Source organism: Drosophila mojavensis, unplaced genomic scaffold, assembly GCF_018153725.1.
Source record: "Drosophila mojavensis isolate 15081-1352.22 unplaced genomic scaffold, ASM1815372v1 contig_231, whole genome shotgun sequence".
Classification (NCBI taxonomy): Eukaryota; Metazoa; Arthropoda; class Insecta; order Diptera; family Drosophilidae; genus Drosophila; species Drosophila mojavensis.
In genome coordinates, this window is record NW_025318772.1 from 1562845 (window position 1) to 1672294 (window position 109450).

Genomic DNA, 109450 nt, shown 5'->3' on the forward strand with positions numbered 1-109450 from the left:
GAGCAGGAACAGAAGAAGAAGAACAATCACAAAAAAGAAGGAAAAAATTTCATTTGGCTAATGTGTTGCATGTCACATCAACGTCGTGCGCAGTGTAACAAGCGCATGTGAAAATCGCAAACAAGCTGCAGCTGCAGCTGTCCAGGATGCAAGGACTCGAGGACACAACAACAGCCAGCATTAAGGATGAGCTGCAAGAGCTGTCTGTATGTGGCTGTGGCTGTTGCTGTGGCTGTCTCCTAGCTGCAGCTCCTGTTGGGCTCTTGTCACTGCAACATGCGTCCTCTCCATCTACAGCCTCCCCCAGTGTTGCCAGCCATGCATCTTCGTCATTTCACAACACTTGTCAGCTTGCCTGTGCAATGCAAAATGGCTGCCCAGCCCACAGCCCACAGCCCCAGGACCCAGCTCCCAGCTCGCAGCTCAGCTCCAAAAGCCCCTTAATGCTTGCTGTGTTTGTTGCTTCTATTGTGAATGAATGCGGGATTTGCACAATTTTAGGCTATATAGCTGCTATTTATATATTATATAATTTCAATGTAGCGAAGATATTTATATATAAATATTAATTAAGGGCAAAGTGAATTCATATTTTTAATATTAATTAATATTGAAAGAAAATGGAGCGAATAAATTTTTAATACAAATTTATTTGCTTTAAAACTCATTCACAGGCATTTAAAGCACATAGCAAAATATAACAATTTTCAATTATTTAATTTGCAACCCTTACAATTTTCTGAATCTGAATCTGCTTCCGCAGCAGCGCTTATTTCCTGCTAGCAAATATGAAATCGAATCTAAAAGTTTCAGCTTTCACACGCACTTGAATCAATTAAAAGTTTATATATATCTATTATAGATAAGATATTACAACTAAAACAAATTGTAATACCTGCTCGCTGGACAGGTGTGTGTGTGTGTGTGTTGCTGTTTTTCTTGGAGTATGAACTGAAATTGTACCACAATCTCTGTGCTAGCTTGCAGGTGGTAACGAAAACCAGCCAATTGAAAGACCAAAGCAAAAAAAAAGAAAAAAACAAAGAGGACAGGAAAAACTGACCACATCGACCAGCACCGCTAGCACCAGCAGCACCACCGCCAACACCATCACAGCAAGTGCAGCACCAACAACAACAACAACCGAGCCTCTTGAAGCACGTGCACATATTTCAGGCAGCAGCCTGTGTGATGCCCCCTGGCCAGAGGTTCAATTGGAGCTGCTCGTTTGCTGGCTTTTCGCCTGGCTGGCAAATTCATGGGCACTTAAATACTATAAAATAGACCGAGCGCTCGGCACTGAAATCCAAAAGTTGTGCCAAAACTTTGCCCTAGCTCTCGCTGTTTCTCTTGTCTCTTATACACACACACACTTACACATACACACAGCCTAGCACCTTGTGCGCTTTTATGGTTCATCATTTTTTTGGGTCGGTAATAAAAAGCATCAAAGTTAAAAGTTGCACCTTTTCCTTCACTTTTTTCCTCCATTTTTTTTTTTCTGTATAGCGAGCGGTAAATCAGTTTTTATTATGCATAAATTAAAAATGTTCAATTAAAAGGGTTTGCAGTGGGCCCCTTTAGGGCTCAAGGCACTTTTTTCAGGCTCAATATTGGCTGTTCTATGAGCAACATAAAGTTTTTAATTAACTATAGCGAATGTGCCAAACTGGAGAGTAAAAACATTATTACAAAAATATTTACGAAAATAGCAAACAAAATTCGATCATAGAAAAATGTTCCCAATACATGGCATATGCATAATAATTCGAAAATCGCACTTACGCTGAATATTTGCTTAGCTCTATATGTTTAAAAATGAAATTTTCAATAAACAGCTGGTATTAATTAAGCGCACGCGACGTATACGCAATATTTGAAATGCAACTGTAAATATTATGCCCACAAGTGCATAGAAATTTAAAGTGCATTTGCAGCACATAATTGTATTATTATTGTTAATAGTTAATGTGCTGATAATGAATTAAGGCTGAAAGCCATCGATGCGTTTGGCTTTTCGCTATACGAGCGGGCTGGATGGAATTGAGAGAATCTTCATCAGTTTATCCGTGTGAAAAAGAAATGAATATAAGAAAAACAAATTCCTTAATGATAGCATATATAATGCAAAAATTTATAACTTTTTTACAACAATTAATTAATATAGCTTTAGCTTATAAAACAGGGTATCATTTGTTCGAGCATTCTCGGCTGGGCACTCACTTGTGTTACTTACGTATTTATTTGTTTTGTTTATTTTTCTTTAATTGCCCATAAACAACAATTGAGTGCAACAATTGAAATACGCATGCAAAATATTTATTATTAATTTGTGGCTGTCAACCAGCTGCAGAAAATTATTGGAAAAATTCCCGTTTTATTTATTCATTTATTTTTTTGCATTTATTTCTTTTGTTTTGTTTTATATTCAATTGTGTTATTTTTCTCTTTCTGTTCTGTTTATTAAATGGCAAAATGTGTGAAGCATAAATATTGATGTTGTTTATTTATTAACAAGCGCGTTTACTGCTATGTCGAACAGGATACGCGCTTTATTAATTCGCAATGTCATAAAAGCCAACAAATGCACAAAGTTCTCATGAATTGTTAACAGATTGTCGCAAATGAGCTAGCAAAAACTACAACAAATACACATACATTTGAATGAAAGAACTCGGCTGGTAAATTGCACTTAATATTGCAGAAGAATTCATTCAAATTGCCGCTCGATAACTATGCAAATTGGTAAATAATTGCGGGCTCTGACGATACACAAATAGTTGAAATGAAATGTTTGTTTTAAATGCTATTCATTTAGAGGCTCACATAAGTGCTTAGAAATTATGCTAAAAGAATTTTTATTATTGTTTAAAATGTTTGAATGGAAATGCTTTAGAAAAATACTTAATAGAAATCTTGAAAATCTAGCATATCTAAAAATAATGTAATTTGAATGGTAAAAGTGTTAATGTGCTCAAACATAATTGAAAAGTCTCACTCAGACCACGCCTTGAATATCTTACAGAAATGACATATCAGAAATTAAGTTGAACTGAGTTTTGATTGTTGGCAATCAATGAGCTCGGGTAATGCCAGAAGTGTGTTTCGGACAGTTCTTAGTTTATTGATGCTATTCTAAAGTGCAAAGCCAAAACTCAAGTAGCTTCAAATAGTTGTGACATTTTTATGACAGCAAAAATCGAGAAATTGAAAGTTGAAAAGCAAAGCGCGTCAGTAAAACGCATTTCCCAAGGCGATAAAAATCAATTTTCCCATCCAGACATGCAAACAGCAGCAATGACAGCACCGACTGACTGGGAGAATCTAAAGGGGAGAATGATTGAGAATAGGGAGTGGGAAGGGGTATGAAAAATTAAGAGACACATGCCAAGGCGCACGCAAAGTGCAGCGAGGCACAAGCGACGACAGAGACACAACTACTGGAGGAGAAGAAAAGAGTGCCAGAGAGAGAGGGGGAGCTGCAATACGGGAGATGGAATGCAACGCAAATAGCTTTAAATGCATTTGACGATGCCGTGATTTGATTTCAATATCTGAGCATCTCGTCTCACCTCCCTCGGCGTCGTGTTGACTTTCAATTTCTGTGTGCGCACACTTTTCTGATTATAATTCCAGTGTCGACAAAGTTTTCGCCATTGTTGTTGTTGTTGTTGTTGTTGATGCCAGTGAACATTTGTCGCTGAATTTTTGTATTTTGGCATCACTCCTTTTATAGCTGTTTGTTGAATTTCAATTTGAAGCTGGCTAGAATTGAGGTATTGCTGCTGCGAGACTTTGCCATGCAATTGCGCGTGTGTCCTTGAGAGCTAACTGCAAAGCCTTCGGCGTGATTGCTGTCTGCGGAAGGCGTTTAGCTGATTGCAACGCCGACCAATGAGGCGTATGCGTAATGCAGACTTACATAGAAATCAATGCATTTTATCTATAAGTAAATAAATCAGCGAATGCACAATGTGATAGCTGGTAGTGAGAGGAAGAGAGGCAAAGATAGAGGAGAAAAAAGTCTGCAATCGATCATTCTTTGCTTGTGATAGTTGGTAGTGACAGAGAGAGAGAGAGAGAAAGAGAGAGGAGAAAAAGCAAAATCTGTTAACGTTTATTGTTTGTTTTAAGTCTTATAGACTGAAGTCTGAACAAGGTTATGCATTCGTGATGTGCCGCCTATCAGATTGCGGCCAGCTGCAAGTGTTATATGAAACAACATCTCAATGTGTATTTGTCAGCCCAAGAATGTGGCACAGCAAACGTCAGCTGACAGCTCGAAATGGCTAGAAGGAAAGGAGAGGTAAGACCATCTAGTTAATTTTCGCCAGTGCAGGCAATAAAGCAGCTCAGGCAGCGTCACGTGCGCATTTAAGTTGCAAGTTACAATGACAACTTGCTACACACACACACTCACAAACAGACAGAGACAGACGCACACAGAGTTAGTTAGCGCATGTCAGCGTAAATTGAACACACAACGAAACCTGACGCCGCATACAAACTAAGCCGAGTCGTACAACTGACAGAGATAGAGAGAGAGAGAGGGAGAGCTTCCCCTCACCCTTACTGCTGCGGCTGCAATCTCCCTTCCGTTCACGTCTAGCTCATTTTGTGGTATATTTCTGAGCGCGAGTGCAATAAAAAGATGCACCTGGACGAATACAGAGGAAGTCGCTGCCAGTTTTTCATTTCTCTCTTTTTTATTTTTTTTTAGCACACGCAGCATAACTGGCTTTGAAGCGGGCAGAGACTGCGCTGCATAATCAGAAGCGCGTCTGCGGCAAAGGCGACAACAGCAACAACTGCAACAGCAATAGGAACTGTGGCAACAAGCACAGCAACAACAGCAACAACAACAACTACTACAACAACACTGACAACATTTATCATATGAAACGCACGTGCCAAGCGTTTGCCAGCGTTGTTTCCGTGCCGGCACGAGCTGCCTGCTCGATAAGTCAGCCCAACGACGAGCTATGTATATATATATAGAGCGAGGGTAGGCTAAAAACTTTGATATTATAGTCTACTACTATATATGTATGTGTGTATGTATATCTATACAGTCTACTCTCTATGAAAAGTATGTGAAACACAGCTTTATAAGCTAACAAAAGTCTCTCAACTCAATATCTCTCTCTCCCTCTCTCTCTCTCTCTCCCTCCTAGTATACTCATAGGCATCCCAGAATTATATTTGCTGAAGCTGTTGCATTTGCTGCTGCTGCATAATTAGATCGGGTAACGTTGGTGTGTGACAAGAGTTGTGTTTGGCTTGGGTCATGAGTAGCGCTTGGATGGAGGCATAATTCAAATATGCTCAAGCGCTTCTTAAGCAGCTTTGGCAGCGTGCCTAGTCTAACTTAGTTTTGCTGGCTATTGACTGATTGGGCAAACAGTCGCACACACACACACACATATATATGATTGGTGGCAAGAACAGACGGTGGCAAGTAAGCGTTGCATAAACTTTGACGCAGACACAAATTGCATTCTGCTGTCAGGAAAGTTTCTGCACCTTGCAACCAAATGCCAGCCAAGTGCTACATTGTTATTGTTATTGTTGTTGTTGTTGCTTGAGCTGCTTAAGTGCCATGCATTGAGTTGTTTTCCCAGCACCCAACAACCCTTTTCACCCAGTCAGCCCAGCCCAGCCCAGCTCTTAGGTGCACTTGAGAAAATCGATGCCTTGGGCGCATTGTTTTTGCAGCCGCACTTCAACTTGAAAATGTTTTGATAAACTAGCTGGCTATGCAAAGCAGCAAATGCTGCAAAATAGCAAACTCAAAGCACGAAAAAAGATAAGCGAGCTGAAAATCAACTAAGAGTAAACACAGGACGAACTTTAAGCCAAATGCCAGCAACAGAGAGCGAACAGTTGTCAAAATGCTGAAGAGACAAAAACATGCCACCAATAAGAAAAGACAGCTCGAGAAAATAGAGAAAAGACAAGAAATGAGTATGCAAAGAATAGTGAGGAAAGCTGAATACACTTGCTTATAAAGCATATACTGAATAATTCAAATAAAATAAATTATTTTAGACTTGGCATGTTTCAGATTGCATCAAATCGAATTGCATTCAATAGATTTATAAAAGTGATGGAAAATACATCTGCCATTTTCCTATACGTATACGTGATTACAAAAACTTTTAGTTGAGAATTTTCCGACCCACTTTAAGTCTCAAATTCCTTAAAAGAAGCCGAAAGCCTAAGTGCTCAAATATACCCAAAATATAGCAGCGAAAAATCAACAAAGAAACTGAATTGGAAAAACTTGTGCCACTTGAACAACAACAACAACGACGACAACAACAACAACAATAACAACAATTTCTACTTCAAGTAGCAGCAACAAGCAAGCGCAATAAAATTGGTAAAACAATTGTCAATGCGTCAATTTAAATGGATTTAGTTTCGAAAGGGACAACAAACGCGAGTCAACAGATACGAAAGCAGGCGAAGAGAGAGCCTTGAGAAACTTGCCTAGGAAAAGTGCTCAAGTTTGTTCTATGAAAAAGGAACTGAGTCAGTCAGTCGTCGAGCTAATCAAGCAGCAACAACTCGAAAAGTGAGTCTCACATTTGGAAAGGGAGAAAACTGTGTACGAAAATTTGACTCACGATGAAGCTGCTTTCGCTGAGCCTTTGGCTGCTGAGCCACAGTTTGGGTAAGTGGTGCGAGTGTGGTGCTGGTGGTGGTGCAGAAATCAGCTCAATTTGTTGTCCACAGTGATGCAAATATATGGGTATTGCCTCAGGCAGTCGCTGCCATCGGAGAATGCTGCCACACGCCACATGTGGCGAGCCACGGACTGGCCGGCGGACACAGGCAGCTGTGCTGGGCCAACAGCTCTGCTGCGGTCAGCCACTGACGGCCATGTGGCAGCCGCTGCAGGCCGTGCCACGCCCAATGCCTCAGCCACAGGCGCAGCCACAGGCACAGCAGCATCAGCTCAAGCTGTGAGCCTGGCCAATTATGTCTACCAATGCGCCAGCAAGCGTGCACCAAATCTCTCGCCTGATTTGACATCAACTCGCAGCCTTCTACGTCCATTTCAGCTGGAGCGGCAACAGTTGACGTTGCCGGCGTTTGAAATGAACCTGAACCTGGACAATCTCTGGCCTGGCAATTAGCAGGAAGCGCACTCGACACAAGCAGAAAACTCTCAAGTTATTATATTTTTTATTGCATTTATTTTGTTATGAACTAAAAAGCCGTTGTACGTTACGTATTAAATACAGCCAATATTTAGCCGTAAAAGGGCAAAAAAAAAAAAAAAAAAAAAAATTCTCATATATATTTTATATATTTCGGTATATGAAACGCATTCGAATTATGATTTAAATTTTTGTTTGTTTATTCATGAATTTACTTTTCCTATATGTACGATATGATATGACTAGAGACTACATTTTAAGATTTCAATATAATTTGAACAAAAACCAAGAAGATTGTAAACTAGACCATGAGTAAAGACTTTTGAGTCTTGAGGCAACTTTCCGATGAAGTTTGATATAAAGTTAAGAGAACAAACCCATCCAAATCAACAACAATCAACAATAACTGCCATCAACGTAGTGATGTTAGCATGCTCAAAGTTTACTTTAAATAATTCATTAAAAAAATAAGAAAGCTCTAGTCGAGACTGCTCGACTACGAGATCCCCTGAACCCTTGGAGCAATAGATATTTCAATACTTTTTCGCGATTTTCAGCTTACACAAAAAACACGCACACACACACACACACACACGCACGTACGCACACACAGGTATACATACACACACACGCATACAGACACACATACACACACACACGCATACAGACACAAACGCACACACACACACACATACACACACACATACACATACAAGCAACCACGCATAAACACGCATGGGCTGCAGTGTGCGCTTACTATGAGAACTTAATTGCTTAACACCTTTTTTGTGGACGTACGATCTTCATGAAACTTTCAGATTATGATTATGACATGGATATGCATGTAATTGCCAAAGCACAAGTCTCTAGTATTTGAAATACGCTTTTTACAAAAGTGATGGTGAGGGGATGAATTTAAGGGTGGGGGGTAAATTTTAACAAAAACCGAAATTGTATAAATTGCATATAAGCATACATTAAAAATTTGGAGACTCTAGCAATAAAGGTGTAGAAGATATAATTTTATAACTGGTTTTCGATAAGGTTTTTTATCGATAAAAAAAGATCGGTATGCGTTATCGATTTTTAATGATAAACTTGATATGCGCGCTGTAATTACGAACATTTTAAAAAAAATTTGAAGTCTCTAGCTCTTATATCTTCTGAAATCGACGCGTTCATACATACGGACAGACGGACAGACGGACAGACGGACGGACGGACAGACGGACAGACGGACAGACAGACGGACAGGGCCAAATCAACTCAGCTCGTCGCCCTGATCAAGAATATATATACTTTGTGGGGTCTGCCACGCCTCCTTCTGCCTGTTACATACATATCAACAAAACCATTATACCCTGATTTCCCAATGAAAATGGGTTCAGGGTATAACAAGTAAGAAGGCTCCAGTCGAGATTGCTCGACTGGGAGATACCCTGAACCCTCTAAGCTGATATTCTAATCATTCTGCACTTCTTTTATGCACATCTACATACACATACATCCAGATGGGCGTATAACAACGAGCTCTGCTAACTGCGCAGTAAGCAGCGACTGCGCTTGGGCAGCGCTGCAGTGTGAGCAATATTATGAGAATTTATTTGTTGAATAATTTCTTTTGTAGACATACGATCTTAATGAAACTTTTAGAGCGTAATCATATGGTAAAAATGTGTGTACATTCCAGAGCACAAGTCTCTAGTATTTGAATTTTACGAATTGGTGGCGAAAGGGGCGTTGTATCCAAAATCTGTAAATTACAAAATCTTTGTATCCATTAACTTTATGTACAACGCAAATTTGAAGTCTCCAGGTCTAATAGTATTCTAATGAGGCTGAAAAAACAAAAAAAAATGCATGCCAAATTTCAGCTCTCTAGCTCTTATATCTTCTGAGATCCTTTTGCTCATACGGACGGACGGACGGGCGGACGGACAGACGGTCAGTTCGTCGTGCTGATCAATAATATATATACTTTGTGGGGTCTGCCACGTCTCCTTCAGCCCGTTACATATTTTTTCACAAAACCTTTATACCCTAATTTCCCATTTTCAATGGGTTCAGGGTATAATCAGTCTAGCTCTTTGTAACCTCTCTGGCTTGCTCATGAACATGTGACACTAATTATTATAGACACGAATCGACGGCTGCTTTTACATCTGTTTTTAACGACGAATAGACCCATTTCATTAAGTAGCTAAAATTGAATACAAATAGACGGACGATAGAGCGTAGTATTGCATTTAAAAGACCGTCATCAATCAGCTTATATTTTTCTACTGCTAATTGGCTAATTTTCTCCTAATTTGGGAGTAACCCAAACGAAGAGCAAAGCTAGCAGACAGTGAAATGATTAGCTATCAGGCGGTGCTCTCGTCACTCTATACTTTTGTCGCATTCGCCAGGCGCAGAGTTAGCCATTGGCCCATTGGAGATTGAGCTGGCTGTGTGCCCCACGCAACACACGCACACTTGCTGTCATTAAATCGCGTGCATTAGGCTTAGTTGGTACGAATTGCAAAATTCCATGGCTGTTGGCTGCATGGCGACCTGGCATACCTGTGCAGGTGCAGCTAGCTGAATCATAGCCGGCAATTGGAAAATAGTGGCGCAGCTGTAATTTCAATGAGTGGCAGAAGCAACGGCAGCCACGCCTACGTCCCATTTCCTCCCCTCAGCAATTTCGTTAATTTTCCAACAGCTTTGCGCGCGTTTTCTGCACGCCTAAAGTTTTAATTAAGCCAAATCCAAAGTGCTCTTAGAGCGTGTGTATTCACACATACACAAGCACATACACCCATGCACACAAATACACACACATATATGCATTGAAAGCAGAAATGTATGGCATTCATAGGAATAAGCTCCCAAGTTGCTTTTTTATTCATACAAAATACCAAGATAATTCCAAAAAAATAAAATATATGTGTACAATATGGCGCAGTCACCTCTCTCTCTCTCTCACACACACAATCTCTCGTTATCTGTCCTGCTCTTTTGGACTTTGTTAAGCATTTGAAAAGCCCAAATGTGTTTGGTCTCTCGTTGCGGTATTATTTTTTAGCCACTCGCCCGCCTCACATAATTTCAAAATGAGCAACTGCCAGTTGCTCCTAACGGTAATGGTAATGCGCCTTGCTGCGGCTTGGCGTGTGTATTTCAAATGCCTGTGGCCCGGCAGGCGGGCTGATGGACAGACAGACAGACCGACAGACGGACGGACAGGGTGGCGCATCTCTTATGTTTTATTAGCCACGTCTAATTGAAATATGCACGCATATGTGTGTGAGAGAGAGAGAGAAAGAGAGAGAGAGAGATAGACAGGTCGGAAAAACTCACTCAATTAGCAGCGGCCTTTGCAGTGCCTATTTATGCACATAATTAAGTCAGTGAGTGTTAATTTTGATGTCCATTAGCAGCAACTTTTAACGTGAGCTCCAACACATTCCTCAGCGAACATTGCCTAGCTGAGCTATGAATACTCTTTCCAATTTCATAGCCCTGCCAGCCAAGCCCAGTCAAGTCAGGCTAGAGCTGTGTCTGTATATATATGTATATGTAAATGTGTACATATCTATATATTTGTTTATATGTTTGATTATCTTTTGCACAGTCAACGCTTAGACAACATGTGTATGAATCTGTGGGTGTGTGTCTGTGTATCTATTACTTTTTGGCACACATAGTTCACCTGCATGCATACATACAACATTTGACTCTCACAATTTCTCACATGCAAAACATGTATTTTTTACAGGAATCGTCGTCAATTTCATTGCAAAATAACTTGTGTAAAAGACAAATCGAACAGCTGTGGGGTATGCTCGAGTAAAAGCTACTCTGTAATTAATTAATTAAGCTATATAAGACTAGAGATTTAATTAAAAAAAAAAAAATAAATAAATAAAAATAAAAATAAAAAATAAATCAACAAAAATCAATAAAAACATGTCTAATTAATGGGTAATAGAATTGCAGCAGCTCATATAGCATTTAGATTACTACTCTTAACAATAGTTAGCACGCATTTCTCATTCCATTTTATAGAGCTTCTAGCCCAGAAAAATTTCTTATTAAATTTTGCCAAAATTTGCATGCAACTGCTGCAGACCTTTTTAAGGATTCTTCGCAAAAAAAAAAAAAAAAAAAAAAAAAAAAAAAATTGCCAATTTTTCAAAAGTTTATTTAGATTGTTTTCATAGCTGTGCGTGATTTGTTTGCTGAATAAAAAATGTCCTTGCTGATTTTCAATTAAACTTGTAGATCGAAATGTGGAACAGAAGGCAGAGCTAAGGTGAATCGTATTCGATGATATTTTTGCTGCTATTTTCATGTTTTCTGATGGCTTAAGAAAATTATTAAAAAAGTTTGGCCATGAGCAAGATTTATTTGCTTAATCCAAATAATGTCAAAAAGCCACAAAACAAGCGACAGGCGCATAAAACAACTTAGCAAATGAGCCCAGCGTACACACACACACACACACACACACACACACAAACACATAGAAAGAAAAATGTTATTTATTGTTATTACGAAAATAAATAAGCAGCCAGGTCAGGCCGAGTGCCACACCCCTCAGAGATGCAGCACACAAAAATGTGGCAAAATAAAAGCGAAGAAATTAAACAACTGGACGCACATACATACAAGCGCACAGATATATGTACACAAATACACTCACACATAGCAAATGGCAGCCATTTTATATGCCATTACAGTGTAAATAAAGTATTGTTTATGTGTGCAGTCGTCTGTGTGCATGTGTGTACGTGTGTGTGCGAGTGTGTGTGTGCCAGTTACATTTACTTAATAACCTGTATCAAAGTTGTACTTTTTATAGGTCAGCCAACAGCTGCGGGTGTGGTCAGACAGCCAAGCAGAAGCCAATGACATTACGACTATTGTGCCAAGTTCGAACTGAGTCGGAGCTGGAGCAGCAGTTGGAGCAGGAGTTGGTCAGAGTCGGAGGCTAGTAAGCCCAGAGGCCAACACTTTATCAACAGACGCTCAATACTCGTAAAACTGTCCTCAAATTATTTATAGACTTGATTTGGACACTGTACAGAGAGGCGGAATGACGGAGAGAGAGACAGAAAGAGAGAGAAAGGGCGACTACTATGGAAAAGTAACAAAAACTAATTAGGACTCTCACTGAGCAGCATCACAGAAGCACGAAGCAATTCGCTATAACTGGCTTAATTCAAGTATAACACAAATATTGGTATATATAACATATAACGTATTAAGTTAAAGCATTTGAAATAAAAGGTAATAAAATGACGATTTGGAATTTAAAGTTATTATGTAAGTAAACAGACAAAAATATATACATATATACAAATATATTTTGTATCTATTTACAAAGTAAGAAATAAATAAATGTTCAAATATGTTTCATATATATTTACAAATATAATAATAATTTTTAGTTTCATATGAAAATGTATTTTTGTATATTAATATATTTATTATATGTTTATAATATTTATATATATATTCCTCTACCAGTTATGTTAAAGGAGCGTAATTTGTAAATATTTCGCATATATATATTATATATTATTATTTATAGTTCGTATATGTATATTTCACTCGTCCAGCGACCACTGTACTTTATTTGAAAAGCTTTACTTAAAGCAATGTGCAAATTTACAATACAGTGAGCAAATCCCGAGCTTTTAACAAAATTGCTCTTAAAGTTGTGATAAATCTCTAAGGAAAGCAAACAATGGAATCTCATGCAGCAGAACAGACATTAAATAATTAAATGAAAACTAACTAATTTATTTGCACTTTTATCTTTCCAAGTTCTTGACTCCATTTCGTTTAAATAAATAAATCTTTGGCTAGCAATTGTTTTTATTGTTTCATTGATATTGGGATGAGCTTGGGCCACTAAGGTAAGTTTAGTTTCAATTTGTTAGAAAGCCGATTATTTCACACACATACCCATGTATACATACACATATACAAAGTTGTTCAAGTAGCAAATCAACAGTCATAAGTGTCCTATAAATTGTTTTTATTATTATTTTTTTTTTATCTACTGCTCAGTTTTTTACGATAGAACGCTGCCCTCGAGGCCTTGTGACTTTACTTCGTTCACTTCATGTCTGCCAGTTGTCGTTTTGCTTCGATTCGCAGCTCGCTGCCTTTTCCCTAACCCTTTAATGTTTCTCTCGCCTGTCCCTAGTTTAATCCGTTTTAATTTTGTCTCGTGTTCTTTGAACTCTGCAGCTGTTGCATGCATGCTCTGTCTCTATCAAACACTCTCTCCCACATTCAATCACACAAGTTTCGTTGTCAGCAGCTTATCAGACACCCACATGCACACATACAAGCAGAGACGAGCACACTCGAGCGGTCACACATACACTCACGCAGCTGTGCTTCGCTGCAGACCGCCTAAAAATAAGCCATGTTTGTTTTTCATTAGTTGTCTACTCGCTGAAGTCTTGCTCTCCCACCAGCCGTATGGCCTCTGCCTCCTGCCGACCTCTCTCTGCCTCTCGCTAGTTCATTTGACTTGCTTACTTTATCTGCTGTTACATATACCCTGCTCGCGAGTAGATTAGCTGGATTTACAGGGTGTTCAGAAATCGATAAGTACAATATATTTAAATAAATTCTTATGTAGTATATGTATAGTTTAATTTAAGTAATTTTTATTCTTTAAGTAAAATAGAACCTTCTTATTATATTAGATATTCCTCAAGCAACTAGCAATAATAATAATCTATTCAGAGTACGAGTGATATATTAAAATCACGCTTGATACTCAATTATGAGAGCACATAACAATATATGTAGGTGCATTAATAAATATGCGCTAGCATTTCTCTAACGCTCCGAGTTCATCTGGGTATATGGCAAGCAGCTGCTGGAGTTCTGATACGGCCTGTGGCATTAATTAAAATGCAAATATCTGTTTTCATTTAGATTATAATGCTCTCCTTATGGCTGGTCGATGGCTAATTATGTGCGAGGGCGTGGCATGATTGAGAAGCTGTTCGATAAGCCTATCGATTGCTGTGCCTGGCTAATGAAATCATTGGGCAAACGACGCGTCGTCTGAGTCTGGCACGCAATATGCTCAGCTAATATCAAGTATACGCCATGTGGCAAAACTCATTGACTTCTGGCCACACGCACACTCATGCGTTCGCTCGCTCACTCACACAATCGCACACGCACACGCACAGGCACACGCACACACTTAACCAAAATGAAAATGTTTAGTCAACTGTAGCTGACCTCAGCCAACGCCAGTGGCAATTCCTGCTGCGCCCTTGTGCCACGTTACAACATGACATTACAACAACAACAACAACAACTGAAGAAACAACAAAAATGAAAAACTCTCATGACTGCTATTTTCAAAGCACTGCTATAGCATCTGGCCCGAGCAATGGACAACGGTGCTCATGGAAATTTCATGGACATGTGGGAACCTCATGCCCCAGCTCAGGTTTCCAGTTGTCTAACTGTCCGCAATTACTCACACTTGACCGAGGCCTCGACTGGATAACCTGCCGAAGCACTGGCCACTGGCCCAGAAGCTGCTGCTAGCTGAGCTCGGTCTGGCCTGGACTGGTCTGCTCAGTGAAAATTGTAATCTTAGCCGCTGGCAAATCGGCTAATCAGTTTTGCCCACAAAAGTATGCAATGAAAAAAATAGAAATGTTGAATTAAAGTGTTTATTTTTGCTGCTTCAGTAATTTTAGTATTTTTACAAGCATTTAAGTTTATTGACAAAGTGAAAATTCAAAAGCAACCGAGAAGCTCTACAAGCTGTGATATGATAAGATGAAAGAGTTAGTCTCTGCTCTGATTTAATGAAAGTAAATTACTTTTACAATGAATGAATATAAGGGAGTGAGAATTTCATAGAGTTGTTTAGTTAAGTTAAACAAATAATTAACGAGATTTTTTTTGAGAAATGAATTGATATATTGACAACTGGAATATATTATTATTATAAAATTGAATAAAATTCCAACTCTATCCTGACTTAAATTGTCTTCACTTTAGGATGGAAAATCCTAGAGTCGATGAACGATTTTTCCAATACAACTAATGAAAATATTAATTAGATGAAATCTAATTAAATTCCGTACTGCTATATTCTATTCTTCATATATTCTACACTCCAATGTATTACATACTTCACGACATATTTAAAGTACCCAGAGCCAGAGCTTGTGCCCTAAAAAGTTAAATTTTTAGTAAATTGGCGAAAAATCAAGAGCAATTATATATTTGATCAAACAAACCAATCATATGCTATGGCAACAGTTAAGCGCACAGTTGAAGAGAAAATCGTAAACTCTCTTTTTGGACTGCGCTCTCTCTCTCTCTGTCTTTCTCTCAAACTCTTTGCCTCCCTTGACACGTTCTCTCTGTAGCAGTCCTTACCGCTCTGAGCAGCAGAAAGCTTTACTTTGAGCTTTTGAGTTTTCAGCTCAATGAAAGGGATGCTGTGAGTGAGTTATCCTCTCAGACGCTCAGTCTGACGCTCTCTTTGAGTATTGCACTCTTTTCCCATTTCGCTCAGTCTCTCGCGGCTCTTTCGGCTGCTGCGAGTACTGCAAAGTTTGTCGCATTGAGTGGCCATCGAGTCAAGTGTTCGCACTTGATTTTCCCTTTGCCTTTGCCTTTGGCCCTGCTTAAAGCAGCTCCTGCTTTTTTTTTTTGCGTGCTCTTGTGTTTGTTTCCTGTGCCCCTGTGTCCATTATATTAGCTCGCACATTTTCTTTTCTATTCTTTTCCTTCATTTCATGTTTTTTTTTTTTTTTGTATTGTTTTTATTTTTATTGCGTCTCACACTTTCAATTTTTGCTTTGTTTTTGCCATTTGGCCACTCGCATCGTTTGCTTATCTGCGCCTTTTCCTCCTCTTTTTTTTTTTTTTTTCATTGAACAGCATTTTCATTGTTTGATTTTTGTCAACGCTTCTTTCGTTGATTTTTCGTCTTCCACTCTAACGTAGTCCCTCTTCATCTTCTTCTTTGTGCATGAGTGTGTGTATGTGTGTGAGAGTCCGTCTAGTGCTGGCCCCTTTGTTGTTCTTTGTTTAGCTGGTCGCTTCATCTTTTACTTACATAAGTGGCTTAAGGGGGTTCCCGATTCCCTCGACTGCCGGCCAAAGATTCGCCATTTGTTTTTCCATTTTGCGTGTTTGATTTTTATTTTTATTTGGCATTGTTCATTTTTCGGTTAGTTGGTCTTTTAATCGTCTTCGTTGCTTATTTGTCTCCACTTTCTCGTGATATTGTTGATTTCAGACTGCTTTGCCGCTGCTTTGGCTTTGCAGCTTTTTCGCTTGGCGCTCGCTTTCAATTAGTTTGAGCATTGTTTAAGTGCTACTTAAGCTCTTTACAGTCACTGATCTATTGGATACCCAATTTAATTGACATTTGGCCTTCGCCAGCAAATGAAGCGACACTGCTCCCTAGAATCTTGTTACTTTGTAGTAGCTGTTAATTAGATTCCAGCATCTGTTTCTTATCGACGTGCGAACATCTGCCTGTAGCTAACAAACAGCTTTGTCTTACTCGGCACTTCTCATTAAACTGCTGCCTTTCTATGCACTTCTCAGACGAGCTGACAGGTAGACACGCTGTTAAAACTTTCCTGTTCCAGTTATGCCATGAATTGGGCAACTTATCGTTGAGCTATTAACATAGTTTTCAGCCAATCTCCCTAATCTATCGGTAATTAAATTGATCGGAGGCTTTGTATACCTTGCCGGCTGCTTAAAATATCCCTCAGCAGCTGTTTATAAACAGATTTTCCATTCTCTAAATATTTACTCAACTAATCTATATAATTCATCAAGTCACCTCCAGCCCTTTTGCTTACCTTCGGGCGCAGGTGTGGGTGTCGTTGTTGTAGAGCAATTGATACGCTAATTAGTTGCGATAATTTATCAAATGCGCACACATTTGCACTCACACACTAGCGCACCCATACACCCGCACACGCACACACCCACACACACAGACACTCATTCACGTGTAGCCAGCTACTAAAAATTCTGCTGCAGTAGCAAAAATTGCTACTTAATTACACGGCTCTGGCATCCGCTGGCTGCAGATCCTTGTCTCTATCGGCCTCTCCCTCTCCGTTCCTCTCTCTCTCACACACACTCTCTGTCTCTCTCTATCCGTCGTTCCCTTTTGCTCCATTGGCATTTTCATCCGTGCGGCGTCGTCGTCAATGTCACAAGTGCTGCAGCGTGGCAAGTTCCATTTCCTGGCACCGCCTCGGGTAACTTCACAATTAACTACTAATTGCTCATACGCGACGTTGGCTACGCAACGCTAGAACAAAGTCAAGGGAACACCTGCCTACGCTTCCTACTCCTCATCGTCAGCTGCCCTCTCTCTCTCTCTCTCTCTCTCTATCTGTCTCTCTCACACACACTCTCTTTTTCTCTGCTTCTTATCTCAAGTCTTTATGGGTTTTTGTTTCTGCTCCTGCTCTAATTATCCGCGCTGTCATCAGCCCCCGCTCCTCCACCCGCCTGGCTGCTTGCTTCCCTGTTGTCCACATCAGGTATTTGCAGAATTAAGTTTTAAATTTTTATTAAATGCTTTGCGCATTTTCGCCCACCTTTGCTTATGTGTATGGGTATATGTGTGTGTGTGTGTGCGTGTAGGCTACAGTAATTAGTTTTTAATTGCTTTTCAGTTGGCAACTATGCGACTCGCGCCCCGTAAATAGTTCTGTCGCCTTTGTGCGCTTTTCCGCTCGCCAGTTGCAAACTTTTCGGTTTTTCTATTTGTTTTATTTCTTTATTTTCCGCGTTTGAAGGGGGTACGACGGCAGCTGTGCTACTATGACCAAGTCAATCAGCAGTGGGATGCTCGCAACGCAAGCGGCATTTTAAATATGCTCGCGCCCAATGCCACAAAAAGTAATCAGAAAACTTTTACAATAAATCCATGAATATATACGTATATTTGTATACACATATATTTATGTAATGATATAGCATAACGACACGAGGCGGGCGGCAATGGCATGCCTGCAATGACCCCTAACAGCCACTATTACAATTTCCATTTTATATTGAATACGCAGAGCTGTATGTAGGGAAATATGAAATATTGCGACTCTTAAAGGATATTGAGAAAAGGACAACACATGAAAGGGCAACAGCTCTATAGCCATGTATGACATATCTATAAGTAAAGCAAATATAAAATGTAAAACACTTTATACCTACACGATATATACACAGATGACGATAGTGCAACTATTGCACGAGCATATAAACCAACTTATTCTTGTATCTTTCAGCATTTAAATAACTGTGAAAATCAAATATTTATATGTACTCGTTTTCATTAAAAATACAGATTAAAGTTGTGACTAACCTTATCAGCTTATAAAATATAAGGAAATACCCATTTATACGAATTCCTTCACATACATACAAACATGATAAAAGTTGAGTTTGACTTCTCTGTTGAGCCCTCTACCTATACATGCATACGGGCTTTAAATACTTTACCTGCTTACGGGTATCAATCAATTGCAGCCCCCGGCAAGCAGAGCAGCGCCTGCAGCCCATCCGCAAATATTTCCGTCGCCTGGGCGAATATCGAACACATGTCGAGAGGCGCAAAACATCGGCAAACAAAATGGAAAAAATGTTTATGTGAAAAACAAAAATGAAAATAAAACAGGAAATATGTCGCGCAACAAGGAAAATATGTTGCCTGCCGAAGAAGAATAAAAGAGAGAAAGAGAGAGAGGGCGAGGGTAAGGGTAAGAGCGAGTAGAAGATGAAAAGCAAGGAAAAGGTGAGCAGACAGGCAAAGTTCCAACTCATTTTGCAGAAATGCCGATTCATTTGGCGCGCCAAGTGCCAAATATTCCGCATGCCCCAAATATTTGCCCGGCTGAGCAGCAGAAGCTGTTTATATATTTTTTCTTTTCCTCTTCCTCTTCTTTTGTCAAGCAGCAGATGGGTGCGGCGGCGGTTCGAGTTGGAAAATCGCTCATACGCAACGTTGGCGCTGCCTCCAATTGCCTTTTTGATGGTTCATTAAAAATTGCTCGTCTATTGCACAATCGGACCGGGCCGACCTTCATAATAAATGGCGTACAGGTGTCGATGGCTGCAAATAAATGTTGCTGCCAGCCGTATACGTTGTCGCCGCCTCTCATATGGGCGTGGCTACGACCAAAATTAATGTCTGCAGCAGGCATAAATAAATTGCAATATAAATTTCAGCTCGCATAGAATTTAAGCTGCACTTTAATTGCAGACATTTCAAATGGATTTACTGGGAAATATGACTAAAAATAACAGTACCTAAAGGACAATCAGACACACGTGTTTCTATGCATACCCTGTAGACGAGGGAAACTGTTTGAAAGACAGCTAAGAAGAGGGCTATGGCATTTTACGTTTAATGATATGTGATTATACCTCATTCAAATTTAATCTGATTTTAATTGCCTACAATAGGATTCTTCTAATTATAATTTTATGTTCGAAATTATATAATACTGCTTCGAGTTTTGAACTGGGTAATGGGTATCGGCCAGTCAGCTGCCGAGACAAAGCACTCGACTTTTTTGTATTCATTTATATGCCGCTCACGCAGCAAAGGCGCCTTAGCCCAATTTTTGTTGTGTTTCATATCTAATTTTACAAAAATTCTTTCTTCCCCGAAACTCAATTACATGGAGAGTTGGTGTTGCGAGGGCGGCACACGCCAGGTAATTGCTTGAAAATTGAAGAACGAGCGTGGGTGGGACAGAGAGAGCGAGAGAGACTGAGAGAGAGAGAGAGAGAGAGAGTGAGAAGGGGAAGTTGAGCGGAGTTTGGTAGAACTTCGTAAACAGTAAAAACTTTCCGGTTCAGTATGCTTGCGTCTCACATTACGACAGGATAATGAAAATCAAGAGGAATACAAGAGGAGGACGCAACGGAGCCGCCTAAAATTAGCAGCGAATGCTGCAATTACGCCAAAAACTTTGCCAACAAATGTCGAAGGGAATGTTAATGACTCGAAGTCAGTTTGAAGAATGCCACAGGTTGACAAACATGGCACCCAGTTGCGACTTGCCACTCAATCTGGAGTGCCTGCACCGGCCCTGCCGACCTACCAACCAGCACCCCCCACAATCCAAGCCAACTCCCCGCCACCTTTACGACCGGAAATGGCGTAACAGCGCGAGAGGCGCCAGCTAAAATGGCTGTTTGTTTGCTTCCGGTGTGTGCAAACAAGCCAAACACATTACGCTTCAAGTGGGCAACGCCTGCCACGCCCCCTATTCGCCTTCAGCCGAGCCCCGCTTTGCGTGTTTACCTTATGCAGGAGGCAAAAACGCAGTTGCTTCGACAGCAGGTGGAAACTGGCACAGCGGTTGACGGTGCCGGGGCGGGCACTACCACCACCGCAAAGTCAAATGGTAAATGGCAAACCGCGTGGTGCGCATTTCAAATGCCTGGTTCAACTTAATAATTCATAAAAATGTATGCGAAATAGACAACATTTGTGCCCGTGTCTGTTTTTCGGTGTTAGTTTGAGAGCTTCGACTGCCTCCTCCTGCTCATCCTCCACCTCCTGCTGGCAACGAGTGGCAGCAGCAGCCGCATTGTTCGCAACACGCCAGCTGTTGCTGTTTTGTGTTTGAGAGGGCGAGAGCATCAAGTTGCATATTTTAAAATACCCTGTAAATGTAAAATATACTCATTATGGATGGGCTGAAAGACTTAGTGTACCTATTGCAATGTAAGTCAAGGTTGATTTTCTAGACACAAAGCCGTAATCATACTATCCCGATTTAGATAATAATAATTTTGTATATATATTTTTTTTTCTATTATATATTATTTATATGCATTTTAGATATTTACATATTGTATATTTATTATATGAATTACATATTATTTATAGCTGTTTTAACGCACCATCAGAGACGTTTTGATTTATAATTACAGGATATCTGTCCGTCAAACACTGTCAATAAATACGCTTAGTATTTCATTTAACTTTATTGCGTATATTCTCTTCTGTTTTATAAAACGTAGCTCGGTTGCACTAATACTTAAAATAAAAGTAACGTAGAGCTGTCATAACCATTTAGATATTTCATATATTCAGGAATATGTCTAAGCATATACATATAAATATATGCATACACATATATTATATATAGACATATATCTTTTGAAGTACTCATACCTCTACGATATTCATAAGCTGCTTTCGAGCTTTTATGCCTTTTCACACATAATCAGCAGTTGAAAAAAAATAAAATAAAATAAATAAATAAATACATAACAATAATATGTATATTGTAATATGTAATATATATACATAATGTATACAATACATATACTAGTAACTTATATTTTTTGTATATTTTAGAACTTTAAGCTGGCAACTCTGCTTTATCTGATAGATGAAATTTTTCATTACCAATAGATCTGCAAGGCTTACAAATTGTTTATATTTCTTCTTTTTTTTTATCAACATAATGAGTCTCTGCGAGGATAATCCAGAGTTTTTGTGGAAATCGAGAGAAATTAACTGTCTTTCAGCGCTTTTTGGGACGACTCTATCATTGGTGTTGGCAAGGCATTAGTGTTCCTGCCTAAAGCATATTTCAACACATTTTTTATAGCATTTACTATTAAATCAAGTCTGTTTAATGTATTTAAATTTATGTAAATCTAAAATAATATTTCGATATACTAATATAATTTTCGAATCTCCTAGATGAGACAAAAGTACATAATATTTCACATGCTCTTGAAAATACTAATAAAAATTATATCAAATTTCAGATACCTTTTTCGTCACAGCGGAATATTTTTGTATGTTACAAAATTGATTTAATTAAAAGTGCAGCTTTCTTTTTAAGATATATAACTAATTGTTAACTTCCAAAAAAGGTGAAACTTCTCTTCAGGATGGCTTTGTATATGCTCAAAAGATTACATCAATAGTTATCTATCGTGAAATGCCTATCGTAATATTGCTTGATGCTCCCTTTATGGTTTGCTCTTTAGTTTGTAGATTATTGAGCTCCCTTAAAAAATACAATATTTCAGGCCAAGAAATATTTCCGCATTTCAAATACACATGCATTCATATATGTATATGTATATACATATTACATATAATATATTGTTTTTATTTTATTTTATTTATTTATTTATTTTTATTCTTTTTTTTTTTCAGGAGCTACCCTTAGCTTTTCAAATCCCTTTGAATGCCAAATCACATAATTGCAAAAGGGTAATCGGCTTATCATTTCCGAAAGAAAGAACACCAATTTCATTTTCATTATTTTCAAATTTGCAATGCCTGATGCGATTATCAAGTGTATCGAAATTCCTGGAAATTGTAAGGAAACCCAGCAAACCGAATATTACTCTCAATAATTTAGCAGCCCAGTTTGAGGAGGAAGTTTCTTACATGTACAATAATGGTCAAAATTTTTGTTCGATTGCTGTGGAAGATGGCGCGCGTCCTCGTCTGGGTGGAGAAGCTGGTCTGGCGCTGCGTCCGTCTGCATCGTGTCCGGATTGTTCAGGTCGTCCATCCTCTGTCGGCTGCTCTAATGCTACTAACTGTTGGATTCTTTGTTACTTACGAAATGTTTTACGTCTTGCCCGAGTGCTGCGACGTCTCGGGCATCTACTACAAGCTACACTGTCTGCTAATACTGTTCTTCACCCATAATATCGTTGGCAACATGTGCAAGTGTTGGCTGACGGACACCAGCTTCGTGGGCCTGCCACCAGGCCGCTGGAATCCGCTGCCGGCGGAGGCGCCGCTGTGGCACCTCTGCACCTTCTGCCAGATGCTGGTGCCGCCAAGGGCGTGGCACTGCCGGCTCTGCAACTGCTGCATACTGAAGCGGGATCATCACTGCAATGTGGTGGCCAACTGCATTGGGCATGCGAACCAGCGCTACTTCGTCGGCCTCCTCCTGCACTTGTCCCTCGGCAGCTGCACCGCCCTAATCTACAATATCTACCATATGGTCTGCCAGAGAAGCCGCTTGAGCGACCCCCTTGATATCGTGAGCATGTCCATGGGCCTGGGCCAAACAGATCGCATGTATAACCTATTCAAGAGCCAGACCCTTAGCCCGCACATCACCTGGCTGATCATCACGGGCGGCATACTCAAGCTGAACATATTTGCCACGGCTCTAGCCACGACGCATCTGGTCATGCAGCTGCTGATGGTCTGCCGCGGCAGCTGTTTGTACTATGTAAAAGATCACAGCTACGATTTGGGATTGTGGAACAATGTGCGAAATGTTTTGGGCAAGCGAATGCTCTGGACTGCACTCTCACCCTTTGTGTCCAGCCCCCTGCCCCACGATGGGGTCCAGTGGCTGGTGCCCAGCAAGCTGAGCGGCAAGAAGCCTGTTTAAATATGTGCGTCGGTCTACCTCATCCCATGTGAATACACATATACATAATATATGCGCAATTATTTTATGCCTTGACCAAAATCGAGTTTCATGCCTCATTTAATCAGACAATTCGTGCTCGCATTGGCTCCGTTAATTACCGGTCAAATTTCGCACGGCGGCTGTGCCCTGCCGATAAGGCACGTGGTGCAGCCACGCGGCAGCCCTCTGTCTGGCAGAGCTACTCATCTGCTCATCTCGTGGCAGTTCTCATGAATGCTTCACCAGCATGTTTCTTCGAGTGAAAAAATAAATATGTATTTTTGTCTTTATCAGCTTCACGGCTATCATAGGAACTCTTCTCAGCCGGCATTGTTCTTGTTGCAATCATTACAGTATATTGTTATAGGCATTGATATTAGAATAAAGAATAATATATATTAGCATTGAAAGTAAGATAAAAAATCAATTTAAATAAAAAGCTTAGGTATAACTATTTCGATTTGTTATACCCTGAACCCATTGAAAATGGGAAATCAGGGTATAATGGTTTTGTTTTTAGTTTAATTTAATTCTGATGTCATATCATTTGCATCATCATTACACTAATAACCATTACCATCCTCAGCACTATCATCGACATGGACATAGGAACTAATGAGTATATCAGCTGCAATGCAACTCTGATCACTTTCGCTCATCTTTCTGGTTTCATCTGCATAAAATTTCGTCACAGCTGAGGCGGAAGGAATGAGACAGATTGCTAAAGGACATTCTGGCAGATATTGGCGTGGCCATGCTGGGACTGGGACCGGGCACGACTGCACCTTTTGCCACCTTTCTGGCGCAATCGGAAACACTTGTCAAGTGTCAAAAAATCCCAAAAACTGTTGAAAAATGACAAAGCCAGCTGAGAGTTGGCCAAGCAACGGCAGCAGAGCAGCAGAGCAGCAGAGGGGCAACAAAAACTCGGACTGAATTAATGATACTGCATGTCACTGACAAGCCTCGAAACATGAAATCAAAGTCCACACGCTTAAAAGTGCTGCGAGCGGCGTTGCCGTTGCATGAAAAATGTTCGAGGTGTGAAAAGCGTGGCGAAAGTCTAAACAACATAATTGCCGAAATAAAAAAGTCGACGCCGCCTCTAAGCCTGACCATTAATCAAAATTGCGGCCAACAGCCAGCGGGAAATGTGGCCGGAAAACTGGAAACTGGGAAAAACAAATAGCAGCTACTGACGCCAATGGACTTCCACTCAACTCCAGCCAACTGACCCACAGGCTGCACTGTGTGAAATAAGCGGCTTGAATACTTTGGGCCAATCAGCCAATCACAGCAGAGGATGGCCATGCCCCAACTGCTGCTCCCCCTGCCCAAGGACTGGCAGCAGCTTATCTCAACGGGATTTAGCTTTCGTTATCAGCTTCAGCTTCAGCTCTAGCTTCTAATCCTGCTCACTGTCTAGAAATGGCCAGCCCTGATTGCAATCTTCGCAATTGTCGACTGTCAATTCACAATTGTCAACTTCCGCTCGCTATGCAGTGGCGCCGCCTCCTCCTGCGCTGCTCGGCTGGCGTCTGCTACGTGATCCTGGACTGTTTTCCTTTAAAGTCGAAGCAAGCTAACCAGGCACAAGAAAAGAAGGAGCAACTGGCCTCACATTAGCAGCCATATAATCATTACAGGTCGAGCTGGACAGAGCAGAGAAGGAGACAGAGTAGGACTGGGAGTGGGTGGCATCTGTTGTGCATATTTGAATGTATCGTCAACATTGTCCGAATGACAAAAGGGAAACCCTTGCATCAGAAATGCGAGGCGAACTTTAAACTGCGGGCCTTTTGCTGCTGGCCCACATAGGGGACGCATTCCAAGAGAGGCTGCAGGAGGAGGAGCAGATAGCTGCCACGATGAGGCCTGGCTGGATGCCTTCCTGCTTGCCCGCCTACCTGGTTGGTTGGTTAGCCTCAACTTTGGTCTTTCATTTCGTTTGCAGTGCTAAATTTACCGCTAAGCGACGAGTGCACAAAGGACATGACAAACAGACGAAACGGAGCAGGAGATGAAGAGAAAGGCGGAGAGACAGCGATGCTGCTGCCCAGGATCATGGGGGTCATTGTAATCATAACGGTAATGTTGATGTTGCTTCACGCTCTCTCTCTCTCTCTCTCTCTCTCTCTCTCTCTCTCTCTCTCTCTCTCTCTCTCTCTCTCTCTCTATGTGTGTGTGTGTGCGGGCAACGAATTTGAAAAATGTAAACGAAAACGGAAAAAGTTCGCTGCTAAATCAGTGAGAATTGTACTTGTGCTATGGATACATACAGGATGTCTCCACAGGGTGCCTCTGCTGCGCCTGCTTGCTTAAGTTATCTCCGGAAATTATTTCGTTCATAAAGTCCACTGCCTTGGCTCTTGCCTCTAATCACATCGAGCAATTTTGGCAGCCAAACAAAAGCAATTGACTGAAGCTTCCTTCGTTTGTTGCCTTTAGCTGCTGCCTTTCTCTGCTGCTGCTGCTTCACGCTAGCGGCTGCGTCGCCAACTGCGCTGCGCGCGTCGCTGCTTGCTGCTACTGTTGGGCAAATAGAAAACCAGCCGCCGACAGTTAGCAGCAGAACAGCAGAGCAGCTGAGCCCGCGCGACAGATTTTCTGATTTTTCGTTTGCTTTTTGCAATTATTTCCCCTGCGGATTGTAACAGAGAATCGTCAGAGTTTGTGCTGTTGTTCTGAGGGTTGCTGTTAAGCTTAACACCTATCTACTCTCTCCCCTCTTCCTCTCTCCACCCCTCTATTTCGCACATTGCACGCTTGGCTGGGCCGCATTAGACACGAGCATTATCATCCACAGGCCGAACGGCTTCCACAGAGCGTGGAGCGTGCGCATAGTTCCACTCCACCCACTTGGCCACACCCCCGCCCCCTCGGAGCGACTAATCTCGTATTGGTTGTGACAGTCGCAAGTTAGACAAACAACTGACAGTTCCAGGCGACAACTTATCACTTTCCACCTAATTGATATCAGTTTCCGTTTCAGTTTCAGTTTCAGTTTCGGTTTCAGTTGTAAAAAGTTTTCCTCCACCTCTGAGTGCCGGCTGCTGATGAAGGCCCCGGCTGAAGTGCGTTCCATGTAAATCCGCTTAAAGCAAAGTGAACTCATAAATTATTGATTTGATTATGTCACCCCATTTGACCAGCAGCAATAGCAGCAGCGGCAGCAGCATCAGCAGCAGCTGCTGGCCAAAAGTATTTTGCCTTTCGCTCTTAAGCATTTATAAAGGATCAACAAGCGATTACGTCCGTCTGGCACTCAGCTGTCTGCGTAGGCCATGGGAAAGGCACTCTGAACAAACAACAAAGTGCTGACGGATTAACTGGCATATCAACAGCCTTGAACAGCATAGCTAACAGAGACGTCCGTCCGTTCGTCTGTGTAGAGATACAATTGGACCGCATATACATTTAGCTGTACCTGTATCTGTTTGTGTGCGGCTTTGAATGCATTATAAATGATGACCGACAAAAACTGGTCGCCATTCGCTTTATTGGCCATTTGCATGCATTGCAGAGCCGAGATGCTATTTATAAACATGGTCACCAGTACACTTCGAAAAATTGTGGAACACATAAAATTAAATTGTTAATTAAAAAGTTGATTAAGTCTATTAGATGTTATCGTAGAGTAGTTAAAATAATACGCATATAGAGTTTTATAAATACAAGTAAAGAAATCACAATAAAATGAGAGAAAAAATAGACAGAGATAGTGTGATAGAATGAAATGGCTACAGAGAAATCGAGAAAAAAAAACTTATAAATAGTTTGACAGACAAAGACAGAGTTAGAAGAGAGAGTGACAGAGAGAGAGAGAGAGAGAGAGAGAGAAACTAGAAGAAGGTGAGTCACAGAGAAAAACAAAATAAACAAATCAGAAGGCTCTAGTCGTGACGGCTCGACTAGGAGATGCCTTGAAGCTTCCAAGCTGATATTCGAATCATTCTGCACTGCAGAGAGGGGCAGAGAGAGAGGTAGAGACTTTGAGGGCTCAGTGACCTTGAGGGGTCAGTGAAGGATGAATGGGAAAAGAGAAGGATAGGATATAGAGTGATATTTAGATAAAAACTCGATATGCGCGTGATATACACGGACCTAGGAAACAAATTTCAAGTCTCTAGCTCTTATATCTTTTGAGATCGACATACATACGGACGGACGGACAGACAGACGGACAGGGCTAAATCGACTTTGCTCGTCGCCCTGATCAAGAATATATTACTTTGTGGCGTTCAGGGTATAAAAAGAATTTCATATACAAGCAGAATAAATACTTATGTTTTGCAATAATCTAATACTTTTCGAGCCTATATACAAAAGAATTTCCTTGCATTGACTCTATAATGGTCAAAGACTAAACACATTTTTTCGATTTCTCATTTACCCCCATATACATATATACAAATATGACTTTACAATGTAGACATTGTCAATTTCTGAGTCGACTAACCAATATTTTCTCTGAGCGTAGCCGAGCGACCTTCAGAATGTTAACTGTTTAGCTACCTTTGCCAATTGCGTGTTTCTCGTGTGCTACCTTTTGCCAGCTGTATTTCGTTTTCTTTTTTTATGCTTTATCTTACTTTGTTATTTTTTGGGGCTGGATTTTCTTGAACACATTATGTGGCATTTGTGTGCCTGCCACGTCAACAGCAACATCCAGCAGCATCCAACAGCAGCAGCAGCAGCATCATCGCCATCATCATCAACGTCAACGTGTGGCGCGTGCCTTCACTTGAGGATTTCTATCTGATTTGGCAAGGTCCTTCAATGCCTCCATATTCCGAATGATAATTAAAACGCCAGGTCCTCCATGCTGTGCATATTTCCAGTTATCTTGCTTGGTGGCGCTCTGTTGCCGCAGCTCCCTGGGAACGTGTTAATCATTTGGTCCAGGCGCACGTTTTGCCCTGGTTGCCATGGGTCATTTGATGGCCGAAACATCTACACCCTTACCGAACTGCTGCTCCGCGCTGAATGCTTTTTGGCTTTTATTTATTTGTTTGCCTTTCTGTTGACAGCAATTTAAACGCTTCAATGGACTCGCCGCCTGGCCGAGCGCAAAAGGGTTCTGGGCACAGCGCAAACAAGTTTCACCTCGTAAATTAATTTCCCCCAAAAACACAGCACAAGATACAAATTACTGGAGCGGGCTGAGGCGGGCAGCTTGTCTACTCCAGAAAATACAGCCGCCACAAGCAAAGGTCAGGTTTTGGCTTTACAAATTTCCTTAGCACGGCTTTTCATTAATTACGACAATTGGCCAAGTACAAAAGCCATGGTAACAACGGCCAGCAAATGCCTTGGTCACCAAATACAAATTATATTTCCAAATATATACATATACTATATATATTTTTTTTTATTCATTACTTTGCCTTACAAAAGTTTTTCTTTTTTTTTTCATGCAAATTGAACCGTTTATGTTTATGAACGAAAGTGCAATAAATTTCTGGATTTATATATATTGTATTTAATTTTTAATACTGCTTAATTGCGCAATGCTCGAATAATCATATGGAAGATTTATCGCTTTTTAACCGTATATGCACAAATATATATTTATATATATGTTCTCTGTTGAACAAAAAACGGGATACCTGATAAAAATGGCTTAATTATACTTCAGCACATAATAAATCGCTTCAAATGTAAAACAAATGTGTATGTATGTTTAATAAATGTATATACAAATATATGTATATTTATATATATTTTATGCAAATAAAAACGAATTTTTTATAAATAGATCAGGCAAAGCACGTCAATAATAGGAATATTTTTAAAACATTTGAAGCAATAATTCATATATATTTTTTTTTTTTTACAAACTGAGGAACATTCAGGGCATAAATAAGGAAAACGACCAGAGCAAAATTCATTTAAATAATATTGGAGTGCATATTCTTTCATAAGCAATATTTATAATTGTTAGTTAAATTTAACATTTCTAAGCAGTAAAATATAAATATTACACGAATATATTTTAATAGTGTCAAAGAATAAATAGAATTAAAGTTTTTTTTTTATCAACTTTTAGTGAAAAGAAAATTGTATATCATATGAAAAACAATTTCCACTGCTTACAATGCAGTTTTCTTCTACTTTTCATCGGACTTCTGTGCTATGCTCAGTCGGTACATGGAAAAACTCTATAATGCTATACAAAGAGTCCGTTGAATGTTTTCTAAATATGCAAATATGCAAAGATGGCTTGAGTGAAATTCTATGCCAAAGTTTGTGGGCTTCAAGTTGAAAAGTCATGAAAACACTTTCCGCGTAGATCACTTATTGTATATACATATGTTGAATATATATAAATATATTTATATATATTATTATTTTCCTTTTTTATTTTTATTTGTCTGGTTGGGTACGGAAATCGTTTATCTTTGCCATTTGGGCCGTCACTTAGACAAGTTGAAGCTTGAGTCCTTTTAGGCAGCCACTTTGCCAGAAGTTGATTTATGCCTCGCTGGCTGCCTGATTTTCCATATGCTGCGTTGCCACGCACAGCCCAGGCTTTTCCGGCAGATATCGTGCCCGCGCTGTTGCGCCTCCTGCTGCGAGTCCCGTTGCCATTGTTTGTTTGGCAACCGTTGCTTTGCGTCGCAGCGCGTCAAAAGGACATGTGATTCAATTTGCTTCGATTAGAAATTCCAATTGCGAGTGTGCCCAAGGGCGGCGAGAGAGTGAGGGAGAGGAGGGTAGAGAGAGTGCTGGCGTTCATGCTCGACAGATTTATAGAAGTCAACATTGGAGCAGATCGAAAAATTAAAACGCTTGCCGCTCATCAAGTTCCGTCCCAGACGCTGACGGCAGCTGCTCTGCGGCATGTGGCATGTGGCATGTGGCAATCACACATTTGTGTATTTGTATATTTGTATATTAGGAGCTCGGCTATAGCTTGATATCCGGTGTGACGCCGGTGCCAACTTTGTCGACTAGACTGAAAGCCAGCAACACCAACAAAAAAACTAAAATGAAAATAACAGAAGGCATATACAGTCCTTTGCTGACGCGTAGCTGTCACGTTCGCCTGTTGCGAATGCTGTCAACTTTATTGTCCCAGCTGCCGTCAATCTTGGCCACGTTCGCACTGCCCAAAAAGTTTTCGGCCCAACATATTTTTTTTTTTTTACCAATTTCCCTTCTTCTTCTTTTTTGTCAGCTGCCCGCCATATGGAGTACGTGCATCCATTTCCCAATTCGCTGTCCATCAGATTTTTGGCGTGCGACCGTGGCTCACAGCTCAATGACCAGTCGGTCGATGGCCAGTCGGCCCACCCGCAGCCTGGCATGCCGCTGCACGTAACCTGGCTGCCCCTTGGGGCATGCGGCAAGGCCGTTAAACGCTCAGCGGACAATTGAAAAATTAACAGTATTTATTTATGATGAACAATGGGCCACAGGCACAGGCACAGGCACACACACACACACCCTCACACTCCTGACGGGAGACGTGTGCGTGACGAGCATGCAAAATACTATCAATCCAGAAAATTTTTTAATTGCCGCGGAAATTGCGAATGGCATTGACGTCACGGCAGCCAACAGGCAAATTGGAGTGGCCCAGCAGGAGTCGGAATCCCTGATAGGAGGCACGAGAAAGCATAGCAAAAATCAATGCAGAAATTATTGCACATTAAAATCGTGAAGGGCAAGAGAAAATGGGGTTACAAATAAAATGCAAGAAAACTCAAATGAAAAGCGCTGCCAGAGCAGCCATTGAGCTGGCCATTTATTTAATTTTTCGCACGATTTCAGCATTTGCCGTCGTTGTGTGCCTGAAGGAAACACAGGCAGAAGCGGGACACGGACACGGACATGGACACAAGGACCTCTTACGGATAGAAACATCAGTTAAACGACCGCAAAGAGCGACCAGAGGTGAAGGGCGGCGGTGGTTGGGGGGTTGGTTAAGTGCGACGGGGTGTGAAGTGTCAGGCAAATAAAGCTGATGGTGCAGGCGGGCACTTAAGGGGTGTGCTACACGCAAACACACAAACACACACATACACTCACACATAAATACATGCATATATAAATAAATGCAAATACAAAGATGGGAAAATGTAGTTTGCTACTTTGATGCCACTCGAAGGTGCAGTAAATGGAATTATGCCACAGAAACTGTTAACAAAAGAGCAAAGTAACATCCACACACACACACACACACACACCCACTTCGATATGCATGCAAATTTGAGTGAAATGTATTGAATATCCAAAGAGAATTGCAAATGAATGTGCCAAAATATAAATAAATGTGGCAACCTGAGCGATTGCCGAATGGTTTCAGTTTCACTTACGCTTAACATCCGTTGAGCAGCAGCTTAACATCAGCTCAACAGTGCCGGCTGCTGTTAACAATGCAATCCACACACAGCAGGGGAAGTAATTGCAAAGCAAACAAAAGCCAACTGAAATATCATAAAAACTGTCGCGAGCTGCGCTGCTGTTCATTTTTTGCGGCTGCTTTTCCATTTGTCAGGCAGCAGGCAGCAGGCAGCGCAGTCGACGTCGCTGCTGCTTAGCTAAGGCAGCCAAAGTGGAAGGCAGCAGCAGGCAGCAGCTGAAGGAAACTTCAGTCAATTGCTTTTGTTTGGTTGCCAAAACTGCTGCTGCGGATTGGGGCAGGAGGCGCAGCAAAGGACTTCATAAGCGAAACTGTTTCTTCAGATAACTTAAACAGGAACAGCACAAGCATCGTGCAGACACATCCTGTGTGTGGTTGCATGGCACGAGCCCGATTTTGACTAATTCAGTGAGCACATTTTCTATTTGGTTTTCATTTTTCAAATGCGTTGTCTGCACACACACACACACACACTCACACATAGAGGAGAGCGTGCGGCAACATCAACATTACCGTTATGATTACAATGACCCCCATGATCCTGGGCAGCAGCAGCGCTGTCTCTCCGCCTTTCTCTTTATCTCCTGCTCCGTTTCGTCTGTTTGTCATGTCCTTTGTGCAGTCGTCGCTTAGCGGTAAATTTAGCACTGCAAACGAAACGAAAGGCCAAAGTTGAGGCCAACCAACCAACCAGGCAGGCGGGCAAGCAAGCAGGCATCCAGCCAGGCCTCATCGTGGCAGCTATCTGCTCCTCCTCCTGCAGCCTCTCTTGGAATGCGTCCCCTATGTGGGCCAGCAGCAAAAGGCCCGCAGTTTAAAGTTCGCCTCGCATTTCTGATGCAAGGTTTTCCCTTTTGTCATTCGGACAATGTTGACGATACATTCAAATATGCACAACAGATGCCACCCACTCCCACTCTCCCTCTCTCTTTCTCTCCTTTCGTCCCTTTTTCCAGCTCGGCCTGTAACAATGCGGCGTATGATTATTTGGCTGCTAATGTGAGGGCAGTTCTCGTCGGCTTGTGGTAATGCCCAGCCCACCTCTCGCTCTCGGATTCCGCTTGCTCTGCTAGGACAGATTGTTTCCACATTAAAGAAGTGCTGTTCGTGCACACGTAGCAGACGCGAGCAGAGCAGCGCAAGCGGAAGCGACGCCATTGAACAGCGACCGGAAGTTGACAATTGCGAACTGACAATTGACGATTGAGAAGCCAGCAATCAGTGCTGGCGATTCGGGGAGCTCATCTATCACGAGCCGGAGCAGGATAAGGTTTCGAAGCTGTAGCTGATAATAAAAGCTAAATGCTGCTTAAACAAGCTAGAGCAAATGCCTTGCGCGGAGGGGGGGCTGGGGTAGCTACGGGGGGCACGGCCACTCCTTACGGCGTTTTGTTGATTGGCCCAAAAGTGTTGAAGTAGCATTTTTTTTTTTTTTTTGGTTTGGGAGGGGCAAAGCATTGCGCACCAGACACTTAAGAGGTGGCAGCTGTTCCAAGTTTCAATAATTCATCTTGGCGCCCGCGGCGGTGGCACAGTTCTTTGATTAATGGACCATGCCTAAGCCGTTGGCGTATTTGTTTATTGTGTGATGACAAAAGCTAATTTACCATTTATTATTTTTATTTTATTGTTCAAGGAAAACATTAACTGCGAAAGCTAATGTAAGTGCTTGACTTGACAGTACCCTGTAGCTATAGAGTATAGAAATTAGAATTTCGTTTCCATTTGAGCTGAGATATAATGATAATGATCATAGGAGCACGTAGTTTTATTTTATTTTTTTTTATTTGATATGATTTAACAAATTGAAACTGAACTTGGAGATTGTAATTGTTTATATTTATATTTTAAAAATTTTACAATTCTTATATATTTAATTTACTTTAAAAATTAATTGATTGTTCAACTTCACATAACACGTTTTACCTGATAATATAATATTTCAAAATTTTACAAGTAGTATAAAAGATCTTACAAGCACAAAATTACAGCTCCATAAAAAAGAACTTACTTTTTAATAAGTCAATAATAGCCTGGCAAATGTAAAAACTAGAAAACACGTCATGAATACTACAAAATATGTATATTAAAGCTCAAATATCCTAAATAATATGGCTATATAATAATAGAAGTATATTCCCAAAAATATTTTTTTTTTATTAATATTAAATTTTTTTTTTATTTTAAAGGAACTAATTAAAAATCTTGTTAAATTAGAAAGTAATGGTAAAAGTTATTTTTCAGCTAGTTGCCTTTTCAAAGTAAGCTCACAGTCAAGTTTAAGCAAATCAACTCACCGAACTGGACTCAACTGAATTAATTTGTGCACGCACACTCACACACGTGCATATGTGCACATACAGTGCATGCAGTAAATCTCTGAACATTTGAACTAGGCAAAAACCTTAACGAAAAATTCATCATACGCCGCATTGGCCGCCGTTCGCCTCGCTGCCCAATGGCGTTGGCGCCGCATGCGTGGCATGTGGCTGCGGAATGTGTGGCGCTTGCTGGCCACCAGTGAGTGAGGATTGCCAAGGGCAAGTCACACACACACACACACAGCATGCCAGGGACGACAGTTGAATTACGGGTTTTGTTGTTATTTCTGTTGTTGTTGTTGCTTCTGTTGTCGTGGCTGTTGCTGCCTTTTTTGTGCACAATTGGCGCTTTGGCTAGGCGCGTTACAATTCGAGGCGATTTATTGTTGGAAATATTTTGTATGCTGCTTATTGAAATGCAGGCAGGACCCAGGCAAGTGAGCCCCTTCGGCTAGACCTTCGCCCACCCCCTTGCGAACTATAACAGTTAGAGCAAACAAAGCGGCGGTTGCTGCCGGGCAAAGCAAATAGCAGCACTTGAAGCAGCCACATCTTGCAGCGTGAAGAACATGGCCAACCCCCTCCTGCCTCTTGCCGCCCTGCTCTAACTACATTGAGCCCTGCAGCGTGGACCGCAGCGACGCCTCCTGCTGCCACGTTTGGCTGCCACACTATAAATATAACATTAATTTTTATGTTTTCATATTTAGCAACGCTTCAGTAAGCACACACACACACAGACACACACTCACATTCACACATACGCAAACACAGTCGCCTTATTGCCGTAGTTTTAGATAAAGCTCATTGAATGACGTTTATGAGCGATATCGCTGGCGCTTGCGCTGGCTGCGCAGTCAGCGCTGACGTCGCTGTGTGCGCAACATGCGCTGTTATGGCCTGTTAACAGCACTGTTAATGGCCAGCATCCACTGCTGTTAGCGCGCTGCTGTCGACGTCGGCGCTGACGTCGCGATGTCTGGTTGGGCTGCGCGGTCTTCTATTGTCATTTTGGCACATGTGAAAATTTACCGTTACTTCTTAGCCGGCGCTTCATTCATTCATTCGCTGTTTACATTCCGCTTTGCGTTCGTGCACATTTTTCGTCGAGTCTAACGGTTTTTGGTTGGCCCATTGCAATTTTAATTGCATTAGCCAAGAGTAATCGGATAACGGGATCGAAAATAGTTTGTTGTTGTTCGAGTAGTAGTAGAAGAAGAAGAAGCAGTCAAAGATGTAAAAAAAAAAAATTAAAAATAATTTCATAGTAATTATTGAAAAATAAAACTGTCTTTAAAAAAAAAGAAAGTAAAATAAAACGAAACAAAAAAAATTTAGACAACTGTTGTTATTTAGACAACAAGTCAAAATTTAAAGTGATTTTTTTTTTTTTTCAAACTTAAGATCGATCGACTTTACTATTAAATAATATACATATAAATAAAATATATATAATTAAAACATAAATATAATTAAATAATTAAAGGAAAATTTTGATAGAAATATATTTGTTCTTACTATATTTTAAAATTGATTATAACTAACAAATTATATCGAAGCTTTCTCACTTTTTAATATTGAATGCTTATAGAATTATAATTCTAATGTACAGTCCTATAAAGAAATCAATTTAGTGTCTTTAATTAATGACTAAGTAAAATGTAAAAATAATAAAAAAAAAAAAAAAAAAATGCAAAATCCAAAACTTAAAACCTGAAGCAGCAAATGATGGAAGATTTCATTAAAGACCTTTCTAACAAGTCACTTAACATTCGGAATTGATAAGTAAAGAGCCTCTCACGAACACATTTCCGCTGTTAAATAGAAGTGCATATAGTTCATGAAATAATTACGTGATTTTACAGAATAAAAAATGCGATAGGAATAGGTGAATGTTGTTACATTTTTGCTATCAAATAATTCATGTATATGTTTTTTATTTTTTATTTATTCAAGAACTCTTAAGGTTCGATTATTAGCCATATCATATTTATATTCGTTGATCTGCGTCTATCTCTAATTTTAACTATATTTCATTGTATATCTGTTTACTTATGGTTATCTGCCCCATAGATAGATAGATTTCAGTTAAGCCCAAACAAAACTTCAGAAAACGAGGTGTACTGAGGGTTGGCGATAAGGGGCGTGCTCAACTCGAACACACGTCCGCTGCGATAAACTGCAGTTAAGTGCAGAATGAGAGCGATAGGCAGGGGGTGGGTGGAGGCTCGTTAATATTGTTGAATGCGATTTACCAGCGATTTTTAACGCCTGCAATTAGAAACGCCGACAAATTGAAAACTAAGCACAGTGACTGCAGTGAGCTAGAAAGAGAGAGGCGATGCGCACGAGACAGAGTGAAGGGCTAGGGCTCTGTCAACGGCAAACAGAGAGAGCTCCACTTGAAAAATGATTTACACACGTAAATCATAAATTACGCACTTGAAGTGGATGACAAATGCAGATGTTAGATGATGCTAGATGGAGAGTAGAGACGGGAGTGTTTCGACTATATCAACGAGCTATCATAGTAGGGAACAGGCGATTTATCCTGCTGCCAGTTGGAAATCTATCTATTTACCTGGCCAGTTAATCCAGTTATCGAAGAGCCTCTTATCGAATATGACGTCAGGTTTTAACTTTTCAGTTCGATTCGATGCCATTCGAAAGGCAACAAATGCTAATAGTTCCCCCAAAACGATTTCAGTTCGCGTCGGTCATTGCTGGGCATCGCATCACATCGCATCGGATCGGATCGTCAAGTAACTGGCCGGGAATTCACAGTTATAGCTGGCTATAATATCTCAAATCTTTAATTAAAAAACGCTGACGTCTTTCCGTTTCGCACTTAATTAAAGATCCCATTTGCAAATCCGATAAAACGTGGATAAACACTTCAATATATAGACACATATATAGCTTATCGAACTTATCTCTTACAATGCATTTAAGTGATTTGCTCAAATTAATTTTCGTAGTGCTCAGTTCTGTTCAAGGTTAGTATTGTAATCCTATCGACCATACAATCATACTATCAGGTTATTGACTCTCGTGTACTTCAGAATGCCTTGCAAGGATTGTGCGCAATTTAAATTACGAGCTGATAATTCATATATTTATAGATACCATGTATCATAAATTTAATAAGTAATACGCTTCAGATGTTGTTGATAATACTCACACTAAAGTCTGCAAAACAGATGAATAGACTTTGCTAAGGAGACTCTTTCACTTTGGAATTCTCAATTGATTCCGGAATTATAAATTTACTGCTGTTTAATCTTAAGAAATTATCTGATTCCGGTATGGAAAAATACTAGCAAATGGATTATATAATATATTATATAATATTTGTGTTCCACTTTCGCTTAATATGAATACGTAGATTCACGAATTTGAATTTCTTATCTATCTATGTACTTAGATTAGGAAAACAAAAATTTATAAATAAAATATACAGACTCTTAGAACTATTATCAATTCATATACTTTTTTTTTTTTTTTTTCAATACATAATTTGGCAGAAGCTGTCAAATAATAATTAATTTTCGTCATGGCCTCTCTTCTCTTTCATTCACATCATTTACGAGTCTCCAATCAGCACTTCATTCACAAATAGATAAGCTGGCAGAGCGCGTTTACTATTTATGATTTACTATTTATACTACTTTTCCCACGCATTTATCACCTTGCTTGCGCTCATCAGATGAGCGCCGATACAGCTTGAGAGTATCAGAAGCAACTAAATCAATCGCACTCTCGCATGGGCTGGTTCAACCTACCGCACCGGTCGTGTGACACCAGAAACTCACCACACCTAAGAGGCGCTCATCAATTGATCTGCGCAAGAGGCAATGAAAGCATCAGAAAAGAGCAACAGATCAAGAAAAGAGAGAGAGAGAGAGAGAGAGAGAGCGTGGAATAGTTGGAGTTTCTGGCGTGCCTCTCCTTCGTTTCTGGTTCGATTCTGGGCACTGTGATAAGCCGCTTTAAAAATACCTAAATAAATCCTAAATGCACCGAAGTTCAACTACTCTGACTGATCATAATACAACTTATTTTTTTTTTTAGAGGCCCTCAATCATATGGTGCTACTACCTAAAGAGGTTTACAGTTCAGCGATCAATACGATGAGATCTATAAAGTAACTCGACTTAACAATTCCCACAAATGTCGCCAGAAAAACACAAGACCCCACACTCACACAGGGTATATATAAACTGAGCAACTGTGTAACAGCATGCGCAGCTCGATCACAAACAGGTGGCTGGTGGGAACGGGGGGCGGCGCTGTGCGGCGGGGGGCGTGTCGTTGTGTTCGATGACAATTTGCTTAAATGTGCTGGCAAATTCTCAAAATGAATTCAGTTGAGAAATGCGCGTTGTACGAGGCGGCAGCGTCTTAAGCATATAGACAAGCCACATACAATCTATACTCGCAGAACTGTGTGTAAATATAGTAACAACTGCAATGACAACAACTACAACAACAACAACAGCAATAGCAACAACAATAACAAGCACAGCACGTGCCAAAGAAAATACGCGCCTTGAAAATTTACTGGCAATTGATAAGCGAAACGACGCGATCCTTTTCATAACTCTTCAGCTTTGCGCGGTTTTATCAGCGTTTAAAAACGCGTGCCATAAACAAACAACAGCAACAATTGTTTTTAATTAATGAAAACAAAAATTGCGATAAATATTTAAAAATTGGACAAGTTCTTATGGCAATCGCCTCATACACTTACCCCCTATTGCTCTCTCTATCTCACTCTCTCGCACGCGATCTCTCTCTATCTTTCAGTCATATATTTTGTTTAATTTTGCTACGTCAACAGAAATGTTGTTGTTTTTGTTTTCACCTTCTTTTTGTCTTTTTGGCGACCTGTTGTGCGTGCGTATCGTACGATATTTTGCTTTTGCTTTTGTTGTTATAACTGTAGGTTTATTTCAACCAGTTTTTAGTTGTGGTTGTTGTTGTTATTGCTGCATTTTTGGTTAACTTTTTGGCCGGCTGCTATCGACGCGTCTGCTGCACGATTTGAGACGCGCGCTCTTTTACCAGTGTGTGCGTGCGTGCGTGCGTGCGTGTGTGTGTGTGCATGCTTATCTGTGTATTTATTTTGGCAACAGTTTTCAATGTTGTGTGATTTATTTTGGCTATTGAAAATCGGCGCAGACAACGTCCACTTGATTAGATAATAATCTGTGTTTGCTTCCTGCTAGCGTTATTAAAGGCCGAACTCTCCATTCTATATAGGCTCTTGAAACTTCATGTAAATCAATTCAAAGTGAATATAATTATAGAGCTATACTAACAACAACAACTATTGACGATTTTAGAAACTGAGAAACTGCTTCGTTAAGCGATTGAAAAACTAAGCGCGAAACCGCAAGCTGAGTGCATTAAATAGACAAAGTTCATACCATGGCCATAGAGTTACGCTCTACGACCACTCTAAGTGATATCATTACAACGGCAAAAGCAACAACTGCAACAACAACTAGCGGCGACAGCAACAACAACAACAACGGCAGCAACAACTTTAACCACTTGCAACAGCTGTTCGCCTGCATCTGCGCAAATGCGAATCTCGTGCTCTTCACACTGATGTTAGCGCTGGGCAAATGCTGCACTGCCACGCCCACAAATGCGGCCAATCTAACGCATATGGAACAACAAGTGCTGCCTCCGACAGATGGCGCCACACTGATCAAGCATCTCGACGGCAAGAGCATCCTAAGCATGGGCTTCAAGTTCCTCAACGTATCCGGAAAAATCGGCACGCCGCTGGGCATAGGTGAGAGAAACAGGCTAACAGTGGTGGGAGCATGTGGGGGGTGGTAGGCAAAGCGGCAAGAGGCGGTCTGCACAGTTTGTTTTTAGCCAGACTGTGCTAATTTTAGCGCGGAATTCAAGTCGTCGTACGAAATGGTGCACCCGGCTCCATGTTCGGCCAAGTGAACTGACGAATGCGTTGCAAACGCAAAATAAATTAAAATCTATAACCGACTGCATAATACTCTCTCTTGTATAAGAGAACGTTCTCTTTTATTTCAAGACCAAAATTACCATTTTTCTGTTTGACTAATATATGTAAAAGCACAGCTTTAGATTCTCAAATAATATAAGAATGTTTTCATAGAAATACCCTGCACTTTTTTACATTATTCGATACGTATATATACCTACGAAATTTACTAAGTTATATGAAAAGTACTATTTAAATTTGAATTTTATTTATATACATTTTAACAAAACTTCACTGAAAACAATTTAAACTTTTATTGAATATTCGATTGAGTTTTTCTATGAAAAATTTTGTTTTGCAACTTCCGGAGGGTCTACTGTATGGGTAGCCTGCATTCTTTAGTCTTTGATAAGGGGAATTTCTTTATGGCATTGGCTATTACCTTGGGGTATTCCGGGTCATAAATGCCTTTAAATCAAAACACCTGCTCGAGCAAGGATTTGTTTTGGTATTAAGATTATCTTATCATTGTCGCCAATTTTATGATTTATTTTGATTACTGTGACGTTTTTTCGCATGGATTTCACAATTGAACAATTTTTATATCAAGCGTCGCAATTTTATATTATTGAAGGTCATGGAATCAAGTGTTTAACAACAAACTGATTTGGCTTTAATATTTTATAGAAGGCAAAGACTTCATGTATATAATATTTATTCGTTTTCCATATTTTTCATATATTTATTTCAACAAATACTACTTGGAAATGTGCACAAAATACATCCGAATTTTATTTATAACTTTTAAAAAACATTTGTATACTTTTCGCTGGCTTTGCCCGCTGCATTTTGGACTTTGGTCGAACACTTTGAAGATCGTAAATAAAATTCTTGACATATATCCAAATGGCGCATTTTGGCGTTGTTTACCTAGCCTAGGCGCCAATTCTACGTAGGTTTGCCAAAAAAAGAGGTCATCATGACGCATTGAGAGTGTATATAAATGTGTCGTGCTGTGTCTCTGAGCCCAATGTCCGTCAATTGCAGAGTATCTCAAGTGTCGAGATGAAATCTAAAAGATACACGACTAACTATATATGCCCGTTTGACGAGCCCCCCAAAAAAGATTTATTTTTATTGCGTTCTGCTGAAAGCCAATCATGTTCTCTCCTCAAAATTTACTTATAATATATATATATATATATATATATATATATATATATATATATATATATTATATTATATATATATATATATATTATTTTTTCTTTGTTTGTATAAGTATATTCTATTATGCTCTATTCACTTATATTTTGGTCTCTCTATTTTGTTCGCCAATTTTTTTCTGTTCTGATGAACAGCTCTATAAGATTCATGTCGCAACAAATTTATACAAACGCCGCTGCAAGGTCGCAATGGGAAACTGTTTTTATTTTTATGTGAATACCGTGTATTTATTGCAGATGGGGTATATTGCAATTGGTCTAGGTTTTGTAGGTCTATTATCTATAATTAACTCAAGAATTTTAAGAACTACAACTGTCAAATTTGTAGTATTTCTGCAATATGCACTTAGAGTTTATACCTTTTATTTATCTCAAAACGTAATACTTTTTGGTAAGCGAAAAATACTTTAAATGGGCTTTAGAACTTCTACTCAAGGTATCTTTGAGTCTTGCACTTATGTAATACTTGAATTGTTCATATATGTATGTATATAATATATTATCGATGCACATATATCATTATTAGATATATGTATATATATATATATATATATATATATATATATATATATAAATATATATATATATATATTTTTTTTTAATTTGTTGCCTCATTTGCTTTTCATGCTGTTTGATTTTGGCATTAATTAATGCACGATGCCAGCAATGTACTAAATCTAGTATATTCAACTAGTTTTATGTCAACAACAACAGCAAATATGTTAAATAGTGGGCGTGTTCTTCGCTCGTTGCGACTTATATAAATCAAGAACCTGATGCAGTTGCCTCTAATTGTTTTGTTGTTGTTTTTTCTTTTCTTTTTTTCAATTACAACGACAACAACAATGAAAACAATCACAATTAATCTATCTTGATTGTTTTGGTCTGCGCTGAAGGGGCGTGATTACAGCCAACTTCATTTAACTTTATACACACGTCTCTCTGTCTCTCACTCTCTTTGTCTCTCTCTCTCTCTCTCTCTCTCTCTCTCTCTCTCTCTCTCTCTCTCTCTCTCTCTCTCTCTCTCTCTCTCTCTCTCTCTATCTCCCTCTATCTGTTCAAACACTATGCGCCTCAATAAAAAAAATCGCTATAATTTAATTGACATTGAACTTGAGCTTAGCTGGCAGCATAGCGATAAGCATCCCATTAGAAATAAATTAATATTAATTAGCACATCAACGCAGCGACGCACTGATTAAACTAGAAAATTTTCCCAGCCTATTGCTACATTTATCGACCGCAGACATGCAAATGCTATCGATATCGGTATGTGAACGTCTATCCCATGGCAACAATCTAATAATGCGAATAATTTTATGCTACGCACTAGACGTCATATATAGTTCGACTAGATCAACCATGGGCCAAGCTTATCTACAGCCGTCTGGCAAAGTCGTACGACTCTTATCAGCCTATTGTCTGAACATTGCAAAATCTGACACGATAAAGCTTATTGAAATTTTCATATGACCAGACTATAATATATGCATGCATATATTAATTTCCCCTTAACATTTTTAATATCAAGTCGAGTCAAGTTTTTGTGAGAACCCGTTTTAGTCAAACACTTGAGGCCCAGACCTTTCGATAACATTCCATATGTTACATTTATGTTAAACAGTTAGTTTCAATACAATTTCCTGGCCCACTTAACTAGATTTTTGTTTATGCTGTAGTTCGCTCAATGTTTTTCCTATTTAGCTCTAATTTAGTAATGCCTATCATATAAATATGTATGTGTGCAGTGATTGAAAAGTACAAGTACAATGATTCAATAATAACGACCTTTTTCCTCTACTGAATTCTGTTGTTGCTGATCTGCATAACTTTCAAATAAATATAACTATTAGCTCCAACCTGCTATAACATATCTAGAACTGTTTAACCAACTCTCTTTGGTTAATTTCTATATTGGCCCTTCTGCATCTCGAGTTGATTGTTTTGCATATGGGTCAAGCTGTACATTGCGTGGACTTTAAAGTTAGCTTAAACCATATTCTATGCAGGCACAGCAGTCATTGTAATTCAATATTGAACAGAGCAATATTTGTTTTTACTCACGCGTATACATGATGCTCGTAAATTTGTATAAATCAATTGAAATATATATTTATATACATATATAATTATGACATGTGCTTTGTTTATTTTGCTTCATTCATAATTGAAAACAATTTTCAGTCTTTGCGCTGCAATTGATTTGACCTTATTGATTGATGGCATTTGGTAAAATGCACTCGATGTCGCTGTTGTTGTGGAAAGAATAAACAACAATGACAAACAATGGCGTAAACAATGGTTATTAAATTATTTATGCATAAGTTTTGATTAAACGAATAATTATGATTGGTTTGGGCAAGCAGGCAAAAAGAATTTCCTGTCAATGACAGACTTTGGACAGCAAAAAACCCTTATCAACATAAATGGGTGGCCTCTGCAGTGTGCGTGCTTGAATTTGTGTGTGTGTGAGTCCTTGTTTATACAACACATTGGTAATCCATAACTTTTTTGCGCTTGTCACATACTTCTATTTCGCATCCAAGAGCTGTTGACATTTTCCTAACCGCTGTTTTATTCCTATTCTTATTATTATATATTGTATTTATAGCCATGTATGTGTGTGTATGTGTGTGTGTGGGTAGGGGTGGGCACACCTCGACCGCAACTTGTAACCCAAGATGAAAAATTGTCAAGCTGCAAAGTTTTGTATTATTTTGTTGCTGTCATTTTTGTTGATTAAAACTCCAGCAATGTGAGATGCGTCGGTATGTGTGTGTGTATATATATACGCAAATGATTTCAACAAACTCATGTGTATGTACACATGTACATATACGTATATATATGCTGGCGTCTGTTCTTGATTGTTTTGAAGTTTTAAGCCCTAATCAATTTGGGCTCTTTGAGCCACCTCCAAAGGGCCGTTTTATTTGGGCTTTGTTCTATACGCTTTGTAAACGTATATTTTGATTTTCCCATGCAGTATGGAGAGCTTTGAGAATTCCTGGTAAAGTTATCATCCGTGAAATATTTTAGATAAATTATTGAATTATAAAATATTTTAAGCATTATTCTTTTTTATTATTTTCATTACATTATGCTAAAATATAGCATGCACATATTCATATAAAATCAAGAGTATAGAATTATCGGTTATCCTTCCAATATTTTCATACTCATTTTTTTTATCGTTTCCTTTGCTTACGTGATGTTTTTTTGTTTTAATGAGAAAACTTTTAGCAGCTTACGCTAAGCTTAAAGAACAATCAAGAACGAAAGCATAATTAGCTTGAATCGGCTGTTTGCACTACTTATCATTAACTCCCAGTTGGTCTCTCTCTATCTCTATCTCTCTCTTTCTCTCTCTTTGTTTTTGCAGCCCAATCGCTACACACCAAATGCGATGAGAAGCAATTTGAATGCAACAACGGCGCCTGTATACCCATTCGATTCGTTTGCGATGGCGATGCGGACTGCGCGGACCACAGTGACGAGCAGGTGAACGAGTGCAAATTTCGCGGTGAGTCGATCTACAAATGACATTGCATAGTTTTAGGCGCCGCCGGCAACAGTCGCGTCCATCAAAGTGAGTGCGACGCAACGAAAAATCAATCAAAATGCGAAACGAGTTTCTGATTGGGGCAGCTCAAAAAAGAGAAGGGGCTGGGGGACTGCGGGACTGCGGGCTGGGAGCTGAGAGGCTGTCTGCCGGACAGCTGACCAAAACTGTGCCAGGGCAGTGCGCTCATTAAGTCGCTAAGCATTGGCGCTTAACTGTAATTGCAACGCAATTTTTGCTGACTGCCGCATGCAACGTTGTTGCATCAGCAATGAAAATTTATCAACGCTGCAAATTTGACGCACGAGACTTTTTATGCGTCGCAAGTTTAACATAAAAGGAAACTATGTGAGGTCGTCTGCTTTATTTTATCTCTCAATACTTGTGCCAGACACAAAAAAAAATAAAAATAAAAATGCAATGTGAATGAGAATAAGTATGCATTATATATATATATATATATGTATGTATATAATGCATACTTATTCTCATTCATATATATATATATATATATATATATATATATATATATATATATATATATTTTTTTTTTTTTTTTTTTTTTTTTATAAATAGAGAGTGAACGTAAAATGCTGGAGGGGTTAAAGGAAAGCCCTGCATAAAAATGCGCACAATGCAGTTGCTTGTTGTTGTTGCTGTTGCTGTTGCTATCTCCCTTGCTCTTGCTGCGCATAACTTAATTTTTATGCAATCTTTTCTGAAGGGCAACACTTTCAAGCAGCGAAATTGATAATGTGCCTCAAAGGCAACAAGAAAAGAAAACAGCTCGAGATTTGCTGTAAAAAATGAACACTGTTGCAGCATAATGAGCATTAAGGGCTAATATACAAATAAAAGGCAAAGAGCACACAAGAAAATGCAAAAAAAAAAAGTGGATAAAATACAACTTTATAATAGCTAGTTTAAATTATTTTAGCATCAGCTCTTCTGAAAGAAAATCAATAAAACTATGTTGTTGAAATTTATCATTAACCTTAACATATTTAAGAAAACAATATTAGGGGCAAAGCTTGAGCTAATTATTATTAACTTTCAATTTTTGTATTAAATATGTATTTGCTTGAATGTTATAAAAGAGCAAAAATTAAAGCAGAAAAATTATTAAATTTGAACAATCAAATATGCCCAGCTAAAAATTAAATTAGGCAGTCATTTAGTTGATATTTATTAATCAAAATTTAATATTTAAATTTGTGTTAGATTGTTAATATTTCATGTTACAAGATTCCAAAGATATTATTTAAATTAGAATTCATATTAAAACAGTTTTCTTGAGTTTATTTTAAATTTAATTCAGTTACTAAATTATTTCTCGTTATTTGATATGCCAAAATAATTTGGTTTAACTTCTGTTGGGTATTTGATATCAACCTCTGTGGAGCAGCGAAATCGTCGTCCTTATAATGAGCATAAGTCCTTAAGCTCATTTGGCTCAATCGCTTATGTATCATTACCAAATCAGTACGCAGCTGAACATAAAATCATTGCAATATTCACAAAGACGCCCAGACGAGTGCCCGGCTTTTCACTCACAACAAAACTTGAGTTGAGGCGAGATGAAATGAGAGGAAAACTCACTCGATATTTTGCGCTCGACTCGCCTAGCCGCTTGTTGGACTGGGAGTGAAAGCTTGCGCTGAGATTTGCGATTTGAGATTTGAGTTGAGTCTGGCGTTGCGAGAGAAGCTGTGAAGCAGCGCTTGGCACTAGTTTTTAAGGACTGCCAGCACGCAGCTGTCCACTCAGTTGGCGGCGAACTTCTCAAGCAAACGGACGGTGCGAGCTAAGGGAAGACCCCAAAAAACCGATTCTCGGCCGTGTGAAAAACCAATATAAATACTAAATAACAGTAAAGCCGAACTAAACTGAAAACAGTGCGAAAAAGTAAGCGTAAAATTGCCAGCAAAATAACAAATTTGTGCGCGAAAGAAAGAAAAGCAAAAATATTTAAATATATCCCATTGAAGTGTCCTCGAAATGCGGTGCCTTAGCAAACAATCGAATTACTCCTGCCAGATCCTTTGAAGTTATGCAAAGTGTTTTTCCGACAAAGTGGCAAAGCACCGAAAAGCTTGTTAGAAATTTTCTGTGTGCGAACTGCTCCTTATTTTCGGTTGTTTTTTTTTTATCAATCTTTTCATTTTTTTATTTTTTGGGTCCTTTTTGTGGGCAGGTCCTGTGTAAAGTCGTTTGCCGCTGTCAGACTAATCGGCAATGTCCATCTGCGTGCCGTTTTGCGGGCCGAGGCTATTTAAATTGCAGACTTTCTGTCCGATTTGAGCGTTTTCATTTATCATTTATCATTTTGCTATGGCTCGCATTAAATGTTTTCCCTCAATTTCCCCCAATATTTGCCCGATGCCATTTATCTAGGCGCTGTGAAATTCACTGCCCTGACTTCTGACAGTGGTTTTGTTAAATGTGAACTTGAAAATGATGTGGCACGGAAATTATGCAATCAATTTGTGCAACTCGACTGACTGCCCTCGAATTAACACCGCGAGCATTTCGAGGACCCAAGTGAACAAGTTGTCCACTCTATGCAAATCAAAATTAATTGCTTGTTTACCTTCATTTTTTTTAATACAAAATTCAAGAGCTTCTCGCAACATGGGGCACATTTGGTGTTTGTTATTTGTGTCCAGTTTGCTGCACACTCAAAGCCACAGCCTGGGCGCAATGGTTACTGAGCACGGTATGACAATTGTTTTTATTGCTATATATGTATGTATAAGTGAAATAATTAAAAATATTACTCTAAAACTTAAGGCGACATATGTGAATTAAGCTACAATTAAACTGAGACTAATTGAAATTTTTACAAATTTTAGATATAGACTTAATTATAGCATATAAATTATGTTTAATTAGCCAAAGTTACTTGCGACTCCTGCTATTTCTGCTTGCTCCTTGCCTTTGAATCGATAGATGATTTGCCTATAATATACAATATGAATAATATGAATCTGTAGAGCAACTGCATTGTCTATTGTTGCTGTCATAAGAGACTCGATCAAAACTTAGCTTTTAACTAACTTTTATGAAAAACCCTTTCGCTTTTGTATTCTGTCCTTACATTGCATTTTAGGCTTTTTAAAGTGGAATGCCATCTGCATTCCCTGAATTGAGGTGCCTATTTCTGTGAAGTACAACTTTGAGGCAGCTCAACCACTTATGGGCAAGTGCACTTGATTAAATCCACTTGCAACAAGTTGCAACCATTTCTTACGTCAGCTTGCCACACCTTTAAACTTGCCCAAAATCCCAATCATAATGTGCTTATATGCCGCACATACAAACACACGCACACATACACAATACCAGAACGACAGTCGACTGCAGTCTAAGCCCATTTGCATTGCAGTTGGCTGCTATTTGCCCCTTCCCCTGGCTCCGCGTTGCATGCAACAGAATATTTTGCACACACTGCCTGACATTTGCATATAAATTGCTGCTGCTGGTGCTGGCGCTGGTGCTGGTGGTGGTACAACTGCCAGAGGCCAAAGTTTTTTAATCAACTGAAAGGCCGTTTAAACTTAGTTAAAAAGCACAAGCGCAAAAAAAAAAGTAAAGTTGAAAAAAAAAGATGAAATTATGCTGAAAGGCAACTGGCAATTTGCCGCACACTTTTATCAATTGCAACATGCGTTGAACCAATCAAAGTGCCCTTCATTCCCATGCTCCCAGTAAAGGACAATAAATTTAATTTGATTTTTAATTGTGATCCCATGTGACATCACATTTAATATGTCCGCAGTTCGCAAATAAAGAAAATGAAATAGATTTGGAAATGCGCAGCAATTCGTCCGCTGGGCACAGTAAACACACACACACACACTCACGTATAGATGTATACATGTATGTTTGTCTGATTCCCACATATTAGCAACAGCAACAACAAAATGTCAAACACTCTTCTGTGCTTACAAGCGACATAAAAAGAATCGAATCGAGCTGAATGGAACTGCGGGCATTCGTAAACATGCGCTACATATACAAATGCATGCATGCAACAAAATAAAAATATAAATAAATGAAAGGAAATTCACATAAAAATAAAATAAAAATATATTTATACATCTGTTTATATAAAATATATATATAGTCACAAAGCCCGCAAAGAAAAATATTCTTTTATTTGTCCAGGACTAAATACTCTAACAAGCAAATTCAATAATACAAGCAAGATTGATAGACGTTATAAATAAAAGTATTAAATTTTACGCAAAATAAAAAATATATATCTAGCTTTATTTGTCGAGATTAAAATAGATTGTATAGGAATAAAAAACAATAATAGCTTGAAGTATGATAAAAGTAGCGTAGTGAAATATAAAAATATTTAAATCAATAATTTTAGGAATTCAAAAAAAAAAATATATATATATATATATATATAAATAAATAAATCTTGTGTAAAGAAACTAATATATATAAATAATATGCCTTATATTGATGGAGCCAGTTTAATATTCAAATAAACTCTATGCGACTTACTTTTCCTTGACTCAATGAAGTTAGACTAATTTATATAATAATTCTATGCTAATGCAACTCAACTCAAATAAACATGACTAGACTCGATAGGCGTTACTTATGTCAAGCCAGAACTGAAGGACTTCCAATAACATTATGCACTATAGTACAGAGGGCATTTTGAAAGTGTTGGCTGGTTTGCACATGTGACCATTTTTTATTGCTCAACGGTTTGTGAGCTTCTATTTATATTTGGTTTTTTTTTTTTAACAAATATTGGCGCACATTGGTTTGTATTTTATTTCCTTCCATTGCCTGTGTCCTGTCCTTTATTCTCTCGAATAGCTGCATGTGGAACACAAGTTGTTGTGCTCTTTTCTTTTCTGTTTTTTTCTGTTTAGTTCTATTGTCACGCTACATTTCATTTGACTGCGTAGCCAGTGAGGAGCGAGAGCTTTAAGGCATCGGACCGGAGAGTTCTGCCCATAAAAAGTTTAAAAAAGTAATCGCATAAAATGTTATTGATATGGCAACTTCTGACGGCGCCGCATAATGCGCCAGCCTGTCTTTCCTTTTGCTCCTTATCAATTGTAATTCTCATTCCAATTTGATTAAAATTAATGCAATATTTTCCCCTGAGGACAGACATTTAAAGACCAACTAGCACATATTTGCATCAGCTCAGATGAAAATTGAGGTAACAACTGTTTCCAGTAGCTAAAACGTCCATTTAATCGTATCCTTAACGAGGATTAACAAGGAAAGATAGTCATAAAAATGGATTTTTTTTTAAGTAAACATGAACTTTTTTAAAAGCGAATGGGATACTAAAATTATTTAAATAGAAGTTATGTAAAAACAAAGTCTGTATATTTTCTAAAACATATTGTATAAATATTTATTAATAACAATCGTCAGTGCTTACCTTTAATTATTTATTTTTTTTTTTTTTTTTCAATTATTAATTCAAAAAATATAATTTAAAGTAGTTTTAGATAATCCAAACTGCTATCTCTCTACGTTCAAGCCACACATAATATACTTTCTGAACATTATTTGAGCTTTAAAACGTAAAATGAAATACATGAAATTGCGTTATACTTCTCCGAGTTGTTTGCACATGTTCTTAAATCTAATATATGTATAATGCGCATAACAAACATAAAAAAAATCAAGTGCTTCAAAGGCAACATGGAATGACCAGTCCCTCAGTCCCTCAGTCCCCTCAGCCAAGCGCCATCCAAATGGACATTGAAAATCCATTGTAAATTCAGTGCCCGCCGCGAATGCAACGATTTATTTATGTATGTATGTATGTATGGGTTTTTTTTATGTATACTCGTTTAGTTGTTGTTTTATTTGTGGTATAGTATTTTCTTTACTCAGCACGTGCTTAAGTGCGTGTAAATAAATACGAACCCTCACACACACACACACATATACAGAGCCACTCAGACACTTGCTTTCAAGCACAACTGAGCAGAGAAAAACAAATTGTGCTGCTGGCAGGTTTTGTTTTTGATCCGGGTTAACTTCAAAGTTCAAAGGCACTACCAAGCACAGAGCACTGGCAGCACAGCGCTAATACCCTGTAATTACCGCTTATTCAATTGAATTTCTATTTATGTTCTCTTTGCAGAGGCCACCTGCTCCTCGGACCATTTCCGCTGTACCAACGGCAACTGCATACCCAACAAATGGCGCTGCGATCAGGAGAACGATTGCAGCGATGGCTCCGACGAGGACAGCACTCTGTGCAGTAAGTGTCTCAAATACCTCTTACACACACGTCACACTATTTATGACATATGTACAACTGAATATAGTGAATGCCTGTCCCAACAATGAGTTCAAGTGCAAGACCGTTGACCAGTGTATTCCCCGCAATTGGCTCTGCGACGGCAGCAACGACTGCCGTGACAAGTCCGATGAGGCGCAATGCAGTAAGCGAATTCGTACTACGTAAACAACTCCACAGCTGGCTAACATTCCCATCCACTGTTCCCATAACTCGCTCTCGCCTAACGTTTAATAAAGTGTTGCGCATAATTTCAAAGCTATGTTGGCAGCTATCCCGCCAGTTCTCTAACCACCGTTTAATCAAGTCGTTGCATTCGCGTATATTCATAAGCACATGACCCTCACACACAGGCACACACAAATACACACACACACGCATCCACATATTGCCAACAATGCGTATATACACATATCGCGCATACGCCACGTTGACTGCGTGACGGCAACGCCTGGCAACAGCGCATAAAGTGCTTAACCCATAACACACACATCACCAGCTCACGCACACAAACATCCCTGGCCTTGGGTGTGCATTACATACATGGCATTCTGGCCACAAATGAAATGAGGTTCAGCTGCTCTTTCAGCTTATTTGGCAGCTGCTGCGTATAAAAGTATTTAATAAGCCCCAAGCTGAGCAAACCAAACACATTTATTAGCAGCTAGTTACGAACACGCTCTCATAGCTCAACAACTCTTCATTTTGTCTCGCTTATTCCCTCTCTCTCTCTCTCTCTCTCTTTCGCTCTCACTCTATGCACTTGACTTTGTCAAATTCGTAGAGGCTCGCACCTGCTCGCCGGACGAATACAGCTGCAAGAGCGGCGTGGGCGAGTGTGTTCCTCTTGCCTGGATGTGCGATCAGAGCAAGGATTGCAGCGATGGCTCCGATGAGCATAACTGCAGTAAGCATATCCTCAGATCAATTCAATGTAGACAATTTTTGAGTTGTAGCTGAAAGTTATAAGTAGAAAAATTAGCATGAATAAAATTATATATTTTAGATAAAAGAAAATAAAAAATAAAAACTTTGTTATGTTAAAAATAGTATATAAAATACTTCCCATCATCTTATACCTTGCATATATTATTTTACTAGATTTATTGATTGTTATTTAGGAATATTGTATTAATGAAAATTCACATTATTATGTATTACATATGTATATGTATATTTAATATTATAAATATAAAGTATTTTCTATGATTTTTTTTTTTTGCCTTTTAATATTATTTACTGAACATATGTTTAAAATGTTTTCGAATATAATTTGAAACGCATATTTGTAATGCATAGTGAAAGTGCATTTAATTTATAAATGTAATTCCCATATAGATTTACATACTTAATTTTCACATAAAAAGAAGTGAAGATTTTATGATTTATTAATTTTTTCAATTTACTTTATTGTCTAACATGCATTTAATCAGATTAAATATTCGGCGAGGTATATAATTTTCAATGTAAGCCTTTCGCATTAATTTATTTATGATGCAAACTCTCAACAATTCCTCTTTTAAAATACCCATGGAAAGTAATATAAATTAATTGGAAGTCCAGCTGAGTTGGCATATTTAAGGGCTGCAATAATTTTAGTTATTGCCTTTTAATCCTAAACAACCATGATGCATATTTCGTTCAATTCACTTTCAATCTTGAGTTCCACAGCTAGCCAATTATTTTAATAGTAATATAGGAAACTCTAGTAAACTAAATATCGATTCGTGTTGTCGATTTTAAATTAATTAATTTATATATTTTAAAATTAATTAAATATATTTTAATTTTTTATACATTTTGTAAATAAAAACAAATTAATTAAAATCGAATCCATACATAACATTAAGAGATTCATGTTAGTATTAAATTATTAGTCTAGAGATCTAGCTAAAGTTTTTCTTCTTATTATTTGCGTTTTATAACTTTGATAATTTCTGCTTAATTTTCTCGCCCGTTTTCTGAGTTCTCTTTCTGTAAGCCAACAGTTTTGAATGCCTTTGGGCTGCACTTCTCTACGCCCATATCCCACACAATCCATTTGCATTTTATCAGTCTATCGCAGTGCTATTATACCCATTATATTCTTTTGCTAACTCACTGGCCACATCATTCATCAAGCGGCCCGCTTCCTACTTCATTTCCTTTTTGGTTTCACGTCTCTTCCTCTTTTGGAGAGGCCTGTGCCATTGTTCAGTGCTTCTTTTTTACTGTAGCTAATCCTTTGTCCTGCCTCTCGTTCCATAGACCAGACGTGCCGCTCCGACGAGTTCACCTGCGGCAATGGTCGCTGCATCCAGAGACGCTGGGTCTGCGATCACGACAACGACTGCGGCGATGGCACCGATGAGCGCGACTGCCCCGTCGTCCCCTGCGACAGCGTCGCGGAGCACACTTGCCCCAACGGCGCCTGCATTGCCAAGCGCTGGGTCTGCGACGGCGATCCGGATTGTCCGGATGCATCCGACGAGCGGGTAAGTTGACTGCAGCCCCAGCGTCGGCATCAGCATCAGCTGAACGCCTGTCCCATAAATTCAAATTTTCTGTGTGGAAAGGTTTGTAGTGGCTGTTAGCAGCCCACGACAACTTTACGTACCCTGTTGCCCATTAATGTATGTAGGGTATATTGATGGGCAAAACAGATATAAGTAAAATTAAAACATCTACATCCTGCATGAGAATAGTTCGCCATGGAAAGAAAACAGGAGTCGGAATATTCTCTTCCATGGGCCTTCTTTAGCTCACTACAGCATGTGTCGTAGTCGAGCTCACTCTCGTCTCCAGGTCTCTTACTTGTTCTGTGTATGTGTGTGAGTTTGTTAGTTGGCCAAAAAGAAAAGCGCCTGGCATATAAATTACAGCCAAGTTGGGCATAACTCAGCGCTGCCAGCTTTGGCAGCTTTTGTTGTCAACGCATAGTACGCATAAAATTGCATTTTGGCCATGGCTAGGAGCGGGTGGTGGTTGCGGGTGCGGGGGCTGCACATAATTTCGTGTGTAAGCAACTAAAAGTATGCAACGAAAACTTTCAGTCAAAAAAGTTGTAACAAGCAACCTAGGCAAACTTTTGATACCCTCTCTTTCTCTCTCTCTGTCTTTCTTTTTCTATCTTTGTTTACCTGGCCACAGTCGTGTGCGAATGCCACTAAGCTAGTGACGCCCTGTTTACCACATGAGTATCAGTGCAAGGATCGCATCACCTGCCTGCACCACAGCTGGCTCTGCGACGGCGATCGCGACTGTCCCGATGGCGACGATGAGCACGCCTCCAGCTGCAAGAACGTGACTTGCCGGCCGGATCAGTTCCAGTGCGGCGATCGCAGCTGCATTGCCGGACATCTCACCTGCAATGGGCAAACGGACTGTGCGGATGGCAGCGACGAGCGGGACTGCAAGCTGGCAGCTCCAGTCAAGAGCTGCAATGCCACCAGCCAATTCGACTGCGGCGGCGGCCAGTGCATTCCCCTCTCGAAGGTGTGCGACAAGCGCAAGGATTGCCCCGATGGCGAGGACGAGCCGGCCAAGAAGTGTGGACAGAACGAGTGCGCGGTGAAGAACGGCGGGTGCATGCACCGTTGCGTGGATCACCAGGTGGGCTACAAGTGCGATTGCCATGAGGGCTACAAGCTGTCAGGAGATGGCCATAGCTGTGTGGATGTGAATGAATGCGAACAGCCCGGCGTGTGCTCCCAGATCTGTGTCAATGAGATCGGCGGCTTCAAGTGCGAATGTGAAGCGGGCTACATGAGAGATCCACGCAACCACACACGCTGCAAGGCAAGCGAGGGACACGCCTCGCTTCTGCTGGCCCGCCGCCATGACATACGCAAGATAGCACTGGACCATATGGAAATGACCTCCATAGTAAACAACACCAAGTCGGCGACTGCCCTGGACTTTGTGTTCCGCACGGGCATGATCTTTTGGAGCGATGTGACGACCCAGAGCATCTACAAGGCGCCCATCGATGAGGGCAACGAGAAGACTGTCGTGCTGAAGAAGTCGTCGGTTACCTCGGATGGCCTGGCCGTCGACTGGATCTACAACCATGTCTACTACACAGACACCCACAAGTGCACCATCGAGCTGACCAACTTTGATGGAAACATGGGCAAGGTTCTGATTGAGGATGCGCTCGACATACCTCGCTCGATTGCGCTCGATCCCATCGAGGGCTGGATGTACTGGTCGGACTGGGGTGCCTCGCCGCGCATCGAGCGCGCCGGCATGGATGGATCCCATCGCACAACGATCATCAACTATGACGTGAAGTGGCCCAATGGCATCACCTTGGATCTGGTGAGGAAGCGCATCTACTGGGTGGATGGCAAGCTGAATATCATCTCCTCGGCCAACTACGATGGCTCGCAGCGCAGACAGATCCTGTACTCGACGGAGTATCTGCGGCATCCCTTCTCCATCACCACCTTCGAGGACTACATTTACTGGACCGACTGGGACAAGCAGACGGTCTTCAAGGCCAACAAATTCACTGGAGAAGACGTAGAGCCCATCACGGCAGTTCACATGGTAAGCCATGCACTATAGCTAAATGATCTGCAGTTCTATGTACTTATCGATCTCTTCCCCTCTTCACAGTTGCAGCATCCCATGGTCATCCATGTGTATCATCCGTATCGCCAGCCCGATGGCATTAATCATTGTCAGTCCGTGAATGGACACTGCTCGCATCTCTGTCTGCCTGCGCCCCGCATTAACGAGCGCAGTCCGCGCATCTCCTGCGCCTGTCCGACCGGGCTCAAGCTCATGTCCGATGGCCTCATGTGCGTCGAGGATCGTAAGTACCTTACTTATAAAACTTTCCTTAATTTTTATATTTTCTGCATGATTCCTTTCTTTATTAATGCTTTTAATTTTTCCTCTATTAACTAAATGCACGTGCAGCCAATTATCAAGCTGTAACACAACCTCCGCGTATCCACAGATTTAAGGCAAAAACGAAATCCCATCAGCGTCTAGTCAAATTGAATAATACCAATATACTAACCGAAACTAACCAGCCAAAGCCTCTCAGCAACAAAGTGCATGGTATGCCCGATAAACCTCATCAACATGTTCTCTGACTGTTGATATCTGTGTTTTTATTCGTCTGTCTGTATACGTATTTATGTGTTACATCTACATCAAGTAGGGTCGGACTTTGCCTAAAATGGTCTTCTTTAAAGTTCCTAGCAAACGATATGGATATGAATATGAATATGAGTATGAATATGAATATGAATATGAATATGAATATGAATATGAATATGAATATGAATATGAATATGAATATGAATATGAATATGAATATGAATATGAATATGAATATGAATATGAATATGAATATGAATATGAATATGAATATGAATATGAATATGAATATGAATATGAATATGAATATGAATATGAATATGAATATGAATATGAATATGAATATGAATATGAATATGAATATGAATATGAATATGAATATGAATATGAATATGAATATGAATATGAATATGAATATGAATATGAATATGAATATGAATATGAATATGAATATGAATATGAATATGAATATGAATATGAATATGAATATGAATATGAATATGAATATGAATATGAATATGAATATGAATATGAATATGAATATGAATATGAATATGAATATGAATATGAATATGAATATGAATATGAATATGAATATGAATATGAATATGAATATGAATATGAATATGAATATGAATATGAATATGAATATGAATATGAATATGAATATGAATATGAATATGCTTATCAATATGATTATGATTATGAATATATAGTAAATTGTTCCTCATCTTTATTTTCGACCAAATGCATCCAGTTAACTCTATAAACTATCTACCATCATTTACTGTTGAAACTTAAAGCTAAAACTAAAGACTGAAGCGAAACCAAATTAATCACTGGCATTTTTAGGAATGCACCGAGCTGCTGCCTTGGCCGACAGCTCTGCGGCGCATTTCCTTTGGGGGTGGTGCATTGGCTACTTGGCTTTTCGAAGTCAAGCACTTCATTCGCCGCTCTGGCATAACATTTGCTTTGTCACGGCTCGCATTAATCATCATCAAAACAGGCAAACACTCAGCCCCAACAGACATGACAGTTTCATAAACGCCATCGAGAGCCACTTGCAACACACACAGACAGAGAGGAAGGTACAGTGAAGAAGAGAAAGAGACAGAGGGAGACAACCGCAAGTAGGCAGCACATTGCAACTGATACGTCAATTAATCCACCCAGAGCCAAACCAGACCAAACCGAGCCACACAGTATGAGGTGAAAATTTGTGCCGTGTCGACTGGCTGCTTTGACTCTTTAAAGTGAAATTCTAGATAAAGCTGATAGCTTTCGCTGTTCGCCTTGATTTAAGATCCAACTTGAATCCGGATTATTCGGCAGTTCGTATCAGAAGCCGAATCCATTAAAGAGCGCGCGCGTTAACGATGTCATTACGCATCCTACGCCATTTAGGTTGCCCGCTGTGTCGCTTCAGCCACCCCTCCAGCAGACAGCACCCCCCTATTTTAATACCCTCGCAGTCGGTGCTGCCGTTCAGATCTTGGCCGGGGCATAAAAGTTTAGCCATCAAAGGCGCGAGCGCGTTTAAGTGTTTATTTGCGCCTAAATGCGCTCTTTGAACGATTTGATTGAAAATTCTTTTGCATTGGCAGGGGAACGAATTGTGTTGACTTGGCGGGCTTCGGGGCGGAAGCGCGAGTGCTGCTAACAATCGCCCCAATGGCCCACAAGCTTTGGGTTTCGCCTCGTATATTACACAATATTTTCTTTTTTTTTTGTATTTCCATTTGCTTTTCTCTTGCTTTTTTCATTATTTTTGCTCATTTCACTTGGCGCCTTTTATTGTTGTATTTGCCTCATTTATATGGCTGTGTCACATCTTGCGCTGTGTGTTCTGCGACTTCTCTTCTTTTGTGATTTACATTCTGCTTTCTGCCCTCCACAGTTGCCGAGCGGAGTCCAGTGAACAACCAAACGCACATCGATCAAACCACAGCGCCCAGCCCGCAGCCGGACTCGGGCTTCATAGCGCTAGTGGTTATTGCTAGTCTCAGTGGTTGTGCGGTGCTGCTATCGGTGGTAAGTTATAGGAAATAATTATAAATTCTAGAAGATTAAGCGAAGACAAGCAAACGAAATATTGCTAGCAAATCTATGAAATGTATCAAATTTAGCAACAATTTCTCTTTGATGTTTTTCGTATAATAATTCATTTATACATATAATAATAGTTACATACGATATATAGCTATATATATTATGTATGATATACTCAAAATATTAGTTGGAAAAAATATATCAAATAGAACTTTTCCATATTTAATATCCCAATCATTTAACTAGGTCATACATATAATTATGAATTTTTGATATCTTCCGTTTGCCTAGAATCAGTGACTATAAAGTTTACCATAAGATTTATTTTGATTTCCTATATACCTAAATCTTCCCTTTTTTTTTGACTTCTTTATTATATAGGTCCTCCTACTTGGCTACCGCTACTGCAGCAAGCGACGCATCAACTCTATGAACTTTGAGAATCCCATCTATCGCAAGACAACTACAGAAGATCATTTCAGTTTGCGCAAGAATCTACCCGCACGTATTTACGATCACACCAGCGTTATGGACGAGGAGGTAATAAATAAATCACAACTAAAACTATTTCAGCCAATGCGAAAATCGTTCGTTTACCCCTTCTCACTCTTTATCTGTCTCTTTTTCTCTTTATAGTACTCACCCGTTATAGGCATATCGTCGTATTAGAGGTTTTGGGTTTATTCTATCTAATCTATGTTTAGAAGCCAATTATAAACCCGCTGCAGACACGCCTAAAGACTGAGCAACTCGTATGTGTAATTATTTTAACCTTATTTTAGCAGCAGTTAAGAGTGAAGGAGGAAGAAGAAGGAGGAGAATCCTTTAAGGATGCTGTACAAAATACGTCACCGAGTTCTAACCTAAACTAAAGCTATAACTAAAACTAAACTAAAGTAAACTCTAAAGATAATTCACATAGTTCCAAACTGTATATAGCTGTAAGTGTGCATTACTTAATTGACAAAAAAAAAAAAAAAAAAAATACTGAACAAACAAATATTTAAAATTATAATATTATCTGATTAATTATCTAATTAATAATTAGAACAAAGCTTTGTTTCTGCTCAAAGTGCAGATCGTTTATTATTATTATCAATATTATTATATACTATTGTTAAGTGTAAATACGTTTCCGAATCAAAGCGATTGAATAAATGCCGATATGTGTAGTATTTAATTTGTTTTACTATATAGCATTTAATTCGTTGTTTTCAGGTTCATCAACAGGTTCTATAAATAGATAGGTTTAGCATGGAAATATGCTAGGTTAGGCTTTAAAATCATTTGAATTGCCAAAATCGACCATCAAATTCAAATAACAAAACAAAAAGTTCTTGAATAATTCAAAGCTTTTTCTCATGGCGACATATTCTCTTCTATCCCTCCAATTGCTATCAAATTTCTCTACGAGTATAGTCGAATATATCACTATATCTACTATATCACGTATCAGTCATATAATATACGAATGACTATAAATGTTTATACAAATTTCCACTGCTGCCAGCCATAATTTCGCCTATCGTAGACCTTATTGTCTGACATTATCGGAGTTTTATGCAACATGCAAATGCCACAAAAATGCCTAATCACGCTATTGGCTAGGCAGTTGTAGCTACATACGTATTTCAGTACTTTCCTTTATTCTTATTGAGAAAATTAATTACAAGAATTTCTAATGAGCAAAATCAAATACGCATTCAAATGCACAAGGTGCTACAATAATGTATAATGTAATACTGTATAGATCACAAAATCAAACTTTAACAATATTCCACTTTCAAATGTATTCGTTTAATATAGTCTGCTTACAACTTTGATATCGCTATGCAATTAACATATGCATGTCATGGTTTCTGACCTATGCCAAGAGCCAATTTATGCGAATAGTATTATAGCAACGGCAAAATTGGTTAGCTATCGTGATCCGCGGCGACAACTGGCCGAGCACTTGGCGAAGAGCATTCGGTTGGTGTCAAATGGGCTTACAACCACCTGACAGCTCTTTGCATTGACTCTTTCACGCACTGGCCTCTTACAATGATTCGTTCGCTCTTGCTGTGCTCATTCGCGCTCGCTCTCTTGCTCTCGCTCTCGCTCTCTCTTGCTTTCGACACAACTGTCAAATGCATTTGTTTTGTACGCGTGGCGATCGTGCGCCGAGTGGCAAACGAGCGAACATCGGGCTGAGTCGTTTACAGTTGGCTCGCATTGGTAGATCAGTCGTTAAACGTCGTGCGTTGGGCACAGTCGTATCGTTGTTACTGGCATTATTACGGGACGTGCACGATATATAAATGCCGGAGTAGCAAATGTCTCCCCAAAGCAAAAGCAAATAACATAAATATTTTGTAATCCAAACGATAAAACCAGAGCGAATAGAGAAAAGGTAGAGAGCGGCATCCAAATGTTAATATGGAATCTATGTGTTAATTGCTAGCGTATGAGATTATTTAGCTGACTTGCGTAAATCTCTCTACTTGTGCGGCATATCCGATATATCTTATGCGGAACACGTGTATTTCGAGGTCGCATTTTTTTGCATTTGCCAAAAAACAAACTAAATATAAAAAAAAAAAAAAAAACAAGAAGTGTATATTAAGAAAATGTTCTTTTTAGTATAAACTAAAATTAGAGCAATGTCGAAAATGTTCTTCAATCGGGCAAGACCAGAAGCTACTTCATTTGGAGTGTAAGCGCCAGGGATCTTCGATAACGATTCATAGATAATGTTTTTTGTACTGTGACTCATATTTGTAGGGTGCTCATGAGTGCGATCCATTCATTTCATAAGCTATTCAGTGTGACAAGTCGAAACTCGTATGCGTTATGTTTAGGGTTTACCTTGTAAAACCTGCATAAGCCGAGCCGAAAGCGTTTGGCCACATGAATAAGTCGTCGCCCTTATATATTTTGCAATATTTATATGCGACTAAGATACCCTGCAATGCCAGGCACCAAATGAGCAGGCATGCCATAAGAATTCCATCTTGATTAAACCTAAATTTTTCTCAGTTTTCACATTTGTTATTCACGTAATTTATTATTTGTCACTTTTTATATTTGCTTATAATTGACCACTTTGCAGGGTATACCAAGCACAGCATACTCCAAGTCAACTCTTGCAGCATTTCGACTTTCTGCAAAATCGTATGATATTTCTTTTTCTTTTATTTTTGCTGTTCCGCAAGTTTCTTTTACTCTTGCACGCTCTTCACATTCGATACAATCCCCAAAAATTTATCATGTCGTTTCGCTCTCTGTATAATTCTTCTTCATTATTATTTTGCTGTTGGCAAGAGTTCGTTATTTTTCTTCTTTTATTGTATCTTTCATTCGTCTGTACTTTTTCTTTCGGACGTCGCTTGAACAGCTGACGTAGAAGTCGCGGTATTATTTAATAATGAATAGTATATAAAATACTCAGGGAAATTGCGTGAAGAAAAGTGAATAAAAAAATGTGTGCTTTTTCCATCCCCATTTCAGAGTGAAAACCCAATTTCGAACTCAATTTAAAATCAATTTATCAATCACAAAGTTTAAGCATAAAATGGATGAACTCCCAGCTACGGCAGACACAGCAACAATTACAATAGACATAAGCGACAGCAACAACAACAATAGCAATTGCAGCAGTAGCAACGCTGGGGATACTCCTCCAAAAGTCAGCGCGTTCTTCAGCAGCAGCAGCAACTATCAGAGCCGGGTGCAGCAGCTGATCAGCTTCAGTTTCACGTCGTCGTTCCATTTAATCTTCATCACATCGATACTGAGCATAAGCAAATTCTGCAATGCCGCCGCCGTGAATGCCGCCCAGGTGACCGCATCGGCGCCCAGTCCCAGTTTAATTATATCAAATCTGAGCGGATCGGCGCTGCTCGAGAGAATCATGAAGACGACGACGCTGGGCCCGCAGCTCGACAAGCTCAAGAGCTCAGCGCCCGCCGCGGCGAACAGCATAAGTGGGAGCAGTGCTGGTGGCAACAGCTTCGGCTCATCCTTCTTCAACAGCAAAGGCATCAACCTGAGCAGGGACTTTTCCTTCCAGAATGTCTCGGGCAAGATAAACACGCCATTGGATATATGTAAGTGAAGTTTATATACAACTAAAACTAAATTGAGCTACTGACTACTAGCGTCTTCAGCTATTTATAAGTGAGCTTCAATGGAAAATGAAAAGGCGAGCTTAGAGCGGAGCTTGAGGCTTCAATTAACTTCACTGGGTGTGCGTGCGACGTGCCCAGACATTTGTTGATTCAGTTTCGCATTGCTCGCCGATCAGGCCAGCGAGCCTCCAATTTCCCAATGTTTATTTATTTAGTTATATGATTTGGTTTATTTGGAACAGCCGTCGACTTCCATCTGACGCGGCATATCGCATGTGTTTCCATGTTAAAGCTATGCTCCAACCGCATTCCACGACGTCACACACACACATTCTGTCTACCTTTTACTTTCCTAAGCCACTCTCCCTACCTCCCTCCCTCCCTCAGTCACTCCCTCCCTCTCTCCTTCTCTCTTTCTATTTCTCTCTCCATCCTTTCCAATTCATGTTTCTTCATTTTCTGCTGCCGGCCGGCATCTGGCTTCCGAGAGCACAGACCTCGGCGGCTGCAGAGAGCAACAAGTGTTTCTTGGTTTCTTTTGTTTCCCTCGCTCTTCTGCTGAATTTGCCTTCATTTTTATTTTATTTTATGTTTGGAGTTATTGCTCTTTGCTTTGAGAGAGGCCCCATATCGAATGGAAGTCGGGCGCACGTGTTGAAAAGCGAAGCAAGCGCTATGCCTGGTATATGAGTGGCCCGCGATATCCGAACCAGTTTCGATGTATAAATATTTATGTAAAGCTTGTCCAAGAATCGGCTAAAACTTCAGTCAGGTAGTCTCAAGAAATTCTCTCTGATCCGCAAATAAATAATAAACCTGGCTATAAGAGGAATATAAATTTGCAAGCAATATATACTTACATTTCAAAATATTCTTAAGTAACAATCGCCAGCGACTTTATATCTATAACTGTGCAAACTAAAACCTCAGCACTTCTTTACTACGGCAAATCGAGACACGACTACCAGACAGAGTATTCAATATTCGTCAGCTCGCTAGTTTCTTTCTTAACGTATATCTAAACCAATATGAGGTATACTAATAAAGAAAATACTAAAACAAAAACAAAAACCATTATGAAACCAATCGGTTTAAAAGAAACCTACAAAAAATAAAAAGTGTTAAAAACCGAGAGCTGTTATTGAAAACTGTTAAAAACTAATGAACAACTTGACCTCAATGCACTCAAACATCCACTTTCTGCGTTTCCGTTTGATTATTAACATTCGCAAAAACCCCAATTTAAAAAAATATGAAATAAGCCTTCAACTTGTCGAAACCTAACCTTAAACAAAATGATCTCAAGCACAGCGAATTTGGAGTGCAAAACAAAAGCTAGAAGAGGTGAAAAGTTAAAGCTATAAAAAAATGACAGCAATAGGTTCGAGCCGGTCACTGGATCACATTCGGGGTATATTAGTCTAATAATAATAACATTGCTTCTTGCTTGTCTTGCAATTCTATAAATAATTTACATGCCGAATTTGCAATCGAAAAAAATGACTTACCAAATCCCAAATATAGCCAGCCAAAGGGTAAAGGCCAAATGTGTTTAAGGCCAGCAAAAATGTCACTTAACCCAATTGGCTGCTCATGAAACAGTTAGAGGTCACTGAGTAACCTCCATTAGTACACTAACACATAGACTTGATCCCATAAACTAAATTTGTGAACTTGGCTGATATCAAGTTTTGTGGCCATGTCCGCTTCTTATCCCTATCCAAATTTAAGGCTGGTACCACTAGACTGTATGACCTATTTCAATATAAAGCAGTAGAATTTTTAAAGTGTGCCTTTCCTAAAAATAAATCAAACTAAATAAATAAAGCTCGACATTTTCATAATGTCAGCTGGATGCTTATTATTTAGTCATATCTTCGTAGCACTTTTAATTTTGGCAGGCAGCTGCAAGTGGCGGCAGCTTCAGCATCTGTCGAAAGTGTTAGCCAACTCATGATTGGCAAATGAAAATTGTCAACTGTTATTTGGTTGATGCTCAAATTGGAAACCGCAAAACCAATCGAAGTTCCCGGCACGTTTTCAAACAGTCTAATGAACGTCAGGCACAGACTCACATTCAGATGCGCAGCCAAAACGGAAACCAACAACAACAAAAAATAAGTTCACTCCAGTTGGACAGTGTAAGGGAAGGGCCGACAACGCTGATTTATTTTAAAATCGAATTTAAACAAGTTTCGAGCTGGCATCATCATAAAAACAACAGCAACAGAGGCAGCAGAGCTTGCAGCGAGAACTCGGCGTCCTCGGCCAGACTTCAGTAATTAACTTGGCTAATTATGCTCAAAAATGTGCACGTGCTGTGGGCCGCTAATTTCAGACTGTACCCAGCTCGCTGCTGCTAGCTGACAGTTTATGCATTTCCGTTTCAGCTTAATTACAAAACGCATTTTACCTTAGGCATAATTATGAGGGGAAAAATTGAAAACAAAAACAAGTTGCGAATGAAACAACTTTTGGCTGATGAAGCCAAAAAAGTGTAACAACATGCGGCAATTGTTTGTGTATTACAAGTTACACTCATTTACATACTCACACAGACACAGACACACACATACACTCTTGGAAAAGTCACTTCACACTTTGCTACATGTCGTAGTCTTTCATAACAGACACAATATGTAAAAAAAAAATAAAACAACAACGGCAAACAATGCATTCATCTTATTGTAAAGATTTCAATGTTAAACATCTCGTTGCTAAAGTTTTTCATACTCACTTATTAGCTTTAATTATTGAGAGAGAGAGAGAGAGAGAGAGAGAGGGAGACAGTGAGAAAACCAGCTCTGTTTGACAGTTGTGTGAAAAGCGCTTAAAGCGAATGGCTAACAGTTTGCCAAGTTAATTATTTGACTAAGATGTTTGCAGTTTACCCAAGATATATATAGGTCCCAGCCAAATAAGTCATTGGAATTGTGCAAATTCTAGTATTATAAGTGGATATAATTTACATAGGTGAAATAGACAAATGGGTGAAAAATCACACTGGCCTGACCTACGCGCAATATAATGAATATGTATATGAATATATAACATATGATATATGCTGAATATAAATGGGCAGGTATTCTGCTTAAGTTTTCATCTAACATCAAAGATTAAAATTCTGATCAAAATTGAATTGATTTCATCTTTACCCCATATAACTTTAAACCTGCTAGCGAGCAGCTATATGGAAATTACTAGAAATCGCAGTTAAATGCGAATTCTGTATTATAGTTTCGATACCCACAAAAATGTAGAAATACTCTTAAAGGCGAATATATTATATTAATATATGTTTAATTGTCTCCAATTTATAATCAATAATCCTATGATATGAACGGCTTTATTGTATCGCAAATCGACCTCTAATTACGCATTATCAAGAAATTTGCAAGCTACTAGAATACTTAGAGAACAATTCAGGATAAGGGCAGTGAGTCAGTTGAAAAGACTTTATCAACAATCTGATGAAAACCACGTAATAGTCAGCCGCTAGCTAATGTATACAAACTAATCAAATACACTATGCTAGCTGTAATCTTATCTCAACGAAATGGTTTCCCAACGAATATTTCGCAGTGATTGAATTCCAAGTAATTCAAAACTGATGGGAAAAACTAAACAAATTCTCTTATAATGCAAAAGTTTATTTATGAAATTACTCGCAGTCTACACTCAGTTGCAGTCATCAAGGTGTACGTGGCCGCATTAGAAGCACACGCATACGCCATGTATGCCACGAAAATGGGCTAGAAATAATAATTAGACGAATGGCGTGATTTTCGCTATTTCGCATTTTTTTTTTTTTTTTTTTTTGGCAAGTGTATTTAGAGATATGCGCATGACTCGACGACATTGTTTACATATTCGCAATAGGGAAACGTTGCTACTAATTTTGCTTTTAATTAGAAAACACAATTCTCTATGGTCGGAGGCGTTTGCTCGTGACGTCGTTGTGTGCGATTCCATTCAAACCGATAAACACGATTCGATCATCATTCGAATTCGGGACAGATGAACAATGTGTGTATTCAAATTGCATAGCTGATTCATGGTTTTGTTCGGGCCAAACAACTGTTTATTATGGCAATTGCTGGCTCTGACGTCATTAAAAGATCAGGCCACCTTTTTTCGAAATAAACACAACACACGCTTAATACCTCATATGTTTTGCGAGAGCTACAGCGAGAGCGAGAATTCAACTAAGAGCAACTTTGAGCTTCATACACAATATAAAAAACAAAAATTTAAAATTTATGTGAAACTCTCTTAAAAAACTCAAGCCAGCCATAAATTAACCTGGCCATAATGGCAGGTAAGCCAAGTCACAAACCTTCGATTCGCGATTCGCATGATTCTAGCTCAACAACAATTCACCAAAAAAAAAAAAAAAAAAAAAAAAAAATACTATGTTGTTTATCGTAATTGCAGGCATTTTTATCAGCGATTAAAAGCAGCCATAAAAAATTATATATATAAATAAACAAATTAACTGATAAACAATACAGAGATAACAGCTGACAAAAATTTTCCAATTTTTACTATAAATGCGCAACGCATGATGCAATGGTTAAACGATTTCTTTTCCCATTATTCAAATATTTTCATTCATCAAACCATCATTAGAGTAATACATTGCTTAATAATAACACACTATTATTATCATTATAGTTAGGCAAGCTAAAAATTAATTGGAAAACAAACTGAAATACGCAGGAGTCTTTCCTTCATGGTTCATAATATTGTAAATATAATTACATAACTCGGCTGATAAGCTATCATTTGGCTAACACGGTTTTACTAGGGACACAACTGCTATTTTGCAACTAAAATTGATAAGAATAATAATCTGGTTAGCCTTCGTTTCGCTAGACTGATAATTCGAGCTCCATAATATATAAAAAATATCAAAAACAATTAACTCTTGTTAAACAAGTAAGAAAGCTCTAGTTGAGACTACTCGACTACGAGATCCCCTGAACCCTTGGAGTAATAGCTATTTCAATAATTTTTCGCGTCTTTCAGCTTACACAAGAAACACGCACACACACACATACACACGCACGCACGCACGCACACACAGGCATACATACACATACACACACATACATACACACATACACACACACACATACACAAACAATTACATACATATACACACACAAGCATAAACACGCATGGGCGGCAGTGAGCGCTTACTATGAGAACTTAATTGCTTAATAACTTTTTTGTGGACGTACGATCTTCATGAAACTTTCAGATTATGATTATGACATGGATATGCATGTAATTGCCAAAGCACAAGTCTCTAGTATTTGAAATACGCTTTTTACAAAAGTGTGGGTGAGGGGGTGAATTTAAGGGTGGGGGGTAAATTTTAAGAAAAACCGAAATTGTATAAATTGCATATAGGCATACATTAAAAATTTGGAGACTCTAGCAATAAAGGTGTAGAAGATATAATTTTATAACTGGTTTTCGATAAGGTTTTTTATCGATAAAAAAAATATCGAGATGAGTTATCGATTTTTAATGATAAACTTGATATGCGCGCTGTAATTACGAACATTTAAAAAAAAATTTGAAGTCTCTAGCTCTTATATCTTCTGAAATCGACGCGTTCATACATACGGACAGACGGACAGACGGACAGACGGACGGACGGACAGACGGACAGACGGACAGACAGACGGACAGGGCCAAATCAACTCAGCTCGTCGCCCTGATCAAGAATATATATACTTTGTGGGGTCTGCCACGCCTCCTTCTGCCTGTTACATACATTTCAATAAAACCATTATACCCTGATTTCCCATTGAAAATGGGTTCAGGGTATAAAAATCTAATAAAAAATTGTCGAAAATCGATAAGCAAAAATCGAATTTTAAGAAACCAATATGCTTTTCTTACCATTGCGAACGAGTGCTCAAATAAAACACGATAAAGTCCAAAGAGGAAAATGAAGTTGTCAAATATCTAATCATAGCTTATCACGTAATGTGAACGGGTGATTGGGGCAAAGTGCGCCCTAATGATGGGCAATGTCAGTACGTAATTGCCGAATGCTAGCTAGATAATTATGACTTGAACTATGCCCCTGAATAAATGTCTATAGATATGTATGTAAAGGCATTCGCCTGGCCATGCGCGTTCGCAAAGAATTTTTATTGATTTAACCAATTGATTGACTTTTGCGCTGATTTCTCTGTTTATTATAAGTACCTCCTCTTCGACAGACCCCACTGCGGTCGCCAACTGCTTTATTGAGTTAATGGCGTGAATTTCCATGAGAATCGCTCCCGGAGGAGGCCAAGCCTCCATTTGGTTGATTGATTTTTGGTCTCGGCAGGCTGGCAAAACTGTGCTATGAACCTGCACCAAGACACGCACTTAATTGCCGCCTCAATCAGATGCGAGGCGTCAGACAGCATTTGTCAATCAAATTGGCTTCAGCTGCTCTGTTCTGGGCTTTTGTGGTTTGCTGTAAGTTGCGCTGAATTCTTGTCGGAAAGTAATTTAATTTATTCAGCCTGTAGCTGGTGAAGGGCAAAGATAGCGGCGTAGGGCAAATAACGCATGTTAAATGAAAACTATTTCGATTTCAAGGCCAGGAAATTGGCAATCAAATCAATATTTACAATCTACCGCCATCAATCCTCATTTATATCAGTGAAAGGTCCAATTGCCAGATATGGAAAGCTGGAAACTGTGTGCTGGAACTTGGAATACATGGAAGGAGAGATAGTCCTTCTAGCAATACTATACAGGATGTATGTTCATTAGTATTGGAAATAAACACCATTTCACCTGTGATGTTGATATGGAAAACCATCCTACAAAACAGTTCATATATCTATAGCGAATGTTATCTATAAAGAATCCGCTATATGTTAATAAAATGTCATAGAAATTAGAGATTAGATAATGCATATTTATGTTTGCTTCATGCTTTTGATATATTAATTAGGGAATTTGGATTAGGTTTATATGGAGTCCAATAATTCACTTGATAAACATTCCAAATATTTCGCATTCATATCAAACGAAATAAATCACATTTTGATGCAGATTTATATATGTGTGTGTATACATATATTTTAAGTTGACTATTGTGTTTAGATCTGACATAAATTTGTATATTCGAATTGTGCATCTAGATATTGTAGAGCAATTTCAATTAAGCAACTAAACGACTCACTTAAAATGCAAATTGCGTGGCGCACACAAAGAGGCGCACTTAGAGAAACATAGCGAAATTGAGAGAGGGAGGGAGGGAGAGAGAGAGACAGAGCAAATAGCTGCAACATTTTCCCATTCACACAATGAAACGAACGAAAACTCTTTTCATTTCATATTAAAACGAATTTGCCATGCACAAAAAATTAAAATATACCAAATATATTTCAATTTTTTTAGTGAATTTATGCGACGCTTTTAAATAATTGAGATGGTCCTAACGCGACTTTTGCTCATCGGATCATGGTGAATTTAAAATAAACTATAAATGAATAATAAATATACACACATCTATAAAGCTAGTTTTTAATTAAATTGTAACTAGTTCATGTAGTAGAAAATTCGTGGCTGTGGCTACTAGTTTGTTATGTTTACATTTAGGAATTTCTGTGCTTTAACAATGAAATTTAAAATACATACAGACACATGCAAACGCATGCATACGCTTTCTTTAATTAAAAGCACAAAAGTAGAAAAATGTTTATGAAAATTACATTTTGTTGCTGCAAGCTCAGAATTTCGCATGATAACGAAGTAACTTTTGCTTTCAGTGTCGAGTCACACACACCCATACACACACACCCACACACACACATACATACATACATACACATACATAACAGACATTGCGTGCATCTCTAGCAAATCGCTTAAGCCATTATCAATTTGTGTTGAATACGCACAGTTTAATGTCAAATGGCATATGGTTTTGCCAACTTGAAACTGTTTTGGATTAAGCAGCTGTTACACACATAGACATACACACACACATACACGGCTAATTTGTAAATCCGCTCCCAGCCACACACACATTCACCTACGAAAGCCGTTGAAACTTTAGCTATTTTATGGCTAAACGGAAATACGACTGACGCCATTTTGTTTACAAGCGAGTTTGTCGCAAAGCTCACAGGCAAATGCCATAAACGATTGATGAGTCCCAGTTGTGGGCTTATGCAGCGTAAGAGCGCAAGAGAGATGCCAACACAAACACACACAGTCACACACACAGTGCCATACACGCACACACACACACACACATAACACCTACACGCCGAATGTCATCCTTTAAGCTCGCTTTGTATTTGCGCTTATTAATTTCAAAAATTTGTGTCCTTTTGTGTATGACGGCATATTTTGCGGTTAGCCCCTTTCAAATACAAGCAAACACACACACACACACAAACATACGCCACACTTTATTATTTACAAGTTTGTTGTTTATTGTCAGCTTTTTGGCCCCGACCTTAGCAAGGTCTTAAAGCTTGTCAACGCTGGAGAGCCACAAAAGCCGCCTCTCACCCAGCCCCGCCCTCTCCCCCCACCACTAACAAAATTTTAATGTGCGCCGTTGTGCGGTTCGCAGCGCTGTTAACGAGCCAAAGTTTTCAACTTAAATGTTAGTTATGAATTTGATTAGGCCACGCAGAAACGGAACTTAATGAATTAATATGCATTTGATTTATCATATATCTTCTCTCCTACTCACACTCTCTTACTCACTCTCTCTCTCTCTCTTTCTTATTTTCTCCAGCTCAAAGCCTGCCACACTATTGCGATGAGAAACAGTTCCACTGCAAGCAGAGCGGCGAATGCATACCCATTCGATTCGTCTGCGACGGCGAGATAGACTGCAAGGATCACAGTGACGAGCTGATCGAGCAATGTAAATTTAAAGGTAAGTCTGAGCTACACTTAGAGCAGTTGTTAGCATTATTTTGAGGTCGTTTTGGAGCTGCTGGGGCAGCAAGCGACTCCACTAGACAAATGGATTTCATTCAAGCTTAGTTTTGCTGGCGCAAAGCAAAGTACAAACAATTTTTTATTTTAAGCCTTGCCTAGGCCAAAGTCAAGACACATGGCTGTGGACCTGAATGAATGGCTACAGCTGTTGTCTGTGCGCTGCAATCTCCGCCCCTCGACCCCTCGGGCCCTGGACCACCCCAAAAGCCAACTCAATCTATCCTCTCTCTCTCACACTATAATCTGTTGTCAGTCATTTTGTAGTTTTTCAATTTAGAAAATGTCACAGAACTAACCATTTACTTAGCTGCTGTGCGTGTTTCTTTGTGTGCTCGTGTGTGTGTGTGAGTGTGTGTATGTATTTGCTTTTGTATTGGTTTTTGGTGTTTCACTATTTGTTTGGCTTCGTTGTTGAGTAAGTAACAACTGGCTGTTTATTTAGTGTCATGTTAGGTGGACACTCAACAGCCCCAAACTGAATTTGTTTTCGTTTAATTTTTAGCCTTATTTGAATTTATCTAGAGATATATTTTTATTTCTCTAGCTCTTTCTCTCTCTGGTTTGTGTTTTTTTATTAGCTCTCCATATTTAATTTACAGTTTCTGGTTTATTCGTGCTTCGTTTCTTCCATTTGGCAGCACTTTTGTTATTTTGTGTTGCATACTTTTAGGGATGACACTTAAATAAGCTACTAAACAATGAGGTCGAAAATGTTGGGTATACCTAAAGATTTAGTGTCATGTTAAAACAAATACTAGAATTTAATATTATATATGATGATAGGAATATAATATAAAATAATATTTCAGTTGTTTAGAGAAATATAGAATTTAATAATTCAAGTCTCAAATTAAAGAGAATAGTAAATAATTTTTGCTTTGCTTATATTAATATTTATTCTACCTACTCATGCATATTAAATATTATTTTGTATCCGACCATTTTCCGTTTCACACTTTAAAGAATAATTTCAATTGGCTCAAGATAAAAGCCAAGCTCAGCAAACTGAACTGTAATTACGAAATGTTTCCCATAAACAAGAACCTTGAGCCCCGCTGTGCTGTGAGCGAGGCACAGAGCTTAGCAAATGAGCGTGTGGCAAGTGCGGAGGGAACTTACGACGCTCACAGCAGCTAAGCACAAGTTGAGTCTTATTTGGCGAGCATTTAAAACAAGTCAAGTGCAATCCAACTAAGCCATTGCATCATGCTGCCAGCGTAGCGAGAGCTTCAAACGAGTTAAGCCCAGAGCTGAGCAGAAAAAAGCTTAGCTAACTTGACTGTGGCTCAACACGACAATGTTACTAGCAATATATTTACGATAGGTTTATATAAATAAAGTGGTGAACTGCATAATTGCAGTAGAATATTGTATTTTTCGGGCACATGATTGATATAACGTGTGCAGCTGAGCAACTCTATATTACATACTCGAAATCACAATTATTATCTATCAATCTAAAAAATGCGATTTAAAAAAAAAATAAAAATAAAAAAAAATAATATATAAATAATAAATATAAATTTATATATAAAAATAATTATTTTAACTTTAATAAAAACTAACTAAAAATTAATTGCTTTGTTATTGAAAATTAAAAACGCAGAAAATAAAAACAATTTATGAAAGCAGAAGAGAAGCAATCTATTACACTAATTCAAAATGGACTTTGAATATTTGTATTAAATATATATTAGATAAGGGTTGTGCTTTACCTACTGATTAGTGTGATTAATAAATAAATATTATATAAAATAAATATTATATATAGTATACCAAATTCACGTTTGCTTACAGCATGAAGAATAATCTTGAAAATAATTCCAAGCAAATATAATAACAAACGATGCACAGGCTTTGATTTTCGAATAATAATTCGAAAATTTTTAGTAAAATAATATTTAAGCAAGATAGATTACAAATAATGTATATAGAAAACATTTATAGAAATAAAAACAATATTTATTTATTTATATTGAACAACACTTTCCACAAATTGACAAATGCAAAAATAGTTTTGTATATAATCAAAATATTTACAAATTTCGCAAAATTCAATCGCACATTTTCAAGTGGAATATTGTCTGTGGCTGATGCAAAAGGAAGTCGTAAGGTCACTTAGTACTAAGTAGCTGTAGTGCTGATGTAGCACATATAATCCAATAGACTCTCCGACTTATCGCGCACTTTACAATTGCGACTTAGCAATTATCAATGAAAATGCATAAAAGCAGAAAGAGAAAGGAATAAATGATGTGAATGGGAGGTGTTGCTCCCAAGAATTGTGATACAGAGCAAAGATAAAGCGGTTCAAACTTGACTCATTTCCCCATATATACATCTAGATATAGATAGATTTATCTAACATATGTACGTACATATATATGGTATTCCCCGCTCAGCCAGCACTGCTGGGTCAAGCGTCTGACTGCGTCAGAAGATGAATTCTTATCGCTTTTCTTATCGTTGAGTAGTAATGCGTCTCAGGCTAATTGGACAACAAAAAATAAGCGAAACTAGTACAAGTACTAGTTGAGCAACTGGATTAACACAAATAGAATATACCCTATATAGGTATATATATACATATATATGAACTAGTTTTTAATATTGCCAAAGCCTATGTATACACATGAGGTGTATAACTATGCTGAAAGAATACCCCTAATATAGACTAGTTTTTATTAGCTTATCTTAATATCAAGTTGTATGTAATATATTATGGAGTAAACAGAACTAAAGTAGATATAAAATTATGAATATAATTCAAAATGAAAAATGAATAACATATATTGACCTCATTCCCATGTGGCAAAGTGTCATTAAAACTAATCGACTTCCAGATAATTATTTAGATCTGTTTGGGTTTACGTACAGATTTGGATTTTTGTTGACAAATAACAGCTGATTAGGAATATAGACAGCATTTGGAAGCATGAGCCACTGCTTGATAAGCGAGCGGCTAAGCATTTCCTGACTCACAACGGTAGAGTACACTCAGCCACAGACACTCACTCACAAACAGTTGCACTCAGTTGAACACTCTTGCACTCACTCGCTGGCTATTCCACTCCGCATTGAGTGTCTGGCTCTGGGCTCTTATCAACATTGGTTGAGCGCAAACTCGGCAAGCGCTCACCGAATTGCCTGCTGCTGCTGGATGCTGGATGCTGGATGCTGCTGGGCGGGCAGATTTCTATTTTTAAGATACGCCGCGTTGCGCTCAAAACTCAGTTGGCAACGAACTTTCCATTCAAACGGACGTGTGTGCGCAGCAGGACGAGCCTTCAGGCAGCTGACCAGGAGCGCAACAAGAACTGAGCCTAAAAAGTCGAAACTCAAGTAAATTAAATGAGGCAATACAAAATTCATGAAAAACAAGTGATAATAAATAGACGAAATTATAAATATTAAAAATAATGTTAAATAATACTACAAAGTATAATAATATTAATTATAATAAATAGTTTAATGTGCGTGTGTGTTTGCTCTGTGTGCCATCGCATTGGCGCCAACTCGAAGTGGACACAATTTTGGTTTTTGGCGTAGCTTTGGCTTCTTTTTTGGCCTACAGTGTTCCACTTGGCTTTTCACGCTTCTGCGCGTCGTTTTGTTTTGTTGCGTTGCTTACTTTAGATTTCTCTTAGCAGCTGCTCTTAGCAGACAGAGCTCATATTTTGTATTTTGATTTTGGCTGTTTGTTTGGCATTTCATGAACTTGACACGAATATCCTGGCATCATCCTCAACAATTGCCGTTGACACTTGTGCTGGCCACGCAGCTGTTAAAAGCCATAAGGTTCACATTATAATAATTAATATTCAACAACAATAATAACAATAACAACAACAACAGCAATGGCAAACAAACAAAATTGTAACAAGTGCAATTAAAATTAAACAAACACACACGCACCCACATACTTTGAGAATGCGGCTTACAAATAAATCACAATGAAAATAAAGATAATTATTAAACAAATATAGAGCCGGGCCGCAGCTTAATTAAAACATTTACTTTATACATCAGCGACGAAAGATTAAAATACAATTAAATAAAAGCAAATTATGTTTGCATACAAAAAGTGCAATAAACAAACGTAAATATGGAATGAAACGCGTCGAGCATTAATGGAAAAAGGCGAAAGTGTGGCATTCGAAATAAACAGAAAATATTTTAATTTAAATAATAATTGAAATCAACACGGCACGAAGGCAAATATTTATCCTTAACACAGAGCTCAAAGCTTCTAAAACGTCAAATCAATTATTTATAATGTCATCAATAGATTAAACTAAATTGCAATTCATGACTAATTAAAATATAAATACTAATAATAGATCAATTTCAAATGAAAAAGCAAATAAAATAAATAAATGAAATCACTAAATAAAATATATAAATATACCAATTTAATCAGCTAAATTTTGTTTGACAAATGAATTCTGTCTTGTTTTGCTATATATATATAAATTGGCCTCAATAAAATTTACAAATTATAAATTATCGAATTAAAATGTATTAAATAATTTGCATATTTTAGTGCTATTAATATATATTTTAAAATAATGTATATTTTTTAGTTAATAAAAAAAAAAAACACCATAATTAAAAATCCGAATTATAATTACATCGTAAACATGCGTCCTTCAAAAACATCATAAAAAGTATTGCCTACTTTTCAGCGCCAGTTAACATAACAACTTTTGTCTAGCAGAGAACAATATAAAAAGAAATCCATTTAAAATAATTACGAAGAACAAGCGAGCGGCAGAAGGGCAATAAACAGAAGAAACAGCCAAATAATTGAATAATTCAAACACGCACTTAGACCACATTATAATCTAATACAATTTAACGTCTGAGGCCGTGCGCAAACCAGCCGCCAAAGTTGGCAACATGGGACTACTACGCAGCTACCCGATTTGCCAGCTTCTGCTCATCAGCGGATTACTACAGCATGTACAAGAGCACACATATGCCATCGCCATTGATACGACGGGTATGAGTTTATAATTTAAGCAAAATATCATGCAAAGTATAACATAATCGCATGCTAAACACCTGCGCGGCCAAAGTTCCTGCTGCTCAACAGCCATGGAAGTTTAATATAGACCAAGAGCCAACTTGTTGTTTGCCTGGATACACAGCAAAACTTTCTCTATTCAATATTCACATATTTATGTAGATCTTAGTTTTGCTGGGATCTTAAACGTTAAGCTAAATGCCATTAGGATGGGATATCGATGGTCGAACTGGTTCGAGTGCTGTTCGATTTACTGTTATGGTCTTCACTCCGACTGTCAATTACTGCCTGTGGGCGTGGCTGCAGCAGCAAAAATAATGTCAAGCATCAGTTCTTTTTGTTTTCTGCGTATGTGTACAAATAAGATATAGACGAACGGCCATTAAGAACAGCGCACAGTAACCCAGTCGCCTGCCGCGTTGCGCATACGCCGCGTGAACAGCTAAGGAAAAGAAGCAAGGCAGCGACAAAGCGATGTGGCACGACTTTTAAGCAGCTTCTAGACAAGTGCTATAAGTAGCCAATATACACATATATATGCGTATGTATGCACATATCTAGGGCGTTCAATATCGTTAGCATAAATATTCATGCAGTCGAAACGAAAACAAAAAAAAGGAACATATCTAAAGAAATGTAAAAGACAGCTGATAAGCCACGCAGCACAGTTCAAAGCAAGCTTCATTATATATATATATATATATATGTGTGTGTGTGGGTATACACATATATATAGTCATGTATGTCTATGCGTGGACTGCCTGTGTTAGATAAATTCAGTCACATATCCTTGGCTCCAGCTCCCGCTGGCCTTATAAGCCATAAATTATGCATGGCTCACTTTTAAGCGGCAGTAGCAGGAGCAGCAGCCGCAGGAGCCGCCGCTGAACGTCAGCAAATGTGGCGAATTTCTTGCCACTTGTATTTTCTTTTTTTCTATTCTTTTATCGAATCGCCTTTCTCTTATATATATTTATAGAAATATCAGCATATTTCAAAGGATTGCTGTTTGCTCGATTCTTGGTTTTGTTTTCGCTAGACAAACATTCAGCTGGAAAAGTCTAGGACAAGCTTGGGCTAGCTTCAAAGTCTCTTGAAATTAATATGCAATAAAAATATTGTGGAACATTTTAAAACTTTGGAAATTTGTCACTTGAATGCATTAAAATATATTTTATGAAAAATATTTCAACAATAGAGTTCAAAAATTTAAAACTCAAGAGAGCTTCAAGTAAAATTCTTAAGCAATTTTCTTTTTATTTATATTTTGTATTTTGTGGAGCACAGCAAATAATCTGCTAGTCTTACCAAACACTTATTCCAAAGCACCTTAAAAGCGCTTGAGCTGCGGCTTATGCAGCATTTCATCCAGCGAAATTATAGCGTAAGCAGATTTTGGAATATGCCGCAACACAGTTATTATTTCCGGACATTAAATAGCTAAGCAGCTGCCAGCAGCTGCGCAGGCAGCAGCGCCAACCAAATTTGCCAAAACTCAATTCAATTTGCTTAAGCTTTCCACTTCCGGGCCGCCGCTTTTATTTAACATATAAATTGCCCGGGCATTTAAAATGCAATTTTAACGGACTTGCGCTGCCCATGGCCAGCTATTTGTTATGGCCATTCAACAGTTAAAGCAACAACAACAGCAACGTCAGAGATTCAAGCATATGTAAAAAAAAAAGTTGGTCTCATTAGGGAGAAGAGCCTACCAAGCGCCTCTTCAAATGATTTATGATGCGTCCCTTAACCCGCAGCTGCCCCAAAAAAAATCTCGTTATATATATATATTTTTTTTGCGTTTTTTGTTTTTTTTTTTTTTTTTTTTTTTTATTGAAATACTTGAAGCAGAAGATAAAGCGCACCGCGCAACTCCAATAAAGCGAAAAAGGTGCCATAAACAACAAACGGGAATTTCAGGACGAGCCTTTTTTTAGTGCTCTTTGCCATAGAGGAAACAGTCTGATGTGCGTAACAACAACAACAAAAACATACAGCAACAACAGCAAACAGCAACAACAGCAAACAGCAACAATTGCAAATAATGGCAAAGGGAAGAAAACTCCCTAGCAAAGATTTTTCATTTATTTATTGAGACGCGAAGGCGAAGCCCAAAGCAAAAGTTGATAAAGTACGCGGAAGAGGGCAAACAACATGAAATTTGTGCACGTTTGCTTCCCTTTTCCGGCTTTTAAATGAAACGGACAATTCAATTTATGTTTGTCCGGCATCCCGACAACAGCAACAACAACAACAAATAACAGACAAACTTCATTAGTAGGGCAGGTGGGGGGCAGAGGTGGCCATGGCTCAAATTCAGTGGATAAATATTTCTCAATTAAAGACCCCAAAGACAAATGATCCAAGAGAAAAAAGTTCCGGCTTTAGATAAAAACTAAAATATTATGAAATAATGTTAGATTTATTACGTTTAATGAGTTGATGCTCTCGAAAATTTCTAGGACACTTAATAATTGTTAACTAATAAAACACCTAGATTTTTGTTTTGTTTTAATTTTTATGTTTAAAATAAAAAATTTATTTTGATATTTTTAAAAATTTTTTGGTAATTTTAAAGTATTTTATTCATTTTCCATTTCATATTTTTTAATGTATTTTATATTGAACAATTTTACATTTATATTTCTAGCATAATAATATAGAAATTTATAGAGCACTAGTTGTCCCGGCGAACTTCGTACCGCCTAACAGTCTCTATATATATAAAACAAAGTAGAGTTTGTTACAAAACTTATAATTCGAGATCTGCTGCACCAAAAATAATTAACTTTTTTTTTTTTTTTTGAATTTCAAATTTTGAATTTTTTATTTATTTTTGATTAGTCAGGTTTTAATCTTTTGATTTTTTTTTTTTTAATTTTTGCAGATTTTTGATTTGAAATATTTATAAAGTTTAAAAGTCCAAAAATATAAAAAGCCAAAAATACATTTTTAATAATTAACTTTTTTTTTTTTATTTCGAATTTTGAATTTTTTATTTATTTGAACAGTCAGGTTTTAATCTTTTGATTTTTTTGAATTTTTGCAGATTTTTGATTTGAAATATTTTTCTTTTTGATTTGGAAATTTTTTTTTTTTGTTTATTTTTTTTTTTTTTTTTTTTTTTTTTTTTTTTTTTTTTTTTTTTTTTTTTTTTTTTTTTTTTTTTTTTTTTTTTTTTTTTTTTTGAATAGTCAGGTTTGCTCGAGGCTGTGCCGTAGACTGACTGACTACATTTGTTTATTTACTTCTATAAAGGACCGAAACTGTCACTGTTGTCAAGGCTACTGAGTATAAATGGAAATTTGAATCTTTAGGGAAAAAACCGCGTTTCTCAAGTATTCGTCAAATTTTTTCAGTATTTTAAAGATCTACTGACCTACTCGTGGCGGAGACAAATCCAACAAATCAAAAACCATGAAAATTGGTTCAGCAGATCTCGAGTTATAAGTGCTAAGACACTTTTACACAACTCTCTTTTATATATATAGATTTTGAAGTCTAGCTAGAATTAACTGCACTGTTTTTATTTTTGTTTATTATTATTATTATTATTATTTTTTTTTTTTATTTGTTCTTTAATTTGATTCTTAGAAAATCTATTAACTGATAACAATATAATATAGGAGTTTTTCAAAGTACAATCGGCTTAAAATGGCTCAGACACTGGCAAAAGCCAAATATTGAAAGGCAAGCGGAGCAAATGGAGGATGGAAAGATGGAAAATGGGAAATTTAGGGCAAAGTTTTAATGCGCTAAATCGATGGATGACCGCAAAGGCAAAAAGTTTTCATTTTTTGATTTTTTGCTGGCTTGTGAACACTTTTTGTGCGACAAGATAACTTTTTCTGTTGCTTTAAGCCGGACGCTGTAAATGAGCGCCCAGAGAGGGCTGAACGGGGGCGTGGTAGGTGTGGCAGTTCAATCGCAGTGTGCCAGAAGTTTTGCAAGTGTGTCTGAGTGTATATGTGTGTGTGTTTGCCTTTGTGTGTGCCAACTTGTTCATGTTTTACTTATTTGACTTGGGTACGTTGCCAGCGGGCAACCTTGGGGCAGCTGTAGCCGTTGCATTGATAACCCCCGCCGTACGATGCACTGAAATCAGTGCCAGGTGATAAGGCGACACACTCAGTGCCGTTAATAGGTGTGCCAAAGTGCAATTCATTATCATGAAAAAAGATGGGCAGCGAAATGCCAGAGCGTAAACGAATTGCATAAAATGCATGAGAATGCAAAGCACAGGCAGCTGCTGCTGTTGTTATTGTTATTGCAGGTGTGGCTGTATTAGAATTAAAAGGATGCGGCCCCAATGCTGCCACACCTTCATCCTTTTTGCCCTGCCAAGTGGCACATAATCCACGTTGTCGTCGACCCGACGCGTCAGACTGTAAATAATGAAGTTTGCACCTGGGCGCCGCAGTGATTCGCGTGGGGCGTGGCAGGCGACAAAAGTGTGACTGTGTGTTTGTGTGTGTGTGTGTGTGTGTGTGGGCGGCATGCTTTTAGCTCAGAGCGTGCGAGCGACATAATAAATATGCGTAACAAAAACGAGCGCAAATTTATGAGCTTTGTTTAAAAGCAAAACGAAACGCCAGAAATATAAACAGAATGTGCGAAAAGTGGGCGTATATATGGATGTGGCAGGTAGAATGGGGGCATGGCGCACGGCCATGGGGCATGGGGCATGGAGCATAGACCAATGTCTGTTTGCTTATGCATTGAATGACACACACAGAATGTCAGTTTGGCTAGAAGTATGTGACATTTAGAGGCCTCAGCTGTCAGTCTATTAAGTCATAAATAAATAATTACGCATAAAGAGAAAATTGAGCTTGAAAAAAATGTAAACAAAAATCTCGGAAATTGAGCGGCAGAGACTTTGCCATTGGCAAACACAATTTTATGGCTAGCTTAAAGCAACACAAACAGAGAGAAAGAGAGAGAGACAAAGAGAGAATAAGAGGGCGAGAATGGGAGTGGGAGAACAGAAAAGGGAGCTCGAAAATTGGCAAAAAGTCTAGCCTCTCGTTAATATGCAATATCATATTTCCACCACCAGACTCCATTTATATTCAACTACACTGGACAACAAAATTTTGATTGCATATGAATTTCAATACATGAATGAAAAGGTCAGGTTGAATTGCAAAAATACTTAAAAACAAGTAAAATTTATTATTTCTAATAAGTAAATTTTTTTTATTGTCTAAATAAATTTAAAAAAAAAAAAATTTTTTAATGAAAATAAACAAAAATAATAATAATAAATTAAATAAATAATATATATATATAATATATATATAAAATAAATATTCTGCGCTTTCAAATGTAAGAGCAAAAAAATTCAAAGTTAATTTCAGTAATTATAAAAGTGCAACTATTAAACTTTAAAAAAAAAATTGCAATTATTTACAAAAAAAGTATACATATTTATTTTTTTAAATATTTATCTTAATACAAATCTTTTGTAATTTCTGAATTAATTTAATGAAATGACTACCAAGTAAATAATATTTAATTCTGAGGCACTACATATAGAAATGTCTAGGATTTATTGAGCCAACCGTGAAAAACATGTTTTCGCAACTTTTCGTTTTTCAAATGAATGAAATATTCATTCCCAAAGACAGCTCAATAATTAAACACGTAGCTCAAATGCATTTCCAGACACACAGCTCGATCCCGCAGCCGTTGCCTTAAACGAGTTTTGAGTTTGTCGGCCAGAAGACTTGATTATGACAATTTCATTAATTTCGAAAATGTTCAACTAAAAGTCCCCATGCCCCATCCCATGCCCCGCCTCTTACCCTTGCTCATGCTCATGCGCCACATGGGGCCTAGTCATTAGATGCTAGACGAGAAGCTATCCAGCTACTGACTGCGGCTGACTTCCGACTCGATCCTTGTTTAATGTCGGCGGTAAATGCCGCCGCTAGGTAAATACGTTAGGAGCGTTGCGAGGTCCCCAAACGCAGAACGTGATGCGCATTTTTCGCAATGCGGAAAGGGTCGACGTGGGGGGCTCTATGAGAAACACACACAAAAGTTGCGCAAAAGTTTATGGCTGCCAGGCCAGCCTGAGCCGGGTCCAAAGGGAACGACGGAGCTGCTCGCCCGCCTCCCCGCTCTAGTTGGCATCATTGGACTTAAAGCTCAGCCAAATTCTCAAACGTCTGTCGAGGGCGCATTCGTTCATTCATTCATTTTCGCTGCAGCGTTAAATTGAGTGCAGTCGGTGCTAAAAGGTGCAACATTTTAGCCAACAATATGCAGATGAGCTGCAGCACGCTCTGCTCTTAAGCTGTTCAAAGAACTAAAAAATAAATTAAATGGAATGGAATGGAAAAGCGTAAATTCTGTGAAAATAGTTGTCAAGCAAATTGTTTGTTGCACTCACCGATGGCAACTTGACTAAATTATAGAGCTCGCCGGCTGAGCTCTTAAGAAAATTTTGTTGCACCAGAATAAGTTGCCTATGAGAACTTTGTTGCAGTTTTGGCAAAGTTTTCGGTTCCATTTGTAGTTATGCTAATGGATTTATATCGCTTTAATTGCGAACACAACTCAAATACTATCCATTTGTACTCGTATATTTATGAGGCTGTCTTGCATAGCATTTAATCTTAAATCTCAAAATCTGGAGCATAAACCATGAACGGAAGCCGTAAAAGTTGGCTTAGGAAAATCAGCTGAGTGTGTTGGGCAAAAATTAAATTAATTAAAACCTTTATTATTATTCAAATTTTCGCTTTGATAAAAAAATCTTTCTATAGCGGATTTCTATGATTTCCATATCTGAGTTTTCCATTCGCTTTGTCTTTAAACTCTGCTTTAAAGTTTTGTTTGCAAATCGAGCAAAGCCATAAAATAAAACGGCCATAAAATGGCAAAACGAAACTATTTTTTTTTTTTTTTTTTTCATGATGGCATAAAACAAAAGAACAGCCAAAGAACGCTGGGCAGTAGTAAAGGAAGTAACAAGACTCACACTCGCACTGCTCCTCCCCTCCCACGCACACACACACACACACATAGGGAGAGAAAGAAGCACAGCAAGTGGCAAGTTTTTGTTGCCTGTGGCATCAACACAGCCCGCAACATAAAAATCACATTTATTTTTGACACAGAAACTTATTGATGCATAAAAAAAAGTTGATTTTCCACGCCCATATTCCTCATATTTTTAGTGGCAGGCCATTATCAGTATTTTGTATACCCTGTAACTGGGCAAGTTGGGTACTGAAGCAGGACAAAGAACAAGTTGAATTTATATACACTGCACAGATACATATGTATGTATGTATGCATGTATGTATGTAAGTATGTGAATAAATATATATTGATTTCTGTGCTTCAAAATGCAGCAGACATGAAACTTGGCATAGAAAAAAGGTTAAGTTTATTAGATTTTTAGATCAATAGATTATACATATAGAATTGATGTGAAGTCAGAGTGGAGCACCTGCAATATACTTTGAAATTTAGAAAATAAAATACATTTATTGAAGAGTATGCTCAAGTGGTCCATGCCATGGCGCAACGCTCTCCGACGTTCACATGAATTGTATGGCTCCGCAGGCGGTGTAAAACTGGCTGCCATATTGAAAGCAAGGATTTTTCAATATATGTTTATTTTTGTACCTTTTGCAGAATCCACTTGCGGCATTGAACAGTTCCGGTGCAACAACGGCAAGTGCATACCCAACAAATGGCGTTGCGATCGGGAGAGCGACTGTGCCGATGGCTCGGATGAGGCACCCGGTCTTTGCAGTAAGTATTATGCTCTTATCTATTGTCGTGGGATTGGGTTGCTCAAATTTCAGCTCGGATTGTGCAGTGAACGTGTGCAACCACTTCACCTTCAGATGCCACAATGGGGAGCAGTGCCTGCCGCGCAGTTGGATCTGCGATGGGGACCCCGACTGTCGCGATGGCTCCGACGAATTAGAGTGTAGTAAGCAGAAAAGTTATAGCTAAATTTGCACATGTACCTACTAACCCAGGAGGATTTACGCTGGCCCACTAAAAACAGAAGAAATGAAAGAAGAAAAAAACAATTTGAGGCATAACAAAAAAAAATACAAAAATAAGAAACGCTCTCACTCGCAAATGGATTTCATAACTTAAAGTCTCATAAAGTCGCATTTAAAGCATGATATTTATTTGAATGCATGCCATGTATATCCACTGCCCGCTTCGCTCCCCCCAAGACCCCCGCATGTATATTCGCCATGTATCTCATACTTTACGACTTAAGGGCGGAGGCTCCCACGACGCGACGTGGGCCGACTTGTCCATAAATTAACGTCAAAGGACTACGCAAAAACATCGCGACGTGCGCATCAAAAATGCTGCCAGCAGCGGAAATAATTTGTATTTATGCATTAACAAGCCCAACAAAATGTAATGCCCAGCTAATTCGCATACCCTGTAAAAATAAATAGGCGAATAGGTGAAACAACTTTCACTCGTTCAGGACAATTATATTAGTGAATAAATATTCCTAAATAACCAGAGTTAAATAGGAATATTTTCAATACATTATTCAGCATAATCCTCATCATAATCCTCAGCATAATCTCATCATAATCCCCCCTCAAACAAGCAGCTCAACTGGAAACCTTTTTATCATAGAATCACCGCAATTTTCGCGGCAACTTGTTTGGCAGTTTATAGTCTGTGTTGCATTCGGCTAACTATTTATGCCACATAAAATTTGACATTTTTTTTTTTATTATTCGCATTTTATTCTCTTTGTGCATTCGCGCTGTAATTGAAAAAAATGATGAGATTTTTATGATGTTATCCTCTCGTAACTCATCAGCGAAGCCTGTTGGAAATAAAAACTGGTAATCAAAACAGATACATACACATATATACGTATATACGCATATATACACATACATATATACTAAAGACAGTCGCGTGCAAATTCTGCCTGTGGTTTATTTGCTGCCAAACTGACTGGCAGCGCACGGCTACACAGGAATTGAGCATGCAGAGGATTCGCAGGATACTCGTTGCCCTGCTCTCAAACTCATGCTCCACTCGCCATTGAACACGTGTGACATTTTATGGCTTTTATACGCTTCAAAAAAAATGTATTTTTCAACGATACTTGTTTTTTTTTATCGTTGTCAACGTTGTGAATGTTAATTGAAGTTTAACGTGCCCCAAACATAAAAATCGACTATCATGCCATTTTTCTATGGAACCCACGTTGCTGCTTAACATACACAAAAGATAATACAAATATTTTGAACGAGATTCCAAGAATTTTATGAATTGAGATCATTTCATAACAAAATACGACAATGAGTTGTTCGTATGAAACTGTTTTCCTTCTTATTCCCATCATCTTGGCTGGATTCCCGTGAAATTCCTATTCAGAGCTAACCACTAGAACTTTAATGTAGCTAAGCTATAAGCAAAATTTCTTATTTCGTAAATTGATGCAATTATTATTACTTGAAAATTCATATAATGAATCCTTGACAATTCCCTATAAATTATTTATTCATCCCTGTCAACCGCTTTGCCATTCTTCCACCTTCACAATGCGACTTTTTGTGGCTTCTCGATAACGAATTGAAAATCGACTTTTTATTATTAGATTTGTGCAATTTTAGTTTATTGTGAAAGTGAGAAAGTAAAGAAAGGAAAAGAAATAAGAAAACTAGCTGCTGCCGAGCAAAGGCATCAAACTTCATTGGCTTTGATGTCTTTGATGTGCAGAGCCTGAACGTCGACTGGCACGAATGGGGAAAGTTCCACCTAAGCGACTCGAACATAAACTAAAAGCATTTTAAATAAAATTAAAAATTGCTAGCAGAGTCGCTCTGGAGCCAAGGCTTGACTTGGCAGATAACAGCAAAATGCTATTGAAAACAATACGAAAGTTATGTGCGATTGTGTGCGTGTCTGTGTGTGTGTGTGTGTGCATATGTGAGTGTGCCTACACTTTGCAAGCTTCTATGAGCTATTTATTGTAGGCAACAAATTGATTTTGCTATGGCTTATGCCAGGTGAAGCCACACCAAGACTGCAGCAGCCTCTTTCACCTTCACCTGAAGTTTGAGGACTTGACGCCAGCTGCTTGGCCACATTTAGTGACCGTCATAGTAGTGGCTTTTAAATTGAGAGAATAAAAGTAGAGAGTTCACGCTGCCATTGGCAAGCTTAAGAGCATACCTAATGAAACATTGCGTATACGCAATATTGGCAAATATCCGCGCTTCACTCTATGAGCACTGTGAAAATGGACTTTTTCCTATTCATTTAAAGTGTTTTTCGTTCATAAACTTTCCCGCGCCATGGACCTTCTAATTTTAAGCTTTGCTGAGCTAAACGAATATTGGCTTCTTTAGCTGCTGAGCAAATATTGCCGTTTAATACTTAATGCGCTCAAAGAAATATATTAAACAGGCTACTTGAATTTATACACAAGCTATGCAAGTCTGTGTTAGCTTTTCTATATATCGCAAACAATTTTCAACACACTCCAGTCTCACGTTCCTGTTGAATTCTTTTGGCAAAACAAGGAAAATGTGTGAACACGCTCGTGCGCGCGCTCTAACTGCAATAAATACCAATTTAAGTCATATCACGCATACGACACGTTGCGCATGCAAAAATAATATCAGGCAACAAAGCGTAAAATAATAATAAATTAATTTATTTGCAACGACGTTGAAGCGCACAAAAAAATAACAGAAATACAAAAAAAAAAAATAGAAAAATGGAAAAGGGAAAAATATTGCAAAAAAAATGCTTTTTTTGGCGCAAAGCAAATAACTGTAAGCAGGCAGCTAAAGCATATTCATATAAATACATTTATATATACATATATGACTATGTGTGCATGTGTGTGATATGGAGTTATGAGCCTTTATAGTCTGTGGCACACACAGCAGGAATTACATAATCTTATCAAGAAAAATCAAGCGTAGCCGCACCAAAACAAAGGACATTCAGTTCACGCGCCTAGCAGCGGGCAACAAGCACAAAAACCAAGACAAAAATAATACGTATTTAGGGTTAAACACAAGCGTTTTTATATGTGGGTGTGGCGATTGTGTGCGTGTGTGTGTGTGTGTGTTGTACGTCTGGCAAAACTTCCATGAAAGTTTCAGGCTAAAGCTCGCTGCCTATATCAGCAGGCGTGTGTCTGTGTATGTGTGTGTGGGTCTGAGTGTGTGCGCATTTAGCTGTGTGTGATAATTGCTTTAATGCGTACGCATGTGTGCGTTTTAACTTTATGGAGTGTTGGCTGATAATGTCTTAATTACTGCCTAGATAAAATGCCGCTCGCTTAACTTCAGCTCCCGTTGCCCCATATCTTTAAAAGCGTATGTATGTGTGCATGCGTGTGTGTGTGTGTGTGGGTGTTGGCATGACAACTATGTTTATTACTTAGCTGGCATTTGCCAGCCACAATTGGACTTCAACTTCAATTTCAACTGCTGCCGCTGATGCTGCCGCTGCTGCCAGTAGTACGTCTTATAAACTTAATTACTGTGCCAGGCAGCACAGGAAGTCGCGTTTTAAGTCTGTCGCATACTTAAAGGCGTCGCCTCTTAAAGCGCCATGGCCACAGCAATCAAAGATTCAGCTGAGCAACACCATTAGGCAGACAGTTAGAAGCCACTCGACATAAAGACAAGAGGCCTGTAAGGCAGTTTATCAGGCACTTGATTTTTACCGCCCTCATTCATGGGTTGAGCTTGCCAAAATTTTACTCAGCTTATCTTTAGGCAATTTTTACAGCTATTTTGTTGCTCATATGTGGATGGGAGTGTGTGTGTGGGTGTGGGTTTGGCTGTGTGCAGCGAGATATGCTTCCCTCGGGCATGCCCACTTGTCATGTTTCTAGTTTTCTTTGGTTTTCGATATATGTAACAATAAATTGTTTTTATATTTTAAAGAATAAAAATTCAAAATTATAAAGCAATTACAAATTTTGCTTTAAATAGAAACTATTATATTTTTTTATTATTTTTTGTTTAAATTTATTAAAATAATTTTTTTTTTTTAATTAAACAAATTTATATAATTTTATTTTATTAAAATTAAATTATTAAATTTATTTTTGTGTCTACTATTCAAAATAGTTTTCATATAGATATTTATATTTATATATCGTATATAAAATAATAATATAATAAATAAATACATAATTAAATTTAAAGCTGAAGCGCAAATAAACAACTATATGAATATCTTCTTTACTCGCAGTAGAAGAAGAGAACTCGATTTTCATACACTTTACTATATTTATAGACATCAAACTCTAATCGGGCGCGACATCTGTTTTCTTGCATCCCATCATCAAACTCCGCACTAACTACATACGACTCCCAACATCTATTTGTATATTGCAGAGAGCAAAACGTGCTCCCCGGACGAGTTCGCTTGCAAGAGCGGCGAGGGCGAGTGTATTCCTCTTGCCTGGATGTGCGATCAGAGCAAAGATTGCAGCGATGGCAGCGACGAGGCCACTTGTAGTAAGCCAGACTTAAAGAAATGTTTCCAAACCTAACTGTGCTTTGCTTGTACACTGTAACTAAAGCTTTAGCTGTAATAGTGTGTGCTCTAGTGCTCTCTCTCTGAGTATGTGTGCGTGTGTGTTTGTACATACTTCATCTTGTTGCCCATAAGTATGATACACATTGCTGCAAGTATTGTGTAATACTTACCTAAACAATACACTTGCAATAGAGCACAAATATTTACACACACACACACACACACGCACAGCGAGCAGAGACAGACAGCTACACACTTTAGTTTTGCAATGCTTTTGTTGCATAGATGTAGTTGGTGGTTGGTGATTGTTGTTATTGTTATTGTTGCTATTGTTGTTGTTGCTGTTGTGGCAACAAATCTTTTTGGTTTTTATCCCCTGACGCGAACGCGTTGGCAATTTTTTTAATGGTGCTGGTTTTCTTGAGTTATGTCCCGCATATTTCAGTTGCTTTTGCGGTCGCTGCTTTTTTGTTATTGTTTACCTAACTCTCGACTGTAGTTAACCATAGCACTAATGTTAACAGAAGCACACATTCCCATAAGTACACGCAGCAAAATCCTCCACATACACACATATGCACACACACACACAGACTATCTCTAATATACACCTCGATTGAATCATAGATATCACCTGCCGCTCGGACGAGTTCACGTGCAATAATAGCCGCTGCATCCAGAAGCGTTGGGTCTGTGATCAGGATAACGATTGTGGCGATGGCAGCGATGAGCTCGCCTGCCCCAAGGTCGAGTGCCCCAAAAACACCTCATTCAGCTGCAGCAATGGCGCCTGCATCACCAGGGCCTGGGTCTGCGACGGCGAGGAGGACTGCGAGGATGGCGGCGATGAGCGCGTAAGTTTTGACAGTCTATAAAATTAGTCTTAAAGTAAATCTCAATCTCATGGCAGGACAGAAAAAAGTGAGAGTGAGGGCTGCCCCACAATTTGTTTGCCAAGCAGAAAATAAAAATGTAAATTAACATAAGAAAAGTTTTTTTTTTTTTTTTTTATATTATTTAAACAGTATTAAAACTATAATTAGATCAAATTAGACATACGTAAGGCCTAATCAAAATACTTTCAAATGCTAAGAAAGTAGCCGAAGCGAATGTATTAAAATCCCAAGCAAAACAATTTAGAAAATTGTTTTACATTTCAAGCAGAGCTCTCTCTGGTAGAACTTTCGAAGCGGCCCTCGCTTACAATATTCATTTTTATATGCTTGCCCGTAAATCATAAATTATGCAACACACGCGCATTTCCCAACACTGCCGTCGTCGACGTCAACATTCGAAGCTGCCGTCAACATTAATGTGTGTGCAGCAGAGAGCCGAACGATGTCTAAAATTGCTTGCCAAAAAAAAATAATACAAGTAGAGCAGAACAGCTGAGGCTGCCCAACTAGCTGATACCCTGCACCAAATTCCACGTAACTCCACTACACTGCCTCACCCACTCGCATAAGCCACAGGGTATAGTAGCATGAAGAGCTATGCGCATAAAATGTGAACAATTTCGGGCGCCAGCTCCCGCCTGTGATAGTATGCAACAAAAGATATAAAAGCCCTGGCAGCTGTCCTTATGCAAAGAGTACATTACATCCTCTATATGTATGTGTGTGTGCGTGCCTGTAATCCCAACAGTAGCTGCTTTTTATGGCATACTTCGAGCAAAGTTCCCCTTTGACAGGCGCTGTGTAAAATGCATTTAAAGCCAGCTACGCACAGCAGACAAGCCATTTCATTGTCTACTCCACACTGACTTGTACTTAATCTTGCCCTCTCTCTCTCTCTCTCCCTCTCTCTCTCTCGTAGGGCTGCGGCACTGTTTCCCAGACTATAACACCCTGCCAGCCGAACGAGTTCCAGTGCAAGGATCGCATCACCTGCCTGCACCAGAGCTGGGTCTGCGACGGCGATCGCGACTGTCCCGATGGCGACGATGAGCACGCCTCCAGCTGCAAGAACGTGACTTGCCGGCCGGATCAGTTCCTGTGCGATGACCTCAGCTGCATTGCCGGACACCTCACCTGCAACGGCCAGAGGGACTGCCGCGATGGCAGCGATGAGCGCGACTGCCGCGTGTCGGCCGAGCTGAAGCGCTGTAATGCGACCAGCCAATTCGACTGTGGCGGCGGCCAGTGCATTGCCCTGTCGCAGGTCTGTGACAGGCGCAAGGATTGCCCCGATGGCGAGGATGAGCCGGCGAACAAATGTGGCATCAACGAGTGCGAGGTACGTAACGGCGGCTGCATGCACCGCTGTGTTGATCAGCCGGTGGGCTACCGATGCGAGTGCCACGCTGGCTACAAGCTGACGAGCGATGGCCATCATTGCATGGACATCAACGAGTGCGAGGAGCCTGGCGTATGCTCCCAGATCTGCGTTAATGAAGTTGGCGGCTTCAAGTGCGAATGCGAAGCGGGCTACATGAGGGATTCACATAATCGCACGCGCTGCAAGGCAACCGAAGGACACGCTTCGCTCCTGCTCGCACGACGTCACGACATACGCAAGATAGCGTTGGATCACATGGAAATCACGTCCATCGTGAACAACACCAAGGCAGCGACTGCCCTGGACTTTGTGTTCCGCACGGGCATGATCTTCTGGAGCGACGTCAACACACAGAGCATCTACAAGGCGCCCATCGACGAGGGCAACGAGAAGACTGTCGTGCTGAAGAAGTCGTCGGTTACCTCGGATGGCCTGGCCGTCGACTGGATCTACAACCATGTCTACTACACAGACACCCACAAGTGCACCATCGAGCTGACCAACTTTGATGGAAACATGGGCAAGGTTCTGATTGAGGATGCGCTCGACATACCTCGCTCGATTGCGCTCGATCCCATCGAGGGCTGGATGTACTGGTCGGACTGGGGTGCCTCGCCGCGCATCGAGCGCGCCGGCATGGATGGATCCCATCGCACAACGATCATCAACTATGACGTGAAGTGGCCCAATGGCATCACCTTGGATCTGGTGAGGAAGCGCATCTACTGGGTGGATGGCAAGCTGAATATCATCTCCTCGGCCAACTACGATGGCTCGCAGCGCAGACAGATCCTGTACTCGACGGAGTATCTGCGGCATCCCTTCTCCATCACCACCTTCGAGGACTACATTTACTGGACCGACTGGGACAAGCAGACGGTCTTCAAGGCCAACAAATTCACCGGAGAAGACGTAGAGCCCATCACGGCAGTGCACATGGTAAGCCCTAGGTGGATGACATCAAGTGATTCTCTTCTGTACTTATCGATCTCTTCTCTCACCGCTCCTCACAGTTGCAGCATCCCATGGTCATCCATGTGTATCATCCGTATCGCCAGCCCGATGGCATTAATCACTGTCAGTCCGTGAATGGACACTGCTCGCATCTCTGTCTGCCTGCGCCCCGCATTAACGAGCGCAGTCCGCGCATCTCCTGCGCCTGTCCCACAGGTCTCAAGCTTATGCCGGATGGCCTTATGTGCGTCGAGGATCGTAAGTAGCTTTGCCAATTACCCTTTCTTTTTGTGCCCGAGTGTGGGGATTAGTGCTCTTTGGGCAAACCAAACCGATGGACACAGCTGCAGCTGTAATTGTCCATTGCAGTCGCGGTTGCATGGCGACGTGTCCTTGCTGTGGTTGCAGCCATCACAGGAGAATGCAGCTGAGCCTTCATAAAGGCCTTTAACATCTGCTCCTTTGTTATTTGCATTTCAATATGATTTTCATTTAATTTAATTTTACATTTATTCAAATTGCCCACTTTTAACCCGATTTCATAGTTAAGCCCACGCGGCGCTTAAATACAACGACGACACGCGTCAAAGTCGCGCAGCCGAACCGAACACTCGCCAAACTACCTCAAGATGCGCCCAGTTTACCGCCTGGTATGAGCTATATATATTTTTTTTTCTCAGAGGTGTTGGAGTTTTTGCTTAGGAATATAGCTATAATAATGGTGTCGGATGATTTATATATTCATATATTATTTACGGTCCTATATATATATACATTCTGTGCATAGAGTATTTACCAATCGATCATCTTTCAGCATCGAGTCTGCTCAGGTTTTGTTTATTGTGTGTATTAATTATAATCCATCACATTAGCCCTATTAATGATATTTTGCTGCCCTTATAGATTATGCTAATTACTGGCTATTGTTGTTTACTTTTTATTGTTTATCATAATTCATCTATTTGTTAAATGCTTGATTTAGCTATGCCATAACTGAATGCCATATTTTGATGTCCACGAATTATTTACACTACGCTTATGCGTATGTAAATGCTGTTTATTCTCTACATATTTTTTGCCTATATCTTTCTCTCTCTACCTTTCTGTCTGTCTCTCTCTTTCTCTCTCTCTCTTTAATTCTGGCCATTTGTCACGCCGATTTTCTTGCAGCGCCAACACTCACATGTCATCATCATAAATCAACATCAATGATATCGACATAATCACTCAAAATGCACACACGTGCACACGCACACATACACAGACGCACACACACACATACACCAGTGCTGCCAGCTTAGCCTGTTTCCGGCTAGATCTAGCCTATTTCAATCCATTGAAAATGACTTCGGTTAGAATAGCCAGAAATTGAGGCAGAGTATGCTGAAGTCCTATTCCTTAAGAGAGCTAAGGAATAGAAGAGACTGCTCTCTATGTCATCTAATAATTAAAAATTTGTATTGTAAATATTTATCATATCAGCATTATATTCCTAAGTAGCAAAATGAAGTAGTCCGACTAAACTATGTGTGTTTGTTTGTCTATATAAGTGTTCGTATGACTGTCTTTATACCTGTCCATCTCTCAGAAGAAGAACAACAGAAGCTCATTTACGTTGTCTATGTATATGCAGCAGTATTCATTCGGAATTTATATTGAAGTAAAACGATGCTAGAATGCTGACAGTAGCAGAAAGTGCTCTCATTAGTCAATCAAAGCTCAATAGACACGATCTCTACCTGGCGTCGGGCCCAGCATTTGAGAGCGACTCCGTGTTTGAGTAAAGATCGCCCTATATAAAGGGCAGCAGCTGAAGCATTTCTTCAGTCGTCTCAGACCTTGTGGGGTGAGTCGTGCACCAAAGTGAAGTGCAGCAAAGTGAAGTGAAGTGAGTGCAAATATTTAATGGTCTTTCAAGGCAGCACTAAAGACTAGGAGGAATTATTTAGAGCAAGAACAAAGAGGGAATACTTTAAGGGAATATTGAGAGGGAATACTTATAGCGAATTCTTGGAGAAAACAATTAGAAGAAATATTTAATGTATATACTTAGAGGAAATACTTAGACTTAGAAGAAATACTTAAAGGAAATATTTAGAGGAAACAGAAGTGGCGAAATGTTTATGAAATCACAGATTTTTATTTGATAATTATTTTATAATAATTAAAAATTTCTTACATTTTTTTGTATTTTGCTTCATTTCATTTTTTCATCCAACACGCTATTCCCATATTTTAAGCTTGTTATAGCCGTTTTTAGCCTCTTTTAGCTTTACCCTACTTTTATCCACAAATCAACTATTTCAAGGCTCAACAGCTGGCAACACTGATACGTACACACACACACACACACACACACACACGCACACACACACACACATGCATACTCAACCATTTTGCGGGCTTTCACGTAAAACGTACAGAAATATTGCGGTTGTGGGTTGGGTGGAGCATAAACCACCAGAAAGGAAACGCTAGTGACATGTTTAATGGCAACAATGGAAGCCACCCACAACATGATCCTGCCACACACACACACACACACACACACACGCACACACACACACACACACACACTAACACACTCGCACACATGCCCAAAGCTCAAAGGCTGTTTAAGCTTAAGCGACAACCCTATGACACTTACCCAGCGAATTTCTGCATGCAATTTGTGCGCCAGCTCTCTGTCAAAAGCGTTGACACTGCGGATGCGGATGCGAATGCGAATGCGAATACGAATTGCGAGTGCGGATGTGAATGCGAGTGATATATGAGTGGCAGTTGGCTGACGGCCTGGCTGGCTGTCTGACTGACTTGTACTCATCGTTGTCCTCGCTCAACAAATCGCCATGAAATTAAATTGTACACAAAACGACATGGACAACAGCGGCTAAAAGGTCCGATTGGGCTGTGCGACCCTTGAGGGGGAGCCGGGGGCTCTGGTGGGGCAAATAGTTTAACCAGAAATTCATCATCCGCAACAGCCACACACTCAGCCACATTCATCAACGCGAAAATTGGCACTGTCAACACCTACAGCTGTGCCTGGGCCTGGGCCTGGGCCAGGGCCAGGGCCAGGGCCAACTGAGATGAATGGGTGGGTGATTGCATAAATTTACACAGTGCCTGCAAAAAGTATGCAGCAGACGCATGCCAAATGTGCAAGCATCGATCTATCATGCAATTCCAGTTGATTAACTCTGCAACAGTTAATCAGTCCAATTAGATTGCAGCTCCGCTTCAAATTTATCAAAAGGCAAGACAAAAAGGAAAAGAAGAGAAAAACAACAAAAACATCTGGCTTTATCTATTGATAACATGACATGAAAGCAACACAAGCAACAAAAGGCGAACAATTTGTATTTGCATGACATATTCTGGAAACACAACAACAACAACATATAACCAGAAAGAGAGAGAGAGAGAGAGAGAGACACGTAAAAATATTTACTTTCGATGTATGCAAATAAAATGCTGAGCATTTTTGGTTCTAGCTTTTCAGTTTTCCGTTTCATGTTGATAAACAACATTCTTAATAAAACAAAATCAATTTGTCGCCAAGTCGCAGTCGTGCTTCCATTTTAGCCCAAAGTGTAAGCCTTGTATTAATAGCTTGCTGGCCAAACAGATGTTTGTTGATGTCAAAATATATTTATAGCCAGCTGACTTGCAATAATAAATGTAGTTTATTAGGATTCAGCCATCTATATGCAGATTAGCTTAAGCACCTTCCAGACCGCATTCCTTCCCCTATTTCATCAAGCTTACAGCTCTCTTATACTACCGCCTTTTATAACACCATAGCGAAATTTGTAATATTATTGTCAATTTGTAGTCCCTAAGAGCTTTCAAAAACGAGTTAAGTCAGTCAGTTAAATGAAATATCCCCTGAATCCCCGGCCCATCCCGCTTAGTTATTCGTGTGGCAAGTACTTTAATCATTTCCTGCTCAATCTTAGATATGCTTTTTAATTGCGCCCTTTGTGTTATTTGGCCATCATCTTCAGTCTTCAGCCATTCGGCCATAGTGTATATATAAACATGGCCAGCATTGTTGTCGAGCTCTTGCCGGCTTCTATGACGGCACAAATGAACTGCTTAGCAGTGGGCGACCATACAAAATGCGCCTAATTACGTCAATTTGAAAAGTAAGAGCACAGAAATCGTAGAAATAGAAAAGGACCTGAAGAATAAGGAGTAGCAGAAGGAGAAGCAGAAAAGCAAGTTGAAGAAGCATAAATCGTTAAGCGGCTCAAGCAAATAATGCTACATTGGCCAATGGGCCAGGTCGAAAGAGACTGGGAGAAATCTGAAATGGGATTCCAAGAAAATGACGAGAGCAGTTAAGCACTACGTTGGTAATCGTGGACAGACGGACGGACAAACGGACGGACAGCACAGCAAGTGCTGAGCACTTTGGACAAAGTTTGTAGAGCCGGCAGGGTGAGGGTATGGGGGCGTGGTTCAAGTAAATAACTATAAACTAGTTAAGGACTATTTCAATTAGATGACCAAGCCAAGGCAACGGGCATGCCGGCCATAACTGCAATTTCAATTAGCGGTTTGTGCTACTTTTTCTATAGCCACAGCCAGCCAACTCAGCCACAGTCACAGTTGCCGCATTTCCTGCCCCTCCGCATTCCTCTCCGCCCCACCGTGTCTCTGCCACACTTCAAATTGCTTAATTAAGCGCAGGCAAAGTTCTGCAAATACGCGGCGGACAACTTGACAGACAGATGGACAGAGAGCCACGGAACCGCCATAAACTTGTGCAGCCGTCGAATGTAACGACTGGCTTTTTAATAGCCACCATATAAAGTGGGCGTGGTGCGCAGGGAAAGCGGGTCAACAGCTGTTTGCCAATTTTACGACTGCAATTGGTCAGCATTGTTCGACATCTCTCCGGTGGACGGCCTGGCAAATATTTAATTTTTAATATTATATACATATGTATATGTATAAACCGCCTTTATTTAAGTAATCTGGTCACACTTTGTACAAATAAAAACATTGTAAAGCTGAGCGCCCATTTAATGGGCTTTTATTTCATTCATTCACGGGCAACTTTTTGTCGCGAATTTTTATGGCCTTAGGGCTAGTAAGAGCACCCCGCTTAAGCCCCTCATATATACACTCAGAGGCACACCTGCTGGCAGCCATTGTCTGGTGAGCTCCTTAAAAAATCATATAAAACACATGTGGAGAATTATTTCAAAAATTGTCGAGGGTTGGCAAGAAAAATTGGGGGAACATTACTTTGTTTTGTGCTGCGAAGCAGGCAAATTGCATTTGCTATAGATTAGGGTAGAGGCAATAATATATGACATTTATGGAAGTACATAAAATATGGCAAAGTGGAGCAGCTAAACAACGGGCAGCTCGCAAGATGTTGCTCGAAAAAGTTGATGTATTTAAATTTGCGAGAAGCTGAAAAGAAACATTTACTGAACATTCAAGTAGACATAGAGAAAACGGGATGATTTATAGAGGTAGATCAAGAGGGAGAGAGAGAGAGCGGGAGCGGGAGATAGAGGCAAAACAGAAGGGGATAAAAAGGGAGAGTGAAAGTAAAGAGTTAGAAATGAGGCATAAAGAAAGGGAAAACACAGAGAAGGGGCGAGAGAGATAGAGATAGGCAGTAAGAAAGAGAGATGGGCAATGTAAAAGATAAAGCGAGAGGTATAGGAAAGAAAGAATGACAAATAAAAGAAAGAGAGAGAGTGAGAGGTATGAAAGAAGGAAAGAAAGAGGTAGAGGTAGAGGTAGAGGTAGAGGTAGAGGTAGAGGTAGAGGTAGAGGTAAATATATACATGCATCTATAAGTCAAAAGTACAAAAGATGGTGATGTAGCTAGAGTAAAAGAGCATTAAAAAATACAATCCAAGGCATTAACAGAGGCTGAGAGATCATTTTTGAAATCACTGTTCCAAAGTTTTCTATAAACTTCTTTTTATGCTATTAAAATAATAGTAGAATATAAAAATATATATAGATTTTTTTACGCTATTCTCTAAAGTTTATATTAAAATTTCCATCATAGAAAATTATGTTTATTGCCTAAAACTCGAGTCTTGTTAAGACTTGTTAAGACAGAACAATTTGGCTCAAGACGTTAGACAAAGAAAGAAACAACAAGGATGCAGGATCATAAATAGCGGAAAGGCTTTTCAGAACATCTTCATCTGCTCAGGCAACAGCAGCTGTGTAACCTTTTTATATCTGTTTTAAGGCGAATTTAAATTATAGAAAAAAATGAATTCCGCTCTGTTTGTAATGTAGCAAAAGCAACCACACATACACCCACACTTACACACACACAGTGTGCAATTAATGTGGCAAATATGCGTAGAGCTTTTCAACTGCTTTTCTTTTGCCACTTGACTGTCTGTTAATGCCGCAAATAAATTGCTAAAGCCCACGTAGCTGCGCAACCTCAAAAATTTCCCCCCTAAGGGGAGCATTGTGTGTGTGTAGGTGTGTGTGTGTGCGCTCCATTTGGTGCTGACAATCGATGCTGTGCAGCTGTTGCCACTGCCAACTTTTAATGCTGGCGTTACCATATGCGTCACATTCTCCTTCATGGCGATCCCCAGCAGCGGCCAGTCTTGAGTTCATGGAAATTGTGTGGCAGGGATATTTTAGACAAGAAATTAAAAACAACAAAAAAAGACGAACAATAAAATGAGGCGACAGCTCGTGCAATGCTCTGCTAAATGCGGCACATCCTTTGCCAGGCGAGCGCGTTCCGCGTTCCGCGTTCCGCATCCCACGTCCTGTGTCCCGTGTCCCGTGTCCTGCTCGCTTAACTTCTGAACAAATTCTAAACGGAAAATATGAAAACGAATTATGTTGACAGCGGAAAAATCCTACAACTTCCTTTACCGCACAGACAACAACAAAAACAGCAGCAAAACTCACAAAAGGCGAAAAGCGTGACACAAAAAGTTGACAACAGTCCGGGAGTCCGACTACAGCGTGGGCGTGGCGTGACAACGGAAATATACGCCACGGGTTGTCGGCGACTTTGTCGCTGCAGCTCACAAACAAAAAAAAATAAAAATAAAAAAAAAAATACCGAGATATTTTAATTATATTTGAGTTGGACAAACCAAAACCAACCAAAAAAAATCTAATTGCATGAGCTGTGGCTGTAAATTGATGAAAACTCTGCATTTATTCATTTTCATTTCAAAGGCGTTTTCTGACCAAAAGTGAACTGAAATTCCAATTCCAGTATATATTGATTTATGCATTTATATATTTAAATGCTTTAAGTATTTTCAATAAACAAAACAATAAATATTATAATAAAACAACTGTCAAATCTGGTAAAGAACTTTTCAATTTGAATTCATTATTCATTCATCATATCTCAACATATTTTTAGCTATTTATGTGTACTTCTATATTTAGTTTTGGTTTTGGTTTCGGTTTCAGCTTGGGTTTTGCTATACCAAAAACTTTATTAATAAATGTATTTATTTATTTATTTTTATTTTTTGCTTAGACAATGCTGGAAACTCTGTAAATACAACACATACGGACGGAGACAGCGCTGAGACGGCGCAGCAACCGGAGGGCAACAGCAAAGCAATAGCACTGGTTATCGTCGGAACTGTTGCATCCGTAACTTTAGTCATAGGCGTGAGTAAATAGTGAACTTTTGATAATATTTCAATTGAAAAACTAATTCCGTGTGCTTCTCCAGGCCTTCTATTGGCTATTAAGGCAATATCCAAAGCGCGGAAATACAATGAACTTTTCGAATCCCACGTACAATAAGACAACAGAGGATACATTTAGCCTGGAGAAGAACGCCTCCATTAATCGATGCGGCTCAGCCATAGAGGAAGAGGTAAGCGGGTCGTTGGTGACATCTGGGCCAAATCCGAATGATTTCAGCTATATGAGATTTTAAGCTGAAACGGATCGTACGAAGTGTTAAGCCTAAGCTAGAGCTAAATGTTGTACATAGATGGATAAGTTAGACTTAGGTTTTAAGACCAGGCAGACAAGCAGACAGCTCGAACCGAGAAAGAAACCACATATTTAAATTAAATGAATTGTTTAGCTCTAAGCATAAACTAAGCCTAGTTAATTCGTGTACAATTCGGTAGAAGATGTCGTTAACTGAGTTGGTTCACACTATATGTACATTGTTTGTCGATCAGCGGCCAATATCTGAGTGTTAATTGCTATCATCATATTCAAAGATACCAATGAAGTATTATCATATCAATGTGCTATGAATTATAGTTGTATGTGTGTGCTTACATATGTAAATGCCGAGCCAGTGAGCTTAGAGGTGAAGAAAAGTTTTATTTATGACTGAATAATTTTATGGGTATTACAAAATATTTAGATTTGTAGTTTTCTACATATAAGTGAAATTTTGTTAATCAGAATAGAGATGTTATTAGCTTTTCTAGTTTTACCGTATCCAATGAAAACTTTCGTATGCCAGTGGCTAATAGGTCTGTGGCCATGGCATCCTCGTTCATTAGCCATCTGAATCGATTCTCGTAAACACAGAGCTTCTTGACATTCGCTTGCTTGGCAGCCTCCTCACATAGCTGAAGGGGCAACTCGCTCTGATCATTTTCCAGTTCCTGGAGCAATGCTGGGCTAATGGTTAGTAGATCACAGCCAGCCAATGCTTTGATTTCGCCCGTATTTCGAAACGATGCGCCCATTATCTGCGTCTTGTAGTCAAATTTTTTATAATAGTTGTAAATCTGACGCACTGATATGACGCCCGGATCGTCATCGGGCTCGAATTTCTTAGTGCCCGTGTTTGCTATATGCCAGTCCAAAATGCGGCCCACGAATGGAGAGATCAATGTGACTCCAGCCTCGGCGCAAGCCGCCGCCTGGGCTAGGGAGAAAATCAGCGTCAGATTGCAGTTAACGTAATGCTCTTTCTCCAGGATTTCAGCCGCCCTAATGCCCTCCCACGTAGCGGCCAGCTTGATGAGAATACGTTCCTTACGGATGCCAAAAGTCTTATACAGACAAATCAGTTTCAGTGCCTTGTCCACACTCTGCGCCGTATCAAACGATAGGCGGGCATCAACCTCAGTGGATACCCTACCAGGCACTATTTTCAAAATCTCACAGCCAAACAGAACGGACAGATAATCCATGGCCTCCGCCACTTTACGCTCCTGAGATCCGTCCACATGCTTACCATACTCAACTGCATGCAGCACCAGATTCTTGTACCGATCCATTGCTGAGGCGTTGAGTATCAACGATGGATTCGTTGTTGCATCTGTGGGCTTGTAGGCATTGATCGACTCAAAGTCGCCCGTATCGGCGACCACAGTCGTCACCCTCTTTAGCTGTTCGAGAGCCGACATTTTACGCGACTTTTCGCTCCAGTTCTTTCCCTGCTTGTACACTGAAACAATCGGTGAATTTAAAAATAATTTGTATGTCAGAAATTTTGAATTCATAATTTTAATAGAACATTTCCAAATGGTTAACTATGTTGGGTGCACATTAGTACAGTTTAATATTTATATCATATATCATATATATGATTTATGAGTGTGGGGTAAGGGGTAATGGGTATTACTGCAAAGTGTATTCAGGATTCGGGCAAGCTCATTTATTTTTACTTAGCACAATGTGTTTATGCATAATACCGTAATCCGATAAAACTTGCACGCAATTTATCCTCAATTATTTATAACTATTTACACGCGGCGTGCGAGCGAAAAATACAACAACAACAATAAAACCATTGGCCAGAGGCAAATTTATTCGTTTAGCAAATAGTTGGTAAGTCTTGTGGCGAACATAAATAATTGGCCACATTTGTTGTCATCCTATTAGCACATTTATTTCATTCGATTGCAAATTTATAATTTTCTAATTAAATTTATTATCAAATTATGAATCGAAACCAAAAGCGCGGTAACTGCTTTCGTTGGCCAGCTCGCTGACACAGCATTTTGGCCGGGCTAATTGCGTGGATGTGGCCATATCAATTGGCCAATTAACCAATTCTAGCAAAAGGGCCAATTAAATTGCATAAATGAAGCGTCAACGTTTGCTTTGAATGCCAATTTGCATTGCAGCCAGCAGACAACGGACAACGGACAACGGGCAGCAGATAAATGCAGTTAATTTACTAAAATATTTCAAATTTAATTTAATTTTTTGCTTTCGGCTACCTGCTGCCATTTTTAATCAACGTACTTAATTTTACACCAACTGCAGCAACAAAAGCATAATTATACCAAGCTAAACAAAATGTGATTAAGCCAGATTTGGCATTGCGGCTGAATGGCGCTGAAAATTAGCATAATCAAAAAATCAAAGCAAATTAATGCAAATTTTTAGTTGAAAATCTATGTTTATTTATCTGTGCTATTGTTGAATATTTTATAATTACTTCGGGCTTCTCTGTGACATCCATAAATTATGGGATTTGCAATTTAGAATTACATTATCATGTCTGCACTTTAAATTCGTAATGCTTGCAAAACTTTCTAAATTTATTATTATTATTATTTTTTTTTTTCAACAATAATTTATCTACTTATATAGAAATACGCTTTTCAAATTATATTTAATTTTTGAATTATCAATTAATATTCCAATAACTAAAGGAATATTTATTTACATATACATATATATTTTTATGAATTTTAAGTATTTTATTTTTGTGTATATATAATATTTTTAATATATATTTATTTTTAAGTAGATATATAATTTTATGAATTTTAAGTCTTTTATTGTTATATAAATATAACATTTTAACATATTAAGTAAAAGTATTTTTTCAATGAATAGTTACAAACAATATTTAGTTTTACTTTTAATACCTTTTCACTTTTCTCAAAACTTTAGTTTATTTTAAAAATAATATGTGTTTGCACAACTTTTATCACGTTTAAATTGTATATTACATGTTTTTGCTCTCTGCTTTTTACAGACTCCACTTCAGGGCACAGAGGTTGTCTAGAAAGACATGATAAGTAGGCCGTATACATATATATAGCGAGACATATCCAAGTAGTCTGCCTCTATCAGCAGCAGCAGGCTCATAGCTACAACAACAAAGAACTCCTATTATCAAGTCCTTTAAGTTTAAGGCACCTCACTCAAAGAAACAAAGAGCAAAACTTTTGCTTAGCAAGTAGTAAGAAGCATGCCAAAAAGACAACAAACAGCCAACAATCACTACAACAACAACAACAGAAACAAAACCCAGAATATCCACTAGAAATTTCAATTACATAAACTACAAATAGAGCCTCAGAAATGAAACTCTTATCTTGGGGAAAAGAAAATACTCAACAAATTCAATTTGTTGCCTAGTTTAAAACTTAATTTTAAATTTAAAAAAATAAAACCACATGAAACACGCCCACGCCCACAACTAATACGAAAAACTTTGTTCTAGGCGCAACGTTTAGAGATCAACTAAAGAGCGTCAACACACAGACACACACACATACATACGCTCGCCCATCACTCTCTCACACACACCACACCTCACGCACCCACACATTTGTATGTACCTTCACAGTCCCACACGCACACATACACTCACCGAAGCGAGACATACACACGCTCAACATTTCGTTTTAAGTACATGAAATAAATTGTAAAAAGTTGAAAGTTTAAATAAAAGGAAATATGAAGTCAGATAACTACATTAAAAATTTGTAAAAAAAAAAAAAAATAATAAATAAATAAAAATAAAAAAATAAAAAAAGGAAAAGAAAAATTTTAAGAAATAATTTAGATAAATATGTTTTGTTAATAAACGAATTTTGAGAGTTAAAGTAAAATAAAACAAAAATCTGGTTCAAGTTTAGCAAAATATTTAAAACCAATTTTGTATGTAAATAAATTTTTAGAGCAAAAAAAAAAACAAACTTTTCGAAATATTGAGTAGTTCTATAAAAAAAAAGGGAAAACAAAAAACCTATTTAATATTCTGCTCGTTCTGTTTACTTTATTTCGTTGATTCGGGTATTCTAGAAAATTTGCTGTGATCAGTTTTAAAACTTATAAAAGGAAAAATATTATTTCGCAATTAATTTTTAATTATGTAGAGCTTTTTGGAACACGTTTCTCATTTATTTAGTGTTTAGCATATATTTAAAACAAAAATTAACATTTTATTTATTGAATAACAAATAGTAATGAAAGGTTATTTAGGTTCCTATATTAAAACCGATGCAGCAGAAATTGGTAATTGAGAAATATTTTCAAACTATTTTAAATATATGTAATAAACTTTAACAACAAATATCTTACAACTGAATCAAATGGTACATGTGGAAAATAAAAACTAAATAAAAATTAATATTACTAAAAACATAAATGAAAATAATAAAAACTTATTGTACAAAAAAATTATTCAAAAATAAAGTGAACTCGTAAAGAAATTGAAATGTGTAAAATAATTATTTGAATAACATAGAAATTCTATAAAGATCTGAATAAAGATCTTAGGATTCTATTCATACAGATATAACATTCCAAATGAAAAATTTGTAAGCTTATTTATTTATTTCGTTGTTAAAGATATATTTATTACAAGATTACCATTATGGCTTATCAAAGAAAGAAATGGATATAAGCTTTCAAATTTTTCATTTGAGTAGTAAATTGCCTGGGTGTATTGAAACGATTGTCCTTTAAGCTGCGATTCAGTCCACAGTCAGCAAGTTAAGCCGTCTGACAACTGAGCTCGCAACTTAATAGCCTTGACAGCAACGCCAGCATGACTCTTGGCTTACAAACACACACACACACACACAGAGAGAGGGAGACATAGACAATGAATTATTAAACGCCATCGGACAACAGCGCCAATTATTTCACATGAGGGCGCATCAATACGCAATGAAGACGCAACGCTTAAATGGCCAGCTGAGCGAAGGGGAGCGAGAGAGAGTGAGAAGGGCGGACTAAGCTATTTGTGGGACGGTAACAGATATCAATGGCAACCACACAGCAAGGCTGGCCGAAATTAACAGATTGCATATCAGCTAAAACGGCGAGCCTGCACTCACTAATGGCCATAACACACAAAGCAATTCCGGGCCGGCCGAGTAGTATTTAGCAGTATTTTTAATTTCACCCACGAGACGGCAGACGGTAGCCAATAGTCAAAGCTCAGCTAACGTGCGATTGTGTGTGTGTATGTGAGTGTGTGTGTTAGGGTCAGTAGTGCGGCCGAAAATTTTGGTTAATTTATGTGCGCAAATTATCAGCGAACCGTCCGGAAAAGTGAAACGCAGCGATTTTTGTGTCCAAATGCCATTGCTGCTTATACTCTAGAATGGCTCTGAACGGGTATGATAGGTCAAAGAAAATGGAAGCTACGGCTAATTAAATGTACTATTGTATACCAAAAGGTAACTTTTATTTTTTAAATGAAATCCTAAAAATTTAATAATAATAAAAATAATAATAATAATAGTTACAATAATTTAATTGAAATACATGAAAAAAAAATCAAAAAACAAAAACAAAAAAATAGTTTTTTTTTAGTTATAAAAAGTTATAAAAAGTTTTAGATACGTGAAATACAATAAATTAATGTAAAAGGAACAAAATATTTAATATATTTACTACTTATATATACAATTAATGATATCTATATATATAAAAGAGAGTTGTGTAAAAGTGTCTTAGCACATTGCCATTAGTGGTCCCGCCACCAGAGCCATTGCGTTCCCTACTTTTCTAGCGAACACTCAAAAATACAATGCCTGTTTCCAATTCGGGGCAGAGACAAATCCAACAAATCAAAAACCATGAAAATTGGTGCAGCAGATCTCGAATTATAAGTTTTGTAACAAACTCTACTTTGTTTTATATATATAGAGACTGTTAGGCGGTACGAAGTTCGCCGGGACAACTAGTATATTATATACTATCAAAGTATTTTATATATTTTTTTTTTCAATATAAATACTTTTTTATGACTACCTCAAAAACAAAACAAAAATAAACAAAAATTTTACCTTCCAATGCAATATTTTCGTATACTCTTTACATAAGAGCTGCATCTAAAGAGTGTTTTCGAGTCGGACAATATCGACTCTTCCAACTCGGTCCTTTTTTTTATGTTTATACCTTTCGATGCTTTAATAGTTTGTGATTTATGTGCGGGTGCCGTTATATTGTATTTGTTTATTGTCTGAAATCCTGGACGACAGGCGATTGTCAACGGCTGGGCGCAGGCAGTAAGCCGCTTACAGCAATTTGATTTGCCATTAAATGGACTTCGCATAAATGGACTGCCATAATTTCATCGGGTCCTTAACGTGTCTCTAAAGTGTGTGCATGCAGGCATATTGGAGCATGCAACCGATGCTGAATGCCAGCTACATATCTCTATGTATGTATGTATATGAGGCAAGCGTGCAGTGGCCAAATCTACAATTCAGCTGGAACAGCAGACATTTTCGGTCGGTTTCCCACCGCAGGCGCTACACAGCAGCAATTGCTAAAGCGAAAATACACAGTATACATAGAGCACATATAGCCCTCTCTCTGCTCTCCGCTGTCGGAGCTCCCCAGGCATCCATTTTGGTATCCAATGAGGCGCAACAACTGCTGCTGTGACTGTGGCAAAGAATGTGCAATACGGTAAATGTGATCGTCTATGCATGTATGTGTGTGTGAGTGCTTGTGTGTGTGTGACTTATGATGTGTGCAACATATCCGACCCCGGGCCAACTGTACTGCACTCTGTTTTGGGCTGGGCAGCCAGCGATAACAAGTTGACTGCCAACTGAAAAGCGAATCAGGCATTGCATTGCTTAGCATTTATCAAGCGCCCAACTTTGACAGTCGAAATTTCCCTGGAAAATGTAGGCAATATGTGTAAAAGCTTCGAAACTCGTAGTGCTACGAGTTGCTATCGAAATGCGTCGAGGGGCAAAGTTATCGCTAACAATATTTGGAAACGGGATTTCGAGTGTCAAACTTATCGCAGAGCTGTTTCATGTGATTATCGTCGTTTGCAGATTGTTAAAAGTAGTAATTTATTTGTACAAGTTATCGAAACTTTTATTTATTTCTTATTTCCCTAACTGAAACATTTAGCCAAACTTTTTCATCGATCTACTGTCAACTGCAATCAAACTGTGCTGCCACATAGAAATAGAAACTAGTTGAAATGCACAGTGTCAGCGTAATTAACTCGATTACACGAGCGCATTCGCAACAAGCGTTTGCCAATAGATCCCATATCGTGCAGTTCACTGTTGGCTTGTTATCGCAGCCTTTGTTTGACTGTACCCCGTTAGCTGGCCAGAATTTTAATTACAGAGCTGAGCTCCATCCGCTTTTGTCTATTGGGGTCCGCTATTCTGCATAAATGCCCAGTTTCCCTGGCCATGACTATCGAGAACTCGCATATTATCGGCAACCCCTTGCAGTAGCATGCAGCATGCAGTATGCAGTATGCAGCATGCGGCATGCGGCATGCGAGCTTGTTTGTGCAGCTTTTCAATGCGCTGCTGTTTTGTGGAGAGACTGCTTGTTGTTATTGTTATGGTCGTCCGAGCCCTGCGGCTAGTTGCATGCCACTCGCATACAAGGTTAGCCAACAAGTTCATACGCCAAATATGCTGCGAGGGGACAGAGCGAGCGGGAGGGACTCTGTGTGTGGGTTGTTACAGTGGCTGGCCAGCCCGCTGCGTCTTACAAATGGCACAGGTTGTTTTGCTTGTTTGCACCACGTTCTAAATAATGGATATGCATCGTGTGTCACACATTGAATGCCCCAGCGGTGAGTGACATTACATGAGATGGAGCCCAGCCCAGCCCGGCCAAGCCGAGCGGAGCGGAGCCAAGCCAAGCTGAACCGAAACGACGCCCGCAAATGTTTTCGGAATTGTTAATGTAATTATGGGTGAATGCCGCCTCAGCCTGGCAGGGAACCACAGTTTCAAGCGGCCAACTTAGGGGCAGAGTCATTGGAGAGCTGAGCTCCGGCATCAATTTGCCTAATTGCTGCTCGGACCCAAGGAGAGAATGAGTCGAACAACAAAGGGACTGCAACAGAGGCAACAACGAAAGCGAGCTACATATCTGTATGAAAATTTTCTAATCAAGCGATGAGTTTTCTTCATTTTGACACAGTATAAAATAACTTTGCAGACAGCAGCAGAGCGTGCGGAAAATTCATCAGCCCAAAGGCAACAGAATGAAGTCAAATGGGTGCGGCAAAGGAGCATGTGAAGGAGACATTCACGGAGACGGCGAAGGAGGATGGAGGAGGAGCAGCACTAAGGGGCGTGAGCAACGGGAGGGCTGGGAGCACTTTGTGCGTTTTGTGTGACATGGATAAATGGTTACAAAATGGCGGCAGCTGACTCAACAAACAAACAGGCATATGTGTGTGAGTGTGTGAGCATGTGTATGTGTGTGTGTGTGTGTTTGTAATACGCAACGTCTCGGCCTTGATGCAAACTGTCGCCTGTCTCTCGCGCCTTTCTCTCATTCCCATTCCTTTGCCCGCACTTTTTCACTCTGTGTGTGACTTAAATTCAACTTTTTAACATGTTGCGTGAAAATGTTGGCAATTTCGTATACTTTATCGAAGACTCTTTCAAGTGTATATAAATATACATATTTGCTTAGTTTGTCAAGTGGGCGAAAGAAAACGAGTAAGTCTTTTAAACTGAAACCATCTACATTAGTTTTACTACACAACTAAAAATATTAGTATTTGAGAAAAAAATCAAGTAATTAAATGAATAGCTCTTAATATTCATGTCTTTTTAATGTAGTGTTTAACAAAACCAAAAATGAATTTTAATTACATACAATATGTAAATTTATTTATTTGTATTCACATATGTAAGTACAGATTATTTATTTAATTTTTTTTTTTTTTTAATTTATTTTATTTGATTATTTATTTTATTTTATTTATTTATTTTTTTTATTTTATTTTTTTTTTTTTATTTTTATTTTTTAGTTCAACTAATTTTGGCTCTCATCTTTTAACTATGTATAAACAAAGAGTATTCGTCTATGCTACGCGGTGGTCTCAACTTAACCTCACACACATTTACATATGCATGTAATGGGG

The 109450-nt window shown here is 38.9% G+C and overlaps 5 protein-coding genes across 24 annotated transcripts; 4 read left to right on the top strand and 1 right to left on the bottom strand.

Moving 5' to 3' along the window:
- The first annotated feature begins 6513 nt into the window (after positions 1-6513).
- Positions 6514-7269, top strand: LOC6574603. Its single transcript, XM_002000603.4, has 2 exons — positions 6514-6676; positions 6739-7269. Exons 1-2 carry the CDS (start codon positions 6631-6633, stop codon positions 7140-7142), a joined length of 450 nt encoding a protein of 149 aa, XP_002000639.1. The 5' UTR covers positions 6514-6630; the 3' UTR covers positions 7143-7269.
- Positions 7270-22461: 15192 nt separating this feature from the next.
- On the top strand, positions 22462-23668 carry LOC6574604 (probable palmitoyltransferase ZDHHC24). The gene has a single exon (XM_002000604.4). It carries the CDS (start codon positions 22628-22630, stop codon positions 23585-23587), a length of 960 nt encoding a protein of 319 aa, XP_002000640.2. The 5' UTR covers positions 22462-22627; the 3' UTR covers positions 23588-23668.
- Positions 23669-37040: 13372 nt separating this feature from the next.
- Positions 37041-59672, top strand: LOC6574605 (low-density lipoprotein receptor). Of its 13 annotated transcripts, none has more exons than XM_032733557.2 (13): positions 38677-38742; positions 39526-40100; positions 44880-45020; positions 51196-51315; positions 51383-51499; positions 52139-52261; positions 53602-53828; positions 54484-55884; positions 55954-56152; positions 56260-56403; positions 58346-58479; positions 58879-59037; positions 59134-59672. In XM_032733557.2, exons 2-13 carry the CDS (start codon positions 39728-39730, stop codon positions 59164-59166), a joined length of 3171 nt encoding a protein of 1056 aa, XP_032589448.1. In that variant the 5' UTR covers positions 38677-38742; positions 39526-39727; the 3' UTR covers positions 59167-59672. The 13 variants fall into 13 exon arrangements, with proteins under 13 accessions (XP_015023037.1, XP_032589448.1, XP_015023039.1 ...); XM_015167548.3 differs by having other exon boundaries at positions 38695-38742; positions 39607-40100; XM_015167551.3 differs by lacking the exons at positions 38677-38742; positions 39526-40100 and adding an exon at positions 37041-37293.
- A 1041-nt stretch (positions 59673-60713) lies between these two features.
- On the top strand, positions 60714-104031 carry LOC6574606 (very low-density lipoprotein receptor). Of its 8 annotated transcripts, none has more exons than XM_015167561.3 (12): positions 61125-61192; positions 61987-62585; positions 71380-71523; positions 84265-84384; positions 88995-89117; positions 89767-89993; positions 90955-92355; positions 92430-92628; positions 92916-93020; positions 99878-100014; positions 100079-100225; positions 103316-104031. In XM_015167561.3, exons 1-12 carry the CDS (start codon positions 61140-61142, stop codon positions 103343-103345), a joined length of 3285 nt encoding a protein of 1094 aa, XP_015023047.1. In that variant the 5' UTR covers positions 61125-61139; the 3' UTR covers positions 103346-104031. The 8 variants fall into 8 exon arrangements, with proteins under 8 accessions (XP_032589445.1, XP_015023047.1, XP_043864021.1 ...); XM_044008086.1 differs by having other exon boundaries at positions 103787-104031; XM_032733554.2 differs by lacking the exons at positions 61125-61192; positions 103316-104031 and adding an exon at positions 60714-60889 and having other exon boundaries at positions 100079-100674.
- On the bottom strand, positions 100670-101919 carry LOC6574607 (probable transaldolase). Its single transcript, XM_002000607.4, has one exon. The coding sequence runs from the start codon at positions 101823-101825 to the stop codon at positions 100770-100772; it is 1056 nt and encodes a 351-aa protein (XP_002000643.4). The 5' UTR covers positions 101826-101919; the 3' UTR covers positions 100670-100769.
- Positions 104032-109450: the final 5419 nt, after the last annotated feature.

Bases quoted from the DNA above. Each gene is read 5' to 3' on its own strand.
- LOC6574606 (XM_032733551.2), top strand. From the start codon at position 61,140: ATGTCGAAAATGTTCTTCAATCGGGCAAGACCAGAAGCTACTTCATTT. The intron at 62,586-71,379 runs GTAAGTGAAGTT...TATTTTCTCCAG, and splicing joins AAACACGCCATTGGATATAT to CTCAAAGCCTGCCACACTAT. The intron at 84,385-88,994 runs GTAAGTATTATG...TGTATATTGCAG, and splicing joins TGAGGCACCCGGTCTTTGCA to AGAGCAAAACGTGCTCCCCG.
- LOC6574603 (XM_002000603.4), top strand. From the start codon at position 6,631: ATGAAGCTGCTTTCGCTGAGCCTTTGGCTGCTGAGCCACAGTTTGG. The intron at 6,677-6,738 runs GTAAGTGGTGCG...TGTTGTCCACAG, and splicing joins GCTGCTGAGCCACAGTTTGG to TGATGCAAATATATGGGTAT.
- LOC6574607 (XM_002000607.4), bottom strand. From the start codon at position 101,825: ATGAATTCAAAATTTCTGACATACAAATTATTTTTAAATTCACCGATT.
- LOC6574604 (XM_002000604.4), top strand. From the start codon at position 22,628: ATGGTCAAAATTTTTGTTCGATTGCTGTGGAAGATGGCGCGCGTCCTC.
- LOC6574605 (XM_032733557.2), top strand. From the start codon at position 39,728: ATGGCCATAGAGTTACGCTCTACGACCACTCTAAGTGATATCATTACA. The intron at 56,153-56,259 runs GTAAGTACCTTA...ATGCACGTGCAG, and splicing joins CCTCATGTGCGTCGAGGATC to CCAATTATCAAGCTGTAACA. The intron at 58,480-58,878 runs GTAAGTTATAGG...TTTATTATATAG, and splicing joins GTGCGGTGCTGCTATCGGTG to GTCCTCCTACTTGGCTACCG.